Consider the following 144,179-nt stretch of genomic DNA (forward strand, 5'->3'; position numbering starts at 1 on the left):
CGTTTTTTCAGGAGCAGTGATTTTAAAAATGCTTAAAGTCAAACAATAAAAGTGTAATATCCCTTTAAATTTCATACCTGGGGGGTGTCTATAGTATGGCCCTGTAAAGGGGGCGCATGTTTCCCGTGTTTAGAACAGTCTGACAGCAAAATGACATTTTGAAGGAAAAAACTCATTTAAAACTACCGCGGCTATTGCATTGCCGACAATACACATAGAAGTTCATTGATAAAAACGGCATGGGAATTCCCCACAGGGCAACCCCGAACCAAAATTAAAAAAAAAAAAATGATGTGGGGGTCCCCCTAAATTCCATACAAGGCCCTTCAGGTCTGGTATGGATATTAAGGGGAACCCCAGCCAAAATTTAAAAAAAAAATTGACGTGGGGTTCCCCTAAATTCCATACCAGACCCTTCAGGTCTGGTATGGATTTTAAGGGAACCCCGCGCCAAAAAAAAAAAAAAAAAACGGCGTGGGGTCCCCCTAAAAATCCATACCAGACCCTTATCCGAGCACGCAACCTGGCAGGCCCGCAGGAAACAGAGGGGGGGGACGAGAGTGCGGCCCCCCCCCCCCCTCCTGAACCGTACCAGGCCACATGCCCTCAACATTGGGAGGGTGCTTTGGGGTAGCCCCCCAAAGCACCTTGTCCCCATGTTGATGAAGACAAGGGCCTCATCCTCACAACCGTGGCCGGTGGTTGTGGGGGTCTGGCGGGCGGGGGGCTTATCGGAATCTGGAAGCCCCCTTTACCAAGGGGACCCCCAGATCCCGGCCCCCCCCCCTGTGTGAAATGGTAAGGGGGTTACTTACCCCTACCATTTCACTAAAAAACTGTCAAAAATGTTGAAAATGACAAGAGACAGTTTTTGACAATTCCTTTATTTAAATGCTTCTTCTTTCTTCCTTCATCTTCTTCTTCTTCTGGTTCTTCTGGCTCTTCTGGTTCTTCTCCGGCGTTTCTCGTCCAGCATCTCCTCCGCGGCGTCTTCTATCTTCTTCTCCTCGGGCCGCTCCGCACCCATGGCATGAGGGGGGAGGCTCCCGCTCTTCTCTTCATCTTCTTCTTCATCTTCATCTTCTTCTTCATCTTCTTCTTCTTCTTCTTCTTCTCTTCTTCATCTCTTCTTCCTTCTTCATTTCTTCTGCGGGCCGCTCCGCATCCATGCATGGAGGGAGGCTCCCGCTGTGTGACGGCGTCTCTTCGTCTGACGGTTCTTAAATAACGGGGGGCGGGGCCACCCGGTGACCCGCCCCCCTCTGACGCACGGGACATGACGGGACTTCCCTGTGGCATTCCCCGTGACGTCACAGGGAAGTCCCGTCAATTCACCGTGCGTCAGAGGGGGGGGCGGGGTCACCTTTTCCTGCGGCCTGCCAGGTTGCGTGCTCGGATAAGGGTCTGGTATGGATTTTTAGGGGGACCCCACGCCGTTTTTTTTTTTTTTTTTTTGGCGCGGGGTTCCCCTTAAAATCCATACCAGACCTGAAGGGTCTGGTATGGAATTTAGGGGGAACCCCACGTCAATTTTTTTTTTAAATTTTGGCTGGGGTTCCCCTTAATATCCATACCAGACCCGAAGGGCCTTGTATGGAATTTAGGGGGACCCCCACATCATTTTTTTTTTTTAATTTTGGTTCGGGGTTGCCCTGTGGGGAATTCCCATGCCGTTTTTATCAATGAACTTCTATGTGTATTGTCGGCAATGCAATAGCCGCGGTAGTTTTAAATGAGTTTTTTCCTTCAAAATGTCATTTTGCTGTCAGACTGTTCTAAACACGGGAAACATGCGCCCCTTTACAGGCATACTATAGACACCCCCCAGGTACGAAATTTAAAGGGATATTACACTTTTATTGTTTGACTTTAAGCATTAATAAAATCACTGCTCCTGAAAAAACGTCCGTTTTTAAAACTTTTTTTTGCATTGATCCATGTCCCCTGGGGCAGGACCCAGGTCCCCAAACACTTTTTATGACAATAACTTGCATATAAGCCTTTAAAATTAGCACTTTTGATTTCTCCCATAGACTTTTAAAGGGTGTTCCGCGGCATTCGAATTTGCCGCGAACACCCCAAATTGTTCGCTGTTCGGCGAACTTGCGAACAGCCAATGTTCGAGTAGAACATGAGTTCGACTCGAACTCGAAGCTCATCCCTAGTGCTGTATAAAAAAGATGCAGATTATACCATATACCAGAGCGTCTCCGGGTGCTCACATGACTCCTTGGATTCCTCTCCTCCCCAGCTGACGTCAGCAACAGTGCTTGACCCCGCCCGCTATAGCTGTTAGCCGGGCAGAAGAGAGAGAGACGAAGAGTCATGTGAGCAGCAGGAGCCACTCTGATATATGGTATAATGGGCATTTTTTTTATACAGCACAGGGGAACATAGAGATATATAATAGAGAGGATGGCATGATCATCATATAGTGGGTTAACAACAAAGGAACTAGATTTAGCAGATCACTATTTTTAAGATCATAATTGGATAAAATGTTGTGATTTTATCTGTTCAGGAGCTTCAGTAAACATGCTTATATGTCAATAGCAGGATGCCCACAGTGCTGATCATAAAATTTACTATGGTGCTAAAATAGCTGATATGTAACCCTTTTCTTCTCTGTATTGTTAACTCTTCAACTACTTTTGAATTGTAGTTTTTTCTCCTGAAACCTGTGACTTCTCAGCAGTGGTGGAAACCTAAAATGAAATCATTTTGTTTACTCATTTCGATGGAAAAAAAATTTCTGATAAAATTTTGTTCTGGAAAAAGATAAAAGTCATTGAAAAAAAACGGCATGGGATCCCCCAGTCCATTACCAGGCTCTTTGGGTCTGGTATGAATATTAAGAGGAACCCCGGACCAAAATTGAAAAAAAAAATTGTGTGGTGGTCCCCCCAAATTCCATACCAGGACCTTCAGGTCTGGTATGGATATTAGGGGAACCCTGCGCCAATTTAAAAAAAAAATGGCGTGAGGGTCCCCCCAAAAATCCATGCCAGACCTTTATCCGAGCACGCAACCTGGCAGGCCGCAGGAAAAGAGGGGGAGACGAGAGAGCGCCCCCCCTCCTGAACCGTACCAGGCCACATGCCCTCAACATGGGGAGGGTGCTTTGGGGTATCCCCCCAAAGCACCTTGTCCCTATGTTGATGGGGACAAAGGCCTCATCCCCACAACCCTTGCCCGGTTGTTGTGGGGGTCTGCGGGCAGGGGGCTTATCGGAATCTGGAAGCCCCCTTTAACAAGGGGACCCCCAGATCCCAGCCCCCCTATTTGAAATGGTAACAGATATATTGTACCCTTACCATTTCACAAAAAAGTGTCAAAATGTTAAAAAACCACAAGACACAGCTTGGGACAAGTCCTTTATTAAAAAATAAAAAAATAAAAATGTCCCACAAAGTCAATTCATCTTCTTCTCTCGCTTCACCGATAGACCGAAAAAAAAAATTAAAAGATCTGCCTCCATGGGAGACACCCGCCATATGACGCTTCAGCGCTGATGACAGTGACAGTTCTTTTATAACTGAGGGCTGTGCCACGCAGTGATGTACCTGGGTGACCCCGCCCCCCTCTGACACACGGGGACTTCCCAAAGGCTTCCCTATGGCATCAGAGGGGGGCAGGGCCACCTGGGTATGTAAATGGGTAAACACGCAAAAAATGTGCCTTTTTACAGGCATACTATAGACACCCCCCAGGTACGAAATTTAAAGGAATATTTTAATTTTATTGTTTCACTTTAAGCATTATTAAAATCACTGCTCCCGAAAAAATGGACATTTTTAAAAAATTTTTTTGCATTGATGCATGTCCCCTGGGGCAGGACCCAGGTCCCCAAACACTTTTTATGACAATACCATGCATATAAGCCTTTAAAATTAGCACTTTTGATTTCTCCCATAGACTTTTGAAGGATGTTCCGCGGCTTTCGAATTTGCCGCGAACACCCCAAATTGTTCGCTATTCGGCGAACAGGCGAACACCCGAAGTTCAAGTCGAACTTATGTTCAACTCGAACATCGGGCTCATCCCTAATAAACAATTGCTTAATGCAAATGCCATGCCTGTAAGACTTTTCTGTCATCCATAAAGTCTGAACGAAATACTCCCAATGTTTACATATCTACATACTGGCTTATTTCCAGGACACGGCAGTCATTGGGTGTTTGTCCCCAGCATCACATGAGCAAGCATGCTTTCTGATTCAAACCTGCACATGTACAGTGCACTGTTTCCCATTGTAGCAAAGAATCTTCATTTTCACATCTGCACCTGGATTCTCACACTGCTATAGCTCCTTTTCCTCTCATACTCAGGCTATAACAAAATGGCCACCTAGCCGCCTTCTTTCTGGACCCTTGAAGTGACACAATGACCAAAATAGTAAATTACATATATGATGAGTCTGTCAGTATCATTAACACAGCAGTCTTTGTATTGCCAGTAAGTCTGTTGTTTTCCAGCTTCCTTTAGCGGATCAAGCTGTTCAACAAAAGTAGCAGTTAGAGGGTAAAAAAAAACATTTACCACTACAGGGGTCAGTGGCAGTTGGTGGTATTTTCTTTGGGGGGGTGGCAAAGTGAGTGGCACACGTATGCGCCACACCCCCCCTGGTCGGGTTGGTCGGTCGGCCGGTGCATTAACCCCATCAATGACAGGCAGCTTCCCCTGCTCTCCTCAGGGGGCATCACGGTGGCGGACATCACAAGCAGGTTCTCCTTCACCTGCTCGGCGACTTCTGTCTCCTCCCTTCTTAGCGGCTAATCAAAACGCTACTCCTTTCGGCCAATCAGAAAATGGGTCTCAGACCCACTTCCTGACTGGTGGAGAGGAGATTCAGTGTGAGAATAGTGAATATGCATTTGCTATTCTCACACACCTGGGTGGGCTTCATAGCCCACCCTATTTTGAAGCCTATTAGAGCCTTTGGCTTAAGTGCTTCAAAAAAACACCCACCCTGCATTGGAATTCATGCATCCGGCATCCTGAAAGGGGCCAGACGCATGGATAGGGGGGTGGCACCCGTGCACCCTTAATGGACGGGCCACCCCTGAAAGGGGTGCTTACAATGGCCAGATTTTATTTATTTGTATAAAAACTTTTATACAAAAGGAAAAAATATGTTTGCTGTAACTGCCTAATAAGTGTTAGCTGGAGTTGGGCTTTCAATTGTTAGTTACTAATATAAAGTTCTTCTAAATCTACTTTTCCATCCAACACCACCCTCCCTACTGACTGACAATGCTGCTATCCAAGGTTGGCTACATTACTCCTCGAATGATGCAGTGGAGAAGTGAATAAAGCCACCCTAATACAAGAGGTGTGTTACTGACTGATCACCAGGTGAATAAAAAAAAAAGAATAAAAGCTTAAAAAAAAAAAAGAAAACAAATGGATCACTATGGGGTTGATTTACTAAAGGCAAATCCACTTTGCACTACAAGTGCACATGGAAGTGCAGTCGCTGTAGATCTGAGGGGGACATGCAAGGAAAATAAAAAACAGCATTTTAACTTGCACATGATTGGATGATAAAATCAGCAGAGCTTCCCCTCATTTCAGATCTTCCCCTCAGATCTACAGCAACTGCACTTCCAAGTGCACTTTCAAGTGCACTAGCAGTGCACTTGTAGTGCAAAGTGGATTTGCCTTTAGTAAATAAACCCCCATGTCCAGTAAATGGTAAGCTATACTATGGGGGTTATTTACGAAAGGCAAATCCACTTTGCACTACAAGTGCACTGCAAGTGCACTTGGAAGTACAGTTGCTGTAAATCCGAGGGGGGCATGCAAGGAAAAAAGAAACAGCATATTAGCTTGCACATGATTAGATGATAAAATCAACAGAGCTTCCCCTCGTTTCAGATCTACCCCTCAGATTTACAGCGACTGCACTTCCAAGTGCACTTGTAGTGCAAAGTGGATTTGCCTTTCGTAAATAACCCCTAATATTACACTTTTATTTTTTTGTGTTTAGTAACACTTTAAAGAGATTATCATTTTAATTGTCTTCAAAGAAAAAGAATCATTGGCCATTTTGTTGTAGCCCATATCCTGGAAATAAGCCAGGACAAAGGAACGTAAACAGTGGGAGTATTCTAGCCAGGCTTCATGGGTGACAGAAAAGGCTTAGAAATATGACATTGTCATTAAGCGATACTTTTACAGACAGCACAGTGCATTTTAAACTACTATCACCCACAGTCTGCATGGACAGGCTTATGTAGAAGGTGAAATTAGCCTTGCTACCTGTATCAGTAACACAGGAAATCTAGCTAAGCAACAGACAGCAAGGAAAATCTGACATTCTTTAATAATAAAAGTGTTTTTCCTACTATCGATGTCCTTGTTCTCCTAACCTACTGTTCCAGGGACACAACAGCAAATGAGAGAAAATCGATCCAATGAGAATAAAGAAAATATAAAAAATGTGACAACAGTTTCAGTTATTATCTATTACGGTTAAAGCTGAACTCCAGGCAAACACCTAAATAAATAGACAAAATCCACATATGGAAGCTGGTTTAATTTCCAAAGGATTTTAGGATTTTAAACTCTGCCCATCTATTTCTTTTCTTTTTTTTTTTTTTTTTTTTTTAGAGTTCAGCTTAAATCAACTCTGTTGCCAAAATATTTTTTTTAATAGAAGTCCCTTGCAAGACATGGAATACTCATCTCTCCATCTGCTTGCACTGCCAGTCTCTGCAGTAGTGAAGACAAAGCCTGTTAGGTGAAAATCCAGTAGAACTTGACTCTTCTGGAAGTATTGGACTCCTAGTCCTCTGTGGCTCTCAGTAGTTTGACCTGATTATTGTGTCCAGTAGTGACATAGGGGCCAGTGGGAGAAACCACAGCACATGGAGGGGGCCTGGAAATTGACACTTCCAGAAGCATTTGATTCTGCAGGATTTTCACTACTATAGAGATCGATGGCACAAGCAAAAAGATGTGCGTATTCAATGTCTTATTATAGGGGACATTTATTCAAGCAACAGAATCACTTTAAAGCATGAAATAAAAATTCTCATTTCACTCACCTCAACTATAGCTTCAGACCATGATGATAATAGAAAATATCTCACAGCTATAGCAAGGGGCGACAAGGCCATGTATGAAAGACATTCACAGGAAATACAAACCGTGAGCAATGAAAACAAAATGCAAATATAAGTTCATTTATTTTACAGAGAAAAATTACATTTATAGGAAAAAATATTAGATCTAATGTGTGGCAATGAAGCTCAGATTGACAGTATTATCCTTTAAGGTCATTCTATTATGTACCAAATTTGGATCTGTTTCTATTTGCAAATAATGAGATGCCATATTTTAATTTAGATCTTAAATTAAAAATAAAACTTAATTAGATGTGATGGGCAACTTTGTGCTCATCTTTATTGATATATACTGTATATATTTTAAGAATAGATCTGACCATAAATGAAAAGGTGAGTCTATCCAAACCAGCTAGGAAGAATTGTTATATAAGTAATTGTAATAGGTATTTTGCATTGAATATGTTATATTAAAAAACACAAAAGAAACATTTTTTTGGACATAAACTGTTATGAATTTAAACTCAGCATCCAATCAAATCAGTTATGTTTAATGCCAGCACTTTGGTATCACTCTTTTTTTTGGTACCAAGGCCAAGAATTTTAGCAAAGACAAGGTAAGTGCAGATTAGAAGTGGTCATATTAAAGTTAATGGTAGCAACAAAGTAATAGGTTTTCAAAGGAAACTAAATTGCAAAAAAAAAATAAAAATACCAATAAAAATCAGGTCATCAGCACTTAAACATTCGGAAAGTGGACTAAAAGTAAACTATATAAAAATGGTATGCTATCCCTTTAGGAAATAGATCCAATTCCAAATCAGTCAATTAAAAAGCAAAAGTTAACAAATAAGTGCAAAATACAAAATAAACAGTGCTCATCCAACTTCATACAACTCAAGTTAACTCAGGTTAGCGCATAATTTTTAGAAAGCAATACGTTTGTTTTAACCTCCCCATATATCACCAGCATATACTTGCCTTTCCCCCTTCTGGACCAGAACGTGCATACAGTTCATATCCTTCAGTAAGCTATAACTCCAGCAGTTTATAACTTACAGAGGGCTTTCCTTTGTTCCTGATGAACAGAGCATCAGAGGTGAACAGTAGGCGCAAAAAGAATATGCCCCAAGAAAATGTTTTTTCCTGCTAACTCTGTGAAATATCGCAAGCTCCAAGCTCCTTTTTAACCGCTTCAGCCCCAGAAGATTTTCAGCCCCAGAAGATTTTACCCCTTCCTGACCAGAGCACTTTTTACATTTTGGCACTGCAACACTTTAACTGACAATTGCGAGGTCATGCAATGCTATACCCAAACGAAATTTGCGTCCTTTTTTCTCCACAAATAGAGCTTTCTTTTGGTGGTATTTGATCACCTCTGCATTTTTTTTGCGCTATAAACAAAAAAGAGCGACCATTTTGAAAAAAAAAACAATATTTTTTACTTTTTGCTATAATATATATAACCAAAAATGTTTTTAAAAATCAAATTTCTTCATCAGTTTAGACCAATATATATTCTTCTACATATTTTTGGTAAATAAAATTGCAATAAGCGTATATTGATTGGTTTGTGCCAAAGTTATAGCATCTACAAACTATGGGAAAGATTTATGTCATTTTTATGGATTTTTTTTTTTTACTAGTAATGGTAGTGATCTGTGATTTTTAGTGGTATTGCGACATTCAGATCAGACACTTTTGACACATTTTTGGGATCATTGACATTTATACAGCGATCAGAGCTATAAAAATGCACTGATTACTGTGTAAATGTCACTGGCAGGTAAAGGATTAACACTAGGGGGCGATCAAGGGGTTAACTATGTGCCCTAGTGTTTCTAAATGTATGGGGATAGGACTGACTGGGGGGAGGAGACATATTGCTGTTCCTACTTAGTAGGAACAGCGATATGTCTCCTCTCCCCTGACAGAAAAGGGATTTGTGTGTTTACTCTTGTGCCCACTATCGCAGGTAGCCAGCGGCGATCGGGTCCCCCCGCCATGCAGCGGGCACGTGTGCCCTCCTGGTGGCTCTTAAAGGGGACAACATACCCATACGGGGTTTCGCCCAGCAAAGCCATTCAGCCGATGTATATAGGCATGAGCAAGTGGTTAAAGTATACCTAGTTTTTAATAGACTTGGGAGGGAGTAGAACACCTGTCAGTTTTGATTTTCTTTTTTTATGTCTGTTTCCTCTTTAGGTAGATTCACCCTATTTGTCATGTTTACCATTATCATCGAATGTGAAAAAAAATCCAAAATGTTGGGTTGTCCTCAGAACAGTAATAGAAGGGAAAACTTTGAATAGGGACACTAGTTCTGGTGACCCTTTTGACAACCAAGGAATACCACAGTTTGGAGGGATTTCCGATCACTTCCTGTTTTCACTATGGGACAACAAGTGAAGGGAAATCTCCCAAATGGGACACAAATGAAAAAAAAAAAAAACTTGACAGGGGTTATAACCCTCCCTTCTCTATCCAAAATTGAAAAAGAAAAAAGTTTGCCTTGTAGTTTTGCTTTAGCAATAGATCATAAAATGCTGAACAAGATGTGGAGTAACCTTTTTGTGCAGCGCAAACAGTGATATCAGCTCTCCGTTATGAATCAAACTCTTAGTATCCCTATGACATCGCCAATATGCTTCTCTGTGCAATGTGTCAGGGGGGAGAGAACAGCAGAATGTGCTACATAGATAACTGTCATGTTCTGTAGATACATACTTACAATTTACATCTCACACTAGGCAGCACAGCCTACTTAAAGAAAAAGTTCAGCCTGAGCTTTTTAGGCTGGGCTTCTCATAAGGGTCACAAGCGTGCAATTAGTTTTGCACTCCTGTGACCCGTTTTCAGTGGTAAGTGGTCTGAAGTCTGCTCTCCGCTGACATCACTGCCATCAGTCAAGGCAGCTCGTCATTCCCGACTTCACAAGTTTGGATCCACCAGCTGCCTTGATTGATGGCAGCCTCAGCATCTCAGCGAGCCTCTCCCTGCCCCTCCACAGCTCATTGCTCCAATGAGTGTGGAGAAGCAGACCAGGAGCGATGCTGACTGACAGTCAGCATCACTCTGCTCGGAGAGGAGTGAGAACTGAGCCATCGGTGATGTTCGGTGGCTCGGTTCTCAGTGCACAGACGCTGTTGAAATGCTGCAGCATTGGTCTGATGCTGCATCCACCGAGGTAAGTATGATTATAAAAGACAACAAAAAACATACTTCTCTTTTAAAACTAGACAGGGGCTGATAGAGAACCACCCACCCTGCACACAGTGGCAGTGGCAGTGCTGTGTGCCCATAACAGGAATTTACAGATGAAAGTCAATTTCCAGCACTGTACTAGCTGTTCATTACAGAACGACTCTAATTTTTCAGTGCTACATTTTATATTATAATAGGTAAACATAATAAAGTATACAACAGACTTTTATTACATGTACCAGAGTTCAGCTTAAAGGTTAAGGTTGGGTTTTAGGAGATTAAGTAAAGTACAGGCAGATTTAAAGAAATCAAAATTTTATTCAGTTATGTGTTTATTAAAAAATACTAAAAGCATAAATAAAGCAAAAAATAAAAATGCAAAATATTGCTGCTTACCAGTCATTAGATGTAGTATCTGCGTTTATGGTTATCTGCATGCTTTTTTCCCCTTTATGTTCAACTGTTAATCCTGCATTTAAAATATTTTGTATCCTAGGGTGACAATGCTCACTCCCTCCAGTGTATCTTTGCAGAGAACTATGGTTGCGTCCAGGTTGGACTTTAAACTTGTCTTTCTTTTTTAATCTCCATTAAACGTGGGGTGAGGGACAGGCATGGATTAACAAAAAGAATATAACAGCGCTTGTGCTTTCAGTTTAGCTAACAGAAAATGACACGAGCATTGCATTTCTGGAATGTGCAGTAAGATATTTTCTGTATTTTCTGAAATTGATTTTAGCCTGAACGATGAATAAAAATGCAGCCACCTCATACAATGACTGGTAAGCTGCAATATATAAAATGATTGTTTTTGGGTTTGGATATCATTTAAATTACATTTGCAACCACACCCTAAACGTTCTTTCTTACTTGTCTGTAATCTCCTGGACATTAGTATTCAAACTCAAGAGGAAGGGGCAGCACTTTAAGCTAGTCAGGCTTTACAAAATTGTAAATGTAACAAATCTGATGTAATAATTGGAAAGAACACAGAGATGACCTTCTCAGTTGCTCCTTACCTATCCAATCACAGTCACAAGATTTTAGCTGATTAATCAGGTTTGCTTTAGTTGTAAGGGGTGATCTAAGCATCAAGGTTAGGTTAGTGTTTAGAGAACATCGGAGGACTATTTTTTTGGTGCTAAAACCCAAGTGTCAAGAACTACCAGCACAAAGTATGTATACAAAAACAGATGAACCTGTAAAATGTAAGATGATCTTCACCTACCCTAGTTAGTTATGTTTGGATTCGATTATGACTTTGCATCTGTCTTCTTTCCCGAGCTTCACAAACCATCTTCAGTCTGACTGTTCTCTGGGCAAGAATGGATTTGCTAGGTTGGATATGCCCAGCTGATCCCTATTGTTTTCTTTTGGTAGAATTTGCAGCCCCCCCCCCTTCTCCATTGGCATCAACATTGACATTCGGGCAGCCAACCTGTGCATTATGATTGAAAGATATTTCAAACAAAAGAGAGAGATTTGGTTGTTTACAGAATCGTTATACTTAAAGTGACACTAAGTCATACCCTTATTCTCAAAAAAAAAAAAAAAAAAAAAAAAATTCATACCTAGCCATTATTTAATGGCACTGTAATCTATTTTATATGAATTTGTTTTTTTTTTTTTGGGTTTTTTTTTGTGTTTTTCTGCCTCCTAGTAACATCTTCCATGAGCTCCTGAAGCTCTCCTTTTCCAATTGATTTCTGTTTGTTTGTAACGAGCAGTGCATGTTAGTTGAGGTCATGTGCACTGCTCTCTGCACACTACAGATCCAATAATTCATAGTCCCTAGTCCATTTCATAAGTGAGCAAATGCCACTCTCTATTTTATCACTATCTTTTTATACGTGAGGTCTCCAGGTCCCATTGCGCACTACACATCCCATAGTCCAAATCACGAGCGAGCAAGAGAGGGCGGCTACATTCCTACATATAGTGGGGTTAGGATCATGGAGAATGAATGTAGCTATTCTCTAACAGTAAGTCAGATCGCAGGAGCAAAAAAAAAAAAAGTATTTGGAGATTTGAAGGAGGCTGAGAGCAATATAGGATACTTTATACATTAATAATACACACTTAAATAAAAATGTTAATTTGTATTTTTTTAAACCAGGGTTTAGTGCCACTTTAATCTGCCTGTTAAACATCACTTATTAAGCTATATCATCAGCTAGCATTGGCAAAATCCTCATCATCACATATTTTGGAAATCCTTTCCTGTTTATTGAATTAAAAAAAATGAACTTCAAGACTGTGAAAACTTTAAGCCTTAGAAACCATTGAAAATAAATGGATCAGTGCATAAAGGGAAAGCAATGTTTATCGTCCCAATGATAATTGAATGCTGACCACTAGCTTTTTCACTCTTGAAAAACAGGTAAAATGTTTACTCTTTCCTTTGTTATCTATTAGAAACACGTACAAATGTTTCCTGGCAAACCAAAAATCAAAACCACATTAAATTCTGCACTTTTCCAAAGGATGATGAACTAACGTGAACCCAAAGTCAATTGTTTCAATATTTATTTGTGTGTTTTAAATGCTCTTCCTGGATGTGCCATTACCCAATCATTGTGTAAATATTTTACACGCTGTACCAGTAACAAAACCTCAATGCAGATAAGGATTCATTGAGACAATTATGACAAGTTCATTAAGAGGCATGTGACCAAATATTTATGAAAACTGTAAAGTTGCTCAGTTCATATCAGACACAGTAGGGAATAATGAGAACAGTATTTATAGTTGTCAAGAAAATACCCAAGTACTTTCTCTTAAATGCAATTTACAAATGCATTGCTAAATCATTTTCTGAGACATAGCTGGAATATACAAATAATATGTTACAAACACCAAATTAGGTCTTCACAATGACGTTGACAGACAAGTGATGAGACACAGCTTGTAAGGCAATATGATAACAATGGAAAAAAATATGCAATTAAATCTTTTGCTTTGCCCAAGTCAAGGTACAGGAACTGCATAGTGCATTGAAATCCCACTAACATAAATGGGATAAATGTAAACATTTAACTTGGTATACTCAAACTCAAAGGCATATGAAAAAGACCTCATATAGAAATATAATGGTCAGCTTTTTAATGTCTTGTGTGCACAGGCTTTTGTATTTTGTGACCAATGTGCTTTTCTGAAGCATTTGTGATGGATATAGAATGACATGTTTGGATAGTATGGTGTATTGTTTGTTATCTTGCATTTATGGTTGCTTTTATCATGCTTTGCATTACATCTTTATAAATGTATCATGTCCTCTTTAAGTGCATTTAAATCATTTTGATACCTCTCTACAAACCACTTGGAAACAATGTGTATGCCTGGTAAATGCATGGCTGGTTTAACCCTTTCTTCGACTGCTAGCGGGGGTTAAAGACTAAAACGATTACATAGTTACATAGTAGGTGAGGTTGAAAAAAGACACAAGTCCATCAAGTCCAACCTATGTGTGTGATTATGTGTCAGTATTGCATTGTATATCCCTGTATGTTGTGGTCATTCAGGTGCTCATCTAATAGTTTCTTGAAGCTATCAATGCTCCCCGCTGAGACCACCGCCTGTGGAAGGGAATTCCACATCCTTGCCGCTCTTACAGTAAAGAACCCTCTACGTAGTTTAAGATTAAACCTCTTTTCTTCTAATTTTAATGAGTGGCCACGAGTCTTGGTAAACTCTCTTCTGCGAAAAAGTTTTATCCCTATTGAGGGGTCTCCAGTCCGGTATTTGTAAATTGAAATCATATCCCCTCTCAAGCGTCTCTTCTCCAGAGAGAATAAGTTCAGTGCTCGCAACCTTTCCTCATAACTAAGATCCTCCAGACCCTTTATTAGCTTTGTTGCCCTTCTTTGTACTCGCTCCATTTCCAGTACATCCTTCCTGAGGACTGGTGCCCAGAACTGGACCGCATACTCTAGGTGCGGCCGGACCAGAGTCTTGTAGAGCGGGAGAATTATCGTTTTATCTCTGGAGTTGATCCCCCTTTTAATGCATGCCAATATTCTGTTTGCTTTGTTAGCAGCAGCTTGGCATTGCCTGCCATTGCTGAGCCTATCATCCACTAGGACCCCCAGGTCCTTTTCCATCCTAGATTCCCCCAGAGGTTCTCCCCCCAGTGTATAGATTGCATTCATATTTTTGCCACCCAAATGCATTATTTTACATTTTTCTACATTGAACCTCATTTGCCATGTAGTCGCCCACCCCATTAATTTGTTCAGGTCTTTTTGCAAGGTTTCCACGTCCTGCGGAGAAGTTATTGCCCTGCTTAGCTTAGTATCGTCTGCAAATACAGAGATTGAACTGTTTATCCCATCCTCCAGATCGTTTATGAACAAATTAAATAGGATTGGTCCCAGCACAGAACCCTGGGGCACCCCACTACCCACCCCTGACCATTCTGAGTACTCCCCATTTATCACCACCCTCTGAACTCGCCCTTGTAGCCAGTTTTCAATCCATGTACTCACCCTATGGTCCATGCCAACGATGATAAAGCATCGCTAAAACGAACGGCACTTTACCGCTAACGTGACGCAGCCCCAGTGTGAAAGTAGCATAATAGAGTTTGGGAATTCTATAAAGTGTATGCATAGCCATTTTTTAATTTGGGATTCATTAAGGAAGGGTTAAAACCATTGTCAGTTTTTTTTTTTTTTGCTGTATTTGCCCCAAATGGGGATTTCCCCTCACTTCCTGTATCAGAGTTCAAACAAGAAGTAAGAAGAAATCTCTACAAAGTGAAGAGAGATTCCCTTTTAGGCAATTGTCACCAGTTTAAATTTCCCATCATGGAGGCAGTGGTCTCCGGGACAAATAGAGAGGGAGAATACATCTAGATGCAAACAGAAATCAAACCTGACAGGGGTTCTAAACCTATTGTATTTAAATCTGGAAAAGTATTTGCTGTACACACAATATAAGACCCAACTCCATGATTAAATGCTGTAAGTCAGGTCAGTGAAATAATTACATTTGTAAATAGCATGCATTACACTTCTCACTCACTCATACATGTGCAGGCTAACCATGAGCCCTTTGTACACAAAGTTAAATTTCACGTTGAGTTTGTTGCCATGGGTGAACCGTAGAAACAGCTTGGTCTATGCAATGTAGTGCCAATATATACTCAAAAAACAAAAAAGAGTAATCTTTCAAAATGGAGCTTTTTTTTTATTCTACATGTTGGTTTGTGAAAGCACTCATTGGCTCTTTCTACCTTTTGTAGATTTCTTCCCTGAAGAGCCCAACCAAGCCCTACCCATCCACAGCATCTTAATTCTGATGGTGTCTCAACTGTCCTGCTGCAAAATCTCTATTAGTCATGTTAAAAAGGCATAAGGAATAATTGAGACCTCATATGATGAGGACCAAGTCAAAAGGATGAAGATGGGAACTCAAAGATCAATCCACCAAAGTCCTAAAGAGTCTAATAAAACTAGAAACTGATTCAAAATTATGATATTGAGAAATAAATATTGGTTTTGACTGAACTGACCCATTTAAAAAAATGTGATATTGTAGTGATATATGATATATTCCTCTCAATATGGCAACCTGGGGACAAACAGTGTACAGAATGTACTTATAGATCTAATTTTCTGCTTATGTGATTGCTGCACACAACACAGAATCAAGTTGCATCCATTTTATGCAGTATGGGTTTTATTTTGGTGAGTTACTTTCTAAGACCTTTTGCAGAAAGCTGCTCTTTTCCTATTACAACACTGAGACTGCTCAGGTGATTCTCAGTTAGCAATCCATACGAGAAAGACAATGGTAAGTAGACTTGTGCACAATGGAAAATTTAGTTTAGTTTGGTTTGTTGTCATTCGAAAAATACATAATTTCGTTCTGTTATATTCGTTATGTTACGTTAATACGTTTTCTGGATAATTCGTTATTTCTGTAGATATTTGTTATACTGAATGTTCAATCATGTCAAATTAATTAGTTATATGCGCTATAATTTCTTTTGTATTAGTCCGAATGTCCGAAAGATGCAAAATTCGGACGAATTTCGATTTGTTACGAAACGAGTTGCACAAGCCTAATGGTAAGAATTATCTAATTACAGTTAGATCAAACAGAGTCTAAGATGGCTGCTTCCTTGGCTTTAAAGGATAGGAAGGTTTAGTTACAATTTAGGAATCTGTACTAAATTTGACTAAAATTCTTTCAATGCTTATAGTTTTTCTCAGTGGGCTTTCTTCTCAATCTAACTGGAAATTTACTTTCAGTTATGCTCCTTAAATGTATATTTGCAATTAGTAAAACTGCCAAGCAATCCTTATTTTTACAGATGTGTGCATAGACTAACAATTTTGTATTGCATAGGCATCCGAGTCTTGGGGGTTGATTTACTAAAGTAAGCTTTTCACTTTGCAAGGCAAGCTGCAGTTGGCAAGGGAACTCACCCCAGAGCTTGGTGAATGTGGTGAAGCTCCACTTTTCAAAGATTATTCAATCTCAAAAAACAGCATTTTGTGCACATAGGCCAATATTCTTGTATTGCATAGCTATTCAACTCTTTGTGTATTCATAAGTCATGCTTATTTTGCTAAACAACAAATTATATTAGCAAACAGACATCCCCTAAGACTTGTGGGCTAGAGGCAGCACCAAATCATAAATAAAGAGAGCCCCTGGAATGGCCCATTTTAATCAGATGTCTGCAAGGCTAAATATAAACATCACATACACGTTTCGAAAAAAACTGCAGTGGCTTTGCAGTTAAATGTCACCTAGCATTGGCCAGACTATCCAACTTGAATGGCTTAAAACATTACTGCTTTATTAAGCAATCTGAAACAATATAGCTGTTGTGAAACAGCAGACTCCAACACTTCTGAGTTTTCAAAAAGCATAACTGGTCTCACCCCACTCTATTGTTTCTTAAATGGAGAAAGTCAACAATAACCACTTAAGGTCCGCCCTATAGCAGTTTTACTGCTACAGGACTGCACCTCTGAGCCAGATCATGTATATATACATGATCCAACATTTCCTGATAGGGGGCACGCATGTGCGCCACCAGTGGCTCGTTTCCACTGTGATTACACACAGTGGGAGCCGATCAGCGAGTACCGCGGACTCCATTTGCCATTCTGACGGGAGGGAAGAGAAGAAATTTGTGTCCCTGCAAAGCAGGGAATACATTTAATCTCTTCCCCTAGTAAAAGCACTTCCCACAGTGTAGTAAAACACAGGCTAGGCACACATTTAATGCTTTAATCACCCCTACAGCGACTACACTTCCAAGTGCATTTTCAGTGCAATTTCAAGTGCACTTTGCACTTGTAGTTTGCACTTGTAGTGCAAAGTGGATTTGCCTTTTGTAAAAAAAACCCCAATGTTTTGCATTCAAATCTCTGGCGTTTCATGCCACATACATACTGTGACTGTATACATTTCAATTCTATATACCTCCTCTAGACCACTGTTGACCCAGGGTGTCGTCCCCTTCCCCTTTTCATATCTCAGCAATTTCCTCCTTTTATATACATCAAGGTATTAACAACATTCACCACAATATGCCAGCGTGCCTCTTTCCTAGGATCCAGGTATGATCTTCCTAGGATCCATTTCCCATTGGGAGCCAACTTAGCTCCATATCCTATTCACATGCATGCAATGTCCATGTTTCAAGTTATTATTGCTGCTCAGGATTGAAGATATTGTACTTTCAAATTCCTCGCTATATATATGTCATTGGATAGGGGCAAGAATGGTGGGCATTGAGTTTTTATCACAGTATGATTGACACGTTGTGAATGATAGTTTTTAATATCGGCTATTCCATTCATGTAATTTTTATTTAATAAAATTTTACTTTTTGTACTTGCACAGTGAACTGCATATTTCCTTTCCCCTTTTCCCTATCCCCTTTATGTCACTGGAGTCGGTTGAGCCCAAACAAGGTTTTTATTTTGTGTTTTTGATGATATGATACCGAGAGCTCCCACTCCAATCCTTTTCCCCCCTCTCCCCTTTTTCAGTTTCAAGCGTATTGGGGTACATTCATAGATGTTTTCATAACTGGCATTAGCAGGGTTTTGCATCTTGAGTGATCCTTATTTTTAGTTCTCAGTAATGCCAGTGTTAACAAGGCCAAAAAACAGACCCCCAGGTAATAGTATAAGCCCAACAGAGCTTTTACAATTGAAAAACAGTGTATTGGTTGGACATACAGTACATTTTACAAAATATCTAATGGAAACCATATTATTTTTTTATTCCAAAAGTTTGGACAAAAAAATGAAACTAAGTAAACAGACATCAACATTACATTAGATTATACATATATATACTTTGTGGTTTGCAAGTGGTTTACCGGAATTATGGCTGATATCAACCATAACCCCGGTGTTGGGTTTTTTTCAGCCAACCGGTTGCCTTTCCCTTGAAAGCATTCTCAGGGACTCATGAGCTGCTGGAACCTATTCAGAAGCGCTGGAAGGGGACGTCCCCTCTCCTGCCCCTGGTGTTTCTCGGGCTTACCGTTTCCGCTGGCTCGCCCGAGAAACTATCCGACAGTGCCGCCGGTTGGTCACATAGGCGATCAAAGCGTAGATCCGCTTTGATCACCTTTACTGCCTTGGAGGACCAGAGAGACATCATGACGTCACTTCCAGTCCAGGGTGGAAGTAAATAATATTTTTTTTATTTTAAATCAAAAGATCCAAAAAAAATGTTTTTTGATCTTTTGTATTTAAAGGTAAAAAAGAGATTTGGGGTCTTTTGACCCCAGATTTCTTCATCCTTATTTCTACTACAAGGGATATTTACATTCCTTGTAATAGTAATAAAAGTGATAAAGAAAAAAAATTAAAGGGACAGTGTAAAAAAAAAAAAAAAAAATAAAATAAATGAATTTAAAAAAATGTAAGCGCCCCCATCCCTCCGTGTTGGTGTGCAGAAGTGAAAGCTTACATAACTCATGCACGCATATGTAAGCGGTGTTCGCACCACACCTGTGAGGTATCGCCATGAACATTAGAGTGAGAGCAATAATTCTAGTACTAGACCTCCTCTGCAACTCTAAACAGGTAACCTGTAAATGCGTTTAAAGCATTGCCTATGGAGATTCTTAAGTACCATAGTTTGTGGCCATTCTACGAGCGTGCGCAATTTTAAAGCATGACATGTTAGGTATAATACCGTGTGACATTGCAACAATTGCCATTTTATTCCCTATGGTCTCTGCTAAAAAAAAAAAAATATATAAATATGTATATATGTATATATATATATATATATATATATATATATATATATATATATATATATATATATATGTATATATATATACATATGTATATATATATATATATATATATATATATATATATATATATATATATATATATATATATTTTTTTTTATATATATATAAATAACGTTTAGGGGTTATAAGTAATTTTCTAGCAAAAAATAATGATTTAAACTTGTAAACAAAAAGTGCCAGAAAAGGATTAAATCTTTTTGGATAATGTGTGGACATGTTGAAACCACTGCCATGGTTTATTTTGCTGTCTGTGTCCCCACTGGAGGAGATTCACCCTCTTTAATTGTCCTGATAAGCATTGTTAACTCTATTTGACAACCCTGAGATAAGTAGGGAAGATAATTCTTTCCAACATGACACAGACAGCAAAACTGCATCTAAAGGATGTGGGGACCATTCAGATTTTTGCTCATGGAAAAATGATGGTAAAGCAATGACACACAGGGGATTATTTTCGTAAAGGCAAATCCACTTTGCACTACAAGTGCACTTGGAAGTGCAGTTGCTGTAAATCTGAGGGGTAGATCTGAAATGAGGCGAAGCTCTGCTGATTTTATCATCCAATCATGTGCAAGCTAAAATACTGTTTTTTATTTTCCTTGCATGTCCCCCTCGGATCTACAGCGACTTTACTTTCAAGTGCACTTGCAGTACACTTGTAGTGCAAAGTGGATTTGCCTTTAGTAAATAACCCCCACAGAAAACAATAGCTTTCTGTGTGTCCTTTTGAAACCATAATGTAGTGTTATACCACATTCTAGAACAAAACAATATTATACAACATGTTTGCATAATATTGCACCACTCTGCCTGGTCCTGCATGTCACCGCACAGCAAGTACAACACATCGCGCTGCTGTGCAGTGACATGAATAAAGTGTCACTTTGTAAACATGATATAAAGTTCTGTTAAAAAAGGGAGCTGTATGTTACAACAAAACATACATCACATCGCCCCCTGCGGCACAGATCTCCAGCCCAAAACTCTGTGTGGGCAGCAGTGGTTTGGGTTGTAGGGAAGTGTGAATGGGCCCTTAAGGATACGCAATTGTGTGTGCAGAGAGGACAGAGAAAAAAGGTAACCTCATGTAGATAAATAGGAAAAGGAATGATTGACATACAAGAAATCCATTTGCTAATAAGTCTAAAACCAGTGGCTGATCTTCATTCCTTATTACCAAAAAGACCGCAGAAAACTGTCTAACTTATATTTTAGATAATCCACAGCCAGAGAGCACTGTTAAGATGTGAAGGTACCTGAAACAGTGCATTTATAGATAATATATGGGTTACTTTGCAGCATTCCAAGCACAGAGCTGCAATTTGTGAACACAGCTGTATCTACAGTTCCCCCATGGCACCAATTTCTACGTCCATCTCTAAAAAAAACCTGTACAGGCATATTGGACTAAGACAAGTGAGTACATTTATTTACAACCATGATTATTTTGCTATCCTGCCTTACAATATCAAATTTGTCATGTGTACTCAACTGATTCTTTTTATTACAAGAAGAACACATTCTAGTGATATATTTAGATTGTCAGGAAATACCACTGAAAAAAACAAACAAACAGAGGACATAAATTGTAAACAGCAAGTTATCGAGCTTGCTGAAATTTTAACGTGGCCTGGCGCCTATTAGGTAGAATCTGTTGGCAAAAGAAAGGTCACATATGAGTTATCTTGATCATTACGGTCAACCAAACATCTGAAGGTAACTAGTTAAATGAGACATGGGAAACATAATAAAATTCAAATCAATGGTGGTACCTTTTTAACAAGTGTATTGGGAAATATCTGCTTTGACACATTATTCTACATGTCAGCGTTTGTGCAATAAGATGCCATAACTCAGCACTAACATTGTCATTTATCATGACTGGTGCTAGTCATATCAGTTAAAAAGATAAGGCTTGTGCATTTATATCGATCAGTAGAAAATGTGGACTCTTCATAAATGAGATAAACTAGATGGTCATTCCTCTGTGCACTTCGGCAGCCACAGAACAGTTCTGAAATGTTGTACATTAACCCTTTGCAAAAGAAAACAATATACATCTTATAACCCCTCTACCCGTCCTCCCCCCCCCCCCCACCCCCAACGTGCACGCACACACACCAAAGCCACAAATGCAAAGAAAGAGCTTCCTACATAAGAAAATAAAACAAAATTTAAGCCAAAAAGTATCTCCTTTAATATAAAATTTCCATTCTCAAAGAATAAATTTATTTCCACTGAATAAATAGAATTCCGCACCATCCAGGGGTGGAAAATGTCCCTTTTGTTGAAGCAAAGACTTTCTTGCCTCTCTCTTTGTTTCATGTTTTATCTTGTTTTTTGTTATATTTGCATTTTTTAACAAAATATATAAACATAATGTTTGCATCATACTTTGCTATGGATTATGAGCACTCCATTTAAAATGTATACAGCACCAGTAACACTAGGGATTGCACGCAAATGTGTTATTGTAAAAGAAATACGGTGATGTGATGCATGCCTGGAGTTAATGGGCTTCTATTCTTATAAGGAGTGTTTCGCCTTGCACATTTTATTTTCAAAATATGCGCATGCTGTCTATTTATAGTAGAGTTGAACGCAGTCATATGCAATATACAGCAGGTTTTGGATTTTTTTTTTAGAACGTGACAAACAAATATGGTGGTAAACATGTAAAATCCAGCCTTTGGATTGAATAGAATGAGTTTAACTGGAGAATTTGAAATAAATATGTCAATAAATGGGGAAGAAAGTCATCTAAACAGAACACCAACATCCTGTAGATAGGCAGCCTTCAGCACTGCAGCTGTCAATTAATGCAAACTCCCATAACACTCACTAGTGAAGCCAAGTGATGATGGACACAGTGGGAGATGTCAGAGAACTACTCCTCCCATGATGCTTAAGAGTGAAGTCAAAGGGTGATGTAGTTTAATGCAGCAGGAGTACTACTGGTAGTCCATCTCTGAATTCCAATTTTGTAATAACAGCAGCATGCTGCCCTATAGTGATAGGTCTTGTCTGTTTTTTAGCAGCTAAAATCAATTGCAGCTCAAGGCTATCATTTATGCATGTGTAAATTAGTGATTGATCTATATTCTGCATTACCATATGCCCTTAATGGTGACATATTTTACTATAAAGGTGATGAGCTTTGTAAACTATAGACAAGGGGGCTGTGAGCAAAAACAAAAAACAAAAAACAAATACACTTTCTAGCTCATATATGCACAGAGGTAGCTACAGTATATATAAATCTATGGATACGTGTAACTATCTACATGCATATAGACAAACAACACTGATAATAAGAACAATAATAGCTTGTAATAATAAATCAATAGTACAGATGATCATGCAGCAAAACCAAAACTTGACAAGCTATGTTTTTTTTTTTTTTTTTCACATTCTCTTTTAAAATTCCTATGTTCATGTAAGGCATCAGTGACATCTGACAGTTTACATTCAATGTACAGTAATGATTTCATTAGGGATTTAAATTAGTCAGGAAATGAAGCAGAGGAGAACACATTCGGGAACGGCTGCAGCACACAAATAACACACAGCTCTAAAGACAAGAACCAGGTGCCTGTGCCTAACATACAATATTTAGACTATAAGCTCCCCCTGCTGTTCAATGTTATGAATGCATCCTCATTTAAACCACAAGCTAGCAGCTTCAACAATCAACCAGTTTTGAATTAGATTTTCTTTGGGTTCACTCAGGGTCTGATAGTGCCCTTTTCATATATATCTCTATAAATAGACTCTCTCTATTAGGATATACAGTGTGCAATTAATAGAGTGTATGCTTTGAAGATATATATATATATATATATATATATATAACCAATTAGACATTTTATACAGATAGGCTGTGCAACTTTTCATCCTCAAATGGGTCGGAATGCACTGTAGTGATCCCTAGATAATTGACTAAAGGGGATACAATAGGCCTCTCATTTTTCAAGCTAGACAAATAAATTAAATGGCTCTACCTCTAAGTAATAATTTACTTCCAATTCTCGCAGTATTGAATGCAGTGTTGTCCAGAGGATTGTTACATTATTAATTCCTTTGCTACTGAGGAATCTGTGAAAGGCTCTAAAGTGCTACTGATTCCAAGAATTGCAAAACTATATCAAAGCGCGTGTCATCTGTTTTTACCTCTAACCATAGCACTGTGTGCAATGAAATAGTGATCAATGTTAGTTAGCATGGTAACTCAGTTTTTTTTTGGCTGATGTACATAAGGCTGGGCATAGCTAAATCAAGCTTTTTATCTGTATATATCTGTATATGTATGTATTGTTTTAAATTATTTTATTAGGAAAGCTATACCAGACGCATAATCACTATACATTGATTAAACATTACCTTTACAATTAATATTCACTGAAATTACAGAATAAATATATGCACATATTGTAAAATCTTTGTGTATGGGGTAGGCTAAGGAGTAAGAGGAGGGGGGGAGAAGACATTAAAAGTGCTTCCTACAAAGCTGTTAGTGATACGTACCCAGTAGCATTGCTAAATAAATTGCAAGGAGCTGCAAAAAATAAAAATTAATCCTGGCATATTCATGAATTCACAAAGATGTTGATCCCTAGCTGTCTTGTTTACAATACTTCCTGCTTTGCAATAAAGGAAATAAATCAAATATACATTGAAACCATTGAATTATGATGCTTTGCAGTGAATCCAGGTGATTGGATGCTGAAATGTTGTTGGTAAAAAGAAAACAGATGAGCATTCATGTTTTGGGTGAGAACATTCGAGCATTAACCCCCCTGCAGTTTTTTTTTTTCCTTTTCAGGCATGCAGCAAACTGCATCAATATACAGGAACTGTGCCATGGGTGTTTCTTTGTATAAGGAAGCCATAATGCCATCTTATCTCCCTCACCCCCAATACTCTCCAGTGAAAAGGTTTAAGTTACTGCCAAAAAAGGACACGTGGAATTATTTTTTTCAGGATCAGTACAAATATCCCCATACCTTACATGGCACAGTCAAGTTTCTTAGATTCCTATATAAAAAATAATGATTGATAACATTGCTGGCAAAAGTCTGCGAAGGCACTTCAATTAATTACGATTAGAGTATGGCCCTTCCTCCAAAACAATTTGGGGAGCACAACGGTATTATCATCTTGAATCATGCGTTTGTTTTGTTTTTTGGGCGCTATGAAATTATGCTATATTAGAATCTATATGTGTTTTTTTCCAGGACTTCGAGGTAATCCGGCTTGGTTTGGAGTTTGGCCCTTAACTCGAGGTATTCACTTTGAGTTTGGTCTGAAAACCCCTTCCCAGCTGAGAAAAGTAAGGTTTCTTTTAATCTGGCATCCTGCTGTAAATCTGGATATTGCATGCCAGGTGGGTGGACGTGTAGTTCCTTTAATTTGGGTACTGTGCCATAAATGCAGTCCACAAAACCCACCGTTGGTGCTGCCCGTTCTCGGTCAATCACTCCAGGAAAGATGACCCCATTTTCATGAAAATTTGGTACTTCCCCACTCTGATTAACAGTAACTATAGTGTTTAGCTGGGAGTTTGACACTGCCATAGTCCACTCTTTTTCTTTTTCTATTAAGGTCCTATAATTTGTATTGTTTTCTTTTGTTTCTGAAAATTCTTCCCCCATTTCTTCCTCTCTGGGTTTGTAGATGGGATTGTTGCACATCTGGGTAACAGGATGAGGAATGTAATCATAGACATGACCAGGAGCTTTCTCTGGGGAGTTGTTTGGTCTGTCCTCAAAGATTCTACACTGCATTTGAATGCCCGTTAAATCCACCTCTTGTCTCTTTCTGAAAGGCAGCTTCTTGCGCCTTCTCAGCACGAAAGCAAAGAGGCCAGCAGCCACAAAAACAGCTGAGAAAAACAAGATTAGGAGACTGAGAATGAGGACAGATAATGGAATGGCACCTCCAGATGTAGTAAGCTCAAACACTGAGGAGCTTGTGGGCACCATCTTTCCAGGCAAAGATGGTGAAGTAGCATGTAGCATCTCTGGACACAACATTTCCATCTCTATGGATTTTAGATCCTTGTTGGTCAGGTTCTCAGGGCTTGTGCACAGTACTTCCCCAACCACAATGACAGAGCTGATGGTGTCTATCCACTGCTTTAGAGGGACAATGTCACAGGTGCAATCCCATGGATTCTGTTTAAGGTCAATCTGCACAATAGCATTAAGGTGCTCCAGGACTCCTGCAACAGGAAGGTATAGAAAGTGGTTGTTTCTGAGATTCAGCCTTGCTAGAGATGTGCCTGCAAAAGCATCAGTTGGGAGTGTTCTCAACAGATTGTCATTGAGAAACAGCAACTTCAGGTTTGGCATCAGGCTGAAAGCAGCAGGCTGGATTTCCCTTATCATGTTATACTCAAAATATAAATAATTCAAACTCTGTAAACCCCTGAACATGCCAGGCGTCAGCCTTTCAATGTCATTTCCATTTAAATACAAGCTTTTTAAATTTGGGAGATTAATAAAGGCTCCCTCCTGAACATAAGAAATTCTGTTGTTTCCAAGGTGTAATAAATCCAGTGAAGAAAAATTCCAAAAATCAGACCGGTAGATTTTCTGTATTAAGTTACCACTCAAGTAAAGTTTTTTAGCATTGAGCGGTCTAGGCAGAAGTTCTGATATATTATGAAACCCTTTCTCCTTACAGTTTACAGTCAATCCAAGATCATTAATATGCAAACTGCATGAACATCCAGTCGGGCAGATGATTGGAATAGGTGGTCTAGTCTGGTACCCAGCAATTGGTGGTTGGTTTGGACCTGGGTAAAGGCCTCTGGGTGTCGGTGGAGGCTTTGGAGGCCTAGGTTGCTTGGTGGTGGTGGGTTGCTTATTTGATGTCTTGTACTCCACAGAAGAAGCAGTAACATGAAAAGATGATAACATAGAGGAAGGTTTAGTAGGCCACATATTTTCTTTGCTCGATGGTAACTGGGGAATCCCCAGGCTTGCTTCCACCTCACTTTCAGACAACAAGGGGCACAGTTTACTTCGCTTTATATCCCTTAAATCCTTGCCATGAAAGTGAAAGGGACTTTCACATAAAATATCCCCAACCAGAACAGTATAAGGAATACGTTCGAGCCACGTTTTCAACTGCACAATCTCACAGGTACAGTTCCAAGGATTCTCAGCTAGTTGTATCTCCATAATACTTCTTCCTATGTGATCTAACATCCCTCTGTAAGAAAGGATCTTTAAACGGTTTCCACGCAAGTCCAAGTGTGTTAAAGACACAGACTTAAATAAATTTGTTGGAAGCAAAGGAATATGGTTATCATTGAGGATTAGTACTCTCAGTTTATTTAAATTTCTGAAGGCCCCACTTTCAATCCTCTTAATTACATTATAGTCTGCTTGTAGATACTCCAAGCTTTCCAGTCCCATAAAAGTGTCATTTCTAAAAATATCTAGTTTGTTTTCATGCAAGTATAGCCTCTTCAGAACTTTCAACCCATTAAAAGCTCCAGCTTGAATGTCCTGCAATGCATTGTTCCCGAGATTAATCGACACAGCATTGTTCAAATGAAGGAAGCTGTTTGTATACAGTTTTCTCATAGAATTTCTCTGAAGATACAGTTTAAATGGTCGAGACCAGGATTCGGAAATCTGACTAATATTTGTAAATCCTTTATTGTCACAATAAATGTGGAAAAGGCTTTCCTTCACTTCACAGTAACAAGGATCAAAGCAAGGCTCGTCTATTTCTTCTGAATCCTCAATCAAGGGAATTGGCGTAGTCCATGCAAGAGCAATTGTGCTTAAAAGAATTATCCACAACATACGTCCATTTATCTGAGTTTCTGCTGGAGAAGGTTCCATTTCTGATTAATTAAAAACAAAAAAAGCTGGAAGACAAAAGAAAAAACACAGATGTCATTATTTACCTATACTATACGTATAAACAGGCTGAGTGCAAATTAACAATAGCAAGAGAACAGTGAATTGTCTGTTCATTATCAGTGCACACTAGTTTGCAAGATCTAGTCTATCAAAGTGTAAATCTGCAATTATGCAATGCCATTTGGCTTAATGCACTGTATTACATAATTGCCACTCCATGAGACCATCTCTGTGCACATAGACAATGGTAAGAATTGTGTCTAGCTTGTAAATAAATGAGCTATGTCATAATGGAAATAATTTGTGTTTAAAAAATTACCTTTGCCTATGAGTCATACTGAGCTATAATAATAGTACAAATAACACCAGTGTGCCTTAACACAGATAATGATCTAAGCCTGTACATACATACTAGATACAGCCATAATGTATGAGAGTAAGAATTACTGCAAAGCATGCATTTTATCCCAAAGAGTTGGTGTCAAAATCTTGCTTGCTATTTCCAGCAAAATATTTGTGTGCTCCTCGTTCGTGATGCATTAGCAGATTCCAGCATGTAGTTAATCGCAGTGGCTATTGGGCACTTTAAATGGCCATAAATAGATAAAAGAATGTAGAGATAATTAATCTGGCCACACTGCTTGTCCATATGATCTTCCAATCGGAGGGGAAACTGACAGTAAAATGCAGCTTAGTCTGGGATGATCCATGATTTAAATGCTCTGCCTCCTTTGCTCTGGGACTAAAGCTTTAACAGCACAGAGACCAGACACTGAATGTATCTCAATGATGAAAATACCTATACAATAGCAAAGTGCCTAAGTGCCAAAACAGTTTATAATAAGCCATCGAAAAATAAAGTAATTCCATCATCAAATCCTATTCTTCTAGCACAATAATCAAATCCATGCAATAACCCCCCTCCCACCCCCCATCCTTAGATGCTGCAAATAACTACATTGAAATCTGTAGATATGAAGCCACCTGCATCTAACTGCATTTCCTGTGTGCTTAGAGCATAGTGATGGCAATGAAACTTAAAATCAAAGCATCCACTCTAGTGAAATACAATAAATGCTAATGCAGCTTTCCTGACATATTACATAGATGCTAAGCAGTCCAGATTCTGGCATGCCAGTAAATAGATCGCTTGAAATAAAGACAGGAGGGAGGAAAAAAAGGCAGAGGGTTAGATTGCAGCAGCCTCAGCAGCAGCATCATTTGCAAATACATATCTGCAACTTCAATCTAATGTCGGGTCACCCTAGAAAAGTAAATAGAGACAAGAGGGGTTGATTTACTTACCGGTTTGCAGGTGAATTTTTAGCACATCCGGGGGAATAAAGGCTGAGTTTGAGGATTGCTGGCTCTCCCTCTCTCTGTCTTTCTCTTGCTATCTGCTCCTACTGAGTCTGAGGCAAAAAAAAAGAAAAAAAATGAGCTAGAGACGTGCTGGGAATGTGCAATGTGCAGTGTGCTGTGAGCTGCTCTGTGTTTTCAATGGGTTGCTTCAACATGCAGATCTGCCACTCAGTATGCTCAATGGAGCCAGCGAGGAATCTGCAGCCTCTCTGTCCAACGTTGCCTGCTGAGGTCTTTCTCACTCACCCTCTCTCTTTTTTTTTCCTTTCCCCCCTCTCTATCCTTTTTTTTTTTCTTTAGCCCTCCATCCTTCTCCTCCTCCTCCTCCTACAGGCAACAGATCATTGGAAATTTGACACAAATCCAACAACCTTCACACCGCTGCTTCAATTGTCTACCTCCTATTTATTCTCTTTCAACCTCTCCTATGGCTTTGCCCGTTTGCTGCCTTCTCTTTTTCTTTCCCCAGTTTCCCCCCCTCCCTCGCTGACAGCAGATAATTGGGAGAGTCGATCATAGTCAGGGATCTTCACACCGTTTGTGTCTCCCTGTCTTCACCTGTCTGGGTGAGAGGCTTCACTGACTCCCTCTCCTTCCTATTGTGAGTAGAGAGCTTCCCATCACATCTAACAATCTCATTTCCCAGATTACTTACACCTCATTATCTTCCCTTTTCTCTATTTTTCTCATCTTTGTTTGTGTCTAGATCCCTCTTTTTTTCTTTTTCTTCTTCTCCCCCTAGCATCATGGAAACAAGCTGGAAGAAGAAGCGAGATCAAAGCGGAGGGGGAGCGTTTAGGTTTATGACGTGAGCATGCATTGGGAAGCCCTGGCATTTTTTTTTTTTTTTTGTGGGTGTGTGGGGTATCCCGGGTGATCATCACTCTTTCATAATACATATGTAGAGTTTTAAGCAGAACCATGCAGTAGAGGCACAGGCATTAACTCCCCCTCACCAAAGCTGTAAGCCTTCCTTTGCTTGCTCAGCCTGTCACTTCAAACTACAGCAAACTACAGCTTTGAAAAGCAAACTGATAAGCCATGAAATCCAGAACTGGAGCAAGTCATCAAGTCATATCCCCTTCTCCCTCCTATTGCACTCATTTTGAAAAGATAGATTTTTTAAAATGTATTTATTTATGTATTATTTTATTTTATATATATATATATATATATATATATATATATATATATATATATGAATTGTGCAATCCAGTTACCATCTGATGCTTTAACAAAGATAAATATTCCTGCTTGTGACATCAGAAAAAGATGTTCTGTATGGGAATCTGCACTGTATGTTCATCTTGGCTGCAGGCTGCAGGCACAGGTACATTTTGCATGCTATAAGTCTAACGTTGCATTGAGATCATTGTCTGGGATTTAAGGGAAGAAGTCCTTATGTGACTTGAAAAGACCAGAGGAAAAAAAAAACACAGTGGTGCTTTTCTTTGCAAACCTGCTATCAATTGTTTCATGGCTGTGAGAAGAGCTGCGGGGAGAATGATAATACCAACTGTATCCAAAATAAAGATTCAGGTAATTATACGGGGGGAAATGGGGACCGTGAAGGGTGTGTATAGGAGCAGAATTTCTACCAGTTAAATGCTTGGGACAGGTAGAGTTAGAGGCCAGTTTTATATTTTATGACTGATCTACGTGTAATTATTACATATGCAGAACGTCGAGGATGAGGGTGTAAAGGAAAGGAGATGTGTGTGACTTTCAATATACTTTTTAAAGGAAAAAACTGTATTGGCTGTTACTGACATGTATTTGCACCTACTCTGCATGCTGTACCTTTTAATGTCAGCCTGAAATATTATTGGAACAACAGTTATAGTTATATAATTATATATGATCAATCAATGAATTTGGAATATTTAAAGAAGGATGATCCAGTGTGCCTGTGTGTGTGTATGGGTTAGCATGTGTGCATGTGTGACTGTCACTGTGTATGCGTGTGTACACATACGTGTGTGGGTGTGGTTGAAATTGACTCATTGCCACCTGCCCATAATATTTATAGAGCAATGTAGTAGGTATCAAAGAGATTCAGGAGTTCATATTTTCAAACACTCTTTTCCAATAATTATACATAACTGTAATACATATATAATCATCATATATGATGTGTGTGTGTGATGACTTATATTATAACCTGGTACTTTCACAATAATCAGAAAGCAATATAGGGAAAAAACATGCCATTCTCTGCATGTTCAAGGAAACTCGCATTGCGTATAATGGAAAACTTTTATTTGAGATTGAATTATAACCTGCATTTCACTTATCCTCTGTTGACATCACTTAAATAACCACGCAGTGCTTTAGCTGTACCGAGTGCTTTCATGCTGTGTAGCCTCTGGTTTGTAACTGTTTGCATTCATTTTGATGATTGGAGGCATTGTTTTCAAAACAGCGATAGTAACTTCACAATTACATGCCCAAGGACGCTAAGGCTGAAAAAGAGCTGGTCTCTAAGGCTGCAGCATTGCTGTACTAAATTCCAAGTAGTGACTTCCATTGGGCTTCTACTCTCTCTGGTGCTGATTCGTGCTTCTTTCTGATAAGATGCCAAAGTTAAAAAGCTCTATGCAGAGACTAGCAGTAAAATGTGATTTGTTCCTGAGCCAATCTTCTGCAGGCTCTTTGCATCGTATAAAGCCATATGGCAGAGACCCTATGCAAGGGCAGCTCCATCTCTGTTCTGTTCCAGCACCATGCAGTCTATAAAATTACAGAAGGCAAATGACCTCTATGCGATTATATGCTAAAGCCTGCCATGTCCATTGAGGTTGTACAGTTAAATCACAAAGCTAAAAATTACTATCATCAAGCATGGAGAGGGATTTGTCAGGTAACAATTTGTACGCTGCTTGCTGTGGGGACACAAGGGAGGGTGAAGCCGGGTTCAGTGGAGGTATCTTTCAAAGAGAAAGGGATTTCCATTAGAATTGGCAGTTCATGGTAAAGCAATTGTTCGTGTGTCTCATGGTTTGAAAAGAGTCCTTTGTGGGAAGCCTTGAGAACAAATGTTTGGATGATCACACCGTGACATCAGTCCAAATGGGTTTACTTCAGATACCTGCATATGATTAGTCTCCCCCTGTCAAATGTCAGTAATATAATAAAATTTATGGATACCCTTGTGACATTAGGAGAAAGAGAGAGCAAGAGAGAGAGATAAGGAATTCTGAACTGTCTAAACAATAATGTATGTGAATAAAAGAGGTACAGCAGCAACATTTCCATGTGCATTCAGTTATTTGGCTTATTAAATATAAAAACGTAGAAAGCAAAAATAGTTTTCAAACTTCAGTCATCCCTAGCAACCTATAAGATTTTAGTTTTCTGCTGAGATATCTTTTGATTGTTTTTTATGGGTTACTACACTTTGCACATTATAATGTTTGCTCTCTTTGCATTGAACATTCTGTGCACCATATTGGCTTATGATACATGTATTGAGTAAGAGAAAAAGCAACAAGGTGTTGTCATAAAATGGTCAAACTTTTAAGAACATGTCCATGTCCAAATTTGCAAGCATGCAATTTGGGCAATGAGGGTTAGGACACCATGATATGATCTCAAAACTATGTGCACTAAAATCTACAGTGGAAGAGAGCAGGCATTTCAAAATCTACCCTCCTGTTAATTTATTGGCTTTAAAATCCAGCAATCCATGCTGAATAGTGATCTTTTCCATCTGGTTCTTCAATAGCAACCAATAACAAATATGATTTTGCCACAATAATAAAAATACTTAACCTGTGATTTGTTGCTATGGACAACCACACATCACTTTTCTTCGTCAGGTATTCAAAATTATTTTTAGAACAGACACAAGTGCTAAAATAGTATCAGAAAGACAATTAGGCTTGATCAGTTAGATGTTACAAAGATCAACCATTTTGGACTTCAGTTAGTCCTCTTAAGAAATGGTTTCTGATTGGCTTTAAGCCTGCATTTATTTTTGTAGTATATATACTGTATATTTGTTTTAAAATTAAATATTTTCTATGGGAATTCATTTTGGCAATGGTGACAAGTTCAACCTGTAATATCTTCCAAATTGCATATTTCTATAACATATTATTCAAAGGGAACTTGGTCTACCCTGTTTATTATAATTTGTCAGGCAAGCAATAAAAGAATCTGGGTGAGACTGTTATGCTGTGTAACATGTCAGTTCCAAGCTGCTTTGTATGTGCAGTCTGGAAAGACATGCTGCACACTGTATGTAATTGTGCCAGAGACAGTGTAGTGGATGTTATTACAATACTTAAAAAGCATTAACTAGAGCCAGTATTGTGAAATGCAATCAGTCTTGCTAGATCATTGAGATTTAATGTGGATAGGACAATTGGACATGTGAATATAAAAGCTCATACTCACACACTCATAATGAAGGTATGTCTTCAGCAAGATGTGCTTATATTCAGAGCTGGTATTGTCACCTAATATTCTTCTTGGTGTTATAGTCAAGGCAATTGACCATAGTGGGAGAGGTAGTTCTGTAAGAAGTGAAATAATGAAGCAGCCCATTTTTGTACGGTGTACAGTTGTTAATGCATGCACCCTGCTCTTGGGGCAGTATATACTGACCATTTCTAGGGATGATCAGCTAGCATGGTCTAAAGTGCTGTGCTTTTTTTGTATAAAAAGTGGGTTTCATGCTTTCCTAATGTCTAATGTGCACAATCTTAAATCCAAGGCAGAAAGATCGAGTTGGGCTGAAAGGCTCTGTATGCCCATGGATTCAGAGAAGTATCAGAGTTATTATTTCCTGTTGTGCTTTGTTTAATGTGAATGCAGATTTCAGCAACTGATGTTTGTTTGATGCTGCTATCCCTGTATTTATAATACTTCTCAGGATGTGCCCCCATCCTCTCACATGGATTTTGGCAGTAGTCAGCATCTGTAGTTTAACACTTCTCATAGGTGCCCATCAGCATGTGTCTTTGTGTATGACCCCTAAATGTGGATGTGAACACAGAAGGTTTAAATAAAATAAGGTCCACGGGCAGCCTAATGTCTTTGCAGAAATCATTAGGGGATTGTTCTGCAAAGTGGAAACCAGTGAACTGGTTACATGGAGTTTGAATGATATGCCTTTGTTAATGCTATTTTTCTGGGTGTTCTGATTTCTTGTCTTCATTTAAAAACATACTGATATTTTCAGTAGGCATTATTGACTTTAGCTGCGCAAGGATTTGGGGCAGTCCTGTTACTTCTTAGAAGGCAGGTGCCTGCAGCTAATGTGTAATCTATTCCACCAAAATGTTACTGGCACAAGTGCACTTGTTGTTCATAATCCCTATAATCCCTAGCATACCATCTGACCTAAGAGAGAACCTTCCCATCTGCAGCAGCTATTCGACTGGATGAATTGCACGATTTTTGCATTGCATAGAAGGTGAGGGCTGCAATAAGATAATGATTTTTCTTAATTTAACATCAGCTAAAGCATTGGAGGGAAGGAAACAGAATACTGTTGCATTGCTAAAAGGGCTCTTTGTTTCTTTCCCATGCTCTGTTTAAATTTGCAGGCACAAGGGACATTTTGCCTACAGACCTGAGTGCCTCTGCATTACCCATTGGCTTACAATGGAAACCCACAAGCTATGACTGTATTTTTTACTTGGTAGCAAAGCTAACACATAGTAGTGCCTGAAACTTTCCTTGCCCACTGGAATGCTTGTACATTTTCCAGATTGCTTGCACAGTAGACTAAAAGACTGTAGCTCCATATGTGTTACTTGGCAAAAAAGCTGGGTCTTTACTACTTTCTGCAGAGAGAAAGAGAGGGCACAGTGAAAGTGTCCCTGCCCTTTGTGAGAGTAACAGTACTTCTATCATGTAAGGCAGAGAGAGAGAATCCACTGATAGTGTACCTGTTCTGTAATTAAACAAGAATTCAGTGTTGGTGTTCATGCCCTCTAAGTCATAAAGAGAGTGAAGTTAGAGTGTTCCTGTCCTTTAAGATAGCAAGAGAAAAGTGTGGGTGCCCCTGTCCAGGAATGCAAAGGTAGAGTTCAGTGAGAATGCTCCTGTCTTGTAATGCAAAGAAAGAGACCAGTTAGAGTACCACTGTCCCTTAAGGCTTAATGAGAGTCCAGTGTGGGTTCTCTGTTATCTAAGGCAGAGAGAGCACAGTTAGAGTGTCCCAGTCCTTTAAGGCAGAGAGAGAGTCCAGTGTGGGTGCCCCTATCCTCTAATGCAGAGAGGGAGAGAGAGAGAGAGAGAGAGAGAGAGAGAGAGAGAGAGAGAGAGAGTGCAGGTAGAATATTCCTGTTCCAGGTAGAATGTTCCTGTCCTATAGGGCAGAGAGAGGGTCCAGTGTGGGTGCCCCTATACTCTAAGGCAGAGAGAGAGAGAGAGTCCAGTTAGAATGCCCTTGTCCTTTAAGGCAGAGTGAGAGTCCAATGTGGGTGCCTTTATCCTCTAAGGCAGAAAGAGTCCAGTTACAGTGTCCCTGTCCTTTAGGGCAGAGGGATAGTCCAGTGTGGGTGCCCCTATCTTCTAAGGCAGAGAGGGCATCCAGTTAGAGTGAACCCCTTTCCTTTAGGGCAGCGTAAGAATCCAGCATGAGTGCCCTATCCTGTAATGCAAAGAGAGTGTACAGTTTAAGTAAGTTGTAAAACAGCAAGAGACTTCAGTGAGAGTTCCCCTATCCTGTAATACAAAGAGACAGTTCTCTGATAGGGTTCCATTCTGTAAGCCAGAGAGGTTGATCTGAGATTCCTCCTGCTCTCCAGCTTAAAGTAAGAGTCACATGAGTGCTCCTGTCTTCTAGGGTAGACAGTGAGAGAGAGTCCAGTGTGAGTGCTCCTGCCATATAATGCAAAGAGAGAGTCCAGTGATAGTGTTCATCTCCTGAAAGGCAGAGAGATCATCCGGTGTGAGTGGCCCCATCTTCTAGGAAAGAAATCCAGTGTGAGTGCCCCTGTCCTACAATGCAAAGAGGGAGTCCAGTAAGAGTGGAACTGTCATGTAACACAAAGAGAGAGAGAGAGTGTCAAGTGTGAGCACCCCTGTCTTTCAGGCTGGAGAGAGAGTCCAGTGTGAGTGCCACTGCTCTTTAATGCAAATAGAATGTCTTCTGATAGTCCTCATGTCCAAAAGGCAGAACGCGAAAGACCAGTAAGATTGCCCCAGTCTTCTAAGGTAGAAAGAGAGCCCAGTGCCCGTTTTCCATATCTGTAATGCAAAGAGAGAAACTAGTGAGAGTGCAACTGTCCTTTAGGGCAAAAAGTGAGTCCAGTGTGAGTGCCTTTGTCCTGTAATACAAAGGGAGAGTCCACTGACAGTGCTCCTATCCTAAAAAGAAAGCATGGCCAATGAGGGTTCCCTTAGGTAAAATTTAATAAATGCCCAGTAATAACCCCTGTCTTGTGAAAAGTTGAAGGTTCAGAGAAAATACACCTATTCTGTGATAGACTATGTTAAGTGATAATGTCCCTTTAGGAAAAAGAGTGTCCTATGCATGGCCTTTCTTTTATATAGTAAACTATAAAATTAGATATAAAAATAACCAGTGACTACCATATTACTATATGTTACCTTCATAAAACACATTTGTGCAAAATGGTGAACTGCAATTAAGTAAGCTTGCATAAAGTTATCCACTTTGCATATCTGCATTGCCTCATATACCTATCTTTGGGATTTGAACATTTTTGGTGCGTTCAAAAGTCAAAAGCCAATCTACCTAGAGTTTTCCTGAATTATTTGCTCATTTGTTTTTTAGTTATAAACAGAGTTTGGGCAAACTGGTAACATTTCTGTTAAATGCAGCTTATGCATGTTCCTTTCAGTTAGCTCACCAAAAGCAATCACTCTTCCCTTATTACATCTGGGTTTTGTGTATGAAAGTGGTTGAGAGAAGGGCTGTCTAATTTGTTTTTACCATTCAGTCACATTCTCTCTTCCATTTTCTATGGGTTTTACAGACACTATTTCTCATTAATTTTTACATGAAGCCCATTGTACACAGCCAATACAGTGTACCCTGGTGCACGTAACTTGTCTTATGATAAAATATTCTGAAGACATAATCAGACTCTCCATTCTTCTGTGACAGGAATGTTAAGTGACCCCTGCAGCAGCCTTGCTTTTATAATGTTATGTAATGCTTAAATGGATGTTTGCACTGGATATATATATAGTTGTGCTCATAAGTTTACACACCCTGGCAGAGTTTATTCCATTTTTTAGAGAATATGAATGATAACACGAAAACTTTTCTTTCACTCATGGTTAGTGTTTGGCTGAAGCCATTTATTATCAACCAACTGTGTTTAGTCTTTTTAAATCATAATCACAACAGAAACTACCCAAATGACCCTGATCAAAAGTTTACATCCCTGGTGATTTTAGCCTGATAACATGCACACTAGTTGACACAAAGGGGTTTGAATGGCTATTAAAGTTAGCCATCCTCAACTGTGATCAGTTTGCTTGTAATTAGTACGTGTGTGCAAAAGTTCAATGAGTTTCTGGACTCCTGACAGACCCTTGCATGTTTCATCCAGTGCTGCACTGACATTTCTGGATTCTGAGTCACGAGGAAAGCAAAATAATTGTAAAAGGATCTGCGGGAAAAGGTAGTTGAACTGTATAAAACAGGAAGGGGATATAAAACGATACCCACAGACTTAAGACTATGAATCAGCAGTGTTCAAACTCTAATCAAGAAGTGGAAAATGAGGGGTTCTGTTGAAACCAAACCACGGTCATGTAGACCAACTAAAATTTCAACAACAACAGCCACAGGAAAATTGTTCAGGATGCGAAGAAAAACCCACAAACAACTTCAGGTGAAATACAGGACTCTCTGTAAACATGTGGTGTGGCTGTTTCAAGATGCACAATAAGGAGGCACTTGAAGAAAGATGGGCTGCATGGTCGAGTCACCAGAAGAAAGCCATTACTACCCAAATGCCACAAAGTATCCCACTTCCAATACGCCAAACAGCACAGAGGCAAGCCTCAAACCTTCTGGCACAAAGTAATTTGGAGTGACGAGACCAAAATTTAACTTTTTGGCCGCAACCATAAATACTCCATTTGGATAGGGGTCAACAAGGCCGATGATCCCTATGATCTACCCTTTGACAGGGTAGACTGGGGCTTCATGTGGGACACTCTTGAGGAGATTGGTCTAGGTAATAAAATGCGCAGTTGGATAAAGGCCCTATACACTTACCCCACAGCAAGAGTAAAGACGAATGGTACTCTTTCCGAACCATTCACAATGTATAACGGCACTAGACAGGGGTGCCCACTTTCCTCACTGCTTTTCGTGCTGATGCTGGAACCTTTACTGGCGAAGATAAGACTCAGCCCGGACATCAGTGGGGTTAAAATAGGGGAAGAAGAGTACAAAATAGCCACCTTTGTGGATGACATATTACTTTACGTCACCGCCCGAGGATCACCCTTCCGAACCTGTTAGAGACTATTAAGGCTTATGGCAGACTATCTAATTTCTGGGTTAATTCAACTAAGTCGGAAATTTTGGAAATAGTTGAAGATAAAGAAGGGGAAAAGGCATACCAAAAGAGTCATCCATTTAAATGGGGGATAAATGAGCTTAATTACCTAGGAGTTAAAATCACTACAGCAAAAGAGTCACTGTTCCAAGCTAATTTTATGTTTCTCCTTAATGAGATCAGGACCGACTTGAACAGATTCCTGCGTAACCAACTCTCATGGGGAGGCAGAATAAACCTATTCAAAATGTCAATCCTCCTAAAAATTATCTATAAAATTCAAATGCTCCCAATCTCAATCCCGCAGAGCTATTTTTTTATAAATTGCACACTTTGTTTCTAAAGTTCATATGGAGGGGGAAAAAAACACGAATCAAGTTTGCACAATTAGTTAACAATGAGAGGAAAGGGGGGTGGGGGGCACCCGATATTAAAAAATATTATGTAGCTATAGTTGTATCACGTATCTTAGATTGGGTAAAAAACAATAAAGAAAAACAATGGGTGAAAATAGAGAGTATAACGAGTGGTGTGGAGTTGGGTAAGAATGTGTGGATACCACCACAGTATAGAAAACTGAGCACGAAAACACTGGATATCACTAAACACGCTCTAACTACGTGGGATAAATTACATGACAGGGAGCAATGGGGATATAATTCACCTTTAATCCCGCTTAAGGACACAGATTACTTTTTGCCTGGGAGGGAAGATCTGTTTGGGAGGTGGATATTGAAGGACGAGGTCCAACTAAAAGATATCATGAGACAGGGTAAGATGTGTAGTTATCAGGAGTTAAAAGCTAAAGATAATTGGTTTACTATGGATATATGGAAGTACAGGCAGTTGAAACATTTTGTTGATTTACTCCCGCAGCCAATAAGGTCGATGAAAGACCTACGCCCCCTGGAAAAAGCGCTTCTGGAGAAAAAAGGGAGGGGAGGCGTGTCTAGGATTTATAGAATATTGATTAAACTGGGAGAGGTGCAGTATCCGACATTTCTTAAGAAATGGGAGGAGGAACTTGGAAACAAGATTAGTGAAAGGGAGGTTGGGCTGGTTTTGGAAAGGGTGAACGCTACCTCGGTGAACTATAGGTTATCTGAGATGAACTTTAGAATCCTGGCGAGAATGTATATCACCCCGGACAGAGCACATAAATTACAGAAAGAATCATCGCAATTATGTTGGAGGAGTTGTAGGGACATAGGGACAATGGCGCATATATGGTTGTTGTGCCCGGAAATTAAAAAATTTGGGGGGGAGATAAGGAGAATTATATCTGAGATCACCAGTATGAGGGTCCCGGACGAGCCCTGGGTATGTCTACATCACGGGAGTAATATGCCCACGAAGAGGTACTTGAAATCACTGTTACCGCACCTCCTCTAAAAGTCTTATTCCTAGACACTGGTTAGATAGAAGGAGACCCACACTGTGGGAGTGGTTCAATAAAATAAATGAAATTCACTGCTTGGAATATTTGAGATACAGTGAAGGGTTAGATATGGAAGCGTATGAAGAGACGTGGAGGGACTGGGTAAAATATAAGTCCTCACTTCAGGCAGCAGAGGTGTGGGAAACTTAGCCGGATAACTCACCCAACATAAATTTAAACATAAACTTTAACTAGATGACTCACACTCAAACAGTGTAAAAGAGAAGGAGGAGGATGGTGATAGGTACAAGTCATGACTCCAGTGGGATGAGCTAGGGGGTAGAGTTGGGGGGGTTGGGTGGGGAATAGGGATTAGCGAGGGGGGGGTGGGTTGTAGGGGCAATTAATTAATTGGGGATATTTGTATTGCATGTTTCAATTATTATTTTTCAATAACTGGATAAAGAAAGACTAGGCCACAATGATGTGAATTTGTTAAGGGACGAGATCTGTAAGTTGAAACAATATCTCCCATATAAACACTTTGCTGAAGTGGCAAAAAGAAAAAAAAACAAACAAAAAAAAAACCAAACAAGGCCTATGATGAAAGGTACACCATTCCTACTGTGAAACACGGAGGTGGATCGCTGATCTTTTGGGTATTAGTGAGCTACAAAGGCACAGGAAATTTGATCAAAATTGATGGCAAGATAAATGCAGTATGTCATCAAAAAATACTGGAGGAACATTTGCATTCATCAGCCAGGAAGCTGCGCATGGGATGTACTTGGATATTCCAACATGACAATGATCCAAAACACAAGGCCAAGTCAACCTGTCATTGGCTACAGCAGAATAAAGTGAAGGTTCTAGAGTGGCCATCTCAGTCTCCTGACCTCAATATCATTGAGTCACTCTGGGGAGATCTCAAACGTGCAGTTCATGCAAGACGGCCCAAGAATTTACAGGAACTGGAGGCTTTTTGCCAAGACGAATGGGCAGCTTTACCATCTGAGAAGATAAAGAACCTCATCCACAAATACCACAAAAGACTTCAAGCTGTCATTGATGTTAAAGGGGGCAATACATGGTATTAAGAACTGGGGTATGTAAACTTTTGATCAGGGTCATTTGGGTAGTTTCTGTTGTGATTATGATTTAAAAAGAGTAAACATAGTTGATTGATAATAAATGGCTTCAGCCAAACACCAACCATGAGTGAAATAAATGTTTTTGTGTTATCATTCATATTCTCTGAAAAATGGCCAAGAAATCATAAATTTTGGCAGGGTATGTAAACTTATGAGCACAACAACTGTATATATATATATATATATATATATATATATATATATATATATATATATATATATATATATACAACTATATAAGAGAAAGAGAGAGACAAGAGCGCTCTCTCTCTCTCTCTTCTAATCTTATTGATGTTTGTTTATATTTCAAAAACCACATATGCATGGCATGTATGTAATTATATGGGAGACACTATTTTTATAATTTCAAATATGCAGAGTAATGTTTCTCGGTCAATGAGCCTTATTGCTCTTCTTATCTTCTTCTTATCTTATTCCAAGTCCATGGACAACCTCAACTGGATTTAGTTTGCTTAGCCTGCACTTGAAGGATCTCAGAAATCATTCACCAATAATTCAGATTGCATAGCCTAAGATAAAAAGCCAAAAGAGGGCATTTACAAATCTGTATATTTAATATATCAGCATTAAAACATGGCAGAGAAAACTAGTAAAATGTGAAGGCACGTTAGAATCAACTTGGATAAAACTAACAGTATAAAGTACTCACTAAAATCTATTATTATTTAATATATAATGTCCTGTTGAATGTGTTGTAAGAAGGAAAAGGTTATTTAACCACTTAAGGATCGGAAGGATTTACCCTCTTAAGGCCATTATTTTGCAATACGGCACTGTGTTACTTTAGCTGACAATTGCGCAGTCGTACGATGCTGTACCTCAATAAAATTGATGTCCTTTTTTTCTCACAAATAGAGCTATCTTTTGGTGGTATTTGATCACTTCTGCGGTTTTCATTTTTTGCGCTATAACCCCCCCCCCAATAAGCATATATTGATTGGTTTGCACACAAGTTAAAGAGTCTACAAAATAGGGGATAGATTTATGTCATTTTTATTATTTTTTTTTTATTTTACTAGTAATGGCGGTGATCAGTGATTTTTAGCATGACTGCGACATTGCAGCTGACAGATCGGACACCTAACTGACATTTTTGACACTTTTTTGGGAACCAGTGACATTATTACAGTGATCAGTGCTAAACATATGCACTGACATTGTACTAATGGCAGGGGCGATCAAGGGGTTAACTGCGTTCCCTAGGTGTGTTTACTAACTGTATGGGGGGATGGGCTGCCTGGGATAACACAGAGATCTGTCTTCCTGCATAGCAGAAAGACAAAATCTCAGTGTCATCCCCTGACAGAACGGAGGTCTGCCTTGTTTACTTCGGCAGACCCATTCTGTCTCTGCGGGGAACGATTGCGGGTGGCCAGCAGGCATCGAGTCCGCTGGACCCGCTGATTGGCTCCCCCACTGGCCAGTGGGTGCACGCCTACACAGGGCCATGCACGAGCCGACATTCACCTACGGCGATTCGCAGGATAACTGCAGCGGCTGGTTGGCAAGTGGTTAAAATATATCAAATGGTTTCCTAAATTTCTAATTTTGTACAGTAATCAGAGTAGCGAGTATCAACAAAGACTGGACAACACAACAATCTGAAATAATTATGCTGTTTAGCTTTTGGGATCCAAAATCTGGGTATTTTTACTGAGCTACCCGCTATCTTGTCCATATTTTTCCTTCCACTGCAGACAGCATATCCAAACCTTACTCATTTCTCCTACAATATTCTTATACAGTTTAATTTCAATTGTCTTTCATTAAAAAGAGATACATAGTTTATTTTTGTGTAGTCTTTTAACAAGGGGGTAAAATGAACATCCGTCATATACTTATCAAGACAGGAGTTGCACCAAGAGCCTTTGAAATAACAAACCTTTGGATTGAGACAGTAAAGAAGCTTCAGACCTATGATGTTCTAGGAAGCCAATATGGTCCCATTCAATGTCCCTGTAATGTGTACATATAGAATGCAATGTTTAATATTTACTCATCCAGTCCTACTTGTTGACTGGATGTATACCATCCAACGTTAAAATGTATCTAAACCCAAGAACAGAAATGTATTATATTGCAGCTTATCATTTGTTCCTGCCCTAGGGTGACAACACTCACTGACTGTACTGTATTGGTACCCTAAGCTGCTTCCTCTTGATTTGGATTACAGAACACTTTTACCTTTCCTCATCTAAATAGCAAAAGGATAACGTTTTCAGTAGTATACAGAAGTAAACTGGAGCAGGCTCATAACACTGCTTGTGATGATAGTGCAGTACAGGCACATTGCACAGGGAGTTAGGTGCTCACTGGATGTCTGCCAGGATCAATGGGTATTTATTTACACTTATAAGACAGGTATAATTACCAGACCAAAATAGACCAAATAAGAGAAGTTCATTGTTAGGGTTTACATAGTGCTCTTCTAAACTCAGTAATAATTGTAAACACATCAACCTACATCTCCATTTTACTTATGCTGTCGATATACTGTAGTTATTTACAGTGCTTTTGCACTGTCTATGACGAAACGCGTACGACAGCGCCACACACACTACGTCACTTCCAGGTACTCAAGTTGGTGGAACGCAGTTGGAGTGCAGCGGACCGCTGCTGTCCCCACCTCGGGTGTATTTTTAGATTTTGTGTTGCAGCCTGCTCACCGCTGTCTAGAAGCTGGCCGCATACCCTTATGTCATTTGGAATGTTTTTTTGCTGATTTTATCTATTTTTACTTTTAATAAATGAACATATTTTTATTTTACTACACAATGGGAGTCTATTTTTTTCTCCCTTGACGGGTTTATTAGGGATCACGCCCAATCTACCTGGAGTCAGAGGAATGCTTTGGGAACAGCCATAGCAGATACCGTGGTGAACTGGTCGTATTGATTATATCCATATGCGCATTACCCCTGCTGGGGTGATTGGATCCGGTGAGTGGGGACCCTTGAGGGGGAGCACAAAAGTCACCTGAAGATACTGCCTGAAGATACTGTGAGCACTCAAGTCACCTATAGGTTTCTGCCATACACCTGAGCATTACCAGACTTACACCTTATATGAACTGTTATTTATTCATCTATATGTGGACTGATTCCTTATCACATATACGGGCGTATATATGCCTTTGAAGTGTGGTTTAACCCTTTGGACTCTGTCACATCCCCATAATATGGCTATCATGTTTGGGATTCTCTGACACATATTCCTTGGATGTGTTTCACTTTTTTATGTTTATTATTACTATTTTGGTAGCTGGATGTAATATTACTAGACACTCACTCATATTTGTTGCACTGTGTATATCACTTTTCATGCACCTGTTGTATGTAGTTTCTAGGACGTACATGCCACTTTTTTACTTCACAGGCTTGCACATATACATATATTAGGTACTTTTAGGTTGTACTTTGTAGGTACCACACTAGGGGCTACCCTGCACGGCAGTTCACTCACACGTTTCATAGGGTGTATGTCTTCTATCACTACACCCATACATACTTCACAGGAATAACCATATATGAGGCACTGACATTCTATCCCAGGCTGGGGTTTTAGGAGCTGTGCACCAGTGAGGTCTATACATCCACGGTGCAATCCTCGTACTCCCCCCATATACATCTGTGTGCCCTGGCTATTAGGTAGCGCCACTTACCCCATTTATTTGTTTGTTCCTTCATCATTTAGAGTTCCACTAGGGGAGCCTTTTTAGGGGAGGTAGCAACCTATCTCTCCTACCCTCATCCTAAGCGCGGTTGATTTCTGTATAACGTGAATAATATGTAAAAGAATACATATCGGCCTAAACTGATGAAGCAATTTGTTGTTTTCAAATTTTTGGGGGGATATTTATTATAGCAAAAAGTACAAAATATTGTGTATTTTTCAAAACTGCCACTCTTTTTTTGTTTATAGCACAAAAAATAAAAACCGCAGAGGTGATCAAATACCACCAAAAGAAAGCTCTATTTGTGGGAAAAAAAAGGACATAAATTTTGTTTGGGTACAACGTCGCAAGACCACGCAATTGTCAGTTATAGCGACGCAGTGCCCTATCGCAAAAAATGGCCTGGTCAGGAAGGGGGCAAATCCTTCCGGGGCTGAAGTGGTTAAAAACATTTACATGTACATTGTAATATTTATCCTGACTTTTTGAATTTTCTTGCCTATAAAAAAATGGTCATACATCAAAATTGGATGATCTGGTATAAAGGCAAAATACATATTTAAAAAATAAAAAATACATAACAAAATACAAAATAAATAACACAAAAAATGACAGAGATCATTAGGTATTAGGTATAATATCATAGATAGCTTACCCTTAGATAATTTTTAATAGTGCTATAGTCTCCTGGTTAAATAAAGTTGCAAAATTAGCATTTTCTGAGATTTTTTTGTCATTAAGATAAGGTAGATTTTCAGTGATGGAACGTCAATGTGTTTTTACTGAGTGTGTATATTTATTATAATCTTCAACCAATTTCCGGTAAATATGCTTACTGAGTGAGCATAAAGCACTGGTAATGTTTAGGTCTGTGCCCAAATATCTCAGGAGAATGTTATACGTAAACAGAGAACACACCAGGATACCTGAGACTTGTTATGTTTGCTGTGCCCCGCTGTTTATCCCATTCATTCAGGTGCACAGACTCCGGTGTGTCGGCTTATTCATCCAAATACACAATAGCTGCCACCTCTTGACATGTATTCTTCCCTAACTTGTCAAATGCAGCTTTTGCATTATTTCTCTCTGTTTCTATTCTTGGGTATAATGTGTATGGCTGCAACTTTGTTCTGACATTTTCTCCCAATGCAATGCCTGCTGGTTGCTGTGGTCAGTTTCATGTTCCTGGTGGTTTTCTTACTGCTGTGTACACTTATGAATTGGTTTGTCAGAATCCTACACTTTGGTTTGTAATAATGAAAAATATTTAGTTTTTCTTTTCTCAAGTGATATTAAGCTATTTTCGCTGATCATAAAACTTACTGTTTTTGCCCTGTATTCCTACACTCACAGATAATGTCATAATTTACTCTCATAGGTAGGTCAACACTTTGCCGCAGCCATTTGGAAATGTAAATGCCTTCATTCCCCAGGAGACACACAACAGATATAGGGATGGCCGCAACATAGTGCCGTCAGGAATACAACTTGGTCACTTACAGGTTAGAGTACATATACTTAAATTGATTGTAAAGTCAAATAGTTTTTTTCTTCTAAAATAACAAACATGTTATACTTCCCTGCTCTGTGCAATGGTATTGCATAGAGCAGCCCTGATCCTCCTCTTTTCAGGTCCCCTGATAGCACTCCTGGCTCCTCCTCTTCTTAGTGTGCCACAATAGGAAGCGGTTTCCTATTGTTGCACACCTGCAGGCTCAATCCTGAACCGTGCTGTCTGAGTCTATAGACACAAACAGTGTGGCTCCCTCATCACAGAATTTCAGTCACAGCAGCAGGAGCCAATGACTCCCGCTGCTCTAAATCCACCCCTCTTTTTTGCACAGCGCTGGATTGAGATCTGGTTAAGAAAAGTATAAGGGGGACTGGGGGAAGCTGCACATAGAAGGTTTTTTACCTTAATGCAGAGAATGCATTAAGGTAAAAAATCTTCTACCTTTTCAAGCATGTTAACTAATTGGCACATCTTTTGCCTTTGACAGACTCAAGTGCCTGTGAGAATTTACTACAAGCTACCTTTGGCCCACAAACCTCAACAATGATAACAGGACACTCCAGGCAACACAATTATATCTCTCAGTGTATAATTCTGATAGTAGCACACAGTGGGGGCTGGTGCTCAAAATTTTTTGGGGAGCGCAAAAAATTTTGAAAAAAAAAAATCATTAATTGCAGCCACTGTGCCACCAAACACTGCCACTGTGCCCATAAAAATGCTGCCACTGTGCCATCAAACACTGCCACTGTGCCATCAAACACTGCCACTGTGCCCTCAACGCTGCCACTGTGCCATCAAACTCTGCCACTGTGCCCATCAAACGCTGCCACTGTGCCATCAAATGCTGCCACTGTGTCATCAACTGCTGCCACTGTGCCCATCAAACGCTGCCACTGTGCCATCAAATGCTGCCACTGTGCCATCAATTGCAGCCACTGTGCCCATTAAACGCTGCCACTGTGCCATCAAACGCTGCCACTGTGTCATCAAACACTGCCACTGTGCCAATAAAACGCAGCCCCTCTGCCAAATGCTGCCACTGTGCCCATCAAACGCTACCACTGTGCCATCAAAAGCTGCCAGTGTGCCCATCAAATGCTGCCACTGTGCCCATCATATGCTGCCAGTGTGCCCATCAAATGCTGCCAGTGTGCCCATCATATGCTGCCAGTGTACCCATCATATGCTGCCAGTGTGCCTATCAAATGCTGCCAGTGTGCCCTTGAATGCCCCCAGTGTGACCCTTGCCCACTCGCCGTCTGCCCAGCACTTACCCTGTCTTGGTGGGGCAGCGGGTGACGGCGACGTCGGGGTCCTCCATGCATCTCCTGCTGTCCTCATCTCCCGTCCGCTCCTCCTGATAGGCGTCTAATAACGGCGCCAGTCGTTTCAGCCAATCAGGTGACAGGTAACAGACCCGAGGACCTGAGTGGTGGAGAGGCGGTTTAATGTTAGGAAAGTGAATAGTCATCCGCTTTTCTAACACAGCTGAGTGACCTGCAAGCGCCAGAGCCTATGGCTCTAATCAGGTGCTTCAAAAACACCCCCCGTTGCTGTAATTCAGGCACCCGGCGCCCGAAAAGGGGCCAGGTGCCTTAATAGGGGGTGGCAGCGGTGGCCATAGATAGATTCATGCAATGCATGAATCTTTCTATTGGTGATAGAGGGGTGGCAGGAGAGAGGGGGCGGTGCCCGTGCAGCCTTAATGCATGGGCTGCCACTGGTAGCACACAATTTTTTAACAGTTACGTCTATCCAGCTGTTCTATTGACTGCTTAAAAGTATAGGCTCAGTCATAGTCAACTAAAAATCATACCTTGCGCAAAAATGGCACAGAGGCTGATTAAAGTGGAAAAAGGTAAGGCCACAGCTATTGAAAATTTTAAACATTAATTACCAGTGCTAGTCACGATAATACTGTGGGCACAGGTACAGTGCCATGAAAAAGCATTCATAACCTCACAAGCTTTGAACATCTCACAGAGCACTGTCCAATCCATCATCCAAAAATTGAAAGAGTATAGCACAACTACAAACCTACCAAGACATGGCCATCCACCTTAACTGACAGACAGGGCAAGGAGGGCATTAATCAGAGAAGCAGCCAAGAGGCCCATGGTAACTCTGGAGGAGCTGCAGAGATCCACAGCTCAGGTGGGAGAATCTGTCCACAGGACAACTACTGTATTAGTCGTGCACTCCACAAATCTGACAATTATAGAAGAGTGGCAAGAAGAAAGCCATTGTTGAAAGAAAGCCATAAGTCCCATTTGCAGTTTGCGAGAAGCCATGTAGGGGACACATTAAACATGTGGAAGAAGGTGCTCAGGTCAGACGAGACCAAAATTGAACTTTTTGGCCTAAAAGCAAAATTCTATGGGTGGCGGAAAACTTACACTGCACATCACCCTGAACACACTATCCCACCATGAAACATGGTGGTGGCAGCATCATGTTGTGGGGGTGCTTTTCTTCAGCAGGGACTAGGAAGCTGGTCAGAGTCGATGGGAAGATGGATGGAGCCAAATGCAGTGCAATCTTAGAAGAAAACCTGTTAGAGTCTGCAAAAGACTTGAGACTGGGGCAGAGGTTTACCTTCCAGCAGGACAATGACCCTAAACATGCAGCCAGAGCTACAATGGAATGGTTTAGATCAAAGCATATTCATGTGTTAGAATGGCCCAGTCAAAGTTCAGACCTAAATCCAATTGAGAATCTGTGGCAAGACTTGAAAATTTCTGTTCACAGACGCTGTCCATCCAATCAGACAGTGCTTAAGCTATTTTATAAAGAAGAATGGGCAAAAATTTCACTCTTTAGATGTGCAAAGCTGGTAGAGACATACCCAAAAAGACTTGCAGCTGTAATTGTAGCAAAAGGTGGTTCTACAAAGTATTGACTCAGGGGGGCTGAATACAAATGCATACCAAACTTTTCAGATATTTATTTGGAAAACATTTTGAAAATAATTTATAAGTTTCCTTCAACTTCACAATTACAGTATGCCACATTGTGTTGGTCTATCACAAGTCCTAATAGAATACATTTACAGTTTTGGTTGTAACATGACAAAATGTGGAAAATTTCAAGGGGTATGAATACAAGGCACTGTAACAGTCTAAAAGGTCTGTCCTTACCATCAATGCCAGACAGGCATTAGACTGATCCAAAATTCAACTTGAGGGCATAACTCACAAAGCAATATTAATTGCTGACAAGATCCAACAGCCAATAAAGTTTTGACAAATTATAAAATAGTGGGTGGGTGGGCAGTCAACAGGTCAGTGGGACACCTCAGTGTAGTGTTCTTCTAGAGTTCAAGCTCTGCCTCTTCACCTCGCATCCTTGCAGCCAATCCTAATGGAGCCACTTTTCCTCTCTGTGTTGGGTCAAAGCCCACTGCATAGCCACAGTCATCGAATCTACACTGTCTATGTCCCCACACCCACATGGATGTCAAATTGGGAGCAGTGGCTTTGTCTGTGCAGCCACTGTGTCCCAATTGACATGAATGACACCATGTCAGTTTGTGTGGCTGGAGCCACCTGTCACACAGGCATACTTAAGCATACGAGGGCCATGTATGCCTACATGGGCATGAGGATGCACAGGTGTTGCATGCCCATGTAGGCATACATGGCCCTCGTATGCTTAAGTATGCCTGTGTGACAGGTGGCTCCAGCCACACAAACTGTTCATTTACTATGTACGGGCCAGAAAACCCATGTAAATGAGCTCTTTTTTTTTTAATATTTTTTTTACATTTTTTATCGTGACTGCGATATTGCGGCGGACATATCGGGCACTTTTGACACATTTTGGGACCATTTACATTTATACAGCGATCCATGCTATAAAAATGCATTGATTACTGTATAAATGTGACTGGGAGGGAAGGGGTTAACACTAGGGGGTGATCAATGAGTTAATTATGTTCCTAGGGAGTGATTCTAACTGTAGGGGGAAAAGATTCACAAGGGGAGGAGACTGATCGGTGTTCCTCTGTACTAAGAACACACCATTGGTCTCCTCTCCTCTGACAGGACCTGGATCTATGTGTTTACACACACAGATCCACGGTCCTGCTCGGTTACTGGGCAATTGCGGTGCGCGTGCCCAGCAGCCGCAATGTCCGCCGGGCACCCACAATTGCCCGGTAACCGAGCAGGACCGTGGATCTGTGTGTGTAAACACATAGATCCAGGTCCTGTTAGAGGAGAGGAGACCGATAGAGTGTTCTCAGTACAGAGGAACACCGATCGGTCTCCTCCCCTTGTGAATCCCCTCCTCCTACATTAAGAATCACTCCCTAGGAACATAATTAACCCCTCAATCACCCCCTAGTGTTAACCACTTCCCTGCCAGTCACATTTATACAGTAATCAATGCATTTTTATAGCACGGATCGCTGTATAAATGTGAATGGTCTCAAAAATGTGTCAAAAGTGTCCGATATGTCTGCCACAATATCGCAGTCATTATAAAAATTGCAGATTGCCGCCATTACTATTAAAAAAAAAAAATAAAAATAAAAAATGCTATAAATCGATCCCCTATTTTGTAGACGCTTTAACTTTTGCGCAAACCAATAAAATATACGCTTATTGCGATTTTTTTTTACCAAAAATATGTAGAAGAATATATATCGGCCTAAACTGAGGAAAAAATATTTGTTTTAAAGAAAAAAAAAAGATATTTATTATAGCAAAAAGTAAAAAATATTGTGTTTTGTCACTCTTCTTTTGTTTATAGCACAAAAAATAAAAAACGCTCTATTTGTGGGTAAAGAAATGATAACAATTTCATTTGGGTACAGTGTTGCATGACTGTGCAATTGTCATTCAAATTGCTGAAAGCTGAAAAATGGCTTGGGCAGGAAGGGGGTGAAAATGCAATGTATTGGGGTGGTTAATGAAACTTAGCCTGCATCTAACTAATACTCTGTTTTACTTTCTCTGTCAGCTCATCCCCCACAGCTATTGCCTTTTGTATCAATTGACCCTCCCTCCTAGATTGTAAGCTCTATTGAGCAGGGCCCTCTGATTCCTCTTGTACCAAATTGTAATGTAACTGTACTGTCTGCCTTCATTTTGTTAAGCGCTGCACATACTATTGGCTCTATATAAATCCTATATAATAATAATAATAATAAAGATCACTCACTGTGTTCATTCAGAAAAGGAAGGGACCGGTAAATATGATATATTTACCGGTCCCTTCCCTAGCTCTCCATCCTGAAGCGATCTCCTGTGCTCTCGCATCAGCTGACAGGAGCGGGATGAGGAAAAGCTGGCAGTTCTGTAGGAGGGGTACACAGGAGGGCCCTGGCAGCAGGGGAAAGGTATCCTGGAGAGGAGGGAGTGCTGGTGCAGTGGGGGTCTTTTACTAAGCTGATCTATCTATATTTCCCCCCTGCAACAGCTGAAAGTCAGCAGGAGAGGAGAGGAGAGAAGCTGGCAGCACTGCCAAGGGAGGCACATAGGGGCAGCAGGGGGATTGTACAGAAGAAGATGAATGGTGCCATGGGGGGGGGGTAATTACAGGAACCCATACCCTGTGTGACTTGCGATGTTGCAGATGAAAGCCAGCAAGAGGGAGAGGAGAAGCTGGCTTCCAGCTGGCTTTAATTCCCCCCCCAAACCGATTACACCTTCCTGTCCATGAACGGATTCCCCCTGCTGCTACGGACCCCTGCTGAACTGATGGAGCTCCCCTGCTGAACTGATAATACCCCCTTATCAGTGGCCCTGTCATGGGGCCCCCCATACACCTGATGTCCATGCATTAAAGCCTAGTATACACAGGCCAAACGTCGAGCGACATCGGCTGGTTCAATAAAAACTATCCAACATTCGGCCCGTGTGTAAGGCAGATGGCCTGACAGAAGCTATTCGGCCAGCTTCTGTAGCCGACCGCCTACCGATCAGTGCTCTTGGCCAATGGCTGAGAGTGCTGATCGGAGTGTTCTGGCAAGAGGGGGCACCCCCCTGTCAGAACACAATAGCACAGCAGAGGAGATTGTTGTACCAACATTGGACTGTTAGTACCGCGGCTCCGACCTAAGCTGTGAGTTTTTTTTCATTCAACCCAGTGGGTTGAACAAAAAAAGACTAGTGGTGTATGCTAGGCTTAAGGCTGCACTGTCAGTAGACCCTCCATGGTCAACAGCAGTTATAACTACCCTTGGGTCAATAGTCTGTGGGAGATTCCCTGGACTGCAGTGTAAAGCCTAGTACACACCACATTTTTTTTTTATTTGGAAAAAAAGTACAGCTCAGTACAGCTGCTGTACTAACAATCCGATGTTAGTGCAGCGATCTCCCCTGCTGTGCTATTGTGTTCTGACAGGGGGACCCCGCCTTTGCCAGAACACTCTGGTCAGCGCTTTCAGGCATTGACTGAGAGTATGGATCGGGAGCCGGATGGCTGCTGTTTTTTCTGCATGCTCGTTTGACAGAAGCCGGCTGAATGTCCGGATCCTGCTGAACTGGCTGCCATACACACAAGCTGAATGTTCAATAATAACCATGTCGCCCGACATTCAGCGTGTGTGTACTAGGCTTAAAGGTCCTGAAGTGCCTTTTCATTACAGAAGCTGGTTAAAGACAAGCAGCTGGTAGTATTCAGCCACATGCCTTAGTTTGGGGACCCCCAACATAAATTGTGTATTGCATCCCACGTCCTTGGCAATAAACTGTTCCCAGGCAGGTTGCATGCAAAAGCTATCAACTGCTCAACAATCTGCCTGAATAACCTGTATCACTTGCCTTCTGCCTGTAATCACTCAGTCAGAGAGTAGGGCTTCTCCTACATGGCAGAGGTTCTACAATACTATTTTTCTTTCTGTATTATTTGCTTAAGCAGTACCCTAACATCACCTTACAGATAAATCCTTGTATGTGAAAGCTGTATGGCTAGAGGCAGGTAGCATGATAACTGTTGCTTTTTGACAGGTGCTTGCATTACAAGTAAAAGACCTTAATGGTATAGGAATGTCTGTAAGCGTGTTCTTACTACTCATTCAGTTCATGCTAGCAAATGTGTTCTGGCAATCTTTTCTGAAAACATTGTTCTCATCCATTCTTGGTTCCCAAGGACAGCCCTAGGATTTTAAGAGCTGTCTCTAGAAATGTTTGCACCTGTTTTCAGTACTGACTTATAGTCACATAAAATTGTTGTTTTATCTTATGTAAGATTCACTTTCCCTTCATCTGTTAATATACTGTGGACTTTGAAATCCAAGATTCATAAACATAAAACATTTATTAAAAAAAACATGATTATATTTCAATTTTATGAACTTGTTAGGTTTGATAATATGTACATAGCCATGGTCAATAAAGAAACCACAAGTGCTATTGTGCTGAGTTCAGTGAAAAGAACATAGTGATATAATGACCATTAGATCCAAGGTCACAGACAGCCAGTTATATGTAAGTTTCCTCTGTAAAATTCAAAAACTTTACTACCATCTTCAGAGCCATTATGTTTTCTTGTATACTTTTTCATAGTATTCTCAGCATTGAATTTGGCTTGGATGGAGAGTGGGCTGCAGTGGTTTTATTCAGTCTGTGTTGACTGGTCACTAATGTATGGGTTAGTATGGAGATTTATTTGCTGAGAGTGGGATTAGGCAGTTTGGGTCTTTACGGTGAACTCTTCCATAAAGACAGCCAGTAATGTAAGGTCTTATGCAAGAATTGACATATTCTTACAATTTTAAAATGGTACAGTCTTACTTATGAAATGTTGATGTTAGAAAGCAAGAGAATAAATTGTTTAAATCTCTAAAACATATATGAAATGGAGTCATCCAGAGGCATAGTAATCAGCATTGGCAAATGACATTGTCCTTGCCATGTGACCTGTTAAAAGTGGACTAAGTAATTGCGAGATTAGCAATAGAGGACTCTGGTTGTAAATGATACTTCTATAAATGGTTGTAAATGATAACCTATGCCATGAAATAAATCATGCCATTTCTGCTTGCTTGAATTGTATGCAATTACTTGAATATACATTAACTTTACTGCTCCACCTTTTCTATATCTCGGTTGCTTTAAAGTGATTTCTACAAAGTAGCATTGTCAGTATTTTCATCCTTAAGAAGCATGAAATTGGAAAGCAAAAAAAAACAAAAATCAATATATTGTTACACCAAGGGTGTATATTGCATACATATGATTATATTATTATGCAGTGTATTTATAACATTATTACTGAAAAAGTGATTTTTTTCCTAATAAATATAATGATATTTAAACTGTAAATAGAAAGGCATCAAAAAAAAAATAGAAAGACATCAGTTCCCTCTTCGACCCCAAATAGAGGTTGTTAGATCTTGTTGCATTGTTTTCATTTTCAAGGACACCTCTCTTTGCAAGGTCATGTTTAAAGTCTTTACAGAGTCAAGTATGCAACACTATTGTTTTTTTTTAAATTCCAATAAAACACAAATGTACTAAAATATCACTAATAAATATCTCAATCTAGCAAAAGGGTATAACATAAAAAAAAGCTCATGAGAGCTTACAATCTAAATGGAAGAGGAAATTGCTAAAAGGTAATAGCTGTGTGGATGAGTTAATTGAGAAAGCAAATTCAGTTGCTAGCTACAGACAGGATAGGCTTGCCTGAACCAATACATTTTCAGGGATCTCCTATAGGCAGGCAGAGTAGGAGATAGCCACACAGGTTGGATTAGAGAGCTACAGAAGATGGGAGAGGCTATGGAGGCAAGCATGACAAGAGGGGACTAGGAAGATAGAGAGTAGGAGGTCTTAGGTGGAGTAAAGTAGATGGTTGGCCTGTTATGTTGAGATGAGGTTGGTGATGTAGCTAGGGACAAAGCTATGGATGGTTTTGCAAGTTGTTGTTAATAGTTTAAATTTTGTTTGTTGGCAATTGGAAGCCAGTGGAGGGAATAGTCACAGACACTGAGCAGTTGGTATGGTGAGTGAGTCTGGCAGACGCATTCATAATAACTGAAGGGGAAATTGCCTCTATGGAGGTAAGAAAATGAGGAGGTAGTTTCAGTAGTCAAGGTGGTAGATAAAAAACCTATAAACCATGCGCTTACTCCAAAAAAGTCATAGATGTAAGCAGCTAACACAACAAATAGAGCATTTGTATTAAATCATATGTAACCAAGTGTAGCGCTAAAGAATGAGAAAGAGAATATTGCTATACCACATATAATAGCAAAATGAATTGTGAAAAGATAGTGTTTTGTATACTTTGTGAACATTCATACATATAGAACACTTATGTTATAAAGCCTTAGGGTCACCAAAAGTGATAACAGGATGTAAAAATGGCAATAAAGTCCAAAACTGAATGTGCAGGTACGATGAACATAAATTTTGCAATGGTGATAAATTCCAAAACATATACTCGTGAGAGATTTCTGTATGTAATCCAACATGTGCTGACAAACACTTGTGAAACCGCCACCTAGGTTGACTGGAGGCTTACCAGAAAGTTGGGACCCACCTAGCATATGCTATATGGGTCAAACAGGCTTGGATTGCTCACTGGCAATGAAGGTAAGGAACCAAGGGCTGGTGAATGGTGAAGTTGTAACGTTGCTATCCCAAAGAGGTCTTCTTCATATGGAAGCTCAGACACCAACGGACATTACCCACATGTAATGAAGAAGGGGCTCATAGCGTAATTCCATAAACCATAAAAAATGTATTAAAAGGAAAAACTCTTACATTTCAGAATAAAAAGCGCTTGCAAGTAAAATGGCGGCAGTGGAGTCCTCCTGACGCGTTTCGTCATACAAGACTTCGTCGACGAAGTCTTGTATGACGAAACGCGTTGGGAGGACTCCACTGCCGCCATTTTACTTGCAAGCGCTTTTTATTCTGAAATGTAAGTGTTTTTCCTTTTAATAAATTTTTTATGGTTTACGGAATTACGCTATGAGCCCCTTCTTCATTACATGTGGGTAATGTCTGTTGGGGTCTGAGCTTCCATATGAAGAAGACCTCTTTGGGATAGCAACGTTACAACTTCACCATTAACCAGCCCTTGGTTCCCTACCTTCATTGCCAGTGAGCAATCCAAGCCTGTTTGACCCATATAGCGTATGTTAGGTGGGTCCCAACTTTCTGGTAAGCCTCCAGTCAACCTAGGTGGCGGTTTCGCACAAGTGTTTGTCAGCACATGTTGGATTACATACAGAAATCTCTCACGAGTATATGTTTTGGAATTTATGACCATTGCAAAATTTATGTTCATCGTACCTGCACATTCAGTTTTGGACTTTATTGCCATTTTTACATCCTGTTATCACTTTTGGTGACCCTAAGGCTTTATAACATAAATGTTCTATATGTATGAATGTTCACAAAGTATACAAAACACTATCTTTTCACAATTCATTTTGCTATTATATGTGGTATAGCAATATTCTCTTTCTCATTCTTTAGCGCTACACTTGGTTACATAAGGTGGTAGATAATAAAGCAGTGAATTATTAACTTCTTGTAGTCATTGGTTAGTAAGGGGCACATTTTGGAAATGTTACAGGGGTTTAGGCAGCAAGGTTTGGCCAGTGTGTCATGGTCAGGCTCTGGGACCAGTAACTTTAGCAGTAGAGAGGCTTTCACTGACCAGCAGGATGAATACACAAGCAGGTCACCTTAGCGGATGACCTGGGGCTCACCCAAGGTGCAGGCTATGAGCACTATCCGATATTCACCAGAGCTCCCAATAGTGGAGATGGGTTTTGCTGTGTGTTAGTATCGGGTCACAGTCCTCAAAATCTCCCCCCAGGAGGTGAGCAAGCCAAGTCCATTAGCAAATATAGCAGGTAGAGATCAAGCAGAAGCATAGTCAGTAAACAATCCAAAGGTTGGTAACAAATAGTTGCAATTTGGGGTCAAATGGAAGCCAAGTCAAGGAACAAGCCAGAGGTCAATAATGAATGGTAGTGGAGATAAGGGCAGCTGCAGGTACACAAAGCAGCAAGATATGGGCTGGAGAGAACACAATAATCTGGCAAACAGGGAGTGCAGAGACATGGAAGTTCATGGGAGGAACAAAAAGTTCAAAGTTCACCAGAAACAAGAGACAAGGCAAGACTGTCCTAAGAGATCAGACAGAGAGCTATTCAGCATATCAGGTGGCAGAGTAGGAAGAGCCACAGCCAGACACCACAGAGGTTGCAGATTCAAATCCGTACCCTGACAGAGTGGGGTTGATTTACTAAAGGCAAATAGACTGTGCATTTTGCCAGTGCAGCTGCTCCAGAGCTTAGCAAATGAGGTAAAGCTTTACTTTGCAAGAATACCCAATCACGTGAAAGGAAATTAAAAAACAAACAAAAAAACAGAATTTTTGCTTGCACATGATTGAATGATGGAAGTCAGTACAACTTCTGCTCATTTACTAAGCTCTAGATCAACTGCCTTTGCAGTGTGCAACTGCACTTTGCAAAGTGCACAGCCTCTAATAATACTGCCTTTAATAAATTAACCCAATTGATTCATTGTGGGGCTGGAAAAAGAGGCCCAAGTCCAGAATAACACCTAGCACCCTAGGATTAGGAAAGGGAAGCATAATTGTGCTGGTATTGTAGCTCAACAAGCAGGGCCCTCCTGTCCCTTCTGTATTGAATTGAATTGTAATTGTACTGCCCCCCCTCTACATTGTAAAGCGCTGCAAAAACTGTTGACACTATATAAATCCTGCATAATAATAATAATAATAATAATGTTGATGGAAAAGTCTGGGGAGGGGACAAAAGATGAATGGACAGAGGTGAGCTTGGAAAAGACAGAGTGGACATTCCTGAGGGCACATGAGAAGGGGGGGTTGGCTCTTTGGAGCAGGGGAATTGAAATTAGAGCGTGTAGATTGCAGTGGCTGCCAGAGGAAAAAGGATTCTGGGCATTGGGTGAAAGTTAGACAACAGAGGGTCAGGACTGGGTAAAATATCTCCTAATGTCTGGAGAAGAAAGGGATGGAAGTGAAATAGGAGCAAGATTTATTCAAATGCACATGCCTCAGTGTTCTGGAGGAGGCTATGTCAGCATGTGGGTTCAGAATAATGACAAGGAGGTGATAAGTGCAGTAATATGGAGAGGACAGGAGAAGGTGTGATTATATATATATATATATATATATAATATTATCTTGATCTTTCTGATCAAACAAAAAGCAAAAAAATATAGATACAAGATAAACACAGTATTAATTTTCACAGCCAGTAAGCCCCAGTTCACACAGGGGCGGCACGACTTGCAGGTCGCCTCACCGAGGCGACCTGCACACGACTGCCACAGCGACTTGCAAAACGACTTTTGTATAGAAGTCTATGCAAGTCGCCCCAAGTCGCCCTCAAAGTAATACAGGAACCTTTTTCTAAGTCGGAGCGACTTGCGTCGCTCCTATTAGAACGGTTCCATTGTACAGAACGGGAGGCGACTTGTCAGACGGTTAGGTCACCTGACAAGTCGCCCCTGTGTGAACCGGCACTAAAGAGGTTAATTCAGTGCACCGAGGCATAAAGAATTTCACATAGTGTGAGGACATTTATGCTGAAAAGTGACACTTTAGATAAAACATTACATAATTTTTCAATGTATTTGATTATGTGCTTGTTGCTTTAAAGGTGAGAAAAGGAAACATGTGATGCAGTTTTTGTTTTTGGTACACTTATTTGTCAAAGGTGCGCTGTATCCCACCAAAATAATATGACCTAAAAGTGTATGTAAAGCCTTTTTTTTTATTTTAGATAAAGTACAGGGTTAAAACAGATAAGGCCGGCTATAGACAGTTCAAATTATGTATGGGCAGGCTGAATGCACCAAGTTGATCGATCAATCAACTTGGGTAAACCAGCCTGCTGGATCTTACATGAGATCATCGCTAGCGGCTGATATAGCCGCTAGCAACAATCACTGATAAAGACCAAGCCATTTGTACACTAACCAATAGTGATTCAGTAGTAAATAAAGAGAATCCAAGCAAGCTGCCAACACCATGGTGTGTCCCCACAAGTATTATAAAATAAATAGATAAAATGTGGCACTACCTCAAAAATTAACAGATATAATCAAAAATAGTGTAAACCTAAATACACTCAAATAATCAAAATACATAACAAAAACATAACAGATACAGAAAATGTGTAAATCGGTCCTATACTAGGCTGTATTAGAAAAATGCAAATGGTAAAAAATAAAAATATATGTAAACTATATAACCCTACTGAGTAGTGAACCTAGATAACCGGTGCTGCAAATGGCAAAAAAAGTGCATAAACAAAGTAATGGCAACCAATAGATACATTTCATTACATAAAAAATCATGGTAATAATATAAAATCTATTTCATTGCTTGAAATCAGAAATGTGTCCTTGAACGATTAAAAAGGGAAACAGAAAAAACAAAGTCTAGTGATAGTAAAGGTGCAATATTGTAGCTTCTTGCGTAATGTGATTACACTCCCCTGTGCCCTCTAAAATCCACCACTGTGCACTCTAGGAGCTCACCTGAAAAAAAAAGACCATACAGGTCTGACAGCGTTTGGTAGCAATTTATTCTTCCACAAGAAGTCGCTTTATATACAATCTCCACTCCTTTAGTCAACAGTAACTATATATAAGGAGAAGAATCACCATAGTGAAGTACTTCCACAAAATGTTTTATCAAAAAGTTGTAACATATTCAAACAAGCAGCATTCCACATAAAAGGTTTCAAGGGAAAGCAAAGGGAGGAGTCAGGTGATGTCACTTCCCGTAGTGGCCGGTTGCGGATGAGACCGAAAGGTCAGTTATTTTGCTTTCCCTGGAAACCCTTTATGTGGAGTATTTTTGTAAACAAAAGTGCACTTTTTTTGTCATTTGCAGGACCAGTTATCTGGGTTCACTACCCAGCAGAGTTATATAGTTTCTGTATATTTTTTATTTTTTACCATGTGCATTTTGCTATTAATGCCCAGTATAAGGCTGATTTACACATTTTCTGTATCTGTTATGTTTTTGATGTGTATTTTGATATTTTGAGTGTATTTGGGTTTACACTATTTTTTATTTTATCTATTTATTTTTAAGGTAGCACCACATTTTATCTATTTATTTAGTAATAATTACTGTCTTCTCCCGGTGGGGATAGCTCCCCCCGCTCCCCTTGCCATGAGAATATAATGGGGTTGAATTACTAAAGGCAAATCCACTTTGCACTACAAGTGCACTGCAAGTGCACTTGGAAGTGCAGTCGCTTTAGATCTGAGGGGAAGATCTGAAATGAGGGGAAGCTCTGCTGATTTTATTATCCAATCATGTACAAGCATAAATGCTGTTTTTTATTTTCCTTGCATGTCCCCCTCAGATCTACAGCGACTGCACTTCCAAGTGCACTTGCAGTGCACTTGTAGTGCAAAGTGGATTAGCCTTTAGTAAATAAAACCCAATGACTCGGAAGGGGGGATTCCCCTGTCAACACTTTGGGCTTTATTTACTAAAGTTGGAGAGTGCAAAATCAGGCTCACTTCTGCATCAGCTTCCGGGTTGTATTGCCAAAGCTTTATTGAACAAGCTGAGGTTAGAAGCTGATTGACTACCATGCAGAGCTGCATCAGATTCTGAGTGTACCAGTTTTAGTAAATCTAATTCACTCTGTGTTGATGGAGGAATCAAGCAAATTTCTTTCCTGCAACTGCGAATTCGCCCCGTCTATGGCCAACTTAAGTCATGTTTTGCTCTCTGGTTTCAGCTGGGGAGATTTCTCTTCACTTCTTATTTTAGAGACGCAACAGGTTACAGGAGAAACTCTTATACCGCGTACACGCGGTTGGACTTTTTGACCAGACTGATCCGACAGACGCCGACGGACCAAAGCTGGCGGACAATCCCATCTTGTGTGGGCTTCACCAGACCTTCAGCGGACTTTTCCAGTCGCAAATCTGACGAACTTCAGATTTGGAACTTGCTTCAAATCTTTACGTCGTAACTCCGCCAGACCCAGAAATCTACTCGTCTGTATGCTAGTCCGACGGACAAAAACTGACGCTAGGGCAGCTACTGGCTACTGGCTATCAACTTCCTTATTTTAGTCCGGTGTGCGTCATCACGTACGAATCCGTCGGACTTTGGTGTGATCATGTGTAGACAAGTCCGTTCGTTAGAAAGTCCGTCGAAAGTCCGTCAAAAGTCCGTCGAAAGTACGCTGGAAAGTCTGTCGGACCAGTCCGGTCGAAAAGTCCGACCGTGTGTACGCGGCATTAGATCTTAGAAGTTGTCACAGGAATAGGGGTCCCCCTTGGAGGAACTTATTGCTCTTCTGCCAAATCAAAGTTTTTGAATTTCACCTATTATTTTGTCTCATTGACAATGGTCACCATGACAAACAGATATTACACCTTTATATTATTATTATATCAACATTTTACCTGGGGAAAAAAATCAGGCACAATGATTATCACTCACTTACTAATGAATACAATTTTCATAAACCTAGGAAATTAAAAGGTCAAAGCAGTAAAGCATACACAGTAAAGCAAAGGCATCTGCACACTCCTTTGAAAAAAGTAAAAACTGTGAGCATATAATCTGGTTTACCCTGCACAATTGACACTCTATTGTATGTACACGTTCATTTTCTGGCAATGTTAAAAATCTGTTCTGATAAAAACTTAAAGCAGGGTACACACTTCAGTTTTTGGGATTGCACAAAAAAACCTGACAGCTCCGTTTGGAGCGGCTGTACTAACCATGTGTGGTTAGTTCATCGATCTCCCCGCTGAGCTGTTGTGTTCTGACAAGGGGAGGGCCCCCCGCCAGAACATTCTGGTCAGGCTCTCTGCCTTTGGCTTAGAGTGCTGATCAGGAGTCAGTTGGCTGCTGGTTTTCCAGCATGCACTTTCGATAGAAGCCAGCCCAACTGCCGGCTTCTGTCGGACAGGCCGACATACACACGGGACAAATGTCGGACTATTTTTTTTTTGAACCGGCCGATGTCTCCCAACATTCAGCCAGTGTGTATGGGTTTTCAGGCTGCATTCACACCTGGTCAGTATTCCTATCGCATGTGTTCCTGGCAAATATGGCTCATAAAATGGTGGGTGCTGCAGCGATTACCAGTGGGGTCCTGGAAACATCAAGCAAGTGTACATATTCGCCAGCACACCAAGGAAAGAGATCACATCACAAAGATAAGTGCAATGGGTCAGAGCCACACAGGACCCCTTCGTCAGGCATGTGATCATCATTTGCCATGGCAGTTGCTGCTGCTCGTTTTTTTTTAGCTTTTTCTTTTGCTTTTTCTTTGTGTAGTGCCGCTTGGGTATATTCGGTTCTGTACTCTGCCTCTTAACCCCAAGAACAGTCTCAGCCCCTCCAGCACACCTGGCAACAACTTTTGTGGGAACACCCAGTAAAAGGACACAAATTGTAGTAAACAGAAATTATCTTTACTGTGAAATTTCTTAGGAATGGAACAAACCATAACAGTATAACTGAATAGTAGATGAATATATCTCAGGTAAATAAGCTGTGTAATATTGACTGAAGATTAAGAGCAATAGAACTCAATGATACTGTCTGGCTGCTTTCAGGGAACTCCTCAAGACGAATAATCTCAAAAGCAGAGGCAAACAATTCTAGATCATGAAATAGCAAATATCTTAACAGGCTGACAACCAACTCTACTTTAATTGAGCTCTATGGTTCCAGGCAGGAGGAGGGCAAAGGAACGACCCCTTCTTATGTCAAACCTCTCCCTTCTGTCCCCTGACATCACAGTCCCAGAGAACTGTAAACACTGTACCTAGTTCAGTGTTCAATAGTGTAACTCCTAAGTCAGATTACCCCACTCATTCACTATATATCCTGAGCCCTATGTGTATGTGTGTGCCCAAATGGCACCAGTGACTTCAGTCCCTTGAGGGGAAATGGGTTGCAGTCCCTCTTCTGTAGTAGAAGAAAGAAAGCCTTGAATCTTCAGCTAGCTTCTTCAGTTGGTGCACTTAGGTTTCCTATTTGGCAGGAGGGATGCAATGTGCACTGTGGAACTCCTGAAGCAGAAAAACACTTTTACTGCCTGGCAGAGGATAAGTGCAGCACAGTGTTCTACTAGTCTAGGCAAAAATAGGCAATGTTGTCTGCATGCAGTGTCTCTGTAGGATGGGCAAGTACCAGCTCACCAATCCTGCAACCAAGGCCCAAAGGAGATTTCCTGGCAGGCAGGTTCATCAGGTAGACCGACTAGCTACATCACAACCGGAACGCTTCACGCCATCCGTCTGTACAGGTGTGCCTGGAGAATGCACCTGGGATCCCCCTCTCAGGCAGAATGTCCTCGACCAGTTGTGGATCTGTGGGAGGAATGGCATACCAATCAAGGGACAGAAAAACCTCTCCCCTGGGTCCAGTCTTCTTGCTTGCCTCCTGGTCTCTACCTGCTCCCAGGCAGCCTCTAGGTATAAGATTCTTCCTATTGTCTCTGTGGGCTGTTGGGGTATGTCGTTTTCCTCCTAGAGATTACAGTGGGGCTGCCTGTGCTGGGAACTACATGTTCCAGAGTTCCTTGCTGCTCCTCCAGTCCTGTCTCCTCATAGGTCCCCTCCCCTGCCAACGGGAAAACAGGGGAGAGAGCAGAGTGGGCGGCCGAGACTGTGAGTGTCTCTCTGTCACTGCACAGTGAAAGGAGGAGAGGGAGGGGGGAATTCCCTCGCAGCTACTGAAAGGCACACTCTCCTTGAAGAGAGCCTGTCAGTGTCTATGTCAATCCCGGTGACCGCCAGCGAGAGGTGCGGGGCCGCAGGCGGGCTGAGCGGCACCCGCTACATTTGTTTTTTAGTTGAGCATTTTTTGGAGCGGCACCATTTATTTGAATTGGCCTCCCTCCATTCCAAAAATGCTCCAAAAGAAGCTCATGCACCAAATCTTAGCACAAAGCCAGGAGCGTTTGCGATTGCAATCTTTGCTGCGATTGTAATGCGTTTGCCACTCAACAATCATGGCAAAGTCGCACTGCATTTGGGGTGCACTGCAAACGCGTTCTGCATTTTTCCGCGATTCTGGAATTGTGGGCAGAATCATGGCACTTCTGCACATGATCCAGAATGCTAAGCTGTGAATGGAGCCTTAGTAATGGCATATATATAGCCTTTTGAGTAAGACATACAGTATATAATACATCAGAATAAACACTGAGTCATGTTTAATAGCAATTTAAAATGTCCTGTAGGAAGGTTAGTCTCCCACTTACAATTCATATTCTTTCAAAAATATTTTTTTAAATGACTGTATTATTCTTGCTGTTAATTCTGATATATGATGTGTGACTCTTCAGCTCCCAAACTGCCCTCTCAATAATTAAAGCGCACAACCTGGAGTTAACTTGTTAATTTTAATTTCAGAATATTTGACAAGGGAAATCATTCACCATGTGCCAGAGGAAAATTCTAAGGTCTTATTGTATATCATTTTCACCAGTTTAAACTAATTAAAGTAGAACTAAACTCACACTTTCACATAGGAATACATATGTTTTGTAGGTTACTGTACGTTAAACAGGATTGATTTATTTTTATTGTAAAATTACATTTTGCCCTTTACGTTGTTAATGTTGGTTAATTAGTTGAACTAGATGTCTTTTTTTTCAACCAGAGTAACTATGTAATGTTTCTCTTCCTGTATCATGCACATTCTGTAGTATGTTTTAAGAAATGTCTGTGATGCGTGGGCACTCCAGCCCAATTTAGGATAAGGGAGGAAAGGGTTATAATGCTATAGATGTCATCCTAATAAAGGAAATGCCTGTGGATACACCTTGTTGGTATGATTTAACTGAAAGTGGGACATATTTTTTTTTCTAAATTCCAGCTCCCCTATGTACCAATAAAGCATTAATGTACTTCTTTTGCAGAAATAAAAAAGCTTTCTATTTATCCTACACAGCCCTTACCTCAGTGTCAGTGCTTGCTTTATACAAAAACATCTTCATTACTTACTTCCTGGACGGACCTTAGGACATGAAAACTGTTAAAGTGGTTGTTAACCCACTTCTATAAAAAAGCTCTCATGTTATACAAAAAATATGCCGATCTGTACCTATAACACAGTGTCTCTCGGTGCTCACGTGACTCCTCGGCTCTTTCCTCTTCCCAGCTGACAGCTCCAGCGAGTGGGGCCGAAAGCATTGCCGCTGACGTCATCTGGGGAGGAGAGGAGAGAGGAGCGAGAGAGCTGAGGAGTCATGTGATTGCCGGAAGCCACAGTGTTATAGGTACAGATAAGCATATTTTATATAAAACACAGACACAGGGGCACTTATTGTTAAATTACAGAGGGGATGGGAGCATTTTACATTAATTATAAAAACAGCAGGAGCGGAGTGGGTGGGCGCTGACACAAGCACACAGGCGGGGAGGAGAGGGGGGAGAGGATGGAGGAGAGGACAGAGGGGGACAGAGAAGGGCTGCGGATGACGGAGGCAAGTAAACTGACCTAGGTGTCAGGGCTCAGCAGCCGTGATACACCGTGGTCAGCTTACAGGGGGTAAGGTGATAGAAGCGGCCAAATTACACAGCACAAGCACTGTGCTGTAAAACATGCTTTGCAGGAACAGGATCTGTTTTTTTTGGGGTTAACAAAGGCTTTAAGACACAAAAAGGAGCTCACCAGCTGACCACCCTGCATGTACTCTACCCCTTCCAAAAGCTTCCACTCACCTCTGCAGTAATCACCGTTCTCACTAAATACACAGTCATAGATCGTTCATTTGGCAGTGTGTGCAGGAGCTGAGTGAACACATAATAGCCTATGTGGATCAGAGTCTGTAGTTTGCCAATGTGTTTTGGAAACACACAGATGTGAATGTGAATAAATTGACTCCCTCAGTAGAAAAAAATTTTTCTAGCTAATTTTCCACCGACCATGCAGGAACTTTCTTCCGACTTGGAGAGATGAAATAAAGGTCCCTTCACATAGATGGGTCTTTTTTTAAATCACTACGTAGTGTTTTTAATAGATTTATCTGGGAAAAAAAGCATCCATTCTATCATACCAGCTCCTGGCTATGCCTAAAACCCAGGGAGGTAGGGCTTTTCCAGACCCGATTCAATATTATCAGGCAGTGCACCTTGCTAGTGTACTAGATTGGTGTAGAGATGGGGGACAGAAAGCCTGGGTAGCGATTGAACATTCTTGTACCCAGATTCCGCTTCAATGTGTCCCATGGTTAAGGTTAAGATCACTTGGTACCCTATGACATCACCCCCTTATAGGGGCAACTTTGAGAGTGGTGCAACAAAGCCACCTCTTCTTTAAGACAGAAGGGGAAATTACCCAGCTCTACCCAATATTGGGAAATCCGGCATTCCCCCCAGGCCATACAGATAGCTGTTTTAAACAAACTCTGAGACAAGGTAAATTCCGCCTAGGCGATTACCTTGAAGAATCCAGGCCAAAGACCAGGGCAGAAATACAGTCAATATTTAATTCGCCACTGGATCCGTGGCAGATGCAGCAACTTACCTACTTTCTTAGCTCTATTCTTTGCGGAGAATGGTCAGACCATTCAAATACATCTTTGGAAAATCTATGTTTGGTAGAAGCACCCTCTGCCCATGGTGTATCCGAGATATACAAACTGCTAATACACTCGCCTGAGGGCTTTGTTCCAGGATTCCTCCAGAAATGGGAAAGAGATTTGGACATTATACTCTCTGAAGAGCAGCGGGGCTATATTCTTTATTTTGTCCACTACTCCTCAACAGCCAGTAAGAGCTATGCTACAAACTCCTCACATCTATCTGGAAAGGATGAATACTTGCTGTGGGGAGGCAGAGGGTAATATTCTCCATATTTTTTTGTCCTGTCGGAAACTGGAGGAATTCTGGTCTAAAGTGCGAGATATCATAGGTCAGCTTACTGATCATGACCTGGGTCTTGATCCTGCCAGATACTTTCTCCATCTCTCAGATCTTTCAAAGCATAAATATAGGAATTACATGATCGTTCATTTTCTAAATGCAACTAAGGCATGTGTTCCAGCCTTATCGAAGCAAGAATCACCTCCCTCGATCTCGTTGTGGCTAAAAAAAATAGCCGACATATATGCTATGGAAAAAGGTATTGCAATTGCACAAGGTAGAGAGGAGAAATTAAATTAAAAAATGGACACGATGGTCCCTCTTTGTCTGTTCCAGGGAATATGGCTATACGCTAGTAGAGGGGAAATAGGGGCTATTGCGTTTTTGTGTTTTTCTTCTTTTTTTTTTGTTGGTGTGAATTACTAGGACGATGGAGATCAAAGTCTACACTTTCATTAGAAATATATAAAATAAGAATGGTGACTTTAAAGATTTTGTATACCTACTTAAAATAGAACCAAACTGTTTTATGTTGTACTTTGTGATGCGCGTGCAATTGAATTATATTTGTTCCTATAAAATTGTTTAAATTTAAAATAAAATACATAATTTAAAAAAAAAGATGTGAATGGAACCTCACTGTTCTTGTGTAAACAAACCAATTTAACTTTCAGGCCACATTCACATATAGCATAGTGGGAGCGCACCTTTTTTTTTTGGCTTGTTTTTCCCGAGACATGTTTGAGGCAGCCCATTAATTTCAATGGGCTGCGCTTCACGTGGAAAAGTAGCGCATGGGACAATTTGGTATGTTGCAGGTTGCACGGTTTTTACTGTGCGTTGTGCTGTGTTTGTTGCTCGTTTTCTCACGTAGCAAAATGTTTGTTTGCTTCTGTGTTTGGTGCGCTGTTAACAATTAATGGCCTCAAAAGTTGATTAATTTAAGTTTGTTAATTTTAGGTGTATAAAGGTGGACATACACTATACAATCTGATAGTAGAATCTCTGTATGAACTCATTTAGATGTATCTATAAAATAGGAGCACACACCATCTATCCAATTACTCTGTATCCAATCAAGCAAGACCTTGCACTATGACATAGTTGATGGTATAGCTAAAGGAGATTGTACAATCAGATTGTATAGTGTATGGTGAGCTTAACAGAACCCAGGACATTCTTCTCCTGTTTTCAGTACTACAGCTCTGATTCACTTAGGTTGTTATGTGATCGCTCAGCTCCTGCATGCTGTGCCAAATGTACAATCTATGACTTTGTATTTAGTGAGAACGGTGATCACTGATTGCATTGAATAAATATGCACCTGCAGACGTGGGTGGGAATGATTTCCTGGAAGGGGGAGAGCAGGTGCAGGGTATGTGTTAATGAGGTCAGCTGGTAAACTCCTTCCTGTGTCTTAACAGTTTTCATGTTCTAAGGTTTGTCCAGGGAGTAATGAAGAAGTTTTTTCTATACAACAAGCACTGACACTGAGGTAAGGGCTCTGTAGGAAAAATAGAAAGCTTTTTTATTTCTGCAAAAGAAGTACATTAATGATATATTGGTACATAGGGGAGCTGGAATTTAGAAAACAAAGGGTGCCTTTAAAAAAATTATAGGAGGATCCAAAACAACATATGTGATTTGGGTTTGGTTTTAGATGTACTTTAAGGGGTCTGTTGTTAAAAAAAAATCACTGTGTGAATGTCTCAAACTTGAATAATCCCCATATATTGCCTATTTTATTTATATCCTATGTTTGTCAGCTCCATCTAGTGGCCATAATGAGGTATTTTCCTAAAATTCCTCAATCAGGATAATTCCACATTATGTCCACTAAAAGGAGATGATGATCCTATGAAATAAACAAGTTAGGCAAACTATAAGCTTGCATCTGTGTGCTTTTTTTAACCACTTCAATACAGGGCTATAGTTATATGACGTCCGCAGATGGGATCTCCCATCCTGGGTGGGCATCATATGACATCCTCGGCTTCTCACCGCTCCTGCGGGCCCCCAGGGGCATGCAGCGTGGCGATTGTGTATGAGGTGTGTCCCTCAGACACAGCCCATCCCATATCTATGTAAAGAGCCAATAAAAAGAGCTCTTTACACGTGACCGGCTGTGTCCAATCACAGCCGGTCACATGTACTGTCTACATGCACGGTGCTCGTGCACGCTCCTAGGGCATGTGCAGAGCGGTGATCAGGGACGAGGCTTGTCACCCTGACACAGCCCAACCCTGAAATTGGCTCTTTACCACTTGACCGGCTGTGTCCAATCACAGCCGGTCACAGAATGTCAACAAACCGCAGTACCGAGATGTTACCGGCTTCTCCTCCTCACACACCAATCTTGTGTGAGAAGGAGATTGCGGTAACATCTCGTTACTGCATAGTGTACACCAACCACACTGATTACCCCCCTAATAAATAGGACCTGTCACCAGCCATCAAAGTACCTTTCACCAGCCATCAAAGTACCTGTCATCACCCATCAATGTACCTGTCACCAGCCATCAAAGTACATGTCATCACCCATTAAAGTACCTGTCACCACCCATCAAAGTACCCGAGTACCTGTCACAGTCCATCTGAGTACCCAAGTACCGGAGTACCTGTCACAGCTCATCTGAGTACCCGAGTACCTGTCACAGCCCATCTGAGTACCCGAGTACCTGAGTATCTGAGTACCTGTCACAGCCCATCTGCGTACCCGAGTACCTGAGTACCTGTCACAGCCCATCTGAGTACCCAAGTACCTGAGTACCTGTCACAGCCCATCTGAGTACCCGAATACCTGAGTACCTGTCACAGCCCATCTGAGTACCCAAGTACCTAAGTACCTGTCACAGTCCATCTGAGTACCCGAGTACCTGTCACAGTCCATCTGAGTACACGAGTACCTGTCACAGTTCATCTGAGTACCCGAGTACCTGAGTACCTGAGTACCTGTCACAGCCCATCTGAGTACCCGAGTACCTGTCACAGTCCATGTGAGTACCTGAGTACTTGTCACAGCCCATCTGAGTACCTGAGTACGTGTCACAGCCCATCTGAGTACCTGAGTACCTGTCACAGCCCATCTGAATACCCAAGTACCTGAGTACCTGTCACAGCCCATCTGAGTACCCAAGTACCTGAGTACCTGTCACAGTCCATCTGAGTACCTGAGTACATGCGTACCTGTCACAGTCCATCTGAGTACCTGAGTACCTGAGTATCTGTCACAGTTCATCTGAGTACACGAGTACCCGAATACCTGAGTACCTGTCACAGTCCATCTGAGTACCCGAGTACCTGAGTACCTGTCACAGCCCATCTGAGTACCCGAGTACCTGAGTACCTGTCACAGTTCATCTGAGTACCTGAGTACCGAGTACCTGTCACAGCCCATCTGAGTACCTAAGTACCTGTCACAGCCCATCTAAGTACTTGTCACCACTCATCAGAGTACCCGAGTACCAGTCACCAGCCCATCAGAGTACCCGAGTACCTGTCACCAGGCCATCAGAGTACCTAAGTACCTGTCACCAGGCCATCAGAGTACCTGAATACCTGTCACCAGGCCATCAGAGTACTCAAGTACCTGTCACCAGGCCATCAGAGTACCCGAGTACCTGTCACCAGGCCATCAGAGTACCCGAGTACCTGTCACCAGGCCATCAGAGTACCCAAGTACCTGTCACCATCCCATCGGAGTACCTAAGTACCTGTCACCAGCCCATCAGAGTGAGTACCTGTCTCCAGCCCATCAGAGTACCTTAGTACCTATCTGCAGCCCATCAAAGTACCCGAGTACCTATCTGCAGCCCATGCCTCATAGAATATACGTTGGGGTGTTTGCTTTCCAAAATGGGGTCATTTTGTGGGTAATTCCATTGTCCTGGTGCTCAAGTACCTTCAAAAATGTGATAGGTAGGAATGAAATGAGATGTGTAATTTATGTTCCTAGAATGCCTGAAGGTACTTCTTCAATGTTGGGCCTCTGTATGTGGCCAGGCTGTTTAAAAGTCTCACACATATGGTGTCAGGAAGGGCATGCCAGCACCCAAGATGGCTGCCGAAGAAGACGACCTGTTACCTCTGCCTGTCAGGAAGGGCATGCCAGCACCCAAGATGGCTGCCGAAGAAGATGACCTGTTACCTCTGCCCCTGTCAGAATGCCATTGGTGCACACGCACCCTGTGACAGCTTTTGACACCCAAACAGGCTACTTAAACTCAGTCAGTTTCCAGACTCAATGCTGTCTGCTCTACAGTGTTCCCTGCATCCTGCAATTACTTACCTGACTTCCGTTCCTGTTGTGACCCGCCTTGCTTCCTGATGTTCCTGTTTGCTGCTTGCATCCGACCCCGGCTTGTCCTCTACTCCGCACCAGCCCTCTCCTTCTGCCACTTTGCTGCCAGTCTGCTGACGACCCGGCCTGTAATCTGATTCCGTTTCCGCTTCAGTCTCTGTTTCTGACGTCCCCGTTTGTGTATGACCCGGCCTGCCTGTACCTGCCTTCTCTTCAGCCCCGAGAGTGCCACCACCCCTTCTGCTGCTCCTGCACTTCTGCCTGTGGGGACCGGTTGTCTACTTGCTCCAGCTACCTGCCTACCACTGCTCTGAGATTCCTACAGACACCTCTACAGCCTGGCCGAGTGCTCCGATCCAGCTCCAGGTTCAGCGATCCCACCAGGCACTTGTGCGACTCTGCATCTCGGTGCTTCCTATCAGCTCTATCAGGGGCTCCAAGTCAGAGTTGTAAGAGAGGCCATCCTCTGCATATCAGGCTCCATTACCAGGTACGTGACAGTAGCAGACAGACATGTCTGAGCCTGTGCAAGGACCCTCTCCTATGGAGGAACTCTGCCAACACCTAGCTGTAAAGGACTTACAACAGGGTTATAACCAGCTGGAAGGCCAAATACAGACCTTGTCTGCCTCTGCTCCTGCTCAAGCACCTTCCACTTCTGGGATGCCAGCAGCTCCTGCAGTCGTTATGCTACCACCTGAACCCAGAGTCCCAACTCCTGAAAAGTTCCATGGAGAACGCAACGAGTTCAGAGCCTTCCGCAACGCATGCAAACTCTATTTTTTTCTACAACCACGAAACTTCTCCCTGGAAGCCACCAAGGTCAGGTTTGTCATTTCCTTGCTTCAGGGGGAACCACAGGCCTGGGTTCACCGGCTCCTTGAACAAAAGGCCACATCTCTGACGGACTTAGCCTCTTTTTTTGGAGCCATGGCTCAGTTATATGAAGACCCCCAGCAAGCCGCTACTGCGGAAGCCGCCCTTCACACACTTCAGCAGGGTCACAGGGCCGTGGAGGACTATGTTTCACAATTCAGGCGCTGGAGTTCCGACACCAGCTGGAACGATGCTGCCCTGCATTACCAGTTCCGCATGGGCCTTTCTGATGATCTCAAGGATGAGCTAGCACGAACAGGTGTCCCCTCCACCTTGGAGACACTTATAAATTTATCAATCCAGATTGACCATCGCTTAAGGGAACGTAGGTCGGAACGAGCCACCGACCAGTCCCGTCCAGTATGGATGCTTCCACGAGTGTCTGCTTCTTTCAGTCCCACTTCACCTGCTCCCTGCCTCATCTGCTTCAGACGCATCTGAACCCATGAAGCTTGGTCTCATTCGCCCTTCTCTGACTACAGAAGAACGCCAGCGCAGACGCCAGATAAATCTTTGCCTGTACTGTGGAGGATCAGGACATTATGTGAGGTCTTGCCCGATCAAAATCCGCAAGTGCCTCTCAGTTACATCCGCTTCTCCTCCATCTCTACCCAATCACTCTGCTCATCTTGCTCTTCCCATTTTGTTACAGATCCCAGGAGGAACTATCCAGACCCCCGCTATAATTGATTCTGGAGCTTGCAGCTGTTTCATAGATTTAGCTTTTGCTGCCAAACATCACATTCCTCTACTACCCAAGGCTCAGAGACTTTCTGTACATCTGGCAGACGGATCCACCATTAAATCTGGATTGGTTACTCATGAAACCATCCCATTATCCACCACCATTGCCGAGAACCATCAAGAGCTTCTACGCCTAGATGCAATCGCTTCCCCTCTGTTCCCCATCATTCTGGGTATGCCTTGGTTAAAAGCTCATAACCCTCACATTAACTGGGTTACAGAAGAAATCAAGTTTCTTTCCCCCTATTGCCTTCAGCATTGTTGGCAAGAGAATCATCAGGACCAATCCCCTGCTGTGCATCGATTTGAAATTCCGAAGCCCGCCAAGTCGTTCCAGTAGCATATCATGACTTTCTGGATGTTTTCATCAAAAAAGGGGCAGAAACGCTTCCTCCTCATAGGGCTTATGACTGTCCAATTGAGCTCCTTCCTGGGGTTAAAGTTCCTTTTGGCAGGATCTTTCCTCTATCTGAATCTGAACTTGTTGCTTAGAAAGACTACATTGATGACAACCTTGAAAAGGGGTTCATTTGCACCTCCACATCTCCTGCCGGTGTGGGGATCTTCTTTGTAGAAAAAAAAGGACCACTCATTACGGCCCTGTGTGGACTATCATGAACTTAATAAGGTCACTGTAAAAAAACATTACCTTCTTCTACTTGTGCCTGAATTATTCCAGCGACTCGGTACGGCCACCATTTGCACAAAATTGGATCTTCGGGGTGCTTATAACCTGGTTCACATACGAGAGGGGGATGAATACATTTCGAATACCTTGTGATGCCCTTTGGACTTTGCAATGCCCCAGCTACCTTTCAGCACTTCATCAACAACGTCTTCCGAGATTTCCTGGATCTATTTGTTGTTGTTTATCTTGATGATATACTAATCTTCTCTCCCTCTCTGGATCACCACCGTAGTCACATCAAGAATGTATTGAGTCGCCTTCGACAACACGGACTCTATGAAAAACCAAAGAAATGTGTATTTGAATGCCAAAGCATCCAATTCTTGGGTTTAATCATTTCCACCAAAGGCATCCAGATGGATCCCCAGAAGGTTACAGCCATCCTGGATTGGCCTGCTCCCAGTGATAAGAAGAGTGTCCAATGTTTCATGGGGTTTGCAAATTTTTATCGAAAATTCATCAGAAATTTTTCTGCAATCATATCCCCCATTACAAGTTTAACCAAACAAGGTACAAGATTCTCTTGGTCTCTGGAAGCTCAGAAAGCTTTTGACACCCTAAACAGACTTTTCACATCTGCATCTGTCCTGAAACACCCTGAACCAGCCTTGCCCTACGTCTTGGAAGTAGATGCCTCAGAAACAGTGGTCAGAGCAATATTGTCTCAGAGGCAGGGAGCTAAGGCTCTACTGCATCCAGTCGCTTTTTTTTCCCGCAAGCTGTCAAATGCCGAAAGGAACCACGATGTTGGGGACCGTGAACTTTTGGCCATCAAAGCCGCCCTGGAGGAATGGAGGTACCTTCTAGAGGGGGCGGCACACCCAATCTTGATCAATACCGATCATGAGAACCTCGAGTATTTAAGAACAGCAAAAAGATTGAAACCCCGACAAGCCAGGTGGGCACTATTCTTTTCTAGATTCACTTTTCACTTAACGTTCAGGCCCGGATTCAAGAATGCAAAACCCGATGCGTTATCACGCATGTTCAGCAAATCTGAAGAAATCTCATCTCCAGATACCATTCTATCCCCTGGGAACTTCCTGTTACTTCAAGGAGAGTTAATAAAACAAATTAAACAAACTCTAGTAAGGAACCGTTCACCAGCCGGGGTCTCTCTACTGACAAAGGATGGGCTACTTTGGCATGAAGACAAGGTCTTTGTGCCGGAAGACCTCCGAATGGCCATCCTGGTGTGATGCCATGATCATGTGCTGGCAGGTCATTTTGGCATTGGCAAGACAACTGAATTAGTACAAAGGACATTTTGGTGGCCTGGGGTGGAAAAAGATTGTAGGAAATATGTGGAATCTTGCACCACTTGCATCCGCATTAAAGCCAGCAGATCCAGAGCCTGGGGTCTGCTAAAACCCTTACCTGTCCCCAGTAGACCTTGGAAGATGATCTCAATAGATTTTATTGTAAAACTTCCCCCATCTGAGGGCCACAACACCATTTTTGTAGTTGTCGATAGACTATCTAAGATGGCACACTTCCTGCCCATGAAGGGCACACCATCTGCTCGAGAAACAGCTCCAACCTTTCTCAAGGAGATCGTAAGGCTTCACGGGATTCCGGCCAATATTGTGTCCGACCGTGGGGTGCAGTTTACATCCAGATTCTGGAGAGCCTTATGTGATTCACTCGGGACTGAACTTTCATTTTCTTCTGCATATCACCCACAAACGAATGGGCAGACAGAGAGGACTAATCAAACCCTCGAACAGTACCTGAGATATTTCTCCTCATTTTCTCAAGACGATTGGGCTTCTCTGCTTCCCCTGGCCGAGTTTTCTTATAACAATTCAATACACTCTGCTACAAAGCAATCTCCATTTTTTGCAAACTACGGTTTCCACCCTTCTTTTATGTCTCATACAATTCCAGATTCCCCTGTACCAGCTGTTTCTGAAACTATAAATTTCTTCAATGCCAATAACAAACTGCTACAGGAAACAATGGCCAAGATACAGGCATACAATAAGGAAGTTTTTGACAGGAAAAGAAGGGAAGAATTAATCTTGAACCCTGGTGATCAAGTGTGGCTAGCAACTACTAATTTGAAACTGGCCTGTCCTTCGAAGAAACTGGGCCCTAAATTTATACCACCATTTCCGGTGAAGAGACGGATCAATGAGGTTGCGTATGAATTAAAGTTGCCTGAGTCATTTAGAATCCACCCTGTGTTCCACATAATCTTGTTGAAACCTGCCATTCCTGACCCCTTCCCAGGACGAAGTTCCAGCCCGCCTGAACCTGTAATTATTGACGGGGAGGAAGAGTTTGAGGTGGAAACAATCTTAGACTGCAGGAAGAGAAGAAATAAGATCCAGTTCCTGATAAAATGGAAAGGGTATGGGCCAGAGGACAACTCCTGGGAACCTGAAGGTAATATCCATGCCCGAAATTTGGTTCAAGCTTTTAAGAACTCCCATCCTGACAAGTGGGCCAAGTTGGGCATCTGGAGGCTGCCCTTTGGGGGGGCAGTGTCAGGAAGGGCATGCCAGCACCCAAGATGGCTGCAGAAGAAGACGACCTGTTACCTCTGCCTGTCAGGAAGGGCATGCCAGCACCCAAGATGGCTGTCGAAGAAGATGACCTGTTACCTCTGCCCCTGTCAGAATGCCATTGGTGCACATGCACTCTGTGACAGCTTTTGACACCCAAACAGGCTACTTAAACTCAGTCAGTTTCCAGACTCAGTGCTGTCTGCTCTACGGCGTTCCCTGTGTATCCTGCAATTACTTACCTGACTTCCGTTCCTGTTGTGACCCGGCTTGCTTCCTGACGTTCCTGTTTCCTGCCTGCATCCGGCCCCGGCTTGTCCTCTACTCCGCACCTGCCTGCTCCTTCTGCCACTTTGCTGCCAGTCTGCTGATGACCCGGCCTGTAATCTGATTCTGCTTCCACTGCAGCCTCTGTTCCTGACGTCCCCGTTTGTGTATGACCCGGCCTGCCTGTACCTGCCTTCTCTTCAGCCTCGAGGGTGCCACCATCCCTTCTGCTGCACCTGCACTTCTGCCTGTGGGGACCGGTTGTCTACTCGCTCCAGCTACCTGCCTACCACTGCTCTGGGATTCCTACAGACACCTCTACAGCCCGGCCGAGTGCTCCGATCCAGCTCAAGGTTCAGCGAACCCGCCAGGCACTCTTGCGACTCTGAATCTCGGTGCTTCCTGTCAGCTCTATCAGGGGCTCCAAGTTAGAGTTGTAAGAGAGGCCGTCCTCTGCATATCAGGCTCCATCACCATGACATGTGGTATCGCCGTACTCAGGAGGAGTAGCAGAATGTGTTTTGGAGTGTAATTTTTGCTATATACGTGCTATGTGTATCTTATAAATTGACAACTTTGTGTAAAAAAAAAAAAGATTTTCATTTTCTTTCCATGTTTTCTGAAGACTTGTGTAAAAAAATTAACTGTTCAAAAGACTCATAATGCTTCATAGAATATACATTGGGGTGTTTGTGTTCCAAAATGGGGTCATTTTGTGAGTAATTACACTGTCCTGGTGCTCCAGGGCCTTCACAAATGTAATAGGTCATTAGGAAATTAGAGGTGTAATTTATGCTCCTAGAACCCCTGACTGTTCTCCCTGCATGTTGGACCTCTCTGTGTGGCCAGGCTGTGTAAAAGTCCCACACATGTGGTATCGCCATACTCAGGAGGAGTAGCAGAATGTATTTTGGGGTGTAAATGGAAGTATGCATATGCTGTGTGTGAGAAATAACTTGTTATTATGACAATTTTGTGAAAAAAAAAATCTTAATTTCCCCAAGAATTGTGGGAAAAAATTACAACTTCTAAAAATTCACCATGCCAGCTAAATACCACCATACTAAATACCTTTGACTGTCTACTTTTCAAAAAAGGGGTCATTTGGGGGGGGGGGGGGGTACTTTCCTGACATTTCAGAGCCTCAAGAAATTAGATAGGCCGTCAGTGCATCAGGTGTGATCAGATATGATCATTTTTTTAAGATTTGCACCATAGTTTGTAGACTCTATAACTTTCACAGAGACTAAATAATATCCACTGATTTGGGTTATTTTTACCAAAGAGATGTAGCAGTATACATTTTGGGCCCAAATTTATGAACAAAAATGACTTATTTGAAAAATTTTATCATTGAAACTAAAAAAAGTGTTTTTTTTCAAACTTTTCGCTCTTTTTTCACTTATGTTACAAAAATAAAAAAACCCAGTTATACCACCAAAATAAAATACCATCAAAAGAAAGCTCTATTTGTATGAAAAAAATGCAAAAAATTTTGTTTGGGTACCGTGTTGCATGACTGAGTAATTGGCATTCAAAGTGTGAGAGCGCTGAAAGCTAAAAATTGATCTGGAAAGGAAGGGTGTATAAATGCCCTGTAATGAAGTGGTTAAACTAGTTTACCTTTTTTTTTAGTTAAACTTGATTTTCTTATTTATTTTCCTTTTTTAATTTATTTATTATTATTTATAAAGACTAGAACGCCAAGTGCCATTCCTCTGTCGAGTTTTGGCCATTGCAGCTTATTTACTGTACAGGGTAATGGCAGTTGGCATGACTGACTCTTAAAATTAGCTCTAGTAACAAAGTAAAGCTTGTTTCAGAAAACTACACAAAGCAGTTTTTTTGGCAATAAGGTAATAGTGTCTTTTGATGTCTGCTCTTAGATAGGATTTAAAAAAAAATGTAAATGCTGATAGGTTCACTCGGGGCAGACAGAATGCTTGTCAACAATAAGAGATAACCAGTTCACTACCTTCATTAGACATGTGCAATTAGTTTAGTTCCAAATGAGTTTTTTAACGAATTTCGACAAATTCGTTAATTCAGAAATATCCAAATTAACGAAAACCCGTAAATTCGTACATTCATAAACTCATACATTTGTACATTCTTAAATTCATACATTCGTACATTCATACATTCTTAAATTCATACATTCGTACATTCGTAAATTTAAAAATTCGGAAATCTGAAATAATAATTAACTAATAATAACTTAACAATTACAAACTATTAAATTATAGGTATTGGAATTTCCTTTCAAATGTGGCTTTTAGTGAACGTAACAAATAAAAATGTATCCAAAGTTATAAATTATCAGAAATAAGGAATGCCGTATCTAAACGAATCAAACGTAATTAAATGAATAAAAATAAATAACATTAAAAATAATAAAAACTTTTATTTATTATTATTGTTATTATTATTATTATTATTTATTATTAATTTGTTCCATTCCATTTGTTGAGATGTGGCATTTATTATTTCGGGTAATTCATAACTTTGGATAAATTCGTATTCATTATGTTCACTAACAGCCAAATTTGACAGGAAATTCCAATACCTAGAATTTAATAGTTATTATTTCAGATATTCTAATTTTCAGGATTTCGGGATAATTTAATAGTTATTATTTCAGATTTTCTAATTTTCGGGAGTTCGGATTTTCATATTTCGAATTTCTAATTTGCGAATGTACGAATGTATGAATTTACGAATTTTCAAGTTTATGAATGTATGAATGTGCGAATGTATGAATTTACGAATGTACGAATGTACGAATTGACAAATTTTCGAAGTTATGAATGTACGCATTTATGAATGTACGAATTTATGAATGTACGTATTTATGAATTGCGATCATAATGAGTGACCCGTAAAAAAACTAAAACAAATTAAACGAAAACGAACACATTTTTTGGCAGTGCACATGTCTAATTTTCATCACTATTCGAATAAGAAAGTATTGTTTTATTAAAGCGATACTAATGGCTTAATTAAAAAATAAATAATAATAAACATGTTACACTTACTTGTTCTATGCAAGGGTTTTGCACAGAACAGCCCTGATCCTCCTCTTCTCCGGTCCCCTGCTGGTTCTCCTGGCTCCTTCCACCAGACTCATGCTATGGGGCACTTGTGTGTGCTCGCTCCTGAGCCCCACTCTATGTGTCCATAAGACACACCCTGCCCCAGCTCTCTCCTCACTGGCTGTGTTAGACAATAGCTCCTGCTGGTGTCTCTGAGCCAATGAGAAGGCAAAGGGCTGGACAGCACACGCTCTTGTGCACATTGCTGGATCTAGAGCTGGTTTGGGTAAGTATTGGGAAGGGGCTGTGGGGAGAGCTGCATACTGACGTTTTTTTACCTTCATGCATAGAATACATAAAGGTTAAACCTTTAGCCTTTATAACTATATTAAGGATGGTTTTTTTAGGTGGTTTCAAAGTTAAAATGCTTTTACCTTAATGCATTCCCAGCATTAAGGTAAAAAATGTTTTACCACTTATTGTTCCCCCTTTTCTAAACACCTACCTGAGTCCTCTCTCGATCCAGCACTGTGCCCAGCTACAGTTCATATTTCCCCCCTTCCTAGTCATCAGGAGACTCGGGCCAATAGCTCCTACTGTTGTCTGTCAAATTCTGTAAGGAGGAATTGGGTGTTGTGGCCAAGCAACCATGTGTGTTTTTGGACCCACACAGGCCGGTTTAGGAAAGGGCTTGCTTGCTATGGTAGCACACGCAGGAGAGGAGGAGTGGAGAACGTCGGCAGGGGACTCCAAGGGAGACGGTAAAGAGCTATTGCATAGAGCAAGTAAGCATAAACCTCTTTTTTATTTTAACTAACTAAATAAAACAGAAAAACAGTTTACAATCTCTTCAAGAAAGTGCACACACGTGCATGATGATCCCATGCAATATCATATTAAAAGGAGTTGTAAAACGTCACTTTTTTTACCTTAATGCATTCTATGTGCTGCAGCTGCCCTCCAGAGCCCCCATTTTTCTTACCTGAACCCGATCGTTCCAGCAACAAGCACAAGCCCAGCGGATCCAGCTGCTGTCTCGGGTCCTTATTGGATAGCTTGATAGCAGCAGGAGCCATTGGCTCCCACTGATGTCAATCAAATGCAGTGACATGGGAGCTGGGGGCTGATTGAGTCCTGCTGTCTGTGTCAGTGGAAAGCGTCTCTCCATGGGGGCACCCGATGAAGAGGAGGAGCTAGGAGCGCCGCTGGGACACCCCAGAAAAGGAGGACCAGGGCCGCTCTGTTCAAAACTCTTGAACAGAGTAAGTATGACATGTTTGTTATTTTACAAAAAATAAATAATAAAATCAGCATAAAAAAAACTGCTCTTACTTCTTTGTAGTACCTTTTGGTAACAGTCTTTACTGTAGTGCTACAGCTATGATTGACGCCAACACTAGTTTTGTGTCTCTGCCCCATGTATGCTTTCCTTTTCACAAATTACAGCCTGTGTAAATGCCGCAGCTGCTTTTTTGTTGCTGTAGTGAATGAGTAAGGGTGCCAATGTCAGTTTACTGGAACAAGTCTCAATCCCCACTACTTGTGCATTGAAGGTAAGAGGATAACCTATGCTCCTCAACACCTGAATAGTGTCTTGAAGAGGATAATCACCCTAGGAACAAAAAATACAAATACTGTAGCTGCTGACTTTTAATAAAAGGACCAGTGTCATACTTACCCAAGCACCGGTCTTCAGGTCTACAGCGTCGGCATCAGTAGTGTGGGAAGCTGGCTGTGACGCAGTGTGGCTTCATAGCTGGCTTCTCAGTGAGCATGTGCAAGCTTTGCTGCACTTTTTTGAATGGTACCACAGCCTCCTTGGACTTGTGACATGTCCCAGAAGGCTGCGCACAAAGGGGGAGGAGCTCCTGCTCGAATCACCTAGGCAATCTGAGCAGAAGTGGGAGTGTGTACCTGTCAAAACCAGGAACCCGCTAACCAAAATAACATGTCCAAAAGTGATAGGGGAAGGGGTTAGGAGGCCAAAAAGCAGAAATTATCTTTTGGGTAGAGTTATGCTTTCAGATGGGGAGCAGAGCTGTCTTTGTACCTCTTATATTTGAATGCTTGTCACACTTACAGCTTGTATTCATGGTGTGCTGGGATACTATTTCCATGTCCATGTTCAATTATTTTATTCCCTTTCAAAATATAGCTAAAGAAGCTCAGCTAGCAGGTACCTTACCACTGCATTTCTTCTTTGAGCCTTGTAGCTTTTTCTGTCTAGAATTTCCATTTTACGTGCTTTTCCTCCTTTTATCATTGACCTAGTTTGGAGTTAATCTACTCTGTTCTAAGATTTACCAGTGTGTGTGTCTTGTATGCTATCCTATAACCAACCTGCACACAGGAATGTCAGTCTAATTAAACTTTCACTTCACAACAGCAGTTATAGCCTCGACGTTTGAACTTTCTGACCTAGGTTTCCAAAATAAAATGTCAGATTTTAAGTCTAGTTAACAAACCCATGCCTTTTTGTCAGCATTTATGAGTTGGGTATCTAATGGGTCTAAATACCTTACACAGTTTATGCTGCCCATCTATGACCTACATATGCTATATTAACATATGCTATATTTTATCTGTCATATAACATTTGAGTAACTTATTTCTTTCCTGCAGTGTATTGGTAACAGTAAAGAAAAATAATATCTATTAATAATTTTACCTAGGGATATACTGTATGAAGATAACTGGAAAGATCGACTTGCGGGGATCTTTGAAGACACCAGTTGAAGAGTTGTGCTGTAAGTTGCTGTAATATGAGGTTGTGTTAGATGTAAAGATATTGAACACAATGCAGTCTTGTGTTCACAGGAGGGAGGAAAGTATTTGGGAAGGGGAAGACATTAGTAAAGGTCCTAGAGAGCATTCTCTTCCAAACATATATATATATAAATAAAAATCGACACAATTTAGATACTCTTGTTACGGCTATAATTTCAATCATATAATAAAAATACTTTCACGAGCTATTTAAAGAGAAATGTGTAAACTGATCTGTATGAATTCAGTTTTAATTCAGATCAAATATCAGTTGATATCATTGATATCAATTATTTTAACCACATTCAAATGCTAAATGTTTCACTTCACACTGCAGCTGGAGGTCCATTCAGCCGTTCGCACAAGATTTTCCATTGACTGTGCACAGTGCAGAAGTCTACCTCCTATTATCTCCACCGCTGTTGGTAAATAACTCTCATTACTCATTACTCATTAATCTCAACACTCATCAATTGTTCTTGTAGCAATTTTTCTCTTAGGTTTGACTGTTACATTCACCCAGCGAAAGTCAACAAGAAAAATATTAAACACATATTATAAACAGGGTTTATATAATTACATGGATAGTATTTACAATGAAAAATTTTATAACCCATTTGTGCATGATTTGTATTTGGAAACCAAAGATGTTTAAAATGTTTTCTTGGTTTATGGGTAGACTATCTATCGACCAATTATTTTACTATGCAGTGATTTTTTTAAATATATAACTAGACAGGTTATGGTAAGTTGGAATAAAAGGAACCAAAAAGCCATCTGCTTAATCACTGTGAACAATAATGCTTTCTTAAAACATCTGCATCTCAACAATTCCATCACAAATCCAGTAAAAAGGAATTACTTTTTCCTTCCCCTATTATAATTATTATTTTGAAACAAGGTGGATGTAACCGCAGCATGCATAAGAAATTAGTTGTCAATAATTTTGATGATTCTATTTTTAGATTCTATGATTATTATTTAGATTACACCCAAAATTTAACCTAAAGAGCAAAATGTATTACATGTTTGTGGCCCATAACCAATATTTCGATATTAATTTGCAGCCTGAACAACAATAAGAAAGTCTGGAACTTGATTGGTCTCTATGGCATAATTCCACTTTACTTTCATGTTGAAAGCATGAGTTCAAAAGTAATGTAATTAAACAATAATGAGAAACACAAATGACTCAACTCTATATGTCAACATTATTTCTTTATTACTACATATGATGATTAAAGTCTTTCTATTAAAAAGTGAACAAATGGAATATTGGTGGATTTTTTTTTGGTAACTTTTCTGTTCTTAGTAATGGCACCTCTAAACAAAGGCAAATGTATAAATGCATGAAAAAGATAAATAAATAAACATGTAGCTACAATCATAAACTAAGAAACCATATAATGATCCCGTGAGATTTACTGTATAAAGACATTAGACACAACTATTTAAATTAAATAAAATATAGTATGCTATAAAATAATAGTACATACATACTATTTAATAATAATAATAACAACATATTGTTAGATAGTGGAGTATAAATATGTATGGCACACATTTAAAATTCGGTACTATAATACATAAGAAAATGTTTAAGTGATACTAAACATACAATGTTTAATTGCCAACATCCCTTCTATTTATGTATACAGATCTTGCCACTGTATTTAATTGAATATAAAAAAAGATATCTGAGTATAATATTTAATCATTGTTGTTCAGCGTTCACATGATGTTTCCCAGGTCTTTCCCATCCTGTGGTAAAGTTCTGATAGAGGAGTCTCTAGTTTTCTGTTGATTTGTGCTCTATAGCAGTAGTGGTCTATGAATCTGTGTCTGCACTGCACTGATTGGTGCTGTGCTGGTCACATGAAATAAAAAACAGCTTTCAGAATAGAGAGTGAAAAAAAAATGATAGCAACAAAATGTATTAAAGCTTATCACAAAATTATATTCCAAAGAAAATGTTTATTATTATTATTATTATTATTATTATTATTATTATTATTTGCAATAACATGGCATAAGTGGAGTTTAAGTTGACTGACAATAGCTTTAACTTTGTTCACACTGCAAAAAAATCTGAAGGAGGTTCTGTCAATCACTGGTTGTGTCATTCCCTTCCAGCATGTGTCTATGGTATGTACTGCATGTGCTGGGACTAAGAAAAAGGTGACACCTCCATTGCTCGCCATCTTATATCCTTCCCCCATAGTGTTTAGTAATATGAGGATATGAAGGAGGAGGGAGGAGAGAGGTCTGTCATTTACCACTTTGTATATGTCCACATTGTGACTCTATAGTCACATGGGCTGCACAGATAAGAAAAAGGTAGAAATAAATAGCTTAGAAGGACCTGAAACTGGAGCATGCTCAGTGGATGTGGCAATGGCTGGTCTATACAATCTCAGGCTGCAGTGTGAACACAGACAAGGGGAGGAACAGTGAACCACAACATTAAACAGGTTTTTACAATCTTCAGAAAACCAACATTTAGTGGTAAAGTGAGCATACGCACAATGTAATATAGCAAGCATTGACAGCTAATAAGGATCTGGGTTTAATGACACTTTAACAAAACATAACCAAGGGCTTATGACCAATCCTGATTATTAAATAAGAAATACATGGCTGTTTGGTACACCATGCAATAGGTAAAGTAATAATCCACTTTGGATGCAGGACTACTAGCTTTTGAAGACTAGGATAACTAGCCATTGTAGAATGCAATATGAGTGAAAATCAACACAGCAAATTTCATGAGAGTGATCTAGAGTAGGGTCTCCAAACTTTATAAACAAAGGGCCAGTTTACTGTCCTTCAGACTTTACGAGGGCTGAACTGTGGCCATTGGAAGTAGAAAATATCCCAGCATTAGTGGGAGTAAACAATGCCCCATTTTTGGTGTCAGTGAGAGGAATTGAGGTCTATTGTTAGTGTCATTGAGTGGGAAGAATCATGCCCCATCATTGGTGTCACTAGGAGGAATTGTGGCCAATTATTGGTTCCATAGTTACATAGTAGGTGAGGTTGAAAAAGGACACAAGTCCATCAAGTCCAACCTATGGGTGTGATTATATGTCAGTATTGCATTGTATATCCCTGTATGTTGTGGTCATTCAGGTGCTTATCTAATAGTTTTTTTTAAACTATCAATGCTCCCGGCTGAACTCACCACCTGTGGAAGTGAATTACACATCCTTGCTGCTCTTACAGTAGAGAACCCTCTGTGCAGTCTAAGGTTAAACCTTTTTTCTTCTAATCTTTTCTTCTAATCTAATCTTAATGTCTTATTAGCTGCTTGCCAACCGCCCGCCGTCAAACGGCAGAATGGCTCCCCTGCACGAATCGCTATAGCTGTACAACAGCCGCTTTAAGGGGTATAGGGGGCACGCCACCATAGTACAGAGGAGCCGATGTGCATGCCCGGCGGCCACGATGTTCGTCGGGCACACGTGATTGCTCCTGACAGAGCCAGAACGAGGATCTGTTTGTGTAAACACACAAATCCACATTCTGACAGGGGAGAGGAGACAGATCGTATGTTCCTAGTATATAGGAACACCAATCAGTCTCCTCCCCCTGGCAGTCCCATCCCCCCACAGTTAGAACACACTGAGGGAACACATTTAACCCCTTGATCGCCCCCTAGTGTTAAGCCCTTCCCTGTCAGTGACATTTATACAGTAATCAGTGGCTATTTATAGCTCTGATAGCTGTATAAATGTCAGTGGTCCCAAAAAAGTGTAAAAAGTGTCCGATCTGTCCGCCACAATGTCACAGTCCCAATAAAAAATGCAGCTCGCCACCATTACTAGTAATAAATAAATAAATAATAAAAATGCCACAAATCTATCCCCTATTTTGTAGACACTATAACTTTTGCGCAAACTAATCAATATACGCTTCTTGTGATTTTTTTTTTTACAAAAATATGTAGAAGATTACATATTTGCCTAAACTGAGGAAAAAATGTTTTTTTTTTTTTTTTTAAATTTGGGATATTTATTACAACAAAAAGTAAATAATATTGTGCTTTTTTCAAAATTGTCACTCTTTTTTCGTTTATAGCGCAAAAAATCAAAACCGCAGAGGTGATCAAATACTACCATAAGAAAGCACTATTTGTGGGGAAAAAAAAGGTCATAATTTTTCACAAAAAATTGCCCGGTCAGGAAGGGGGTAAATCCTTCAGGGGATGAAGTTGTTAAATTCCCTTCCACGGAAATGTTTTATCCCTATTGTGGGGTCACCAGTTTGATATTTGTAATTTAAAATCATATCCCCTCTTAAGCATCTCTTCTCCAGAGAGAATAAGTTCAGTGCTCGTAACCTTTCTTCATAACAAATATACTCCAGTCCCTTTATTAGCTTTGTTGCCTTCTTTGTACTCGCTCAATTTCCAGCACATCCTTTCTGAGGACTGGTGCCCAGAACTGGACAGGATACTCCAGGTGAGGCCAGACCAGAGTGTTGTAGAGTGGGAGAATTATCGCTTTATCTCTTGAGTTAATCCTCTTTTTAATGCATGCCAATTTTCTGTTTGCTTTGTTAGCAGCAGCTTGGCATTGCATGCCATTGTGCCATCATCTACTAGGACCCCAGGTCCTTTTCCATCCTTGATTCCCCCAGAGGTTCTCCCCCCAGTGAATAGATTGCATTCATATTTTTGCCACCCAAATGCATTATTTTACATTTTTCCACATTAAACCTCATTTGCCATGTAGTTGCCCACCCCATTAATTTGTTCAGATCTTCTTGCAAGGTTTCCACATCTTGCGGAGAAGTTATTGCCCTGCTTAGCTTAGTATCGTCTGCAAATACAGAGATTGAACTGTTTACCCCATCCTCCAGGTCGTTTATGAACAAATTAAATAGGATTTGTCCCAGCACAGAACCCTGGGGGACCACACTTTCCAGCCCTGACCATTCCGAGTACTCCCCATTTATGACCACCCTCTGAACTCACCCTTGTAGCCAGTTCTCAATCCATGTACTCACCCTATGGTCCATGCCAATGGACTTTACTTTATACAGTAAACGTTTATGGGGAACTGTGTCAAATGCTTTTGCAAAATCCAGATACACCACGTCTACGGGCCTTCCTTTATCTAGATGGCAGCTCATCTCCTCACAGAATGTTAATAGATTGGTTTGGCCAGAATGATTCTTTATGAATCCATGCTGATTACTGCTAATGATACCGCTTTCATTACTAAAATCTTGTATATAGTCCCTTATCATCCCGTCCAAGAGCTTACACACACTATTGATGTTAGGCTAACTGGTCCGTAATTCTCAGGGCCCTTTTTTAAATATTGGAGCTACATTGGCTTTTTTTCCAATCAGCTGATACCATTACAGTCAGTAGACTGTCAGTAAAAATTAGAAACAATGGTCTGGCAATTACTTGACTCAGTTCCCTAAGGACCTCCCTAAGCCATCTGGTCCCAGTGACTTATTAATGTTTTACGTTTTCCAAGTCTGTTTCTAATTCTGTCCTCTGTTAGCCATAAGGGTGCTTCCTGTGATGTGTCATGAGGATAAACACTGCAGTTTTGGTTACTGAAGCCCCCTCATTCCCTCAAAGACTGAGGAGAAGAATAAATTCAATATATTTGTCATCTCCCCATCCTTTGTAACCAGATTTCCTTCCTCATTCTTTATGGGGCCAATATGGTCTGCCCTCCCTTTTTTACTCTTGATATACTTAAAGAATTTCTTGGGATTTTTTTTGCTCTCCTTCGCTAGATGTTTTTCGTGTTCTATCTTAGCCGCGCTATATGCACCCTTACATTTCTTGTTACATTCTTTGTAAACCCTGAATGCTGATGATGACCCCTCAGCCGTATATTTTTTTGAAGGCCTTCTCCTTTGCTTTTATATGCATTTTTACATTGGAGTTAATCCAATCAGGACTTTTGTTGGCTCTTTTAAATGTATTTCCCAATGGGATGCACTGGCTAATGCCCTTATTTAATATGCTCTTAAAGCAAACCCATCTCTCGTCCTTGTTCTTTGTTCATAAGATTTTATCCCAATTTATATCTTCTAGCAAGGTTTGTAAATTAGCCTCTCTGACGGTTTTCCCGAGTGTGGCTCGTGGGTTAAATTTCAGCACCATTAGCGGTAACCCCGAGCCACACTCAGGATTACATTGCAGGATCCTGGTGCGGTGTTACTTACCTTGTCCCCAGGATCCTGCGATGTCCCCCGCTGTGTCTGCAGGCTCTGTCTCCTCCGAAGCCTCTCTGTGCCAGGCTCCATTCCCTGCGAGCATTGCGACTCATGAGGGCGGAGCCTGACGGCAAATTTAAACAAAAATAAAAATCATAACACATACAGTACTGTAATCTTACAGATTACAGTACTGTATGAAATTATTTCACATCCCTTTTGTCCCCAGTGCTTTGTCCAATGCCCTGCATGCAGTTTTATATTATATATACTGTTCTTTCTGCCTGGAAACTGGAGATTGTCCATAGCAACCAAAAAGTGTCCCTTTACGTCAAAAGTGGCTTTAGACCAGCTAGAAAACAGCGATAGTAAATTAGAACACTTGCAGAATTGAGCGATAGTAAATCGTGGGGAAATTTATTTTATTATTATTATATTATTTTTTTTTTAAATTATTTATATTTATTTATTATATTATAATTTATGTTTTTGTGTTTCAAACTTCATCATACCCGGGATATCTACTAGACTCTTGGTGGACAGATTTAAATGTGCTATTGTTAAGAATTACAGGCCTACAATATAAAACGCCAAACTTCCATGCAAAATAATTTTTTTTGCTTTCAGCACCTAAAATCCGAAATAATCATACCGCCAGGGAGGTTAGAGAAGTTTGCTCTTTTGAAATTCAATGTCTTTGTATTCCCCTTATGTTTCCTATTTATGTGATTTATACTGAAGCTAACTGACCTGTGATCGCTGTTTCCTAAATTGCCACTTATTTCCACATCCGTGATCAGGTCTGTATTGTTGGTAATCATTAGGTCTAGTAACGCTGTGTTTCTAGTTAGTGCGTCTACCATCTGACTCATGAAATTGTCCTGCAAGACATTTAGGAACTGGCAAGCATTAGATAAATGTGTGGTTCCTTCCACCCAGTCTATGTCTGTATAATTAGAATTTCCCATTATGATAACACTTCCTTGCTGCTAATACAAATTGTGATAGGAGGTCCGTCTCCCCTCCTCCCTCGGGTTAGGGGGCCTATAGCATACTCCCAGTATTATTTTCCCCTTATGCCGCATACACACGAGTGGACTTTTCAGCATCAAAGGTCCGACGGTCTTTCCGTCGGACTTTCGACTGAGTTACGCCGGACTTTCGAACGACCGGACTTGCCCACACACGAATGGACTAAAGCCTGTTTGAAACTCCGTCCGTTTGAACGTGATGACATACGAAGGGACTAGAATAGGGAAGTTCATAGCCAGTAGCCAATAGCTGCCCTTGCTTCCTTTTTTGTCCATCGGACTAGCATACAGACGAATGGATTTTTCGACCGGATTCGAGTCCGTCGGAAAGATTTGAAACATGTTCCAAATCTAAAGTCTGTCTGATTTTCGACAGAAAAAGTCCACTGAAGGTCCGATGAAGCCCACACATGGTTGGATTGTCCGACGGATTTGTTCCGTTGGACCAGTCCGGTCGAAAAGTCCAGTCGTGTGTACACGGCATTAGTTTCATCCCTTTGGAGCTCTACCCATAAGGATTCCACCGCCTCCCTAGCTCCCTTAGTGATGTCATCTCTCACATTCACTTGTACAATATTCTTGATATACAGGCATATCCCTCCCCCTTTTTTACCCTCTCTATCCCTGCGATAAAGGGAATACCCTTGAATGGTTGCCAGCCAATCATGAGAGCTGTTGAACCAAGTCTCTGAAATTACCACAAAATCTAAATCCTCCTCGTGCAACAGTATCTCTAGTTCTCACATCTTATCCTCCAGGCTCCTGGCATTGGTGAACATGCCACCTAGTTTAGACCAGTTGCATACTGTCCTCTTATTGGGTGTTCCAAGATTGCAAATAGGACTTGTTACTTTACCTCGGGTTTATGTGCTTTAGTCAACCTACCACTAATACCCCCAATACTACCCTCTGTACTATGTTCCGAGCTGATTATCTCTACCTCTGAATCCTCCCCCCGTCACCTAGTCTAAAAGCCCCTCTAACTTTTCAGCCACTCCCAGCAGATCTGCACCCTCCTCATTTAGGTGCAGTCTGTCCCTTCTATAGAACTGGTGACTGACTGAGAAGTCAGCCCAGTTCTTCAGGAATCCAAACCCCTCCTTACTACACCAGCTCCTCAGCCACTTGTTTACTTCCCTAATCTCCCTCTGCCTTTCTGATGTGGCTCGAGATACTGGTAGTATTTCTGAGAATACTACCTTGGAGGTCCTTTTCTTCAATTTAGTTCCTAAGTCTCTAAAATCATTCTTTAGGACACTCCATCTGCCTCTGACTTTGTCATTGATGCCAATGTGCACCATGACAGCCGGGTCTTCCTCAGCCCCTCCCAGTAATCCGTCCACCAGATCCGTGATGTGCTGAACAGTTTGGTGCTTCAGGTCTTTGTCACAGATTTCCCTCTCTGTCCTTCTAAGAATTGAGTCCTCTACCACCAGAATCTGTCTTTCCTTTCCCTTTGCTTCCTCTGTGTGCCTCTGTGCTGGCCCCTGCCGTTCTCGGCTCTCCTTTAGTATGGAGGGTCCTCTCAGTGCTGACAGTTGCTTCCCTAGATTCAGAACCTGGACTTCCAGGGAAACAATGTGCTTACAGTTTGCACAGCAGTATTCGCCCTCGATCAGGTGATCAAGAAACGCATACATGCCGCAAGATGTACACCGAGTAGCATCTCCACACCTGCCAGGCATTTGCACCTACTAATTTAATGAGGATTGGGGATTATACCCTGTCCAAATTAACTAACAACTAGCTTCCTGACACTAATACTTAACAATACACAGGTACTCAACAATGGGGGGTCCGGTCTGGTCCTCTGCTTCCTGCTCACACACTCCCTCTCACTCCACGCTGTCCCAGCACTGACTTCCACAACAAAAACTCTGCAACAGCACCACCTTAAGGCTAAAGATTGGTGTCATTTGAAGGAACTGTGCCCCATCATTGGTGTCAGAGGATGAAATATTGCTCCAAGTACCAAATAAAAGCAAACAAAATGCTGCATCTGGCCCCTGGGCCACAGTTTAGAGACCACTGGTCTAGACAGATGGTGGAAATTGGTGCTTTAAATGATCTTGCACACATTTTTAATGCTCACAATTAAACAGCAAAATATTATGTGCAATAGACATTTATGTAAGTGTACTGGTGATTACTTGTTTTAAATGGCATTACCTTTGCTTACAACTTTGATACACATTGGTATTTTGCACTTAGCAACAAATATATGAGCATGAAAGCTTCTTCTAGCTGACATATACATCATTATGCTCTTTCTAGTGAGCGGGGAAACAGTCAACCAGTCAGGGATTTAATCAGGGTCCAAGGTGGATATATAGTGACCATTGAACCAGTAACATTTGCTACTTTTTTTGGACATGTTGTTATTCTGCTGTGTGTCACCTGTAAGAACATCTTTGAATAATAGACCACACCAATGCTGATTGTAAAGAATTTTTAAACCCAAGAAAAAATATATAATATTGTCCAGCATACCAGTCCTTAAATGTGGGGGCTGCATTCTTTTTCTTTGTTTTTACCTGGTGATCCTTCAAGTTAACCACTGTCTGCCCTGGGGTAACAACCTCACTCACTGTACTGTATCCATGTAGGAGCAGAGTTGTCACTCTAGGGCAGGAAGTATGTAAGTACAGAACACCTGTAGCCCACAGAGATAGCTAGAAACAATAACACTAACTCATAAGAGGGCAGCACATGTAGAAAGCACAGGAAGTTGTTAGCTCATGTTTTTGGCAGATCAACAGGTGTTTTTTCTTTTCATACAGGTATAATAAAATGCTTTCAATCACATTTTTAACAGATCAAAAGAGAACAAATAACATAAATTCATTGTTAGAGTTTACATACACTTTAAAATCTAAAAGAAAAAAGTTACATATTTTTGCTGCCCTAAGCAACCAGTGAAATCATTTTGACATATTTCCAATATGCACAAATAAAATGACAGGCAAAATTGCAGTTGTCTTTATAAACAGTACCATTTTCTTGTCTCTGGGTTTCATAAATCACCAATTGACCTTGTTTGTGAACTATTGAAGAAACAAATGAAGCATATTATATGGTTTCCCTTATGTAGAATTGATTTAAGTTATTTTTTACAGAATAACAATATATTGGTTTTATTTTGCAAAAAAAAAAAGATTGAAAAGTGTATATATCATTCAGCCAAGATTTCAGTTTCAGAAAAAGAGGCACTTGCATAAAAAGTCCCCAAGAGACTGAGAGATGCGTGTTTCTAATGTCAACAACATTTTAAACAGATACAGGCTTTCTATCTTTCATGTCATCTGTTGAAATCATTACCAGGATGATTGATCCAATACCTATGAGAAAGGCATGGCGATCTGTCGTTCCCAAGGGCCAAACATTTTACTACTTTTTATTTTTAAAGGTGAAGTCACAGAGGTGCTGAGTCTCTGATGTATCATTTATGTTCAGAAATAATTTATCCATTTGGGTTAGTAGAACAATGATTTTTAGGCCCATCTGTTACCCAGTGCTGATGCAAAATGAGAAAGAAAGTTGTTACAGATGATGAACAAAATAAACAGCGTTTTAATCTTCATCAGTGCCTGAGCAATGCGCCCTGAGTCACTTTAGAGGTCAGTGTCAACAGCTGGCTGTCTGGCTGCCTACCTAGCAATGTGATAGAATATTATCACATTTAACATCCGGCTGTTTGGTATAACTTTCGTAGTAATGATACTGACACGGCTGTTGGACATAAATGGGTCATCTTATTCTTGTAACATTTAACTGTACATAGAAGACAAACTTGGAACTAATTTGGTTGAATTTAAATGTAAAAAAACAGATGTTTTATTTAAAAATACAGTATATTAATACCTACTGTAAAGAAGTATATGGAAGTATGCATATTTGTGTGGAATTAAGAGAAGTTAACATGGATTAGTAAGTATTTTTTTTAAATAGAAATATAGGTAATGCTTACCTGCTCTGTGCAATGATATTGCACAAAAAGGCCACTTACCTTTAGACATGTGCACACTGAAATATTTTGTTTCGGAATTTCGGCTTCCTCCGAAAAAAAAATAAAAAATTAGTTACTCCCGAAATTCATTTTTATTTATTTTAGTTTAGTTCAAAAATGCATTTGTTTAAAATCCAAATTCATTAAGGTCAAATCTGTCAATTGAAGGCTTATGGTGTCTGTTGGATGTTCTAAGAAGATTTGAAGATTCTCATGTTCTGAGAAGATTCGACAAAGCAGCTAAACTGTACGACGCCGTGATCATACATTTGCAGTCGAATGCTCCATCCACAAGCTATAGTAGAATTCTAATGTTGTTTGACTAGTAATAATTATAATTATTAATAATTATTACTAGTCAAACAACATTGGAATTCTTCTATAGCCTATGGGTGGAGCATTTGACTGGAAATGTCCGCTCACAGCTCACATATTTTTTTAGATGCTTTGTCGAATCTTCATGTCTCTATAATGTTGAATCTTTTCTCTCTATGTCGAATAATCTTGGACTAATAAAGTTAGTTTAGGCACATTCAACCGCAGGTTCGATAGACACAGATCGCTATTTTCATTATCATGTTGATTCTTCTATCTATCTATATCGAACTGTTGTTGCAGCGATACAAAAATATCATGCATACAAAAATAAAGCATTTTTTTATTTTGAATCTTTCGGATTCTGCACGTTCATTATAATTTGTTAAAACAAACACTAAAATCCCTGAAATTTGGACAAAAATACATTCGGACGAAAACAAATGCACGTGTCTACTTACCTTCTCTACTGGCAATCCCCCACTGGAACTTTCAGCATCTATCTCCTCCAGGTGCTTCCTGTAGCAAGCCAGGTGATAAGAAGGCACTCCCAAACCATGCCATGCTCCTTTCCCCTCCTCACAGGAGTTTGACTGACAGCAGCAGAAGTCTGTGTCTGCACCACCCTCCAATTCTCTTGTGAAAGTAGGAAGTGAAGGGAAGCGGTGCTGGAGCTGGACACAGTGCTGGAGGGGAGATATGGAACCAGGTAGGTGTTTAGGGATGGCGGGGTATTAGGACAGTTAGTGTGGCTTTTTCATCTTACTGAAGAATATGCATTAAGGTAAAAAAAATTTAGACTTTAGAACCACTTTAAAGTGGATGTAAATCTGATTTTTTTTTTAACGAATTCTTCTACCTGTTACAGTAGAGGATGTCAAGTCATCTGTGCCCAGTCTTGCCACAAAGAGTTAATCCATCTCTGAGCAATCCTCTTGTCTTTTTGTAGTAAGAAAAAAACGACTCACAGATAAGTTTATGTCTCCAAATCCCCCACTGCTGTGACTGACATCTGATTTCTTTATCTCATGAACGAGCAGAGAGCAGAGAGAGTGTATTACAATTCCAGCTTCACATCCCCCTCCTTTCTTCTCCAGCTCTCCCAGGATTGGCTGCTCCACACCTCAGCTTGATTGGGCATGCTGAAGTCATGTGGTGCCTTTTCTGAGTTTTGACTGGATGTTACTCAAAACTCAGGAATAGGACAGTAGGAAAGTGTAGAGGTGGGTGGGGAGTCTTGTGACATCGTGACTCCACCCACAGAGCTCTGACAAAGAGATCCACTCACCGATTCCAGCAGTTTGTGGGGCTCCTACTGCTGAAGGGGGTGACATTTGCAAGGTAGGGATACACGCAGGAGGCTTGCATGTATATATACATTAATACTGTGCCATTAGTTTATACTGGTTGAGTGGTGGGTTTGCATTCACTTTAACTTTGATGTATACTTGGCTATTCTAGATCAAATCACATATGCACTATAAGTCCTCAAGGTCCAACAAACTTTTTACTAAAATAAATATCTTAGGGAGGGGGAGTCACCAGTGTAATGAATTACAAAAATCTAACATACAATAATATTATTCTAGATTTACCAGAAGCTTTACAATAGAAAAAACATTATTTAATATGCCTAATCTAAACACCAACTGGATTACATTTAATCTGTTATAAACAATTGCCATGTTTTTTTTCCATACAGTACTCGTTATCACCTTTATTCATTCTTTCTTGTATCTCAGTGCTTCTGGTCTCCTGGACTCACTTTCAGCCACTTCCTTTATGTATGTACCTGCCCCAGCATCAGCTATATATCATTGCTTAGAACCAATTTTCAGATAGTGACTACAGTGGACCATACCTAAGTAACGTGTATTGCCATGGCCACTTGTAGTCTCCACCAAAGCACATGTGACAGGGTGTCCACAAGGACACAATTAGGAGACAATTGTCACCACATAACAGGAAGTACCTCAACAAGGACCTGCCATGTTCATCAGGAATCATTTTAATGAAAGCTGAAGATTTTAATAAAATTTAAAACAATTTCTGAAACATTAATATGTTAATGTTTCTAGTAGATTTAGGTGATTGGGTTTGGACATGCTTTGATGTATGTATATTTAACAATGTGAAAAATGTCTCTTTTACAAAAGTATGTTTTAGAAAAAATAGTAGTTGTAGTAGTAATAAGAAGAAGAATAACTAATGATGTTTTCTTTATGTTTAAAGCATAAGTAACCTTCTTAGTAAAGTTTTTCAAAATGGAAAATTGGAAGATTGAAGCTAATAAAGGTGAAGTTCATGATGACATTACTGATTGTTCTAATATAGAAGATAAAAATAGGAAACTGCCTACAGATTGTCAGAACTTCAAGGGAACTATTTAAATTTTCTCTTGACTAGTCATCTTAAATTTTACAAACGCATCCTGAACAGATCCTCATGCTGCAATGAGCATCACTGTTAACAGCAACTAGAATTAGGATATTCTGTATGTTCACTGTACATTATTTGATGTCAAATTAGATTAATTCCTGTAAATACTGCTTTCTGTTTTTTCTGAGCAAAACCCCAAAACATTATCCATAAAAATTCTACTTATTTGATACCTATTTATCAAGAAGTAGAAAATTTAAATGCAAACCATTTCCTTTCCAATTATGGGGTCAATTACCATGTCTATAATAAATAAATCGAGTATGCCACTTGGTAGTAAAGTAAAAGAAATCAATAAGTTGGGGTAGGAGATTGGTCACATGTGCATCCACTACCCTCTTCCTTTATTCCTATCCTACTGCTTTACCTTCTAACTCCCCTTACTTTCCCTTCCACTCGACCCCCACCCCCAAATTTTTTTTATTCTTTATTTTCCTCCTCTTCTTTCTCCGGTTCCTTTTTCTCCCTTCTTCTTTTTGTTTTCTAGCAGAACTGACTCTTTTCCATCCCAGGTAATCCTTTTTAAATGTTTTTGACAGGGTATGACCAAGTCATTTGATTGGTTAACCATTATTCTATGCATATATATGTTACTTATTGTGTTTATGATCATAACCTTACATCCTGAACTGTTCATATTGGTTCTTTGTTCTCTATGTTCATTTGGCTTATAAAAATTCCCTTGGATTTGTGTATAATGCCATTGTAACAATGCCATTATTTTTTCTTTCAATAAAATACTTATGAAACAAAACAAAAAAAATAATATGTTAAACTATTTAATTTAGATTTTAGGGAATAAGGCAACCTCATTATTGAACAAGCTTTTATATGTTCAGCTTAAAGTATTTTTAACATTTATTAGATTGTGGCAAAACTGCTTCACCAAGCAATGCATTAGTAATGGATCCTGAACAAATTTAGGTAACTGAGAAGAGAGGAACCAATCCAAAGTAAGATTTTAAATATACAACACCAAATTAACATGAAGCAAAACTCCAGCCAAAAATAAAAACAAAATATTGGTAATGAAATAAAATAAAAAAACAGCATCTGCAATACTCGCCATTAGACATGAGCCTAACGACCCCCAGTTCGGTTCGCCGCAAAACTTTTGGACATTGCAAAAGTTCAGAACCGAATAACGAACCACATTGAAGTCTATAGGGCCCAAACTGGAAAAATCAAAAGTGCCAAATTTGAAGGCTTATATGCAAGTAATTGGCCATACAGTGGTTATGGGGTATGAGTATTGCCCTGGGGGGACATGTATCAGTAAAAACAAAGTTTGTAAAAATGATTTTTAAATGAGCAGTGATTTACTGTTGCTTAAAGTGAAACCATAAAAATTAGAAATAACAATGAAAAATTCCTTTAAATACAGTGCCCGGGGAGGTCCCCTTATTCTGCCTGTAAAGGGGCACATATGTACCATGTATAGAACCTGCTGCAGCAAAAATTACATTTATAAAGCCAAATAAATTATATTTTCCCTGCAAGTTTTCTTTATTTTGTAAACAACGGCTTAGGTATCCAGTCTGTATAAAGAGGCCACAATTTAGTGCACTCGGAACAAGATTAAATAATTTTTGGATAGATTCTGGTGCCTCTTTCACAGACTTTGGATAGAAGTAACAGGTGCAGACAAATTGGACTTTGGGTGTTGGTGGTGCCTTCACACCTTATTGAGGTACTCTTGATGAAAGCCAGAATTTGCTTTGCTGTCAAAAAATTATATGATATGCAACAGTCAAACGGGTGGAAAAATTGGTCTTTGGGTGGCGTGGTGCCTTCACACCATAGCCCTATAGAGGTACTCTTGATGAAAGCAAGAACTGGCCTTGCAGTCAAAAATGTAAATGACATGCACCTGTCAAACAGATGCAGAAAAATTGGTCCTTGGGTGTTAATTGTGCCTATGAAACCTACACCAAAAAATATCTTCCAGATTAAATCAACACCCACAAAGCTAAGCAGCCTAGACAGTCTTTTGTAAATTCCATATCCATAAAGAACTTAATCAATGACATCAGGGGCTTGATAGCTACTGCTAATCTAGAACTGATTCATTTTGATAAATGTCAGCCGGTCCATGGAGTCTGTGGACAGACGCTCTCTTTTATCTGTCACAAAACCTCCTGCAGCACTGAATGCCCATTTGTAAAGCAGGCTGGATGCAGGGCAGCCAAGCAGCTTAATTGCATACTGGGCAAGTTCTGGCCAGTGATCTAGTCTCATGACCCAGTAACCCAGTGGATCATCAACTGCAAAGCTGTCCATGTATGTTTTTGCCTCTAGATAATCTCCCACCATATGATGCAAATGTAGCCGATGGGATATGGAAGCTGACAGCCCTGGGCGCTGAGGAATAAAAATATTTTGAAAAGTATCACTGAGGCAGCTCCATCTTCACTGCTCCTCTCTTGACAAACAGAAGCCTCAAAACTACCAGAGCCTGGAAAGGCGTTACATAAACTCCTCTTTAAGGTGTCCTCAAGAGATTTCATCTTCTGCTCCCTCTGTGGGGATGGAATGAATTCCAAGAATTTCCCCTTAAAACGGTGGTCAAGGAGGGTTGCCAACCAATAGTGATCCTTCTTGATGCCACGTATTCTTGGGTCCTTTTTCAGGCTTTGAAGAATGAGGGAGCCCATGGACTGTAAGTTTGCAGAGGCATGAGAAGCAGGCTCCTTGGGGTCACTGAGGGATTACACTATCTGCCACAGAGAACCCAGAGTCAGTCACATCAGTCTCTGCACCAGAGGAGCTTCTCCACCAGGTGATGCTGTTTTGCAGGGTGCTGTTGGCTCAGTCTGCTGGGATCTCAGCTAGAGGAAACATCAAGCCTGGGCCTGTCCTGCAGGCTTCTCCCTCAGCCCCCATGCAGTGGGTGGGGGGAGATGAAGGTGGTGGCTCTCCAGAGGCACTGAGGCCTACTCCATGTGCTCAAGCTGCAATGGATCCTGGGCTTGTCCCTATGCAAGAGGAGTCCTTACCAGTCCTCCAGGATAGAGTGGTGAACAGACTTTGCCGCATTGTTAAAGAGGAACAGAAACTTTCTGTCATGACAGAAGATCTCAAGAAAAAGAAATCTCTGCAAAGTAAGTCTGGGAATAGTAAGAGGGAAGACTCCAAGCTGAAGTCTCTGGAAGAGGCACTGAGAAAGCAGGAGAAGTTGGTTGCTTCTTTGAAGGAAAGCACCGGTGTGTTAAAAGAAAAGTGTAAGAATGAGGAGAGATGCCAACAGATGAAGGAGAGTGCCTGTGCCAGTACCAGCCAGAGGGTGAATTCCACAGTAATGGCGACAGTATGGATGGGGGGTAAGGAAGTGGCTTCACATGGTGGCCCCAGTACTACCCCTGTCTCAGGATCTGTTGCACCCGAGTCAGTATCTGCCCCCCTCCCTCCCCAGCAGCCTGGGTCATCTCAGGAGGAGGTTGAGGAAAATGGCGGATTGCTGCAGACCATTATAGAAATGGAATCTCTCTTAAATGGCACCAATCCATCAGATGAAGATCATGGGAATGCAGGCATGTATCCAGACAGAGGAGTTTCTGCTGACTGTGAGGAGTCCGACATGGACATTAACAGTGCAGAGCAGGAATGTCGCATGAACATTGAAAATGCAGAGCAGGAATGTCGCATGACAAACCAGATTTCAGAGGTTCCTATGCAGCCAGTTAATGTGTCATCTGTCCCAGTTATGAACTATGCTAAGGCTGTGTTTGGACAAAGTCATGCTGCTGCTGGTGGAAGGGAGCCTGTTGTTTGATTTTCACCTAACGCACCATCTTCCATTAAACGCAGGAATGTGGTGCAGCTCAGGTGGGAGGGGGACGATGTTCCACCTATCAGGAGGATGGTTGTGGATAAGATCCTAGCCATGAGATTTAAGGTAGAGGATATTTATGTGCTTATCAGTCCGGCTGGTTCCTATGAATATGATTTATCATTTGTGCGTCCAGAGTCGCTGGATCTGTTTTGGGAGCGGTTTAAGCATGTATATAGGGACCAGCCAGACTGGAAGGGGCTCTCACGTCAGCGCTTGATTAAGAATGTGACTATCCTGACAAGGAATGAGTCTATACCCCCCGATGATTTATGGGTCTGGTTGAGGATGTTTGGTGAAACATTGTGTCCCCTAAAAAGATTGAGGATGATAGAGGAATCTGGACGGGTGGGTGGTCAGTGTCAATGAGGTTGAGTGTGCGTGGGAATGTGGTCCAGCATTTGCCCTCCTCTGCCTTTATTGGTAGAGATAGGATTACTGTCTTCTACCCTGGTCAACCTAAGCTGTGCCAAAAATGTGGAGTCAAGGGACATTTCTCCTCTAAATGTCCAGAACAGAAGTGTTCTTTGTGTCAGGAACTGGGGCATCTGGCCAGGGACTGTAACATCGTTAAATGTAACCTATGTGATAAGGTTGGTCACCCTTATAGCCGGTACCCTGAAGCATTGCACAATAAGTCAGAGTTAGTGGAAGAATTTTTCCATCTGGATAGAGAAGAGTCTGGGTTGACGGAGGTTGTACCAGGGGATCCTAGTGTCTCTGTCCCATCAGAATCTGTGAGGCCCTCTGTGGTGTCAGTGTCCCCCCAGTCAGTGTCAGAAAGTGTGGTTGTCAAGTCTGTGTCTGCACCTATTGTTTCTCCTAGTGTAGCGAAGGCAGCGGAGGGTGCTGAACCAGCATGTATGATGGTGCCAACCCCTCCTGCTCGGTGTAGCAAAAGTGCGGGGGGGTGAGGGATGGATTGGATGATGGTGGAGGGGGAGGTGGGAAGGGCATGAGGGTGGCTGTTGCAGAATGCAAGGTGAATGATGTGGAAGTCGGGGTGAATGATGTGGAAGTCGGGTGAATGATGTGGAAGTCTGGGTGAATGATGTGGAAGTCAGGGTGAATTATGTGGAAGTTGGGGCGAATGATGTAGGGGGAGGGGTTAATGGGGGGTTTTAAAATCACATCCTGATGGCGATTAAATCTCAAAATGTTTCTTAGCCTGGATTGTGTTTAAGTTGAGGTTCGGGGTTTGTAGTTGTCATTAAAATATGTTTCTTTCTATGTAATCTTGTCAGGAAATGGTTTTCTTTACTTGCTGATGTAAGCACACTTGTTTTTGTTTAGTAGTTGTTTATTTTTGTGTAAATATGTTTTTATTAATGAACTGTTTGTTTGTGTGATTTTTTTTAATAAAAAATTTACAGTATCTGCCACGTACTAAGTTGGAACCAAGGGTTCTGAGGATGGAAAACCATCTGTTAAGGGTTGATGTATGTCTTCCCCTGCTTTAAAGCCTCCAAAAATGCCAGAATCCTCCTCCACCTCCTCCCTTCCCTCTTGTGTGTTGTATGGCATCGCAAGACTGTCTCATTAGGTTATTGCTTTTGTACACTTTTTTGGTTAATGGGTAGGGGTACTATGTACCAGATACCCATTCACATAGGTGGGCAGGCTCCCAGATTCAGGTAACCCCCCCTACCCACAGACCATGACAGCTACAACCCAGGGTTGTTGAAGAGGCCCTTGTCCCCATCAACATGAGGCCAAGGTGCACTCACCACCCCATGTTGAGGGCATGTGGCCTGGTATGGTTCAGGAAGGGGGCGCTCACTCGTCCCCTCCCCTTTCCTGACCTGCGGGGCTGCATGCTCAGAAAAGGGTCTGGCATGGATTTTGGGGGGGGAGCCAACGCCATTTTTTTCTTTATTATTTCAATAGCCGGATGCTGTTAATTGTAACTGTGAGTCATTTTAAATGAGATTTGACTCTTTTTTTTCTTTAGAAAAGTCATTGTTGCTGTAGCATGTTATAAGCATGTTACAGTTGCTCCACTTTACAGGCACATTAGGGGAACCCCCAGGCACTATATTTAGCCACTTGCTGACAAGCCACCGCACTTATGCGGCGGCAGGTTGGCTCTCCTGCGTGAACCGACGTTGGTCCGTGCATGTGAGATTGCAGGCGCGCGCCTGTTACAGGTCAGCAGATTGGCTGTACACAGAGGCAGAACAGGGATCTGCCTTTGTAAACAAGGTAAATCCCCATTCTGACATGGAAAATCTCAGAGATCTGCTGTTCCCAGTGATCAGGAACAGCGATCTCTATTATGTCCCAGGCAGCCCATCCCCCTACTGTTAGAACAAGCTGAGGGAACACATTTAACCCCTTGATCGCCCCCTAGTGTTAACCCCTTCCCTGCCAGTGTCATTTATACATCGATCAGTGCATTTTATAGCACTGATCATTGTAATAATGTCACTGGTCCCCAAAAAGTGTCATTTAGGGTCAGATTTGTCTGCTGCAATGTCGCAGTCCCGCTAAAAATTGCAGATTACCAGTAAAAACAGTAAAAAAAAATGAAAGCCCCTAAATCTATCCCATAGTTTGTAGATGTGATAACTTTTGCGCAAACCAATCAATATACACCTATTGCAATTTTTTTTACCAAAAGTTTATAGAATAATACATATTGGCCTTAACTGATTAATAAATTCTTTTTTTATTTTATTTTTTGGATATGTATTATAGCAGAAAGTAAAAAAAAAAATTTTTTTTTCAAAATTGTTACTTTTTTTGTTTATAGCGCAAAAAATAAAAAACGCAGAGGTGATTAAATACCACTAAAAGAAAGCTCTATTTGTGGGAAAAAAAGGACATCAATTTTATTTTGGGTACAACGTCGCACAACTGCAAAATTGTCAGTTAAAGCAACGCAGTGTCGTATTGCAAAAAATGGCCTTGTCATTAAGGGGCAAATCCTTCCGGGGCTGAAGTGGTTAAAGGAATTTTTCATTTTTATTGTTGTACTTTTAGCATAAATAAAATCACTGCTCCTGAAAAAAATATATATTTTTTTCATATTGATATATATCCCCCAGGGCAGTACCCAGACCCACATACCACTTTTATGGCCAATTACTTGCAAATAAGCCTTCAAAATGCCTTTCCTGTTTGGCTCATATAGACTTCAATGGGGTTCACCATTCGGGTTAGAACATTTCCCTTGTTTGGGAGTTCTGCTGCAAACTGAAGAGTGGGGTGTTCGGCCCATTCCTAATAGAGATTTGACAGCACAACAAGCTGCAGCACTGTGCCCTGTCCTGCATCCTTCCGACTTACAAGCAGAGTTACCCAGTGTGCTGTTAACGAAATATAGCGTCCCTGACCATGCTTGCTGGAGCACGTTTCAGCAGTAATTTTGACCTTGTAGCTGACCGCTGTGCCCAACGATGCCACAACATTACTTTCCACGTGATGATACAGAGCTGGAATGGTTTTACGTGAAAAGAAATAGTTACTGGGAACCTGCCATTGTGGTACAGCACATTTTTTTTTGGCTGCAGCAGATGGGGTAGAGAAATTTGTTTGCTATAGTCTACAGTTGGTGGTGTGCTACTGGCAGACATGCTGCAAGGATCTGTGACACCCTTCGCTATACCATCATGCCTGTCAGTGGAGGCTGCTGAGAGGTCATGGGGTAGACAGGAAGGTTGAGGAGTAAGGAGGAGCAGAATTGTGTCCCTCCTTGTTGGCCTTCCAGACATGTTTGGGGGGAGGGGGCGCTTATTAACAAAATGTAATTAAGATGTGGAAATGTGTACATTGATGCACTTTAATCAATGGAAAGTGGTGTTTGGTGCACTTTAACTTGAGTACTTACTACAAAAACACACTCCATTGACACACTACAATATACTGCAGTAAAACTGCACTGACGCACTGCAATATACTGTGGTAAACTTGCACTAATGCACTGAAATATACTTCACTGAAATATACTGCATTAAACCTGCAATAACACACTGAAATATACTGTTTTAACTGTGCACTAATGCACTGCAATATACTGCAGTAAACCTGCAATAATATACTGAAATATACTGCATTAAATGTGCAGTAATGCACTAAAATATACTGCGTTAAATGTGCATTAAAGCACTGCAATATACTGCAGTAAATGTGTACCAACGCACTGAACAATACTGCGTTAAACATGAACTACCACACTACAATATACTGTGGTAAACCTGCAATATACTGCATTAAATGTACATTAATGCACTGCAATATACTGTGGTAAGACTGCAATAATGCACTGAAATATACTGCATTAAACGCACACTAATGCACTGCAATATACTATGGTAAACCTGCAATAATGCACTGAAATATACTGCGTTAATTGTGCACTAACACACTGCAATATACTGTGGTAAACTTGCAATAATGCACTGAAATATACTGCGTTAAACATGCACTAACACACTACAATATACTGCGGTAAACATGCAATAAGGCAGCTAAATATACTGCATTAAATGTACGCTAATGCACTGCAATATACTGTGGTAAGCCTGCAATAATGCTCTGAAATATACTGCGCTAAATGTGCATTAACACATAGCAATATACTACGGTAAATGTGCAATAATGGACTAAAATATACTGCTTTAAATGTGCACTAACACACTGCAATAACGCACTGAAATATACTACGTTAACCATGCACTAACACACTTCAATATACTGTGGTAAACCTGCAATATTGCACTAAAATATAATGCGTTAAACGTGCAGTAATGCATGCAATATACTGTGGTAAACACAAATAATTAACGCTTTATAGCAATAATAAATAAATAAATGAATATAATACAAATATACAAAATTAAATATCCACACACTTATAAAAAGTAATAAAGTGCATGTGCAAAATTCAAACAAAACATGCACTGTGACAAAAGATAAATGCACATATAAAGTCCATTATGCTTGCGAAGCAAAAATCTTGTGATGGTGCTCCAAATGTAGCAAGGTGACATCAAACTTGTGCTCCCCCATGTGAATCTGCTCACCTGAGGGTGTGTGCCCGCACACAATTTTGGTGAAGACACGCTTGTGAACCACCCCTGGGTTCTGTGTAAATGGAGCTCTATGGGATCCTGGGATGTCCCAACACTATGTACATATAAAAGATAAGGTCTAAATGGTGTTTTATCATTTAAAAACGTTATTTAAAAACATATTGTAGGGTACTCACATAGTACAGGTGCTAAAGCGCACCAATCTATAGCAGATAAAATCAGATGAAATAGCTTGTCCCTCCGCAGCAATCAAGCCAACTGCCTCCTACACCATCCTGTCTCCTCCCCAACGCGTGTCAACACAGGGATTAGTCATGTGTCTTATTTATGTTCATTTGATTAGCATGTACGTGTGAGTTTGTAAGCAGCGCCAGCAGCTGAATCAATTAGGAAGGTCATTTAGGAATCTTTTTGGTTTGCTCACAAGATCTTTTATTAATTTATTGATATACTGTGTTAAACCTACAATAACGCACTGAAATTTACTGTGTTAAAAGTGCAGTAATGCACTGCAATGTACTGTGGTACACATGCAATAACCCACTGAAATATACTGCGGTAAACCTGTAATAATGCACTGCAATATATTGTGGTAAACGTGCAGTAACACACTAAAATATACTGCAGGAAACCTGCCCTGACAAACTAAAATGACACTAAAGTAAAAATTAACGGTCGCACTGCACTGCAATATCACTAGATTCACACTAAACTAATACTTCACACTCACAGTAGAATCACAATAGTACACTATAGCACTCTAACTCACTAGTAGCACTGAACATTGTCCTGTTCTATCTCTCTCCCCGCCCATATCACACTGAAAATAGCTGCAACGGGAAGAATATTTCTATAGTGCGGGGTGGGGCTAAGAGAAGTGAGCCTTGGTTGGATAGAGTCATCATGACAGTGTCCAATCATGGCTCTGACAGTGCTATGTGCCCTGATTGGGCAAAGCTTTCATTGTTTAAGCCAATCATGACTTCCAATGCATTGTGTGGTGGTGCAGTGCATTGTGGTGGGTCGAACCGCTCGTGCTCTGGTCGAACTGTTCACCCAACTCTACTCAACATCAGTCTAGAATTGTCAGCGCAGTTCTTATTCCCTGGGTCCTCTGGTTTGGATGATAGTCAGCATCATTCAACTCCAGTCCTCTAAGCTCTGGCTGTCATTGGTCCACCCCTAAAGCCCAGTACGCACTAGTAGTTTTTTTTCATTCAACCCAGCATGGCTGAATCAAACAAAACCTGACAGCTCAGGAGAAGCCACTGTACTAACTATCCAACATTAGTGCAACGATAATCCCTGCTGTTCTATTATGTGCTGACAGGGGGACAACCCCCCACCAGAACCCTCAGGTCAGCACTCTCAGCCATTGGGAGCCTATCGGCAGACATTTTTCAGTCATCCCGTAGACGTCCTGATGACGAAACGCGTAGGGCGTGGCCTAATCTGTGCTTCCCAACATTACTTACCTACCACAGCTGAAGGTTAACCGTGACTGTTTTCTACTTTGCTTGATTCATACTGTGAAATTGTGAGTACCTCTCCATTTGTTTAAATAAACCTTTTTACAAAACGATTTTACACTATGGGCACTCCTTCTCTCTTTTCATATGATACACCACGATCCTGAGTTTGCCAGAGACTGCCATACAGTGGCGCAAAACTGTAACTGCCTGATACCCCTGCAGGGGTGAAGTGATCTGGTGAGTGGCTGCACTTTTAGAGCACGGATTCTCAAATAACCGAAGGATTATAATCACAACATCACATGCACTAAGATACTGCACAAGATATACACCAAGATACTGCACCAATAAGGATTTAAACGAATCTGACAGAATGTTTATTACACAATAAGGACTTCTTTGAACTTGAGAGCACGCTTGCACTTTATTAGGAGTGAATTTTGGATATTTTTCAGTTCCTTTCACCACCGTCTGACCTCCCACACTCTCCCTTTCCCCCTCTCCCTCCCCCTCTCACTCCCCCTTCCCCCCCCCTCCCCCTCCTCCCACACCAAATGCCATTTGAAATATAAACCAGCAACACTATGTATGGAGTTTGATACCACCATTATTATTTTATATATATATTTATAGTTTGTTCAATATTGTGAAATATTTTTTAAAGATACCACCATCTGATACCCGTACGTCTTGTTTAAACTTGTTTAGGAATATATACCTGTACTTCTTGTTTAAACTAGGAATATACAAACACGCAGGTAGGGAACCATCAATTAGATAAAGGAACAGCGCCATACCCTTCTACCACACCAATCCACTCAGCTGTCCCCATTTAGGGTGACTGCATGTTGGGCGGCAGCAGTTCCAAAAGATTCACCAATACATTTCCATTTCCACTGCGCGGGTCCACTATTCTTTTCATTTTTCAGTCATGCCCCTTTGACCGACTCCAGTACACACAGGCCAAATGTTGGCAGGTTTCTATTGAACCAGTCAATGCCATCCAACATTTGGCCCATGTGTACTAGGCTTAAGCCTCTGATTGGACAGTGAAAAAGAAGCAGCACAGTGATGAGGTAATTTCTTTGTTGCATTGTTTTCTTCTGCTATCAGCATGCTGCTTGTCAGCACATAAACGCATTGGCTCTTTGTGCTGCTTTTTCCTCTCTCACTCAGTTTTGCTGGACTGAGAGTGAGAGTTTAACCCCAAGTCACAATAAGGTATTTACTCTACCAGACTAAATTAATATTCTGACCAACTGAATTAATGAACACCCAAATACTGGACACAAATAAACACGTGTGCAAAACACAGCTTCAAATCAGATATCAAATCAGTGTGAAATCATATTTACTTGGACTTTACAGGTGTTAAAGTTAAAGTGTTACTAAACCCACAACAGTAAAATCAGTCTGTAAATGCAGCATAGCATGCTTGTTATACTCACTGTGGAACTTAAGGGGTTATTCCTCTGCATTGTGTAAAAAGGTTGTTTTTATCCTGTATGCATAGATCCTTCCCTCCCTGCACTGTCTATCTGGGGAAGGCCAGCTAACACAGGCAGAGTAGCCGACCTGCACATGCTCAGTTGTGTCTTTTATACCGGGGAGAACTTTTACTTGTTGATCAGAGCTAGCCAGGTCACATGATATTGACATCACATGTGTGGGCATGTATATAGGCTGCAGTGGAAATCTCCTCCTTCCTGAACGCTCAGCACTGGAGAAACTCTGCAGTTTATCATGTAACAGTGTAATACAGATAACCCAAACAGGTATACAGTAGAAGTATTTTAATGTAAAAAGATGATTTATAAAAATAGATGATTTATAAGCTGTGGGTACTGTGGGGGGGAGATGAACTATTGAACTACTACATATTATTGGGTTTAATAACACTTTAGAATAAATTAGAGAAGCATAGTCATAAATGATGAATCAGTATAATTGAATAACATGATGATATGTTTCAGTATTTGGAGTTGGTGGGATAAATCCTTATGATAATGACACAACAGCGATCCACTCCAAGGAGTGCACTGCCACCATAAGAAAAACTTGCTTACCAAATAGCAAGAAAAACCAGGCATGTGGCTATAGCCCAGCCAAGGCCTTTACTTGCACAGAAGATCTTAGGAATAAATAGCACTGGATGGATGGCTGCAATGATTTCCCACACACCGGCACCACTGTAAAGTCCGTGGTCATCTCGTTCAGCAAAGGACCCAAAAAGAAAGAACTGGTGCTGGTCCAGTGCCCCTTTTTTAGTTTTCATTCCTCCTTACCTTCATGTGACTCAAACCTTTGGCTTCTTGTCACAAGTCTTTATGTACAGAAAGCTCTAATACAAGTTTGGGTGACACATGTCTGTATATCATTCTTGTTTTCAACTTACAAGAGCTTACTTTTTGCTCAGTCGTTCTCTTTGTCTACTAGCTCCTGCTACCTCCTTTAATATTCTATGTGTAAGTCCATCCCTTCTGGAACTCCGGTTTCTCCAGTTTTCTGAGAGAAGAAGCTATGAATGATATTTCTGGCATTATACGTTAATGATTTCATTCATTGTAGACATGAAATCACTAGGGGTTGGCAGGCAGCTGGTGAAACTATAGAGAACCAAAGGCGTGAAATTGGAAGAGAATGGTGACTATCTGGTGGTGCTGTAAAGAAGCCACATAAATTAAATGAATGGATTAGGAAAGTGTAAGGTTACTCAATGACATAAAGCAGTGGTCTTTTGAGTCCATTATTCATTTAAATTTTTAGAAAAACAATTTGCACAAAAAAACTAACATCACACAAATTGATCTATTGTCCTACAAGTTTTGCTTTACTTGAGTAATAGTTTTATATGTACACTTTCCCATGTTAAAATATGAATAATTGAACAATACCAAACAATACAAATGTATGTTCCTTGTGACTGGGAGCATTATTTGATACTATATGGCACCCTCACATGTATATTTTGTAAATGTATGTTTTTCTTAGTGAAGAGTCTTTCACGTCTATGAAACAATAATTTATACATGGCCTTATACATAGCCTCACTGAGGAATCAGCCACAAGTCTGGAAATTATTGACCTATGTCTATAAGAAGTCTAATTGGGAACCGTGCACAGTTATTAACATATGATTGCAGATAAAGGATTTTGTTCCCTTTTTGGCCAGGGTTCTGCAGCCTGGTATTAAAAAAAATCTGTAGTCTGTCCGTAAACAGCAGCATATGAAATGCCAAGAATGATTTAGGAGTGTCGCAGGCCTATGTAAGGATGGCCATAGATAAGCTTAAAGCTTGTCGAGAATGACTCTGGGACTTACTACAATATTTATGCCAATTTGTATGACAGAGAGATGCAGCATGTAGGAGGTGTAAGTTTCATTTCACTCTGTCCATAGAAAAGGGAATGATGGACTGTCTGTCAAAAAGAGATTTTAAAAAAAAATCTGAAAATATTTTTATGAAATAACAATAGTTTCAAGTGAACAGAAACTCTTAATACTGTACCTATAGACAGTGTGACTGTAACGAGTCATTCTTAAACTAATCACAGTGCTTGCTTTTATCTGAGTATATATCACCAAAGTGGAGCTCAGTGTCATTCCAGACATTTTATTATGCACCAATCACTTAAATTCTACTACTACTGAGTTCCAAAAGCTAGACTGAGGGCAGGCAGCTAAATACACAATTGATATATATATATATATATATATATATATATATATATATATATACAGCACAGAAGATCGGGGTCACTCCTGAATGTCCTTCATATGCAGGTTGACGTGGTTGGGCCTCAGGTACAATTTTCATTTTCAGGGTGTATTTATAAGTGGTGTCATTAATGTGGCTGCATATGCCTTATCTCGTTTTAATTTCCGGCATTTCTTCCTACAGCATCCAGAAGCAGATCTGGTGGGCAAGCCAGTTCCACCATTTTCCCTGTTAATGTTGGATTAGACACACTCAGACTGCAGGCTACCAACCTGGTGAAGGCGTCACTATCAAGGAACACTCTCAGGGTGTACAAGACGGCATGGAGGTGTTTTTGTAGTTTTATGTCGCTCTATCCTTGTAATTGGGTTGGGGATGTCAAGTACATGATGGCTTTCACGGCCTGTTGTAATGGCAAGTTATCCCTTTCATTCAATACCATCAAGTTATACCTTTGAGATATTCAGCACTTGGCGCTTAATAATCCTGACAGACATAATCCTGACATCCATTTCTGCAGCTCATCCCATTAAAGCCATGTTAAAAGGTATCCAGAAGAGTCAGGGACAGGCACGGTTGACTTGTATGCCTATCTTCAGCCAGATCTTCCGTGGGCTAGCAGATTTGTTGTCTCTTTCACCCTTTGGGTTAGGTCCCAGCCTTGTCCTCAAAGCGGCTGTTTTCTTAAGTTTCTTTGGTTTCCTCAGACACCCGGGGAGGTGTCCCAGGCTGGCCACAATGCACCTGTACTCCTCAAAGGTAGTCTCACCAGGTTACCTGATTATTTTTCACTTCAACTCCCCAACAACAAAAACCGTCAGACAAGTCAGGGTTTCATGATCAACTATTACAAAACCAAAGCTTTCTGGTGTTTAGTTGATGTCCTGGAACAGCTCTCCTCCACGTTCCCAGCGGCCCCTCTCAATAGCCCTTTACTCCCTTTCCCCATGCAGTCTCTTGCTTCCAGTTAGTTCATCTCACATGTCAGAATTTTGATTGCTAAGTTGGGGTTAAACCTGAAACAGTTTCCGGTCATTCCTTTAGGATCAGGGTGGCGTCCGCAGCTTCCAAGCAGAGGGTCCCAACCCATTTCCTCAAAAACATGGGGTGCTGGCAATCGTCCTGTTACAGTCGTTACATTTCTGATCCCCACATAGAAGTTAAACAAGCTTTTACAACTTTGCTGGACTAGTTGTTTGTTATGTTTCTCTTAAACTTCCATTAAACTTCTCATTATTGTACCTAGTTTGTGTCTTTTTTGCCGTCTTTTAACCACTTCAGCCCCAGAAGGATTTACCCCCTTCCTGACCAGAGCACTTTTTACAATTTGGCTCTGCGTCGCTTTAACTGCTAATTGCGCGGTCATGCAATGCTGTACCCAAATTTTGCGTCCTTTTGTTCCCACAAATAGAGCTTTCTTTTGATGGTATTTGATCACCTCTGCGTTTTTTATTTTTTTGTGCTATAAACGGAAAAAGACCGAAAATTTTGAAAAAAATATATTTTCTACTTTTTGTTATAAAAAAAATCCAATAAACTCAATTTTAGTCATACATTTAGTCCAAAATGTATTCAGCCACATGTCTTTGGTAAAAAAATACCTCTCAGCAAATAGCTTGGGGTGTCTACTTTCCAAATGGGGTCAATTGGGGGGGGGGGGTTGTGCCATCTGGGCAATCCATGGCCTCCGAAACTGTGATAGGCAGTGAGGAGTGAAATCAAAAATTTACACCCTTAGAAACCCTGAAGGCGGTGCTTGGTTTTCGGGGTCCCGTCCGCGGGTAGGCTCCCAAAAATTCTCACACATGTGGTATCCCCGTACTCAGGAGAAGCAACAGAATGTATTTTGGGGTGTAATTTCACATATTCCCATGGCATGTTTGAGCAATATATCATTTAGTGACAACCTTGTGCAAAAAAAAAAAAAAATTGTCTTTTTCCCGCAACTTGTGTCACAATATAAAATATTCCATGAACTCGACATGCCTCTCAGCAAATAGCTTGGGGTGTCTACTTTCCAAAATCAGGTCATTTGGGGGGGTTTTGAACTGTCCTGGCATTTTATGCACAACATTTAGAAGCTTATGCCACACATCACCCACTCTTCTAACCACTTGAAGACAAAGCCCTTTCTGACACTATTTGTTTACATGAAAAAATATTTTTTTTTGCAAGAAAATTACTTTGAACCCACAAACATTATATATTTTTTTAAAGCAAAGGCCCTACAAATTAAAATGGTGGGTGTTTCATTTTTTTTTTCACACAGTATTTGCGCAGCGATTTTTCAAACGCATTTTTTGGGGGGAAAAAACACAAATTTTAATTTTAATGCACTAAAACACACTATATTGCCCAAATGTTTGATGAAATAAAAAAGGTGATCTTAGGCCGAGTACATGGATACCAAACATGACATGGATACCAAACATGACAAAATTGCGCACAAACGTGCAGTGGCGACAAACTACATACATTTTTAAAAGCCTTTAAAAGCCTTTACAGGTTACCATTTTAGATTTACAGAGGAGGTCTACTGCTAAAATTACTTCCCTCAATCTAACCTTCGCGGTGATACCTCACATGCATGGTGCAATTGCTGTTTACATTTGACGCCAGACCAACGCTTGCGTTCGAGCAGGGGGGGACAGGGGTGCTTTTTTTTTTTTTTATGGTTTTTTTGCTTTTTTATCTTATTTTTAAACTGTTCCTTTCATTTTTTTTATCATTTTTATTGTTATGTCAGGGAATGTAAATATCCCCTATGATATCAATAGGTAGTGGCAGGTGCTCTTTTTTGAAAAAAATGGGGTCTATTAGACCCTAGATCTCTCCTCTACCCTCAAAGCATCTGATCACACCAAGATCAGTGTGATAAAATGCTTTCCCAATTTCCCAATGGCACTGTTTACATCCGGCGAAATCTAAGTCATGAAATGCTCATAGCTTTCGGTTTCTTAGGCCATAGAGATGATTGGAGCCATTCCGGTCTCTGATCAGCTCTATGGTCAGCTGGCCAAATCACCGGCTGCATTCTCAGGTTCTCTGTTGGGACAGGAGAGCCAGAGAAAAACATGGAAGACGGTGGGAGGGGGGGACATTCCCTCCCACTGCTTGTAAAAGCAGTCTAGAGGCTAATTAGCCACTAGGATTTCTTTTACATGAAAGCAGACCGCTGGCTGAAAATAATGATACCAAGATGATACCTAAACCTGCAGGAATCATTCTGGGACTCAAAGTCCAGCAACATACCAGTACGTTGATGATCCTTGTGGGCGAAAAAAAGAGACTGATTGGTGGGTATGCCCACCATTAGAATATCTCCCTTCATCCACCCACTTCTAATGATGGGCATACATGCACCATTTATATATGCTGAAGCATGGGGGGCATCCACCCCAAAAGTTAGGAGCAAATCGCTCCTCCGCCCCTGCTGCCCCCATGCTTCAGCATATATCACCTCTGACAGCGCTGGAGTCACGGCTTTATGTATCATGGGAGCAAACGATGCTGCTGTCAAGATAAATAAATCCACACTGCAGCTGAATGGCATACCTGAAGACAAAAAAATGGTTGACAATAAAACACAGTAAACAGTAAAGTATAAAAAATTGCATACCTGAAAAGCAAACATGATAAAACATAATAACAATAAAACATTGCAGAATAGAATACAGTAAAAAAGAGCAGGACAATAGAGAGAGAATAGAGAGAGAGAGAACAATAAAACAACTATTTTTGTTTTTTTTATTTTATATATTTTTTTGTGTTTTTTTTTTTTTTAACACTTTTTTTGTAACTGTAACTTTTATAACTGTAACCGGTTCCAGGTTCGGGTCTCTCAAAATGCGATGGCATCTTGGGAGACCCTGTGAAAGTGTGCCTAGTCTGTGCAATGCTGTACCCTACGCTAATACTCAACTAGTGTATGGTAGCGTTTAAAACATTCACCAATGCAAAGACCAGGATTGTCATGACAGGAGGCACAATAATAGCCGGTGTCACGCCTATATCCGCACTTGCTACAGATACAACATTTTTTTGGGGGGTTCGTTGGGTAGGGGTACTCGGGAGGACATAAGGAAAATGCCTCTCATGCAGCCGACTGCATTTGGTTGGGGATGTGAATAGGGGAAGTACGGGTGCTGCAAAACGCAGGTGCTAGCAGGTATCTGGGCTGATCCCGCTAACACTGCGTTTTTGGGAACCCTAAACTGCTGGGGATGCTAGTATAGATCTGATCAGATCAGATATTGATCCGTTCAGATACTATACCACTAAGGGAGGTGTACGGTGCGTGCGTGGGTGTTAGTGCTACTGGCACTAACCTGACGCTGCCTGGGGCTGGTGCTTGCCAGTTCACCAAAACGCTACCAAAAAAACTGTTAGCAATCGCAGGGATCAGGCCTGACTCTGCGAACGCTGCAGTTATGCGTTTAGTGTTTTGTAAGTGACAGTGATTGATCGATACTGCACTTGGGTGGGCTGGGCTGGGCTGGGCGGAGGGGCAAAACGCAGGTGCTAGCAGGTATCTGGGCTGATCCCGCTAACACTGTGTTTTTGGGAACCCTAAACTGCTGGGGACGCTAGTATAGATCTGATCAGATCAGATATTGATCCGTTCAGATACTATGCCACTAAGGGAGGCGTATGGTGCGCGCGTGGGTGTTAGTGGTACTGGCACTGAACTGACGCTGCCTGGGGCGACGCAGACCCTATCTGACCCTAAATCCTAACTTATGTCACGGCCGGGCGATCAGGGGGCTAAACCTTTTTTAGGTAATAAACGGCGGGTGCCCTGACACTATAAAAAATAAACTAACTAACCAGCATCACCCGTAACAGTTATATGGTGATCACTGGTGAAAGGGTTAATTAGGGGGCAATCAAGGGGTTAAAACCTTTATTAGGTAGTATATGGGGGTCCCTGACGCTATAAAACGCTGATGACGAACCTATATATTTACCTTCCTAACTAGCGTCACCAGTGACACTAAAACAGCGATCAGAAAAACGATTGCTTAGTGACACTGGTGACAGGGGGGTGATCCAGGGGTTAAAACTTTATTAGGGGGGGTTAGGGGGGTACCCTAGACCTAAAGGGGGCTAACACTAACTGCCCTAACTGTCACAAACTGACACCAATGCAGTAATCAGAAAAAAAACTGCTATTGGTGTCACTGTGACGGGGGGGGTGATTGGGGGGTGATCGGGGGGTGATGGGGGGTGAAAAGTGTGCCTAGTGTGTTTTACTGTAAGTGTAGTGTTTGTGCACTTACTCAGATGTCTTCTCTTCTCAGCGCCGGAAGGGAAAATACTGACCCGAGGAGAGATGACATTACTTCCTCTGCCGCTGTTTACTATACAGCGGCAGAGGAAGATTCTCATTCGTTGGGAGCGATCGCGAGGGGGTGGCCACGAATGAGTGGTCTCCCCCTCAGTCTGGATTGCTCCCCTAACTGGACCGCCTCGGGCACCGGGAGGGGCGCGATGCTGTTTGGACAATGAAGGAACAGCAACACACTAATGAGTCACTATCACTTGCTCACACTGTTTTCTACCCCTTTCAGGATGCTCCCTGACAGTAACGTTGCACTTTTGCAGAGGCTGAATGTCTTCTAGCTCTGGATAATCTTCTCCTAGGGATCAGCCTCTCCTAGTCATTGTGCTACTGTGTCAAAGATTAAGCCTAGGTTCCCACTGTAGCGATGAGGGAACCGATGCAATTCCAGCGCGGGTTCCTGCATCTCTCCCGCAGGCAGTTCACACTGCCCTCTGCAAACCTCTGTGGGTGTCAATACAAAGTTAATGACACCCCCAGAACGGTTCACAGATCGCAGTGTGAGAACACCCATGCCATCCAATTCCAGTGTGGGGAAAAAAAGGTCCCTGCACCTTTTTTTAATGCAAATCCAATGTGAGTGCAGCCATACAACTGTATGGCTGTAGTCGCACTGCACAGATATTGCATGTGATCGGCACCTCAGTGTGGGTGCGAATCACATGCAATGTCTGACATTGCTACAGTGTGAACCTAGACTAAAGGTGACTAAGAAAAAGGTGGGTACTTCTGCTAGTTACATAGTTACATAGTTACATAGTAGGTGAGGTTGAAAAAAGACACAAGTCCATCAAGTCCAACCTATGTGTGTGATTATGTGTCAGTATTACATTACATATCCCTGTATATTGCGGTCATTTAGGTGATTATCTAATAGTTTCTTGAAGCTATCAATGCTCCCCGCTGAGACCACCGCCTGTGGAAGGGAATTCTACATCCTTGCCGCTCTTACAGTAAAGAACCCTCTACATAGTTTAAGGTTAAACCTCTTTTCTTCTAATTGTAATGAGTGGCCACGAGTCTTATTAAACTCTCTTCTGCGAAAAAGTTTTATCCCTATTGTGGGGTCACCAGTACAGTATTTGTAAATTGAAATCATATCCCCTCTCAAGCGTCTCTTCTCCAGAGAGAATAAGTTCAGTGCTTGCAACCTTTCCTCATAACTAAGATCCTCCAGACCCTTTATTAGCTTTGTTTCCCTTCTTTGTACTCGCTCCATTTCCAGTACGTCCCTCCTGAGGACTGGTGCCCAGAACTGGACAGCATACTCCAGGTGCGGCCGGACCAGAGTCTTGTAGAGCGGGAGAATTATCGTTTTATCTCTGGAGTTGATCCCTCTTTTAATGCATGCCAATATTCTGTTTGCTTTATTAGCAGCAGCTTGGCATTGCATGCCATTGCTGAGCCTATCATCTACTAGGACCCCCAGGTCCTTTTCCATTCTAGATTCCCCCAGAGGTTCTCCCCCCAGTGTATAGATTGCATTCATATTTTTGCCACCCAAATGCATTATTTTACATTTTTCTACATTGAACCTCATTTGCCATGTAGTCGCCCACCCCATTAATTTGTTCAGGTCTTTTTGCAAGATTTCCACATCCTGCGGAGAAGTTATTGCCCTGCTTAGCTTAGTATCGTCTGCAAATACAGAGATTGAACTGTTTATCCCATCCTCCAGGTCGTTTATGAACAAATTAAATAGGATTGGTCCCAGCACAGAACCCTGGGGAACCCCACTTCCCACCCCTGACCATTCTGAGTACTCCCCATTTATCACCACCCTCTGAACACGCCCTTGTAGCCAGTTTTCAATCCATGTACTCACCCTATGGTCCATGCCAACGCACCTTATTTTGTACAGTAAACGTTTATGGGGAACTGTGTCAAATGCTTTTTGCAAAATCCAGATACACCACGTCTACGGGCCTTCCTTTATCTAGATGGCAACTCACCTCCTCATAGAAGGTTAATAGATTGGTTTGGCAAGAACGATTCTTCATGAATCCATGCTGATTACTGCTAATGATATCATTCTTATTACTAAAATCTTGTATATAGTCCCTTATCATCCCCTCCAAGAGTTTACATACTATCGATGTTAGGCTAACTGGTCTGTAATTCCCAGGGATGTTTTTTGGGCCCTTTTTAAATATTGGTGCTACATTGGCTTTTCTCCAATCAGCTGGTACCATTCCAGTCAATAGACTGTCTGTAAAAATTAGGAACAACGGTCTGGCAATCACCTGACTGAGTTCCCTAAGTACCCTCGGATGCAAGCCATCTGGTCCCGGTGATTTATTAATGTTAAGTTTCTCAAGTTTAATTTTAATTCCGTCCTCTGTTAACCATGTAGGTGCTTCCTGTGTTGTGTCATGAGGATAAACACTGCAGTTTTGGTTAATGAAGCCCCCCGATTCACTCGTGAAGACTGAGGAGAAGAATAAATTCAATACCTTTGCCATCTCCCCATCCTTTTTAACCAGATGTCCTTCCTCATTCTTTATGGGGCCAATATGGTCTGTCCTCCCTTTTTTACTGTTTACATACTTAACCACTTAAGGACCGCCTAACGCCGATTTACGTCGGCAAGGCGGCACGGGCAGGCAAAATCACGTACATGTACGTGATTTGCCTCTCGCGGGTGGGGGGTCCGATCGGACCCCCCCCGGTGCCCGAAGCGGTCCCGTTCTGTTCCCCGGCGATCCGAGATGAGGGGGAGGCCATCCGTTCGTGGCCCCCCCCTCGCGATCGCCGCCGGCCAATGGGAACACTCCTTTGCTGCTGTATGCTAAACAGCAGCAAAGGAAATGATGTCATCTCCCCTCGGCTCGGTAGTTTCCGTTCCAGCGCCGAGGGGAGAAGACATCCGAGTAAGTGAAAACACTACACACACACAGTAGAACATGCCAGGCATACAAAACACCCCGATCCCCCCCCCGATCGCCCCCCGATCCCCCCCCAATCACCCCCCCCCCTGTCACAAACTGACACCAGCAGGTTTTTTTTTTTTTTTTTCTGATTACTGCATAGTGTCAGTTTGTGGCAGTTACAGTGTTGGGACAGTGAATATTACCCCCCTTTAGGTCTAGGATACCCCCCTAACCCCCCCTAATAAAGTTTTAACCCCTTGATCACCCCCTGTCACCAGTGTCGCTAAGCGATCATTTTTCTGATCGCTGTATTAGTGTCGCTGGTGATGCTAGTTAGTGAGGTAAATATTTAGGTTCGCCGTCAGCGTTTTATAGTGACAGGGACCCCCATATACTACCTAATAAATGTTTTAACCCCTTGATTGCCCCCTAGTTAACCCTTTCACCACTGATCACCGTATAACCGTTACGGGTGACGCAGGTTAGTTCGTTTATTTTTTATAGTGTCAGGGCACCCGCCGTTTATTACCGAATAAAGGTTTAGCCCCCCGATCGCCCGGCGGTGATATGCGTCGCCCCAGGCAGCGTCAGATTAGCGCCAGTACCGCTAACACCCACGCACGCAGCATACACCTCCCTTAGTGGTATAGTATCTGTACGGATCAATATCTGATCCGATCAGATCTATACTAGCGTCCCCAGCAGTTTAGGGTTCCCAAAAACACAGTGTTAGCGGGATCAGCCCAGATACCTGCTAGCACCTGCATTTTGCCCCTCCGCCCAGCCCACCCAAGTGCAGTATCGATCGATCACTGTCACTTACAAAACACTAAACGCATAACTGCAGCGTTCGCAGAGTCAGGCCTGATCCCTACGATCGCTAACAGTTTTTTTGGTAGCATTTTGGTGAACTGGCAAGCAAGCACCAGGCAGCGTCAGGTTAGCGCCAGTAGCGCTAACACCCACGCACGCACCGTACACCACCCTTAGTGGTATAGTATCTGATCAGATCAATATCTGATCCGATCAGATCTATACTAGCGTCCCCAGCAGTTTAGGGTTCCCAAAAACGCAGTGTTAGCGGGATCAGCCCAGATACCTGCTAGCACCTGCGTTGTGCCCCTCCGCCCGGCCCAGCCCAGCCCACCCAAGTGCAGTATCGATCGATCACTGTCACTTACAAGGCACTAAACGCATAACTGCAGCGTTCGCAGAGTCAGGCCTGATCCCTGCGATCGCTAACAGTTTTTTTGGTAGCATTTTGGTGAACTAGCAAGCACCAGCCCCAGGTAGCGTCAGATTAGCGCCAGTACCACTAACACCCACGCACGCAGCATACGCCTCCTTTAGTGGTATAGTATCTGAACGGATCAATATCTGATCCGATCAGATCTATACTAGCGTCCCCAGCAGTTTAGGGTTCCCAAAAACGCAGTGTTAGCGGGATCAGCCCAGATACCTGCTAGCACCTGCGTTTTGCCCCTCCGCCCGGCCCAGTCCAGCCCACCCAAGTGCAGTATCGATCGATCACTGACACTTACAAAACACTAAACGCATAACTGCAGCGTTCGCAGAGTCAGACCTGATCCCTGCGATCGCTAACAGTTTTTTTGGAAGCTTTTTATTGAACTGGCAAGCACCAGCGGCCTAGTATACCCCGGTCGTAGTCAAACCAGCGCTGCAGTAACACTTGGTGACGTGGCGAGTCCCATAAGTGCAGTTCAAGCTGGTGAGGTGGCAAGCACAAGTAGTGTCCCGCTGCCACCAAAAAGACAAACACAGGCCCGTCGTGCCCATAATGCCCTTCCTGCTGCATTCGCCAATCCTAATTGGGAACCCACCGCTTCTGCAGCACCCGTACTTCCCCCATTCACATCCCCAACCAAATGCAGTCGGCTGCATGAGAGGCATTTTCTTTATGTCCTCCCGAGTACCCCTACCCAACGAACCCCCCCAAAAAGATGTTGTGTCTGCAGCAAGCGCGAATATAGGCGTGACACCCGCTATTATTGTCCCGCCTGTCCTGACAATCCTGGTCTTTGCATTGGTGAATGTTTTGAACGCTACCATACACTAGTTGAGTATTAGCGTAGGGTACAGCATTGCACAGACTAGGCACACTTTCACAGGGTCTCCCAAGATGCCATCGCATTTTGAGAGACCCGAACCTGGAACCGGTTACCGTTATAAAAGTTAGTTACAAAAAAAGTGTAAAAAAAAAAATATATATATATAAAATAAAAAAAAATAGTTGTCGTTTTATTGTTCTCTCTCTCTATTCTCTCTCTCTATTGTTCTGCTCTTTTTTTACTGTATTCTATTCTGCAGTGTTTTATTGTTATTGTTATTGTTATTGTTATTATGTTTTATCATGTTTGTTTTTCAGGTATGTAATTATTTATACTTTACTGTTTACTGTGCTTTATTGTTAACCATTTTTTTGTCTTCAGGTACGCCATTCACAACTTTGAGTGGTTATACCAGAATGATGCCTGCAGGTTTAGGTATCATCTTGGTATCATTCTTTTCAGCCAGCGGTCGGCTTTCATGTAAAAGCAATCCTAGCGGCTAATTAGCCTCTAGACTGCCTTTACAAGCCGTGGGAGGGAATGCCCCCCCCCCACCGTCTTCCGTGTTTTTCTCTGGCTCTCCTGTCTCAACAGGGAACCTGAGAATGCAGCCGGTGATTCAGCCAGCTGACCATAGAGCTGATCAGAGACAAGAGTGGCTCCAAACATCTCTATGGCCTAAGAAACCGGAAGCTACGAGCATTTTATGACTTAGATTTCGCCGGATGTAAATAGCGCCATTGGGAAATTGGGGAAGCATTTTATCACACCGATCTTGGTGTGGTCAGATGCTTTGAAGGCAGAGGAGAGATCTAGGGTCTAATAGACCCCAATTTTTTCAAAAAAGAGTACCTGTCACTACCTATTGCTATCATAGGGGATATTTACATTCCCCGAGATAACAATAAAAATGATTTAAAAAAAAAAAAAATGAAAGGAACAGTTTAAAAATAAGATAAAAAAGCAAAAAAATAATAAAGAAAAAAAAAAAAAAAAAAAAAGCACCCCTGTCGCCCCCTGCTCTTGCGCTAAGGCGAACGCAAGCGGCGGTCTGTCGTCAAACGTAAACAGCAATTGCACCATGCATGTGAGGTATCGCCGCGAAGGTCAGATCGAGGGCAGTAATTTTTGCAGTAGACCTCCTCTGCAAATCTAAAGTGGTAACCTGTAAAGGCTTTTAAAGGCTTTTAAAAATGTATTTATTTTGTTGCCACTGCACGTTTGTGCGCAATTGTAAAGCATGTCATGTTTGGTATCCATGTACTCGGTCTAAGATCATCTTTTTTATTTCATCAAACATTTGGGCAATATAGTGTGTTTTAGTGCATTAAAATTTAAAAAAGTGTGTTTTTTCCCCAAAAAATGCGTTTGAAAAATCGCTGCGCAAATACTGTGTGAAAAAAAAAAATGAAACACCCACCATTTTAATCTGTAGGGCATTTGCTTTAAAAAAATATATAATGTTTGGGGGTTCAAAGTAATTTTCTTGCAAAAAAAAAAAACTTTTTCATGTAAAAAATAAGTGTCAGAAAGGGCTTTGTCTTCAAGTGGTTAGAAGAGTGGGTGATGTGTGACATAAGCTTCTAAATGTTGTGCATAAAATGCCAGGACAGTTCAAAACCCCCCCCAAATGACCCCATTTTGGAAAGTAGACACCCCAAGCTATTTGCTGAGAGGCATGTCGAGTCCATGGAATATTTTATATTGCGACACAAGTTGCGGGAAAGAGACAAATTTTTTTTTTTTTTTTTTTTTTGCACAAAGTTGTCACTAAATGATATATTGCTCAAACATGCCATGGGAATATGTGAAATTACACCCCAAAATACATTCTGCTGCTTCTCCTGAGTACGGGGATACCACATGTGTGAGACTTTTTGGGAGCCTAGCCGCGTACGGGACCCCGAAAACCAAGCACCGCCTTCAGGCTTTCTAAGGGCGTGAATTTTTGATTTCACTCTTCACTGCCTATCACAGTTTCGGAGGCCATGGAATGCCCAGGTGGCACAAAACCCCCCCAAATGACCCCATTTTGGAAAGTAGACACCCCAAGCTATTTGCTGAGAGGTATAGTGAGTATTTTGCAGACCTCACTTTTTGTCACAAAGTTTTGAAATTTGAAAAAAGAAAAAAAAAAAAAGTTTTTTCTTGTCTTTCTTCATTTTCAAAAACAAATGAGAGCTGCAAAATACTCACCATGCCTCTCAGCAAATAGCTTGGGGTGTCTACTTTCCAAAATGGGGTCATTTGGGGGGGTTTTGTGCCACCTGGGCATTCCATGGCCTCCGAAACGGTGTTAGGCAGTGAAGAGTAAAATCAAAAATTCACACCCTTAAAAACGCTGAAGGCGGTGATTGGTTTTCGGGGTCCCGTACGCGGCTAGGCTCCCAAAAAGTCTCACACATGTGGTATCCCCGTACTCAGGAGAAGCAGCTAAATGTATTTTGGGGTGCAATTCCACATAGGCCCATGGCCTGTGTGAGCAATATATCATTTAGTGACAACTTTGTGCAAAAAAAAAAAAAAAAAAAAAAAAAAAGTGTCACTTTCCCGCAACTTGTGTCAAAATATAAAATATTCCATGGACTCAATATGCCTCTCAGCAAATAGCTTGGGGTGTCTACTTTCCAAAATGGGGTCATTTGGGGGGGGGGGGTTGTGCCACCTGGGCATTCCATGGCCTCCGAAACTGTGATAGGCAGTGAAGAGTGAAATCAAAAAGTTACACCCTTAGAAATCCTGAAGGCGGTGATTGGTTTTCGGGGTCCCATACGCGGCTAGGCTCCCAAAAAGTCCCACACATGTGGTATCCCCGTACTCAGGAGAAGTAGCTGAATATATTTTGGGGTGCAATTCCACATAGGCCCATGGCCTGTGTGAGCAATATATCATTTAGTGACAACTTTTTGTAAATTTTTTTTTTTTTTTTTTTTTTTGTCATTATTCAATCACTTGGGACAAAAAAAATAAATATTCAATGGGTTCAACATGCCTATCATCAATTTCCTTGGGGTGTCTACTTTCCAAAATGGGGTCATTTGGGGGGGTTTTGTACTGCCCTGCCATTTTAGCACCTCAAGAAATGACATAGGCAGTCATAAACTAAAAGCTGTGTAAATTCCAGAAAATGTACCCTAGTTTGTAGACGCTATAACTTTTGCGCAAACCAATAAATATACGCTTATTGACATTTTTTTTACCAAAGACATGTGGCCGAATACATTTTGGCCTAAATGTATGACTAAAATTGAGTTTATTGGATTTTTTTTATAACAAAAAGTAGAAAATATCATTTTTTTTCAAAATTTTCTGTCTTTTTCCGTTTATAGCGCAAAAAATAAAAACTGCAGAGGTGATCAAATACCATCAAAAGAAAGCTCTATTTGTGGGAAGAAAAGGACGCAAATTTCGTTTGGGTACAGCATTGCATGACCGCGCAATTAGCAGTTAAAGCGACGCAGTGCCAAATTGGAAAAAGACCTCTGGTCCTTAGGCAGCATAATGGTCCGGGGCTCAAGTGGTTAAAGAATTTCTTGGGATTTTTTTGGCTCTCCTCCGCTATGTGTCTTTCATGTTCTATCTTAGCCATCCTAATTGCACCCTTACATTTCTTATTGCATTCTTTATAAATTCTGAATGCTGAGGATGTTCCCTCAACCTTGTATTTTTTGAAGGCCTTCTCCTTTGCTTTTATATGCATTTTTACATTGGAGTTAAGCCATCCAGGATGTTTGTTCGCTCTTTTAAATTTATTACCCAATGGGATACATTGGCTAATGCCCTTATTTAATATGCTCTTAAAGCAAACCCATCTCTCCTCCGTATTCTTTGTTCCTAATATTTTATCCCAATTTATGCCTTTTGGCAAGGTTTGTAGTTTAGGGAAGTTGGCTCTTTTGAAATTTAGTGTCTTTGTGTTCCCTTTATGTTTCCTATTTGTGTGATTTATACTGAAACTAATTGACCTGTGATCGCTGTTACCTAAATTGCCCCGTATTTCCACATCTGTTATCAGGTCTGTATTGTTGGTAATCAGTAGATCTAGTAATGTTTTATTTCTAGTTGCTGCGTCTACCATCTGACCCATAAAATTGTCCTGCAAGACACTAAGGAACTGGCGAGCCTTAAATGAATGCGCGGTTCCCTCCGCCCAGTCTATGTCTGGATAATTAAAATCCCCCATTATGATAACACTTCCCATCCTTGCTGCTAATCCAATTTGTGATAGGAGATCCGTCTCCACTTCCTCCCTCAGGTTAGGGGGCCTATAGCATACTCCCAGTATTATTTTCCCCTTAGTTTCATCCCTTTGGAGCTCTACCCATAAAGATTCCACCTCCTCCCTAGCCCCCTCAGTGATGTCATCTCTCACATTCACTTGTACATTATTCTTGATATATAGGCATACCCCTCCCCCTTTTTTACCCTCTCTATCCTTGCGGTATAGGGTATACCCTTGAATGTTTGCCAGCCAATCGTGAGAGCTGTTGAACCAGGTCTCTGAAATTCCCACAAAATCCAAATTCTCCTTGTACAACAGTATCTCTAGTTCACCCATCTTGTCCGCCATGCTCCTGGCATTGGTGAACATGCCACATAGTTTAGACCGGTCGCATATTGTCCTCGTATTGGGTGTTTCAAGATTGCAACTAGGACTTGCTACTATACTCACCTTGTGTTTTTGTGCTTTGGTTAACCTACCACTAATGCCCCCAATACTACCCTCTGGAATATCTTCCACGCTGGCTATCACTGTCTCTGGACCCTCCCCCCCATCGCCTAGTTTAAAAAACCCTCTAACTTTTTGGCCATCTTCATTCCCAGCAGATCTGCACCCTCCTCATTTAGGTGCAGTCCGTCCCTTCTATAGTACCGGTTACCGACTGAGAAGTCGGCCCAGTCCTCCAGAAACCCAAACCCCTCCTTACTACACCAGCTCTTCAGTCACTTGTTTACTTCCCTAATCTCCCTCTGCCTTTCTGGTGTGGCTCGATGTACCGGTAGTATTCCTGAGAACACTACCTTGGAGGTCCTTTTCCTCAATTTAGCTCCTAAGTCCCTAAAATCGTTCTTTAGGACACTCCATCTGCCTCTGACTTTGTCATTGGTGCCAACGTGCACCATGACAGCCGGGTCTTCCCCAGCCCCTCCCAGTAATCTGTCTACAAGATCCGTGATGTGCCGAACCCGAGCGCCCGGTAGACAACATACTGTTCGGCGCTTCAGGTCTTGGTTACAGATTGCCCTCTCTGTCCTTCTAAGAATTGAGTCCCCTACCACCAGAATCTGTCTTTCCTTTCCCTTTGCTGCCCCCCCACTCTCACTGGAGGAGTTCTTCCCCTGGCAGCTAGGAGAGTCCCTCATCTCCAGCAGTGCTGGTCCCTGACTGGTTTCACCAATGTCACTCAATGGAGCGTACTTATTGGGATGCTCCAGTCCTGGATCGGCCTCTCTGGCACTTCCCCCTCTACCCCTCCTGACTGTCACCCATCTACTCTTTGCTAGTGCCTGCACCTCTTTGTCTCCACCCGCCTCTGTGCTGGCCCCTGCCGGCACCTGCCGTGTACGTTCCTGGCTCACCTTTAGTATGGACGGACTTCTCAGTGCTGACAGTTGCTTCCCCAGATTCAGAACCTGGGCTTCCAGGGAAACAATGTGCTTACATTTTGCACAGCAGTATTCGCCCTCGATCGGATGATCAAGGAACGCATACATGCGGCAAGATGTACAAAGAGTCGCCTCTCCACACCCGCCGGGCATTGTACCTATTACATTTAGTGAGGATTTGGGGATTTTACCCTGTCCAAATTACCTAACAGCTAGCTTCCTGGCACTAATACTCAAGACAATACACAGGTACACGACAATACACAGGTACACAATACACAAGTACTAACGATCCACACACACTACTCAGACAACACTCAGATACTCACACTACACAGGTACTATGACCCCTGTTATAACCTCCTGTTTTAAACTCCTGTTTTTAACGCCCACTTAATCCAGCTCCACTTACACCAAGCTCCACAGCTTCAGACTGAGCACGCTCAGACTGAGTCCTACAACCAGTTAAATAGGCACCTGTGAGCAATTAACCACACCCCTTAATTGATAGACTGATGAAACCAGGAAAAAAAAAAAAAAAAAAAAGCTATTTAAAAAGTGACAGCAAAAGGCAAATTAAAAACTAAAAGGAAAAGCCCCCAAAATGCAACCCAGCAAACAGACAGCAAACAGCAAACAGCAAACAGACAGTAAACAGCAACAGACAGCAAACAGCAACAGACAGCAAACAGCAACAGGCAGCAAACAGCAAACAAACACCAAGACTTGTATACTCTAACTCTTGTTTTTAACCCCCACTTAATCCAGCTCCACTTACACCAAGCTCCACAGCTTCAGACTGAGCACGCTCAGACTGAGTCCTACAACCAGTTAAATAGGCACCTGTGAGCAATTAACCACACCCCTTAATTGATAGACTGATGAAACCAGGAAAAAAAAAAAAAAAAAAGCTATTTAAAAAGTGACAGCAAAAGGCAAATTAAAAACTAAAAGGAAAAGCCCCCAAAATGCAACCCAGCAAACAGACAGCAAACAGCAAACAGCAAACAGACAGCAAACAGCAACAGACAGCAAACAGCAACAGACAGCAAACAGCAACAGGCAGCAAACAGCAACAGGCAGCAAACAGCAAACAAGCACCCTATGCAAATATATAAATCTACATAGATTAGATATGTTATGAATGCATAACTGCTTTAATTGTTTTTTTTCACATTATGAAGCTATGCAAGAACTTAACAAAAATATTTTGTTTACAAATATTAATTTTTTTCACTCATGCATATATCAGTAACTTTACAGGAAATGCTTGAAGCTGACCTTCACCCAAAAGTGAGTACCTTTTTTTAACAGGTACTCACTCTCACTTCCTCAATTCTCACCTAGGCTTGTCCTGCCCACGGGCTCCTGGGTCATGTCACATGTCTAAGAGGCGGCAGGATCAGTCTCACTGTGCCTTGTATCTCGCACATGTACAGTGGGGAGCCAGCTGTGAAAACAGGATGGCAAGGTCAGAGACCCACATTGGTATTACAAAAATTGGCTGCAAGAAGACATCACTGGACTCTATGGGCTGGTAAGTATGCAATTTTAAAAAATCAGCAGCCATAGAATGTATTTTATTTTTAGAATTTTGTTATATCTGTTAAATAAGAGCAAACAAACCTCCTGATTTGCAAGAAATCTCATGGACTGATAACTTCGTGGGCTTTCTGCTTATGCACAAGGAGGGTTATGGAGATGAAGGGGACTTCGGGAGATGAGTTTGTGTTCTTTGCAATGTATCAGAAAGGAAGTAGGAGTGCAAAATTTGGTCTGCATAGCAACCAATCAGCTTCCAGGTTTTATTGTCAAAGCTTAATTGAACAAGCTGAAGTTAGAAGCTGATTGGCTACCATGCAGAGCTGCACCAGATTTTGAACTCTACAGTTTTAATAAATCAACCCCACTGTGTTGTCATGTCAAAGAGGAAGGTAAGAGGATGCTATATTTTGGGTATTTTTTTTTTGTAAAAACAAGAGCCTGCAAAGTATTGCACTCGTGATCACGTGATCATTTTCAGAGCTGTAAGTAGTGTGAATGAACTATGGATGTGCTGATAAGCACGCAAACAGTTAATTCAAAAAGTACTGCGGAGGCAGGTCATACTTAAAGCATTGTTCCACCCAAAAATTAAACTTCAGCTTTAAGTACTTGTGAGTGACCCCCTGACATGCCACATTTGGCATTTAACTTTTTTTGGGGGTGGAGCGGCTACCTAGTTTTCACAGGTACCCAGATCCCACTTCCTCTCCTGGCACCGCGGCACCAATTGGAAGTTCACCTCTCCCCCCTCCCTCCCTGCAATCTTCTGGGACACTTCAAAAAACTCTCCATGCCTCTTTCTAAATACCTTGGACTGTCTTCTTTCCAAAAAAGGGGTCATTTGGGGATATTTTTTTACTGTCGCCCTGACATTTCAGGGCCTCAATTTTCAATGATTGGTACTATAGCTTATAGACTCTATAACTTTCACACAGACTAAATAATATACACTAATTTGGGTTATTTTTACCAAATATATGTAGCAGTATACATTTTTGCCCAAATTTATGAACAAAAATTTCTTTTTTGCAAAATTTTATAATAGAAGCTAAAAAAAGTGATTTTTTTTTTTTTTTTAATTTTTGATCTTTTTTCACTTATATCACAAAAAATAAAAAAAAAACATTAATTGTCATTCAAAGTGTGAGAGCACTGAAAGCTGAAAATTCATCTGGGCAGAAAGGGGGTATAAGTGCCCTGTATTGAAATGGTTAATGAATAAGGAAACAACCTTGTTTCAACTGCAAGTAAACTAGAGGAAATATGTAATAAAGGAAACAGCTGCATGACTCTAATAGAAGCATCTAATACAGTAATGAAAGCATGCAATGATTCAAAGCAGTGGCCCTCCACTTCCAGTGAAGCTGAAGTAGTTAATTTGCACAGAATTAGTATGTAGCTCTTTTGTCGCACAACGCCATTGAAACCTTCACAACTGTTGTTTATTTTTTTTCCATAAACATGTTCTCTTTAAAGCCCAACTTCAGGCACAGCTTCTTTTTCATATGGATAGAGTAGGAAAGGGATAACACCTCTGTCATGTTGCTACTGTTATCGTTTTGTTATGACTAGCATCCCCCTTCTTGTTTTGGAGAGTACATTTTTCCAAAAAGGAAACAGCTCCATGCACACTTCTTTTAGTGTGTTAGTGAAAGGTTAGGACCTCTGTTAGGTTACCTTTGATGTCTAAAGCCTCGTATACATGATCGGATTGTTGGCCAACAAAACTGTGGACTTTTGTCAGAAGGGCGTTGGCCCAAACTTGTTTGGAATACACACAGCTACACAATTGTTGGCCAACAAATATGAACTACATTGTTTTTCAGCTCTTTAGCGCCACCCTTTGGGCTCCTTCTGCTAATTTTATGTTAGTAGAAGTTTGGTGAGTGTTGATTCGCACTTTTCATTTTGCAATTTTCAGTTCGCGCTTTTCAGTTTGTTTCTGAACAACTGTTCGTCAACCAGCCGTGTTGCGGAATCGGAGGAGATAACGTGTTATTTATTATTGGCCTTGGAGTTATTGCTTTGACATTATTTTTTTGGTTGAATAATGATTTGATTTGGTATATTTTCTATATTTTTGAATGCATAGAATGCAGTTTTTGGTTCTATTGGCATATAGAATGTCTAATTTTATGTTTTCTTTTTTTAATGCACAATAAAAAAATTGTGAAGAATAGTACTTGGCTATGTGTTTTACTTCAAATGACAGTTTGGGAGTAGGCAGTTACATTTAAAAAAATACAATGTAAAATTGACAAGGGACACCAACATAGTTGTATCTTTGATTTTAAAAACTACAGGATAATGGGTATTGTGGTAACTTGCCCAAATAAAAAAAAAAAACATAATAATATTATTCTTGATATCACAAGAAAAAAAAAAGCCTTTGAAAATTCGTTTGCAATAACTCCATCGGTATCACCAGCAAAAAAGCTTCATTATTATCCCATTAAAGAAGAAGAGAATGTGCGTTGCATTTCGAGATTTCATAATTTGCCACATCACGAATGTTAATTCTCCATTACGAAAGCTAGTTTACAAGACTGACCGCTTCTGGCTCGTCATTGCTTCTGAGCAGGCGTGTTTGTACTTTGGACTGTTGTCCAATGGACTTGTGTACACACGTTTGCAAAATCTGACAACACACATTTGTTCGCGGAAAATTTGAAAACCTGCTATCCAAGATTTGTCCATGGAAAATCTGAAAACAATTGTCTGATGGAGCATACACATGGTTGAATTTTCTGCCAACAGCCTGTCATCGAACATTTCCCGTCGGAAAATCCGATCGTGTGTACGAGGCTTAAGTCTACATGAGTGATACCCATCCTTTACATTTTCAGTCCTTGTGTCTCAGGGAAATAGAGTGGGAGGCATTCTCTACAACTGACACAGATAGCAATGAGGACCTAGCACAGATTTTAACCCTTTTCCATTCTCTGCAAAATGAAAAAAGGACATGAACTTTAAAGGAGAAATATAGCCAAAGCTATTTTGGCTATACTTCTCCTATAGATCACAGATCCCCTCTGGCTCCAGTGAGCACGTGGCTGGTGTCAGAGAAGAGAGCCAATGACTGTCAGTCTCCAGCTTTCCGCTCACAGAATGCTGAGAACTGAGCAATCAGCTGTATTTGATCACTGGGTCTCAGTGAAGAGCCGACAGGGCACATATGCAGCTTTGGATTGATGTTGCATCCACCTAGATGACTTTTTTTTTTTTCCATACTTCTCTTTTAATGGAGTATGTATTGAAATCTCTAGTCTGCCATTAATAACCTCTTGTCCCATAATTTCTAGTTGCCTTAGTTCCATGACAAACCCCTGGCCTAAAGAGACTCTATCATTGGGGGGGGTAACCTGCTGCAGGTATTGAGGGCAGGCATTTAAAGATATAGGGACATACCTGAAGCAGCCACCTTATTCTTCCTGTCAGAGGCAAAGCTTCAACACTTACAGGCAATGTCAATGCTTGCTGTATGCACTGTTACAGGTCTGAATGGCAGATTCACTGACCAAAAGAAATTCACAGGCAGCAGAGGTGGGAAGATTCAGCAGGAAGTGAAAAAGCCTTGCCTTTCAGGATTGCCTGAAATTCAGCCATGACAGGAAGGTTTCAGAGGCTGATATGAGCAGGTCTGATGTCACTGGCTGTATACTTGCCCAGCGATTTTAGAAGGAGCTCAACAGTGGAAGCATAAACGTTCTCTGAGTTTGAATATACAGTATCTCACAAAAGTGAGCACACCCTTCACATTTTTGTAAATATTTTAACATACCTTTTCATGTGACAACTCTGAAAAAATGACACTTTGCTACAATGTAAAGTAGTGAGTGTACAGCTTGTATAACAGTGTAAATTTGCTGTCCCCTCAAAATAACTCAACACACAGCCATTAATGTCTAAACCGCTGGCAACAGAAGTGAGTACACCCCTAAGTGAAAATGTCCAAACTGGGCCCAATTAGCCATTTTCCCTCCCCGGTGTCATGTGACTCATTAGTGTTACAAGGTCTCAGGTTTGAATGGGGAGCAGGTATGTTAAATTTGGTGTTATCGCTCTCACTCTCTCATATTGGTCACTGGAAGTTCAACATGGCACCTCAGGGCAAAGAACTCTCGGAGGATCTGAACAAATAGAATTGTTATGCTACATAAAGATGGCCTAGGCTATAAGAAGATTGCCAAGACCCTTAAACTGAGTGGCAGCATGGTGGCCAAGACCATACAGCAGTTTAACAGGACAGGTTCAAGCAGGACCTACTCAGTATTAGGTGGGTGGTCATAAAATCATGGCTGATCAGAATATATTTGTAATTAAAGGTGCAAATTTACATACTTAAAGTGATTGTAAAGTCTTTTATTTTCTATAAAAATAACTAGGGATGAGGCGTTCATGGGAAATTCGAGTGCCCGCGGAACGCCCCATAATGAACGGCGAGACCGTCAATGCACTGCGAGATCACAGTGCATTGACCGCTGCTGATTGGCCAAAGCATACACCTGACCTACATGCTTTGGCCAATCACAGCGTGCACTGCTGTGAGAGCCATGATTGGCCAAAGGCAGGGTGCTTTTGGCCAATCATGGCTCAGGGGGCTGAGTTCACATCCCACACTATGTAAGGCTGCTTCATTCATAGTTTTATGAATGAGAGCAGCAAAATTACATTTGTAAAGTAAAAAATGTCATTTAAAACTGCTTGTGGCTGTAATGTATTGCCAGATCCTGGCAAGATACATAAAAATCATTGAAAAAAATGGCATGGGTCCCCCCCCAGTCCATTACCAGGCCCCATGGGTCTGGTATGGATATTAAGCTGAACCCCATGCCAAAATTGGAAAAAAAATTACGTGGGGGTCCCCCCAAAATCCATACCAGGCCCTTCAGGTCTGGTATGGATTTTAAGGGGAACCCCCCAAAATCCATACCAGACGCTTATCCGAGCACGCAACATGGCAGGCCGCAGGAAAAGGGAGGGACGAGAGAGCGCACCCCTCCTGAACCAAACCAGGCCACATGCTCCCAACATGGGGAGGGTGTTTTGGGGTCCCCCCAAAACACCTTGTCCCCATGTTGATGGGGACAAGATCCTCTTCCCCACAACCCTTGCATGGTGGTTGTGGGGGTCTGCGGGCGGAGGGCTTATTGTGAATCTGGGAGCCCCCTTTAACAAAGGGACCCTCAGATCCCAGCTCCCCTATGTGAATGGGTATCGGGAACATTGTACCCCTACACATTCACCAAAAAAAGTGTTAAAATGGTAAAACAGGAGACAGTTTGGGACAAGTCCTTTATTATAAAAAAAAGTGTCCCACGATGTAACTTCATCTTTGATGACAGCCCCGACGACCCGAGAAAAAAAAAACTGAAAAACTATACCTCGATGGGAGGCACCCCGCAACTGCAGGCTTTTTGCAATGACAGCTGCTATATACCTGAGGGCGGGGCCACCCGGTGATGTAAATGGATGACCCCACCCCCCGTGATGTTGCGTGATGTCACATGAGGATTACGTCACTGGGTGGCCCCACCCTCAGCTATATAACAGCTGTCATTGCAAAAAGCCTGCAGTCATGGGATGCCTCCCATCGAGGTGGAGTTTTTAAATTTTTTTTTTCTTTCTTGGGACGTCGGCGCTGTCATCGAAGATGGAGTTGCATCGCGGGACAATTTTTTTTTTTTTAATACAGCACTTGTCCCAAACTGTCTACTGTCATTTTTACACTTTTTTTGGTGAATGCATAGGGATACAATGTACCCGATACCCATTCGGGGTTTGGGGGTACCCTTGGTAATGGGGGCTTCCAGATTCTGATAAGCCCCCCACCTACAGACCCCCACAACCACCTGGCAAGGGTTGTGGGGAAGAGGCGCTTGTCTCCATCAACATGGGGACAAGGTGTTTTGGGGGGCCCCAAAACACCCTCCCCATGTTGAGGGTATGTGGACTGGTACGGTGAGCCCCCCTTTTCCTGTGACCTGCCAGGTTGCGTGCTCAAATAAGGGTCTGGTATGGCTTTTGGGGGACCCCACACCATTTTTTTTCATTTTGGCATGGGTTTCACCTTAGAATCCATATCAGACCTGAAGGGTCTTGTATGCATTTTGAGGGGACCCCACACCATTTTTTTTTTAAGTTTGGCACAGGGTTCCCCTTAATATCTATACCATGCTTTGGCATGGGTCTGGTATGGATTTTGGGGGGACCCCCACACACTTTCTTTTTTAATTTTGGTGCGGGGTTCCCCTTAAAATTCATATCAGACCCATGCCATTTTTTTCAATGAATCTGTATTGCCGGGATCCAACAATTCATAACAGCTGTGAGCTGTGGAAAGATGTGCCACTTTACAGACATACTAACGAGACCCCCCAGTCACGATATTTAATGGAATATTTCATTTTTATTGTTTCACTTTAAGCATTATTATAATCACTTCTCCTGAAAAAACTACTGTTTTTAAAACTTATTCTTGCATTGATACATATCACCTGTGGCAGGACCCGGGTCCCCAAACACTTTTTATGGTAATAACATGCATATAAGCCTTTAAAATGAGCACTTTTGATTTTTCATGTTCTTGTTCCATAGACTTTAACCACTTGACCACTGGGCACTTAAACCCCCTTCCTAACCAGACCAATTTTCAGCTTTCAGTGCTCTCACACTTTGAATGACAATTACTCAGTCATACAACACTGTACCCATATGAAATTTTTGTCCTTTTTTTCACACAAATAGAGCTTTCTTTTGGTGATATTTAATCATCGCTGTTTTTTTATTTTTTGTGCTATAAATCAAAAAAGACTGAAAATTCAATTAAAAAAAATAATTCTTTGTTTCTGTTAAAATTTATTGCAGAGTATTGGCAAGTATTGGCAGAGTATTGGCGAGCATTGGCAGAGTATTGGCGAGTAATGGTAGAGTATTAGCGAGTATTGGCAGAGTATTGACGAGTATTGGCAGAGTTTTGCAGAGTATTGGCAGAGTATTGCAGTATTGCAGATTATTGGCAGAGTATTGCAGTGTTTCAGAGTATTGGCAGAGTATTGCAGTGTTGCAGAGTATTGCACAGTGTTGCAGAGTATTTCACAATGTTGCAGAGTATTGCACAGTGTTGCAGAGTATTGCACAGTGTTGCAGAGTATTGCACAGTGTTGCAGAGTATTGCAGAGTATTGCAGATTATTGACAGCAGCGCTGTGGGCACTAAACTTCCAGCCCACAGCGCTGCTGCAATCTCTCCCCCTCTCCCCCTCTCCCCTCACACTGTACCAATCGGTACAGATAGGGGAGGGAGGAACCGGCATCATGACGTGACACCGGTTTGTTTACAAGTGATCACTCCGTCATTTGACGGATTGATCACGTGGTAAACAGCCACGATCAGCGGCTATTTACTGTGATCTGTGATGCGCCGTGATGCACCCAGAATAAGCCAACCGCGCTGTAGCTATCTTTCGGCTATGGCCCGGTCGGCAAGTGGTTAACAGTGTTCGCACAAATTTTTTGCTTGTTTGCAAGTTCTGGTGCGAACTGAACCGGGGGTGTTCAGCTCATCCCTAAAAATAACAAACATTTTATACTTACTTCTTTGTTGCAGTGGATTTGCACAGAGCAGCCCAGATCCTCCTCATACCTGGTTCTTCTTCTGTGCTATTGGCCCCTCCCTCCTGTTGAGTTTACCACAGCAAGCAGATTGCTATGGGGGTACCTAAAATGAGCTGCAGCTCCGTGTGTCCATTCAGACACAGAGCTGTGGTTGGGCCCTACCCCCCTCTCTCCTGATTGGCTAACTGACTTTGATAGCAGCGGGAGTCAATGGCATTGATGCTGTGTCTCAGCCAATCAGGAGGGAGAGTCCCAGACGGCCGAGACACTCATGGACATCGCTGGACAGAGAAGGGGCTCCTGTAAGTATTAAAGTGGCTGAGGGGGGCTGTTGCACACAGAAGGCTTTTTATCTTAATGCATAAAACCTTCTGACTTTATAACCCCTTTAAGGAAAACCATACAAATACTTGGAGAACAAGAAAACTTTCTGCAGGTACAATGCCCGGTGGAATCAATCCCTGGACTTTGGCGTTGCAAGGCTATTTGGCAACCACAAAGCCATTTTACTGTCCAAAAAAAGATATAAATTCAAGGTAATGCAATCTTTTGTATCTTTTTTTACTTCTGTTGCATTCCATTCACTTCCAGAGCTCCAGTTTTGGGTGTACCCTTTAATTGTTTAATTCAGTGTACTGGTTCTATTTTTAATTCAGTTCTTGTAGCAAAACATCTGGTAGCCACATATTACATAGTTACATAGTAGGTGAGGTTGAAAAAAGACACAAGTCCATCAAGTCCAACCTATGTGTGTGATTATGTATCAGTATTACATTGTATATCCCTGGATGAAGGGAATTCCACATCCTTGTCGCTCTTACAGTAAAGAACCCTCTACGTAGTTTATGCTTAAACCTCTTTTCTTCTAATTGTAATGAGTGGCCACGAGTCTTATTAAACTCTCTTCTGCGAAAAAGTTTTATCCCTATTGTGGGGTCACCAGTACAGTATTTGTAAATTGAAATCATATCCCCTCTCAAGCGTCTCTTCTCCAGAGAGAATAGGTTCAGTGCTTGCAACCTTTCCTCATAACTAAGATCCTCCAGACCCTTTATTAGCTTTGTTGCCCTTCTTTGTACTCGCTCCATATCCAGTACATCCTTCCTGAGGAGTGGTGCCCAGAACTGGACAGCATACTCCAGGTGCGGCCGGACCAGAGCCTTGTAGAGTGGTAGAATTATCTTTTTATCACTTGCGTTGATCCCCCTTTTAATGCATGCCAATATTCTGTTTGCTTTATTAGCAGCAGCTTGGCATTGCATGCCATTGCTGAGCCTATCATCTACTAGGACCCCCAGGTCCTTTTCCATCCTAGATTCCCCCAGAGGTTCTTCCCCCAGTGTATAGATTGCATTCATATTTTTGCCACCCAAATGCATTATTTTACATTTTTCTACATTGAACCTCATTTGCCATGTAGTCGCCCACCCCATTAATTTGTTCAGGTCTTTTTGCAAGGTTTCCACATCCTGCGGATAAGTTATTGCGCTGCTTAGCTTAGTATCATCTTCAAATACAGAGATTGAACTGTTTATCCCATCCTCCAGGTCGTTTATAAACAAATTAAATAGGATTGGTCCCAGCACAGAACCCTGGGGAACCCCACTACCCACCCCTGACCATTCTGAGTACTCCCCATTTATCACCACCCTCTGAACTCGCCCTTGTAGCCAGTTTTCAATCCATGTACTCACCCTTTGGTCCATGTCAACGGACCTTATTTTGTACAGTAAACGTTTACAGGGAACTGTGTCAAATGCTTTTGCAAAATCCAGATACACCACGTCTACGGGCCTTCCTTTATCTAGATGGCAACTCACCTCCTCATAGAAAGTTAATAGATTGGTTTGGCAAGAACGATTCTTCATGAATCCATGCTGATTACTGCTAATGATATCATTCTTATTACTAAAATCTTGTATATAGTCCCTTATCATCCCCTCCAAGAGTTTACATACTATTGATGTTAGGCTAACTGGTCTGTAATCCCCAGGGATGTATTTTGGGCCCTTTTTAAATATTGGTGCTACATTAGCTTTTCTCCAATCAGCTGGTACCATTCCAGTCAGTAGACTGTCTGTAAAAATTAGGAACAACGGTCTGGCAATCACTTGGCTGAGTTCCCTAAGTACCCTCGGATGTAAGCCATCTGGTCCCGGTGATTTATTAATGTTAAGTTTCTCAAGTCTAATTTTAATTCTGTCCTCTGTTAACCATGGAGGTGCTTCCTGTGTTGTGTCATGAGGATAAACACTGCAGTTTTGGTTACTGAAGCCCCCTGATTCACTCGTGAAGACTGAGGAGAAGAATAAATTCAATACCTTCGCCATCTCCCCATCCTTTGTAACCAGATGTCCTTCCTCATTCTTTATGGGGCCAATATGGTCTGTCCTCCCTTTTTTACTGTTTACATACTTAAAAAATTTATTGGGATTTTTTTGGCTCTCCTCCGCTATGTGTCTTTCATGTTCTATCTTAGCCGTCCTAATTGCACCCTTACATTTCTTGTTGCATTCTTTATAAAGTCTGAATGCTGAGGATGATCCCTCAACCTTGTATTTTTTGAAGGCCTTCTCCTTTGCTTTTATACGCATTTTTACATTGAAGTTAAGCCATCCAGGATTTTTGTTCGCTCTTTTAAATTTATTATCCAATGGGATACATTGGCTAATGCCCTTATTTAATATGCTCTTAAAGCAAACCCATCTCTCCTCCGTATTCTTTGTTCCTAATATTTTATCCAAATTTATGCCTTTTAGCAAGGTTTGTAGTTTAGGGAAGTTGGCTCTTTTGAAATTTAGTGTCTTTGTGTTCCCTTTATGTTTCCTATTTGTGTGATTTATACTGAAACTAATTGACTGGTGATCGCTGTTACCTAAATTGCCCCGTATTTCCACATCCGTGATCAGGTCTGTATTGTTGGTAATCAGTAGATCTAGTAATGTTTTATTTCTAGTTGGTGCGTCTACCATCTGACCCATAAAATTGTCCTGCAAGACATTAAGGAACTGGCGAGCCTTAAATGAATGCGCGGTTCCCTCCGCCTAGTCTATGTCTGGATAATTAAAATCCCCCATTATGATAACACTTCCCATCCTTGCTGCTAATCCAATTTGTGATAGGAGATCCGTCTCCACTTCCTCCCTCAGGTTAGGGGGCCTATAGCATACTCCCAGTATTATTTTCCCCTTAGCTTCATCCCTTTGGAGCTCTACCCATAAGGATTCCAACTCCTCTCTAGCTCCCTCAGTGATGTCATCTCTCACATTTGCTTGTACATTATTCTTGATATATAGGCATACCCCTCCCCCTTTTTTACCCTCTCTATCCTTGCGGTACAGGGGATACCCTTGAATGTTTGCCAGCCAATCATGAGAGCTGTTGAACCAGGTCTCTGAAATTCCCACAAAATCCAAATCCTCCTTGTACAACAGTATCTCTAGTTCACCCATCTTGTCCGCCATGCTCCTGGCATTGGTGAACATGCCACATAGTTTAGACCGGTCGCATATTGTCCTCGTATTGGGTGTTTCGAGATTGCAACTAGGACTTGCTACTATACTCATCTTGTGTTTTTGTGCTTTGGTTAACATACCACTAATGCCCCCAATACAACCCTCTGGAATATTTTCCGCGCTGGCTATCTCTGTCTCTGGACCCTCCCCCCCATCGCCTAGTTTAAAAACCCCTCTAACTTTTTGGCCATCTTTATTCCCAGCAGATCTGCACCCTCCTCATTTAGGTGCAGTCCGTCCCTTCTATAGTACCGGTTACCGACTGAGAAGTCGGCCCAGTCCTCCAGGAACCCAAACCCCTCCTTGCTACACCAGCTCTTCAGCCACTTGTTAACTTCCCTAATCTCCCTCTGCCTTTCTGGTGTGGCTCGATGTACCGGTAGTATTCCTGAGAATACTACCTTGGAGGTCCTTTTCCTCAATTTAGCTCCTAAGTCCCTAAAATCGTTCTTTAGGACACTCCATCTGCCTCTGACTTTGTCATTGGTGTCAACGTGCACCATGACAGCCGGGTCTTCCCCAGCCCCTCCCAGTAATCTGTCCACAAGATCCGTGATGTGCCGAACCCGAGCGCCCGGTAGACAACATACTGTTCGGCGCTTCAGGTCTTGGTTACAGATTGCCCTCTCTGTCCTTCTAAGAATTGAGTCCCCTACCACCAGAATCTGTCTTTCCTTTCCCTTTGCTGCCCCCCCACTCTCACTGGAGGAGTTCTTCCCCTGGCAGCTAGGAGAGTTCCTCAGCTCCAGCAGTGCTGGTCCCTGACTGGTTTCACCAATGTCACTCAATGGAACATACTTATTGGGATGCTCCAGTCCTGGATCGGCCTCCCTGGCACTTCCCCCTCTACCCCTCCTGACTGTCACCCATCTACTCTTTGCTAGTGCCTGCACCTCTTTGTTTCCACCCGCCTCTGTGCTGGCCCCTGCCGGCCCCTGCCGGCCCCTGCCATGTACGTTCCTGGCTCTCCTTTAGTATGGAGGGACTTCTCAGTGCTGACAGTTGCTTCCCCAGATTCAGAACCTGGGCTTCCAGGGAAACAATGTGCTTACATTTTGCACAGCAGTATTCGCCCTCGATCGGATGATCAAGGAACGCATACATGCAGCAAGATGTACAAAGAGTCGCCTCTCCACACCCGCCGGGCATCGTACCTATTAAATTTAGTGAGGATTTGGGGATTTTACCCTGTCCAAATTACCTAACAGCTAGCTTCCTGGCACTAATACTCAAGACAATACACAGGTACACAACAAGACAATACCCAGGTTCTCACAGACCTACGAGCAATCGCAGAACAGTCGCAGACCTACGTGCACTCGCAATACTCAAGTATACAGTACACAATACACAAGTACTAACGATCCACACACACTACTCAGAAAACACTCAGGTACTCATTCTGTGATGATTTCTGTGATTTCTGTGGTGACTCACTCATTCTGTGATGATTTCTGTGAACAATCAGTACATTGATATCATACCGTTTTTTTCATAAATAAATATCCATGTAGGTAATCTGAAATAAAATACTTCATGTTAGAAAATCCATTGTGACTTCTGTCCATAAAACAAAAAATTGCCTGTGTAGAAATGATTGATCCAGGCCTGGGAATATTATGTAACTGCGGAGTGCAATCATTTGGTTACTTCAATTTGTTTACTGGGCTGCTGCTTTTGCAGCTGTAATTCTGGATCTTAATAAATCAAATCATCATAGGTTGATGAAAATGATCTTTTGTATTATGTATTCTATTCTGCACTATCTATGGGCAGATATTTTCAGCTTTTTCAATCTTATGTGAAAAAACATTCACCTATGTCGTGCATCTTTCAACAAACTAGTCTTATTACTTTGGTATTACATTAGCATGACAGAGAAAGAATGGGGTGAATTGGTAAAAATATTAATTTTCTATAATGTTCTGAAATGCAATTTTTTTTTTAACAATATATGACTTTTCTTACCATGTAATTTTCTATCCCCAATTCTACAGAAAACCAAAGGTAATTTTCCAAAGCCAGCTTCTATTTTGATTCCAATGTCGTAAACATGTGCGAGGAACAGATAGCCCAGTCCAATATCAATTTTTTTTTTTTTTAATCATCGGTAATGTTAGAAAGTTGTTAAAGAAATTATGACAGCTACATTTAACAGCAAAAGCTCATTCACTATGGACTGCATATTACCAATATACTGTATATTAGAGCAGACTGGTACGTCATATACAATAGAACTGGAAAGAAGGCCACTGTTCGATACATGGTGAAATGCTCAGAACATTGCTTCTAACTGAAAGGAAGTCTTCCTACTTCATTTGTCATTAAAGTGTACATTTTTTTTAATATATAGTTATTCAACCTATTAGTCCTGGTGACCAGGGAAGTCTCTGTGAGGGTGGGGGTGGCAGAGGGTTTGGGGACCTGGACATCACCCCAGAGGACATTTACCAATGCAAAATACATTTAAAAAAAATACCATTTAACAGCAAAGGTTTTTAAGGGAATTCATAAAGGGTGTTATTGGAAAAGTGTTGGTGCTTTTTGGGCTGAAGTAAAAGCAACCACACTGGACACTCTTTTCTCAGTGCACTCACTCCCGCCCTACCTTTCCAGCCACTGCACAAGTTAAACTGATAGGCTCATGAGCTATGAGTTTTGTATTGTACTGGGAGCTGAACCTGATGGAGAAATGAGAGACTAGTTCCCCATCAGGTCCACTTCAATTTTGATTGACAGAACATAGCAGTGGGCATCCATAGCTGCTTTTCAGTCCATTTATGGCTTTCAAGCCCACCCACTGCTGTGCTCTGTCAATCAAAAGTACCGTGGACATGATTGGGAACTAGTCTCTCAGTTCATCAGCTTCCGATCAGTTGAGGCCTGCTCTGAGTACTGGCATACCTCTGTATGCCAGCTTAGAGTTGGTCTTAATTACCACTAGTTTCCTTATCTGAAAACTGATGGTAATTCTTTAAGAATTTGGCATTGCCACAGAAAGATTCTTAGTAAGAACTACCTGAATTTGTCACATGTGTCGATAATATTACAGACAATGGTGCAAATGCTTAATATTAATATTTAATGAATTTTTAGTGTTTAAAGCCCCCTCCATCCATGTCTTTATGCTTTATTTTGCTGAGAAATTACTTTGAAAAACACTACCTAGTATTTCTGGCTGTAGTCATCTTGAGTAAGGGCAGGTGATTCTTGTAGCATTTACTTCCTAGAATCCTTCTGCCCTTAGCTTAGGCATGCAGGCCAGAGGGTGTGCTTAGCTGAGAAAGACCTCCTGAAGACTTCTGGGATCTATGACATAATTTGCCTAGACATAGAAACCAGGATGTAACTGAAGAAATTGATAAAAAAAGTTTAACCACTTCAGCCCCAGAAGGATTTACCCCCTTCCTGACCAGAGCACTTTTTACAATTTGGCACTGCGACGCTTTTTGCGCGGTCATGCAATGCTGTACCCAAACAAAATTTGCGTCCTTTTCTCCCCACAAATAGAGCTTTCTTTTGATGCTATTTGATCGTCTCTGCGGTTTTTATTTTTTGCGCTATAAACGGAAAAAGACCGAAAATTTTGAAAAAAATGATATTTTCTACTTTTTGTTATAAAAAAAATCCAATAAACTAATTTTAGTCATACATTTAGGCCAAAATGTATTCGGCCACATGTCTGGTAAAAAAAAGTCAATATGTGTATATTTATTGGGTTGCGCAAAAGTTATAGCGTCTACAAACTAGGGTACATTTTCTGGAATTTACACAGATTTTCGTTTATGACTGCCTACTGTATGTCATTTCTTGAGGTGCTAAAATGGCAGGGCAGTACAAACCCCCCCAAATGACACAATTTTGCAAAGTAGACACCTCAAGGAAATTGCTGCCGCATGTTGAGCCCATTGAATATTATTTTTTTTGTCCCAAGTGATTGAATAATGACAAAAAAAAATTACAAAAAGTTGTCACTAAATGATATATTGCTCACACAGGCCATTGGCATATGTGGAATTGCACCCCAAAATACATTTAGCTGCTTCTCCTGAGTATGGGGATACCACATGTGTGGGACTTTTTGGGAGACTAGCCTCATATGGGGCCCCGAAACCCAAGCACCGCCTTCAGGATTCCTAAGGGCGTAAATTTTTGATTTCACTCCTCACTACCTATCACAGTTTTGAAGGCCATAAAATGCCAAGATGGCACAAAATCCCCCAAATGACCCCATTTTGGAAAGTAGACACCCCAAGCTATTTGCTGAGAGGCATGTTAAGTCCATGGAATATTTTATATTTTGACACAAGTTGTGGGAAAATGACAAACTTTTTTTTTTTTTGCACAAAGTTGTCACTAAATGATATATTGCTCAAACATGCCATGGGCATATGTGAAATTACATGCCAAAATACATTCTGCTGCTTCTCCTGAGTGTGGGGATACCACATGTGTGGGACTTTTTGGGAGCCTAGCCGCGTACGGGGCCCCGAAACCAAGCACCACCTTCAGGATTTCTAAGGGCGTAAATTTTTGATTTCACTCCTCACTACCTATCACAGTTTTGAAGGCCATAAAATGCCAAGATGGCACAACCCCCCAAATGACCCCATTTTGGAAAGTAGACACCCCAAGCTATTTGCTGAGAGGCATGTTGAGTCCATGGATTATTTTATATTTTGACACAAGTTGCAGGAAAATGACAAACTTTTTTTTTTTTTTGCACAAAGTTGTCACTAAATGATATATTGCTCAAACATGCCATGGGCATATGTGGAATTACACCCCAAAATACATTCTGCTGCTTCCCTGAGTACAGGGATACCACATGTGCTGGACTTTTTGGGAGCCTAGCTTCATACGGGGCCCTGAAAACCAATCACCACCTTCAGGATTTCTAAGGGCGTACATTTTTGATTCACTCCTCACTACCTATCACAGTTTCGAAGGCCATAAAATGCCAAGATAGCACAACCCCCCCAAATGACCCCATTTTGGAAAGTAGAAACCCCAAGCTATTTGCTGAGAGGCATGGTGAGTATTTTGCAGCTCTCATTTGCTTATGAAAATGAAGAAAGACAAGAAATTTTATTTATTTTTTTTTAAATTTTCAAAACTTTGTGACAAAAAGTGAGGTCTGCAAAATCTCAACAAATAGCTTGGGGTGTCTACTTTCCAAAATAGGGTCATTTGGGGGGGGGTTGCGCCACCTGGGCATTCCATGGCTTCCGAAACTGTGATAGGCCGTGAAGAAATCAAAAATTTACGCCCTTAGAAAGCCTGAAGGCGGTGCTTGGTTCTCGGGGTCCCGTACGTGGCTAGGCTCCCAAAAAGTCTCACACATGTGGTATCCCTGTACTCAGGAGAAGGAACAGAATGTATTTTGGGGTGTAATTTCACATATTCTCATGGCATGTTTGAGCAATATATCATTTAGTGATAACTTTGTGCAAAAAAAAAAAAAAAATCTTTTTTCCCGCAACTTGTGTCACAATATAAAATATTCCATGGACTCAACATGCCTCTCAGCA

At 41.3% G+C, this 144,179-nt stretch overlaps 1 protein-coding gene and 1 long non-coding RNA gene across 4 annotated transcripts; one reads left to right on the top strand and one right to left on the bottom strand.

Annotated features, from left to right (window-relative positions):
- Positions 1-23,883: 23,883 nt before the first annotated feature.
- Positions 23,884-29,925, bottom strand: SLITRK3 (SLIT and NTRK like family member 3). Of its 2 annotated transcripts, XM_073626137.1 has the most exons (3): positions 29,467-29,925; positions 28,755-28,861; positions 23,884-27,454 (listed from the first exon to the last, which is right to left on the bottom strand). In XM_073626137.1, exon 3 carries the CDS (start codon positions 27,426-27,428, stop codon positions 24,780-24,782), a length of 2,649 nt encoding a protein of 882 aa, XP_073482238.1. In that variant the 5' UTR covers positions 27,429-27,454; positions 28,755-28,861; positions 29,467-29,925; the 3' UTR covers positions 23,884-24,779. The 2 variants fall into 2 exon arrangements, with proteins under 2 accessions (XP_073482238.1, XP_073482239.1); XM_073626138.1 differs by lacking the exons at positions 28,755-28,861; positions 29,467-29,925 and adding an exon at positions 27,897-28,348.
- On the top strand, positions 28,896-111,330 carry LOC141139734 (uncharacterized). Of its 2 annotated transcripts, none has more exons than XR_012243797.1 (4): positions 28,896-29,412; positions 29,554-30,350; positions 81,965-82,039; positions 110,269-111,330. It is a non-coding gene; the product is annotated as an uncharacterized lncRNA (long non-coding RNA). The 2 variants fall into 2 exon arrangements; XR_012243796.1 differs by having other exon boundaries at positions 28,906-29,412; positions 29,554-29,619.
- Positions 111,331-144,179: the final 32,849 nt, after the last annotated feature.

This window comes from Aquarana catesbeiana, linkage group LG04, assembly GCF_042186555.1.
Source record: "Aquarana catesbeiana isolate 2022-GZ linkage group LG04, ASM4218655v1, whole genome shotgun sequence".
NCBI classification, from domain to species: Eukaryota; Metazoa; Chordata; class Amphibia; order Anura; family Ranidae; genus Aquarana; species Aquarana catesbeiana.

What these genes read in the sequence shown, in the direction of transcription:
- SLITRK3 (XM_073626137.1), bottom strand. Translation starts at nt 27,428, where the DNA reads ATGGAACCTTCTCCAGCAGAAACTCAGATAAATGGACGTATGTTGTGG.